General features: G+C 33.6%; 4 protein-coding genes and 1 long non-coding RNA gene across 5 annotated transcripts; 4 read left to right on the top strand and 1 right to left on the bottom strand.

The window, feature by feature from the left end:
- Positions 1 to 4,047: 4,047 nt before the first annotated feature.
- Positions 4,048 to 9,615, top strand: LOC133192566 (uncharacterized). The gene is made up of 6 exons (XM_061328557.1): positions 4,048 to 4,195; positions 6,459 to 6,570; positions 7,631 to 7,719; positions 7,993 to 8,109; positions 8,669 to 8,725; positions 8,840 to 9,615. Exons 1-6 carry the CDS (start codon positions 4,124 to 4,126, stop codon positions 8,939 to 8,941), a joined length of 549 nt encoding a protein of 182 aa, XP_061184541.1. The 5' UTR covers positions 4,048 to 4,123; the 3' UTR covers positions 8,942 to 9,615.
- A 2,599-nt stretch (positions 9,616 to 12,214) lies between these two features.
- Positions 12,215 to 14,701, top strand: LOC133192565 (MAM domain-containing glycosylphosphatidylinositol anchor protein 2-like). The gene is made up of 7 exons (XM_061328556.1): positions 12,215 to 12,422; positions 12,526 to 12,672; positions 12,982 to 13,133; positions 13,247 to 13,357; positions 13,462 to 13,543; positions 13,943 to 14,146; positions 14,324 to 14,701. The coding sequence occupies exons 1-7, from the start codon at positions 12,215 to 12,217 to the stop codon at positions 14,623 to 14,625; spliced, it is 1,206 nt and encodes a 401-aa protein (XP_061184540.1). The 3' UTR covers positions 14,626 to 14,701.
- Positions 14,702 to 15,461: 760 nt separating this feature from the next.
- On the top strand, positions 15,462 to 20,601 carry LOC133192563 (protein unc-93 homolog A-like). Its single transcript, XM_061328555.1, has 3 exons — positions 15,462 to 16,337; positions 17,679 to 17,946; positions 20,369 to 20,601. Exons 1-3 carry the CDS (start codon positions 15,468 to 15,470, stop codon positions 20,584 to 20,586), a joined length of 1,356 nt encoding a protein of 451 aa, XP_061184539.1. The 5' UTR covers positions 15,462 to 15,467; the 3' UTR covers positions 20,587 to 20,601.
- A 17,546-nt stretch (positions 20,602 to 38,147) lies between these two features.
- LOC133192335 (uncharacterized) lies at positions 38,148 to 70,913 on the top strand. Its single transcript, XM_061328355.1, has 22 exons — positions 38,148 to 38,269; positions 38,977 to 39,053; positions 39,131 to 39,246; positions 39,776 to 39,865; positions 40,044 to 40,300; positions 40,862 to 40,962; positions 41,065 to 41,159; positions 41,787 to 41,902; positions 44,088 to 44,209; positions 45,435 to 45,527; positions 45,622 to 45,794; positions 64,117 to 64,212; positions 64,374 to 64,502; positions 65,208 to 65,351; positions 65,443 to 65,527; positions 65,659 to 65,759; positions 66,260 to 66,416; positions 66,767 to 66,904; positions 67,747 to 67,932; positions 68,621 to 68,848; positions 70,333 to 70,446; positions 70,750 to 70,913. The coding sequence occupies exons 1-22, from the start codon at positions 38,148 to 38,150 to the stop codon at positions 70,875 to 70,877; spliced, it is 2,868 nt and encodes a 955-aa protein (XP_061184339.1). The 3' UTR covers positions 70,878 to 70,913.
- A 47,627-nt stretch (positions 70,914 to 118,540) lies between these two features.
- Positions 118,541 to 130,051, bottom strand: LOC133192562 (uncharacterized). Its single transcript, XR_009721830.1, has 3 exons — positions 129,949 to 130,051; positions 124,923 to 125,318; positions 118,541 to 119,143 (listed from the first exon to the last, which is right to left on the bottom strand). It is a non-coding gene; the product is annotated as an uncharacterized LOC133192562 (long non-coding RNA).
- Between the last annotated feature and the right edge of the window lie 1,199 nt (positions 130,052 to 131,250).

Genomic DNA, 131,250 nt, shown 5'->3' with positions numbered 1-131,250 from the left:
AAATATATTATTTTCAATTTAGCTTTTTTTGCTTAAATTCTTGTTTATTATTATATATTCATTAAGAAGTAACCTGATGAAGGTGAAAACTAGTTATGGATAAAAATCTGGTTTTTCAGTAAAATTTTGTTAAGGAATCTTTTATGTATACACTATTCTTATAAGTCCTGTTATATCCTTGTTGAAAATAGATTGATTTTACAAATATGTATTAAAAACATTTTTGATTTCAAAAGTATTATTTTCAGCATTTTAATTATATACATGTACTAGCATTTAGTCCAAGGAGGAATGCAACGTACACCAAAATTTTTTTAATGGATCTTTAAAATTCCTTTTTAAATATGGTTTCAGCATGGAAAGGTTGATAGTTAACTCTTAATTATTATATTTTGTATGGTTTTTTTTTTTTTAATTTTTTCCAAAGAAAATGTAAAAAAAAAAAATTATTAGCAAATATGATGCTTTAATTATCATTTAAAATTTGCTGTTAATAAATGCATAATATCTTACTAAAAACATTTCAAGAAAAGTCTGCAGATACACAATTGAATTTTTTTAATAATATATAATTATAAAAGAAATATATATAATTTGTTAAATTTTTTTATACCTGTATATGGATTAAATCTCCAAGAAAAAAGTCTTCTACAGAGAAGAAATATCAGGTAAATGTATTTTATAAAGGAAATGAAATGGTGAAATTTAAAGCTATATATACATATCTGAGCTTAAAAAAATAAAAATACGAGATTGAGTGTAGATAAACATGATACCGGTACGTATATGTTATTTACATTCAAATTAAAATTTTCACTGATTTGAACTTGAATAACTTCATGTTTTCATAGTTAAATTGATTTTAAACTGTGTCTGTTAATTAAATGCGGAGTCGGTATAAATAAATCAGTTATTAAATTGTTTTAAATTTCTAATATCTTTGAAACGAGATTGATTTAAATTGTGTAATTTACAGGAAAGTTCTAGCTTTATATAAAGTAATAAAACAAATAGAAGATCTTTTTAATTTTAGTTAGTCTGAACTTATGAAAAATATGCCATATATGACTTTAAAAAATATTGCTAATTTTCAAATTTGGATCAAAACCCATCAAAATTAAACTGATCCCAACCCAAATTATAGAAAATGGAAATCTAGAGTACTAGATTGCTTGGGTGTAATATGGTTTAAAGTATGATTGAACTTATCAATCATATGGATATTTTAGTATGTAGAAACTACATGAGAATGATTTTGTACTGATTTTGACTGGGATCTATTTATTTTCAATCAGGATTGTTCAGATTTAAAAATTAGCAATTTTTCAAAAGTGACAAAAATTCATTTCAATTAGTTTCTTATTAAAATATAAGTGTGTACTGTATCATATCTTTCCTACTAATGACTTTTTTCTTTAAAGGTGCTTAGACACAGATTTGAAGTTAATATTTTCTCAAATTTTCTGTATTATAATATCACGACTTATATATTGCAATAGCATTTCACACGAAAATATAATTAAAAACTTATTTTATCTAGAAATTATTGGAACTACGAATTCCTAGACGTGTTTGATTAGCACATCATTGCACTTTCACAAATTTTATCTTTATCCCTAATATTTAAGAAAAGAAGCGATTTTGTTGTGTATTAATGAAAAACATTACATCTATAATTCAGAAAATTCAGAGTAGAAATGTGCGAAAGCAAACCCTCTCACTAATATCGTCAGTCCGTGCTCAGTGTTGTTTACAGAGTTTAACAAATTGAATACAACCGTGAAACGTAAACTGTTTTTGTAAACAGGGCACGAGCTCTGTTATTGTTAATGTTTACCATTCACCAGGTGTGTTCAATTGTTAAAGTCTGCACACACCACTGAGCATGGACTAACAATACTGTGAGTGGGTTTTGCTTTCGAACATTTCTACTCTGAATTTTCTGGATTATAGTTCTAATATTTTTCATTAATACACAACAAAATTGCCACTTTTATTAAGTATTAAGAATAAAATTAAAATTTGTGAAAGTCCAAGGATGTGTCAATCAAACGCGTCCAGAAATTTGAAGTTTCAATAACTCCGAGATGAAATAAGATTTTTATTTTATTTTAGTATGAAATGCTATAGCAACATATAAGTCATGAAATTATACAGAAAATTTGAGAAAATATTAACTTCAAATCTGTGTCCAAGCACCTTTAAAGGTGCTTAGACACAGATTTGAAGTTAACATTTTCTCAAAATTTCTGTATAATATCACGACTTATATATTGCAATAGCATTTCACACGAAAATATAATTAAAAACTTATTTTATCTGGAAATTATTGGAACTATGAATTCCTGGACGCGTTTGATTAACACATCCTTGCACTTTCACAAATTTTATTTTTATCCTTAATATTTAAGAAAAGAAGCGATTTTGTTATGTATTAATGAAAAACATTACATCTATAATCCAGAAAATTCAGAGTAGAAATGTGCGAAAGCAAACCCCCTCACTAATATCGTCAGCCCGTGCTCAGTGTTGTGTACAGAGTTTAACAAATTGAATACACCCGTGAAACGTAAACTGTTTCTGTAAACAGGGCACGAGCTCTGTTATTGTTAATGTTTACGATTCACCGGGTGAGTTCAATTGTTAAAGTCTGCACACACCACTGAGCACGGACTGACAATACTGTGAGTGGGTTTTGCTTTCGAACATTTCTACTCTGAATTTTCTGGGTTATAGTTTTAATACTTTTCATTTATACACAACAAAACTGCCACTTCTCTTAAGTATTAAGAATAAAATTAAAAATTGTGAAAGTGCAAGGATGTGTCAATCAAACGCGTCCAGAAATTTGAAGTTTCAATAACTTCGAGATGAAATAAGATTTTTATTATATTTTAGTATGAAATGCTATAGCAACATATAAGTCATGAAATTATACAGAAAATCTGAGAAAATATTAACTTCAAATCTGTGTCCAAGCACCTTTAAGATTTTATCAGCAGGTTTAAGAAATATTAACAAATGATGTTAAATAATTGAACTCAAAATGGCCATACATGTATCTGACCTTTCTTGACATGTGTTTTAATTATTAGATATTTATATTATACATTTATTAATATGGAAAATTTTAAACCTAAAACTGTACATCTATTTTCAAATAAAACAAATTTTACATTAATTTTCTCTGAAAGATAAATCCCCAAAAATTCAAATAAATCTTTCCATGCTAAAACCAAAAAAATTAAATGAATCTTTCCATGCTAAAAAAAAGTAATAAAATTAAAAAAAAAAATAATAAATAAAATTTTGTGTTAAGCATTCTTCCTTAAATATTTTTAAGGGTAAACATATACACTTTCATTGGTACATGTATCTGTGATATGATTCGCTGCATTGTACATACATATTCCTTTTTGTGTTCACATCTGTGATACTTACATATACTCATTCTGTTATAAATAAAACTCATTCTTGCCTTTGATTTTAATCATTGTTGTCATGTAACAAATTACAATGCAATATAAGTATTGCATGCCATTGCATTATTGCTTTATGTCTGTTTCCTCTTAATGGCTCTTAATATGAAAAATTATTATAAATACTGTAAAATTTGTTCTTTTTTTAAAAAAAGAAACAAAGAAGTAAACAATGATATATATATATATATCATTAATATATAGGAATCCTTTGTTGAAAAAAATTTAATACATCAGCTCAATATTTACACCTTTACACACTAATTTTCTCAATGTCCAAAATATCTTAATATCTTTTCCTTTAGTATAAAGAGGGTTTTGAGAAAATCAGAGGACTGGTACAAAATGTATGAAAGTCTTGTTGAAAAAGCCTGGATCCGCCATCGGAAAGAAGGACCATTCATTATTTCAATAAATGTTGTAATTTTGCATGCGTAAATTAAACTTACTATACGAACGTCTACGCCCCTCAGATATTAGTAAAACGAACTAATATAGTATAAGATTTATTTTACACCTATAAACTTATCTATATTTTATTTTGTATACGTTTTTTAATGGTTTACCCATAATGAAAATAATGACAACTCCCTCATACCTGCCTCAGGTGTGACGATTTTAAAACGAGACGGAAGACAACAAACATGGCGTGCATACACAGATTCCTCTGTTGGAATCTCCGAACAGCATGTTTTGTTTTCTATATTTTAATTGTGGTAAGTTTATTTTGTTTTGATTATAATTATACAGTAATCTGGGAAATGAAATATTTCGAAAACTTTCAGATCTACTTGAAAAACGTTTAGATCTATGCTACTTTAAATTTCTCTTTCACTTCCGGTATTTTTCATTCAGAATCTAAGTTATTATAATTAAAATTATTTTATCGAGAAAACAAAGACTCAACAATTTTATTCAGGGGGCCTTTTTACATAAGAACTTACGACAAAGACCGAAAACTTTAGTTGATTGTAAATGTTTTCAAAATTAATTATTCTGTTTGAAATTGATAGCATAAAAATATCTTGATGAGTTCTTTTTAAAAATGGCAAAATCATTTTCAAATTAATGTAAAATAGAAAATTAAAAGCAGAATCAAATTTTGGTCTTAGTTCTAAGTTCTTTTGTAAAACGGACCCCTGATGAAGTGAGAATCATACATGTACTGTACTAGTCACAGGTACTTGGGTCTTGGTTTATAAATATGTATGTACCTTTTGTTACATATCAATAAGGTACATACATATTTATAAACCAAGACCCAAGTACCTGTGGTACTAGTTAGAATAATCTAACTGTGTCTCGGAACAAGCCCTCACCACAGTTAGAATACGTCCCATATACTTGCTATGTAGCAAATCGGAGTGGATCCACTCCGAAATGATTTTGAAGAATACAAAAGGAGTTGCACTGAAAATAACTACCAAATTAATCATAACAAACCTTTTTGAGATTGTATATGCCTTTTAACCTAAAAAATAATCCATATAAATACAAAAATTCAACGTTTTTTCCTCGCTTCAAATTTAATGCCATGTTGACATTTGGAACTCTCTGGATTGTTCATAGAAAATGCACAGAGTTCAAGTTATCGCCCGTGTTTATTTTGCAACATTGCCAATACACGGAACGAATTCTATCATTAAACCGTGTCCATAGGACATATCATTTTAACGATAGAACATTCTATATAGAACTGTACCAATGGTTACAATGTTAATCAAGAAAAAAACAATCTTGCAATGTAGACTTAATTAAATTACATCATTGAAGTTTAAGCTTAATACTTGTAGTTTGTGTAATTCTTAAGTATAAAGATATATATACTGCTGCTTAAACTAGTTCTGTTCATTGAAGGACACATATACACATCGTCGCAAACCACAGCCAAAATGTACGATCCTCTCCCATTCTGGCCGTGGTTGAATGAGAAAAGAATATTTCACAGCTCATTGAAATATTGACCAATGCGAGTAAAGCATAGTCGGATAATGAACTTTGACGCGACCTAGCTTTCAATACCCAATCGCAGTATACAAAACATTTCTTGTATACTGTGTTGATGTCAGTTGTTGATTTCAGTTGCGATGGAAACAAATATTGTCATTGGCTGAACATGACGTCACAATAAAGAGGCGTAAATATTCAAGATTACGACACTTTTTGTGATCAAGCAGCCAGGGGTATGAGAGAGAGCTATATGCGGACTCCGGACTGTGGCTTGAGACGATGACGTATACCATGCATAGTTTAATTGGCTTTTCTATAATTGCATAAAATTATGCTTAAATTTAATTGTGTGAATATCTACATCTGTAGATCTTAGGACAATATTAGGGCAAAGTTATTGACTTTTGATGATCAAGGTTTTACTTCAGTGACTATATGGACCTGGTTATAGGTATTGGTTGAACGAGGCCTCAAAGGCCGAGGTTAACCAAAAGCTGACCAGGTCTGTATAAATAATCATGAGTAGACCGAATTCGAAAGTCAATAACTGTTTTGTTAAATAATTAGGAATTTTACAGCATATTTAACACTTTACCCTGTAGTTCTAAATGTTAAATAACCTCTCATAATGTGTTCTGTAGTGTAACAACACATTTAACATAATTATTTTTCAACAGTTTAACATAACTGTTAAAAAGTGGAAAACGTACAATATATTATAAAACTAATAAAGGAGTTTAGTCTCTTTGGTACTGGCATATCTGCCATGTTTACATTCACAATGATACAATATGCTTTAAAACGTGCAATTTGATCATTCCAAAGCAATGTAAGCAAATCTACAGTTGGTCTCCAACTCCAATAACCCTCCAGGAACTTCAATCCTTTTGAGGTAAGCTCACACTGAGGTACACCCGAGGAAAGGGAGTCTAGACCTGCAATCAGCATCAAAATCCCTGATCATTAAATTTCATAAACATGTAATATTTGCATTTTGCAGGTAAAGCTGACTATTTCCATTTATTTTAGTTTACAGCCACATTTGCCCTAACGCTTCGCCTTGTGGACCTGATAGCCACGGGAACAGACTTTGAAATCAGCATGGGATTTAAAACACTGTGGCGAGCTCATTTTTGGCAAAGTAAGTGCAATGGAGATCTTGATCAGGCTCAGGGCATCAGGGTTCTGGAAAGGGAGGAGTATGGTACCTCCTTATAACCAAAGCAAGAATTAAAAAAAAAAAGTGATGGTTATAAAAAACATCAATTTGGTGGGTTTTGGTGCATAAGCTGAGAGTCATTTATATTCTTAAGTTACAAACTGTTAGCAGATCTACTGTCAGATTAATAATGGTTTAAATTTTATTTCAAAAATTATATTTTTTGATTTTTTTTTTTATAAGGGGTGAGTCACATGAGCTTTAATGTAAAAAAAAACCAACAATTTACTTATACTGACTTCAAAATGGGGATTGAAGACTCTAGAAAGTGTATAAACAGCACAATGTAAAGCAAATGCAAATATATTGTATACTGTATAAGCACAAATTTTCGTGGGGATAAAATTTCGTTGATTTGTCATCTAAAAAGGTTACGTGAGGATTTAATTTCGTTGTTTCGAAAGTAATCCTATTCAATATATAGTCTTATAAAATTTCGTGTGGGATTTAATTTTGTTGATAATTGTTAACAACGAAATTAACGAGATTTAATCCCCAAGGAATATATTTCTGCATTTACAGTATACGTCATACAGGAAGCATGTTGGAATAAAATTATCATGCCACCTAAAATGACAGCTTCTAGTATTTGTACAGTATATATACAGTCAAACCTTGTTATCCTGAACTCGATGGGACCGAGATAAAACTGAGAGATATCAAAGAATTTGAGATATTGAGGGTAAAATACTTAAAAGTTGTGAGGAATGTTTTGTTTAGAACTCCACAGTAGTAAAGAATATATTAGAAAAATAAATTAAGAATATTCTGAGATGGCACTTTAAAATATGGAGATTAACTTAAGAAAATAGTGTACTTTTTTGTCCACAATAAACACATTTATACACTTTTTATGAATGCATGGAACTGTAGCTCTCTGGTTGTCTGTCTGGTTATTTTTAGAACAGATGGTGAGCTACATATCTGCAGCTGTAAAATTAGGTGGCTCCATTTTTCATAACATATTTTCCCTCTTTTTCAGGTTTTTTGGCGAGCGACATAGTCCTCACTTTTGGCCATGTGGTAATCATTCTCTACAGTGGTTTCATGATTCTACAAGTGATGGAAAGGGTATGTTTTGTCATGAATACAGAAATACAGATGTCTTATACATTTTCTTTCTTGTCAGTCTATTTTACTTTTATTTTCCAAATAAATATATAAGTTAACTAAAAATGAAACCTGATATTACAAATTATAATAAGAAAACTGTGCACCATTCATTTTGAATGGTGGAATAAAAATATCAATTTCATATTAATTTAAATTTAATACATGACACAAATGTTTTATACTTTCCTCACAATATGATCATTTTTAAATTTTGATTTGACTTTTTTTCAGCATTTTGTGATGTACATGAGAGCCCACAAAATTTACATCATTTGTTTCATCATATACATCTTAGTGGAGTTTGCCTTCTCTGTTTTCGAGTACTCATTCTACGCCATGAACACATTTGTAAGTAAATCAAAGTGTTTTCTTTGAAATTAATCAGCATTATAATAATGTAAAAAAATAATGACATGCAGGAATATATCTTTGAATGTTTCCAAAAATTTGCTTAATAGATTCATTCATATTTGTTGTATTGAAGATTGGGACAATAGTTTGTTGATTTATGATCAAAACCATTATAATAGCTTTACGTGCATTTTTATTTCATGATCCCAGACATTATTGCATTGACCTACAGATATACTGCATGGGTATACCGTATAAACTTAATTTTGCCAATGTATGGCTGTGTTTATTATGTTGAAATGAGACTCAGAGACTTATTTACATGTATTTCACTGAAGCCCCTAACAAGGGGTATATCAATTCAGTAAAATTTTAACAATTGAACTGTCAACAAAGCAACATGTAAACACTGAACAATTAACAAAATGAAAAACTGAAAGATCTATGAAATTCAGTTTGACATTTTGCAACATTACTCTCAATGCCTGCTGGAAGAGTTATCTCCCTTGTCACAGTGTTCATCAGCAATCCTAATAAAATTATATTTTTATTTTAGAGGCTGTCTTTCGTGGTGTTTACATGGTTGTTCTGGGTGTTCAGGACACTTCTAAATGTAAGATTCTCATAGCAAAAATACAGCTACTTTTTCTTGTTTGTGGTTAGTTTGTTTGCAAGATAATCAGGGGGAAAAATGGATTCTTTAAATATCATTTTGATTTTTTGTCAGGTGACTTTCGTTGTGGTGTTGGTGGCCAGAAAACAGGAAATGAACGAGCAGATGGAGATGGAACTCCGATTTGCAGGGGAGTCCAAGCGAGGTTATTACTGAGGTCAAAAGATCAAACAGCTGTTACATAGCATCCATTTCCTCATTGTGCCATCTTTAGATAAGCACATTAGTGACATATCATCCAAAAAAGATGAATCTCCATAGAAAAAGAAATGAACATTGCATGGTTTAAATTGGAAGTACTTTGGTGGTACATGTTTTTATTTATTTAAAAAAAGAAATTTGCATTATTTCTTGAAATTCTGACTGTGACAAAGTGTTTTGCAAATTATGATGCATTGTAATTGACTAATTGTAAATGTGACACATGGAAAATATTTAAACAAAAAGCCTTTTGTCTTTTACCTTATGTTAACTGAATCAGCATTATGAAATACCAAACAAACATTTCCACCAACAAAGTTTATCTTTAATGAAAAGTGATGTTATTAATTATTTTAGGCTATGTTTTTGTCCATATTTATGACAAAGATGTGTGATATCATGGTTTCATGTATGTAGTACATTCATTTCAACTGTATGACATTAATTTCTAAGACACTTTTACTGTAGCCAGAAATACTGCAATCGAGATCTTTCACATAGACTAGAACATTTGATTGACATGTAAATATTACATCATTGTATTATTTCCATTATATGTACATATATACCTATTACATGTATTACATTCATATTTTTTAATCTTTGAATAAATAATCCCATAAAATCAATTTTGTTTTGTGTTAGTTTCATGTAATTGTATATGTAGCTTTATTTGAGGGAGTTGAGGCAGAATGGAGATTGTAGTTTAATTACAGAACAGAAATCACATGATAGGTTTAACTTCATATAATACACAACCCCTTTGATAGAAAGAATATACAATGTGTTTTTTTTTTTTGATAAATGAAAGTTCATTTGGAATAATCCTTCTCCAATGTTTGATTTACATTGTTATAGTTTATATCCCGCAAGGGGAATATAATTAACTGGGTTTTAGGTAGGAAAAACCCAGTAATGGTGGGCAGGTGGGTGGGTGGCTGCCGAAGAGTACATCATTTGGTCAGATAACTCCTCCTACAGTTTTCAAGATAACTTTTTTTTATTCTGCAGATCAATTGTACATATACCAGAGATGTGCATAGTATTTGGATTTTGATTTTTAATAATTTATGAAAAATATACAAGCTGTTGAACTTGGTCATTTTTTGGCAACATATTGCATATAGGGTACCCATTTGTCTGGATAACTCCTCCAGTTTTCAAGATGGGAAGATCCTCTTTTGCAGATCAATTGTATATATATATAGTTGAACTTTGTTATCTCAAACACTGACATCTTGAATACCATGGATATGTCGAAGTGTTTTGAAAGTCCCAGCCACTTATTCTTTAAGTATTTTCCCCCTGGATATCTCGAATCCTCAGTTATCTCGAAGTTTTTTCTTGGTTCCATCAAGTTTGAGATAATGAGGTTTGACTGTATATCTGAGATGTGCATAGTACTTGGATTTTGATTTTTGATAAACAAGTTCCTGAACATAGTCGTTTAAGACAAAATATGTTCATAGGGTACATTGATATTGATGGGATGTCCCCCCCCCCCAGTTTTCAGAATAGAAAATGTAATAATTTATGTGAGAAACACAAAAGAAAACCCAGTTTGCCATCACATTGACAGCTTTAATTCCTTTGTTTTTGATTTCGTTTGGTTTAAGGATATCGGATGCTCCAAAAAAGTTACATGTATAGAAATCTGTAAAACAGATTGTGTGGGTATAATTATTGGTGAAACACATATTTATAACATTTCCCTATCAAACTAGGCTTATTCTTCGAAAATCTATACTTTTATATCTAATATTCAAATTCAATTTAAAAACATACACAAAATATATGTAAAACACATTCACTCTAATTGTTAAAAGTTAAACAAAATGTGTTTGCGAAACACTGATGCCCCCGTATGGCAGCTTATGGCGAAGGTTAAAGTTTCTCAAATGCAAGTCAAACTCCAAGTCAAGAGATCAAAAATGTTGGTACCCAAAGAAAGGCCTTGTCTCGAGGAATATACCTGTGAAATTTAAAAGCCCTAGCACCAACTGTTCAAAAGTTATGGCCAAGGTTAAAGTTTTTCAAAAGTAGTCAAACTCCTAGGTCAAGGTCAAAGATGTTGGTGTCCAAAGGAAGTTATTGCTACAAGGATTACATATTATATGTATGAAAACCCTAACACCAATTGTTCAAAAACTTTTGAAAAACTTTTAACATTTCTATTCAATAGTTGCTGCAAGGCTTTCATATTTCAAAGGTATATTCCTCAAGACAAGACCTTACTATGGGTACCAACATATTTGATTTGCATTTGGGAAAGTTTTACTTTTGTTATAAGTTGCAATATGGGGGCATCAGAGTTTCACAAACACATATTGTTATTTTTAAGTTCTGAGGGCATATCACTGCCTAAATTTTACCACTGAATTAGAACTCTTTAGTATGCAGTATATAGAGCTTTCTTAACCTTTATAAATCACTTGAATTCACTATCGCCCTCCAAAAGCAGAATCTAATTGTTATGATTTAAGATCCATTTTTCACATATTATAGGCCGAGGCGTAGCTTAATGGATAGAATGCAGCCATGACATTGGCTCGTTGATAACCAAATCTGTCCATAGTCACAGAAGAATCTTAATTCAAACTTTTGCATTGTTGAAATAAGACAATTAGAGTGTACCCTTTACTGAGTTAGCAAGATAATCAGATCCATTTTCTTTGGTTTCGTCTCAGAAACAAGAATATTGCAAACTCCCTAATTTATACAATTTAACTACATGCGTAATAATGTCTGATGTTGACCACATATAAATCATGTTCATTTTGAATTAATGATATCCCAAAACGGGGACATTTTGTTCCTTTTGCAGAACATGCTTTTAGATTAATTAAATGCATCTTATCAGAGAAGAACAATTTATGAAGATTATGTAAACAAAAACTGTAGAATAAAATTCCACGGCCCTTTGAACAGAACATATTACGTTCTCCCCCACTTTCAGGAGAACACAGTATATCATAGTGATAGCGAAGGGGATTGTAATCCTCATCTGTCAAGGAAAAGATATGAATCACTCCAAAAGATAATTAAACTGTTTCAAATAACCAATATATGATCATTTCAAAGACTCTAAAAGGGGTACGAGCTGTCAGAATTTTGAAGTGTTTTAATATAACATTATTAAATTGGGTATTTGCATGCGTTTAATGCCAGTATTGTTGAAAAATCCTTCTACAAGGCAAACGACTTCCAAAAGATTGTGTGATACTTCCAATGCGTTATATTTTTGCGTTACTATTAGGCATTTGTTGCCTGAACGCATGTCTGGCTAACGAACAGCAATGTTTGGCAATGCACGGTTTCCAGAACACATACGAAGCCGTCCGCCAAAAGGCCGAGGAAATGGCTACACTGGTACAAACTTTGAAGGCACAACTGGACAACTCCATTGAGCTTAACTGTGGCGATATTGGTGCAAATGGTGAGATTGATAACGATAATGTACTAAGTGTATTTTTCATTGATTGATTATTTCTCATAATACATGTATAAATGTCTTTAAATATATGCTAACCAAATTAAAGTTGCACAAAACCTGTACACATTCAATTTGACCCACTGCGATTTTGAGGACGGAAGTCAGATGTGTAACTTTACCCAGAATAGAGATGATAACTACGACTGGGTACTGGACAATACCCACCCAGACCACACCCTGGGCTCCAAAATGGGTGAGACATTACTTTATTAACTGTTTGTGCGGGGTTTCATATTTTAACATGTAAATAATTGTTTTAGAGCATGAAAGTATATTATACATGTACGAATATATTCTTTTTTTGTTTGTTGAATGATAAAAAATAAACGTGATAAATATTTAAAAAAATGAAATAATGTGAATAAGTGAGAGAAACAATTTTATTTATTCAAACATTTTTAACCACAATTTTTGGATTGTATCTTCATCCTATTCAATAAAAATTGATTCAAAATATGCATGATTTATTTTGTTTTATAAATAAAAAACGTTTATGATGCAGGTCATGCCTTAAGCTCTTACAGATACGGAAGTCGTTATGTAACGCGTATTACGTCAAGACCCTTCAATCCTGCACATGCATATTGCATACGTTTTTACTACAAGGCAGAAACTCGCCCAAATACCGGCGGAAAACTGAATGTTTATCTACAAGTAAAACTTTGATTCCTTAATGCTACTTGTAATATTTCGTATACAGCATTATATATCTTCAACATACACAGAGCAAATGCCGTTCTTTTCAACTTAATTAAATTAATTTGTAGGAGGGAAACCAGAGAGGCAATCCCGTGTTCTCGGTGACCAACATTCCAGCACACAATTGGACCCTGGCAGAATTCAGCCCTGATCCAGAATACCTAAGGAGGCCATTTCAGGTGAGTCACAATTACACAATTATATAGAAGCAGTTTGTACATATATGGTAAACCTGAAGCTGTTTTAATTTTGTTTTAATTTGCTGATGCCGACGATTTTGCAGATTGTATTTGAAGCTGATCACGTCAGCCAGTATGTCTATATAGATGACTTGAGTGTTTATAATGCACCCTGCACAACTGAAGGTAAATAAAGAGTAGCCTGACCAAATTTTAATCCTGTTGAGGAACTTCTGCGGCCCATTAATAGCACTGCAGGGAAAGACGAAACGAAAGTTTCAATATATATTGGTGAAGCTGATAGTTTGAAAGTCTGCGGCACATCATTAAATAACTAATTTTTTAGCCCTTGCAACCGAATGTATACATGTGTACTATATTTATAGTAATTGATTCGTTATTTAAACATTGCACTTCGCGAGGCGAGGGGATGTTCCGCTTAGTGAGGCATTTGCTGTTAAAATTTGATATTAAAAAGCTTTTTGGTGTGTATCCGAGTCATTAGATCATATAATATTAGATTATTGCATTTAACCGAAATTTTGTCCAGTCAAAAATCACTTTGTATACATTTTTCATTAACAGGTGTCCGATTTCCCCGTTGTCCAACAGGGTCTGTAGTGAAAAATGTTGGTGATAAGATAACATGCTATGTTTTCCACATGGAGCCAAAGACCTACAAAGATGCCATGAAGACATGTAAAACAATATGGCCTCTGGCGAGCCTTGTAGCCATCGAGTCTGCTGCGGAACAGACGTTCATAACTAACATGATCAACCAATCTAATGGTAAATACAATGTTGTAAACAAGATGAGAAATAAATAGTCCGTCATTATATAGTTCCATTTTCTACGTATGCAAATTCGCTCTAACGAGAGGTGATCTGAAATTTTACAAAAAGATATCTCATTATCAATCTGTTTTTTACATGTACGTAAATGAACTCCAGTTTTCACTGTTTTAGCCATGTCGCTTGCCGCAGATTTTGGTTTGTGGACGAATGGGAACGATATCGATCAAGAAAATACATTCACGTGGAGTGGACAGTCCCACCCAATTACTTTCAACTACACCCACTGGCACCCAGGACAACCCAATAATGTGGCAGGGGATCAGGACTGTGTAGTTATAGAATATCCCAAGTCGGACTTTGAGTGGGGCGATGTATCGTGTTCAGAGCGCCATTCCTTCATCTGCGAAATGAATTTTGATAAATCTCAAGCGCATGTGCAGGGAAGTTTGAGCAATGGAGCCATAATTGGTTAGAAAAAAAATGCAAACATCTAAACTAGTTTCTTCTTGCATTGTAATCAATTCTGTTGTTTTGCTTTTAATATACAGTTTTTAGCGAGCTAAGATGTTGTACAATACTAGTGTCTTAGTTTTGGTTTTCCTTGTTTGAACACTAATTAACGATCTAAACAGTATTTGTATCTCTGTATGAATATCCTTTTAAAAATAATAGTAAAGAGATGCTATTGTTATATTTTGGTTAAAACAAAACAAAACAAACTGAGCCATATAATAAGTAACATTCTAGTTCTCTCTGACTCATATACATGTACTTCATAATTTTATCTCCGAGATAAATATCCAGGTACGTGTTATGTTATCAACCACACGATGTGTACAGGTAATTGTTTGGAAAGATGTTTATGTACACTAATAAATCTGCTCTGAATATTTATTTCTGTTAGATTTTGTTTACTAGTATATTTCAAGAATGTGTCTTGCATGTATCACTTTATTCTACTATCTTAATCCATTGTTAGGCTTTGATAGTTTTGCAATAATGTAATGCACGTGTACCATCACTTAATCCACCGTGAAAACTAGCACAATAATTGACACTATAATCATAGTATGTGGACAGTTTGGTGCAGCTTTGTCAGTCTAAAATTGTGTTCGTTTCACTCGTTGAACCCAAAAATCACGCTTTTTCAAATACCCAAGTGGCTTTCGTAAAAATTTTGATAACTTTGTAAACATCTTGTCAGACCTGAAGAACTGGACATTCAGGAATGCTGTTTTTTATCACTCGAGCGTTGGCCACCTTGAAAGAAAGTCTTCAGAATAGACGATATTGTTTATAGCAATAGCAAGCCATCATGAAAATATTTTTTGGATGCAGAAAAGTGGAGAAGGAAGTTGGGGTCAACGGACGGGAAACTCTGAATGTTGTGATCATCTCATTTAGTTTTTTCTTTGTGTTTACGGCATATCTAGCACTCCAGAATCTACAGAGCAGTCTAAACCAAGAGGAGGGACTGGGAATAACATCACTCTCCTTTCTCTATGGTTTCATAATCCTGTCGTCCATTCTGGCACCATGGGTCATAAAATCACTGGGAATCAAGATTTCTCTACTCATTTCATGGATCTCGCACATTCTCTACACTTGCGCCAATTTTTATCCAACGTTTGCCACGCTTCTTCCGGCATCTATTCTACTTGGACTGATTTCCGGACCTATGTGGACCTCCCAAAGTGTTTACATATCCACAAATGCGTACTCTTTCTCTGACCTGAATAAAGCCGACATTCACGCCACCCTCAGTCGTTTGAATGGGATTTTCTTTACCTATTACGAACTCACGCAGATCTCCGGAAACCTGGTGTCGTCTTTAGTGTTAAATAGAGACAAATACAACTCAACATCAGCATCAACACAGTTATGTGGTTGTAATGACTGTCCAGGTGTTGCCTTGGGAAATGGGACAAGTAAAATCGTAGAACCCTCTTCCTCCACGGTGTACCTTATGCTTTCAATTTTCTTAGCGTTTGATGTCGTTGGATTTTTGTGTACTGTGGTATTTTTACCTTCAATTCCAAAGAGTGAGTGGGCTGAGCAGTCCAATACAAAAGAATCAATTACAGCCTGTTTTTCAGCTTTGTGGGATCCCAAACTTGTCTTGCTCGTACCGTTTATTTCGATAATGGCAATGGAACAAGCCGTGCTGTGGACTGATTTTACCAAGGTTTGTATTTTATAATGAAAAATGTGAAGATAACAAACAGTGATCGATCCAGAAAAAACTACAAACAATACGAATCTGTGAACAGGACATAAAATACAGATCCCTGGATATTTCAGAGGTGGGATCAGGTGTCTAGGAGGAGTAAGCATATCCTCTCGACCGATCACATCCGCCGTGAGCACTGCATATTGACCAGGTAGACGGAATATTCCGTAGTCAAATTTATCATAAAACAAAGGTCTAACAATTGGTATGAAATATGTCAGCCAAAATACGTCCCTATGATAGGTTATATTTGCTAACAAGGTCATTATAACGACCATAGAATTTACAAAATATTGCTTTTAACGAGGTTGTTGAAACCCCTGTTAAATGAACGTATCTGACAGTAGTCTGCTTCGGTTTAAAAACTGATCGTTCTCCGAGCATGCTCTTGTATATTGAATAGATGAGAGTCATAAGCACCATGTGAAGGTGATAGCAGATGTTAATACTATATAAATAAGGAAACCTGACAATGGAAAAACTGAACTTGTTTCCTTTGTCTTTTATCTTAGTTTTTAGTTGGCCCTCAACGTCTACATGCAGTCATTAAAACATCCAAATTTGGAACAGATGTGGAAGACTCTGTGGTGACTTTTATTTGAGTTCTCCAAGGTATATCGAGTCGACATATGAATGGAAGTAACTATTGTTAATTGACCAAATGTTGTCAATATATATCTGAATGTGGAATGTTGTAGGCCACAGCAAGTGTTTTCTTCTCATGTAGAAGGTTTTGAATAATTTCTGCTGCATAGGAATAAAAAAAAACACAGGTTCGCTAATAAGGGGGCGCAATTAGTGCCCATCGAAATTCCAACAGTTTTTCGGAAGACCTGGTCTCCAAAGACTGCATAGATTTTGTCAATGAGGAACTCCAGCATCATTAAGTAGTACTTGTGCGTAGAAGCAGAGTAACCCATGTTTATTTTACTACATGTAGTTTTGTTAGCTCTAGAAATGGAGGCTAGTGTATCGAATTCATCAATCGTTGACCTTTACTTATGAAAATCTATAAGTTAGCATACTTTTTGTATTTAAGAGGGCTGGGTGGTTGTGGCCATTTTTAGACTATATTGATCTCCTTTAGAAGAAGAGCTCCATATAAAGATATACAAAAATGATCAAATTTAAAAACTAAAATGTATGAAATTTTTGTTTGCCAATTGATAGTTGACACCTTAAGATATCATATCTAAAAAATTAAGTTATATCTGATGGTTAATTTGTTGACCCCCAAGCCTCCTTAAGACAACACTGGATGCTTGTTTTTATTGCAAAAATGTCTTTGTTTTTCAGTCTTACATAAGTTGTCCTTATGGCATACAAATGGTAGGTTTTGTTATGGCGAGTTATGGCTGTGCTACCACCGTAAGTGCCTTTGTGACGTCAAGGATAGCTAAGTACACCGGGCGATATATTCTTTTTGGCCTAGCAGTTTGCATTGACATGACTATCTTTGTCCTATTGTTTGTCTGGGTACCCAAACCAGACCAGAAAGTGTACGTTTTTGCTATTGCTGTAGTCTGGGGCCTAGCAGAAGGTATATTTCAAACTCAATCAAACGGTACGTATAAAATAAGTGTTTTGTACATTTACAGCTTTATTATATTTTAAGGTATTCAATGTATAACGACCATAATTTGTACTTAATAAACGAATAGTTCAATATTTTTAATCATGATAGCATTTTGAAGGTGTTAAAAAATACTATCAAATACTACCAAATAATTTACGAAATTTTGATTATCGTCCAATAATTAGTTGCACCTTGAATTTTACATTAAAGTCTGTGGGCAGCGCAAATATTATTAAAATATTTTAACAAGTAAATTGAACACAAATGTTTTGGTGAAAATATGCATATGCTCTCTCCTTTATAAGATATGAAATAAAAGAAATCATTTACCACACGTAAAATTTTCTTCTTTTTATCAAGACATATAACTTCAAAAACGTCCACTTCTTATATGATATCAATCGTGTGAATTATGTTCATTTCACTTTCATCGTTATCTATCAATACATATTTAATAGCGATTCTCTGTAACCACTTAAACTTCTTTGCCACGCATGGTCACCGATTTTGAAGAAACTTTGCCCTTTATTACAACTTGACACCAGAAACATATATCAAATAAAATTTCGTTGCTATGTGTCTTGGTTGCCATGGTAACAGCCAGAAAAGTTGAAAAAATTGAGATTTTCAGCTACTTTAAATCTTCATTAAGCCTTAATAAAGACTAAGAAAACCAAACAAACCATTCTCCCAGAAACATGACACCTTGTTGCCACTTATGCTATAAAAAAACTATTTAGAATTTATCTCTAAGTAAGTGGTAACCATGGGTACATTTGGAATACATTTTAGATGCTGAAAAATGCTGAAAAACGCTCTATAGTCACAAATGATAGATGTTACATGATCAAACTCAATCAACAACGTAAGAAAAATAATGAAAAATATTTGACCTCATATAATTAGGTATTGGTAATATTATTCTAAAAATAACTTTCATGGTTGCCATGGTAACACAGTGTCACCATGCAAAATCTGTTGCTATGATTGGGTTAATGCTACTATCGTGAGGAAAAACAATAAAATTCATGACTGGCACATATGCATCCTTAGGACCTTGCAACACCGACAACATAAGAAAAATTGAGAATAATTGTTACTTTGCAGTGTAACCATGGAAACAACGTACTAGTTGTTTAAAGTGATATTTTTTTTGCTGCTTTAGGAATTTACTAACCTTTTAATCAAGAAAATATTATTTGAATCACCTTGAATAGTACTTATCTCGTAGAACTAAAGTTGAATATCATATATTGATAAAGGTTGTTGAAAAATACAACACTGTTGCTATGGTTACCAAGAAGTGAAAATGTTCGATTTTGTTAATTTTTTGTCAGTATTAGACCCTATGTGCCAGCTTTTTGCATGCAGTTAGAGATTGGGTGATAGTCAAAATTGAAAGTCAGGTTATTTGTTCACATATATCAATCATTAAAGTTTTGGGAATCTACATACAACGGTACGTATGCAAGGAAACAGAGTATTTTTCAGATTTTTATGCATGTTTTTTCGCCTTATTCCCATAGCAACGCACTATTTAAAGGATAGAAGTTGAATTTTTTGAAATGTGAAAATTAGGGTCACACCAAGGCCTTTAAAAATTGATCATCAGTTATATAGAAATATGCTTTTTAAAAAGATAGGATAAGATTAAAACAATAAGAGAGTAAATTTAAAATCCCTTCGTGGTATTAAAACCATGGCAACCATTGCCAACCTATAAGAAATATCATATTTTGTCCTTGGTATATGTTACAAGGATCTCTTCTCTATTATTTGCTTGCATTTCAACCTATAATTGATTTTATTCTCAAGTGTATGACTTTATAAAATTAAATGAACAAAATTATTACTTTTGAATACATTGTTTCCATAGTAACGTATGTTATAGATGATTTACCAAACATGTTTATCATGCATTTAAGACACCAGGCCTTCAACTTTCAGAAACAGTCATTGCCACTTGTTTGCTTTGCTGCAAACGTTAACTGTGGGACTCTGAAGATGTTGAAAAATGCCATTTTTCAAACTTTAGGACATGTTGCTATGGTAACCAAGACACATAGCAACCAATTTTTGCCTGATTTGAGTTTATGGTGTCAAAGACTTTTATCATATAGAGTTTGGAGAAATTCTGAGACTATGCGTGCCACAGCTCCTATATAAAAGTTCAAGTCATTACAGAGAATGGCTCTTAACTAGTTTAAAATGATTTAAAATTGTTTCATATCCCTTCATTATACATTGACTACCTTAATATTTTAAACGTTGACAAGGGTTGTCATTTTCATGGATTTAGGATCAAAGTGCCGCATATATATTTTCTCACTTGAATTTTTATTTAGAAACATATCCATTCACTTTAATTTTGGAAAATTATTAAAAAGATTCCCTTTTATTTCTTTTCTAGCATTAATAGCGCTACTTTTTCCGGAGAAGACAGAAGCGGCCTTTGCAAACTATCATTGCACAAAGGCTGCCAGCTTTACTGTGTACTTCGTCATCAGTTTATACGTGTGCGTCAAAACCAAACTGGTCATTGTCATTGCTCTGCTTGCTGTTGGATCTTTATTGTATGTCGGTGTTGAAGTTCATGTACGTAGAAGAAAGGAAACCGAAAAGAAGTGATTTAAAAAGTTTGTTCAGAATAAATTCAAATATACTTCCATGAACTTTACCTCACAGCTTGTAAATTCATACATTTTACCCTTCTATTTGAAAAAGTAACTGATTGAATCCGATCTGTGAAACTGAACACACACACGTACACCCTCACACACACACACACACCCTCACACACACACACACACACACAAAAGGCAACAAAAATTTATACTGTTAAGGTGTAAGAACATAGTTTGATCGGATGAAGAAGGTAAATGTAAACTGTACAGGTATGATGAATAGACTTTAATGCCTTCATGTTAATATTTTGTATAATATAATTGATAATAATGATCTGTATTACAACCAGACAACAATGGTCCTTATATTAAAAACATATATAATGTATTCTGCACTTTACTTTATTTCACATTTAAATTTCGATGTTGCCAGAGAACTGGTTCTAGTTTCAGTAGTAACTATTTGAATGGTGGAGAATATACATGCATGATTTCTTCATTATTTAATAACGCAAATTAAATATCAAATACTGTATAAGAAACGGTCGACCAAATTCAAACTTTGTCCAAAAATGTATTGACCTACGAAGGCCCATCTTCATTGACCCTTTCAAATAATCTTATGCAAAACTTTTCGGATCGAATTAATCCTATACTATACAAAGCATTAGTAAGCGGCTTAAAATAAGTTATCATTGCTGGAACTGTAGCGAAATCAACACATATGAATTAAAATAACCGGTTATAATAAGAGGTGATGCATTCCTTGTTCAAACTATTGTGAAGTACACTTGACTATGTTTTAAAATGATGTCAAGTAAGTTTTTTTTTTATATTCTTTAAGTATTTTTAGACAATATTAGTTCATCTTCTCAAATTAAAAGCTGCAAAAAATGATTAAGATAATCTTTTCCCACATTTCTATAAAAATTCATTCGAAGTTTTATCCATCCTTCCAACACATGTTTCACAGATTTATGCTAAGGCCTTAAAAACGAATCGAACATGTTGTTGTTGGATAAGCTTACATATAAAAACATGAAGATAAATGGATTGTTTATCAGTACATCATGTTTGGAAGAAGAATATTTGAATCTAATAAAAGTAAATTAAAGGTACAGTTTTTTTTGTACATTTTTATAATTTATACATGCGTAAAAATACTTTACTACTATCTAGTTTCAACGGTCACTTTCATTGTGTTACCGCTAGCCTTAACTTACTAATACTTGCGAAGGTAACAGTGCAAAAGTTACTTTCCTCAATCCTTTACAAGAACTTTATTCAAACAAATTATGACACGAATATTGGGAATATTACTCAAACAATTAAAGACGTTCGATCCTGGGCTTTTCAGCAGATTTTTGTCTGGATCTCTATTTCTGCAAAATATTTGAATTCTTACATTAAATTTGGATTCTACAATGCCAATTAAACTATATTCAATTAAAATTCCACGATTTAATTCCTTACAAAAAGCATTAAGTGAGGAACTTTATTTTGTGGTGGATTTTTTTTAATATAAGAAAATGATAATTTTTCTCTTTTGTAGTATTTACAGTTCAGTTAAACTTGGATTACTTTTTTCCTATAAATTATTTTGTACAGTAAAATGTTTTAGGCTAATCCCAAATTATTTATTTATCTAATTAATTGTCATTAATTCTGTCATCATATTGTGACAAATAGAACAAAGATGTCGTGAAAGTCTAGGGAAAATAGCCTCAATTTAAGCTTACAAAATACACTACTTTAATAATATAGGTATTTACATCATAGACTCCACTTTTAATTTTCTCTTCGGAATATATAAGATAATTTTAACCATTCTGCATAATTTCAGTGAAAGCTTAATACATTATGATGATTTTATTGCTTGTTAAATTTTTAATGAAAAGAAAAATGATATTTTCTTAGTGCAGAAAGTCAAACAATTGACTTTGCTTAGTAATTTGAAACGTTTTTTTATTTTCACAAATTTTACATTTCCAAAGAAATATTCTATAGTTAAAATTACAAATGAAGTAAAAACATGCTTCTTAATGAAGAATTAAAACATAGAAAGCACTATTAATTAGATGTTCAGTAATGAATGCATGTGTGCATGTTTCCTTTATGCTTAAAAGGGAGAAAAAGTCATATACATGTATTCTTAAAAATATATGCACATTTTCCCCAAATTTGTAAGGTTGTAACCCCCTCTTTAAATTTATTATTTCCCTATGGGAAAAATTCCCTTCTGGCCATGTACTTTTTTCCTGTAAACAAATTAAGCGTTCTTGCTGTTTGATACGATGTTTAAAAATATAAAAGGGTTTTTAGGAAACAAGTGAAAAGAAATCTTTTTTCCTTTCACCGAAAATCCTCTTATAAGGATTCTATTTACATAATGCCTAATTATATGCATTGTAATGTAGAATGTTTAAAATTCATTACGATTTATAAATTTTATCTTTATAATGTTACATGGCTTGAGGAGGGCGGTATGCGCGACAGAGGCAACTTCGTAACAATTTTTAAGCACACATTTAACATGGCTCTCTTTTTTATTGAATGGCTCTATTGCTTAATTGAATGATTGTAATTTTCTCAGAAGCATGGCTAAGGCCTGTTATAAGGTGAACATTTACTCAAATTACACTGATGGCCCAAGGGTAAATCATTTAACACTATCCATTCAAAAACATTAAGTGTAAATCTATGGTTAGTAGAGTAAAACCATGCAACAAGTAAAGATTACATGTAGGTCTTATTAATGGTACGCATTTGAATAACGCACCAAACGAACATTCACATGCAATGAGAAAATATGACATACCGGGTAATGCGTAGAACAACGAGGGAGTCTTCATGCAAATGTATTTTTTCTAACATTCAACGCAACGACACGATGTCAGTACAACATATAATATCCAACTGGGATATTTCAAAGCTGACATATCATCTTCCTTGCATGCTAGTAAACATATAAGTATTGTTCTTCAAACATATAAAATTTTTCTTCATTAAATACGCAAACAAACCACGCAATAATCTAATTGTGAACTGGGAAGCAGTATTTTCTTTTGTTTGAAGTTATCGGCCTTAAAAAATTTAAATACTTTCATTATTTGCATAAATAAATAATTCTGCTAAATCAATTTTAAAGTAAAGAGATCAAGAATAAACATTTTATAATTTCTTTTAAGATAACGATAAGAATTTTCTCTTTATTTTAGAATAAGTATTTTTCCCATTAATTTTTATTGTAAATAAACTAGGAAACATCTATGTATTATGCATATATTAAATTTATTTCAAATGACAAAAGTGTAACTTAGTCAGATGGACAAGAAGTTAAAAAAGAGAGAGGGAGAAAATGGGGAGTGAGGGGGGTGGCGGGAGAGGGGAGGAGTGAGAGGGGAGGAGTGAGATGGTGGGGGGGGGGGGGGAGTGGATTGGTGAGAGTGCGAGAGACAGTAGAGTGGAAGGAGTGAGGGTGGCGAATAGAGGAAGAGTGGTGAGAAGGAAAGAGCTTGATGTATTGCAAGTTACTAATCAGTTCTCTACATGTTTTCCAGTATCTATGTATACCGCCGTGCAGTTCACAAGTCTACAAAAGTAAAGTCTACAATTTCATTGAATGTAAATTTTGATAATGAGAAATTATGGAGAGATAACACTTTTTGTTTGTTTGTTTGTTTATTTGTTGTTTAACGTCCCTATTTTTTTTTTTTTTTACCAAAATCAATAACATAAAAACGTAAAACTTTTCAACTTTACCATTCCCTACGATGAATTAAAGTCCAGGCTTTTTGACATCATTTACAGCCGCTTTTTCAACTTTTGACTTAAACTATGTGGTTTTTGGAGACCAGGTCTTCCAACAATCTGTTGGAATTCCCATGGGTACCAATTGCGCCCCGTTATTAGCAGACTTATTTTTGTATTCATATAAAGCAGAATTTATCAAAATCTTATACATCAGAAGAAGAAAACACTTGCTGTGGCCTTCATCTCAACATTGAGATATATCGAGGCATTTTATCAATTAACGATAGTATTTCCATTCATATGCCGACTTGATATATCCCATTGAGCTTGTAATTAAAGATACCACAAAGTCTGACATATCTGTTTCTTACTTGGATATTTTACTAGAAAAAGACGTTAATGGTAACCTAACAACAAAGCTTCATGATAAACGTGATGACTTTAACGTTTCAATTGTCAACTTTCCATTACCTATACCCTTATCACCTGCATACGAAGTTTTTATCTTTCAGTTGATTCGTTACGTAAGAGCATGCTCTAAGTATGAACAATTTCTAAAACGAGGTAAGTTATTGACAAACAAGTTGATGAAACAAGAATATCAACAGTCTCGTTTAAAGTCATCATTCTATGGTCGATACAATGACCTTGTCAGCAAAAAAATCTATTATTAAGTCAAATGCTAACTGACATAATTCATACTAATTGTTAGGCCATTATCTACACACTGAATAAACACACTAAATATTCCATTTACATCATAGAAGAGTTGAACACACACCATTTTTGGTTTACTTTTAATAAAAAAAAATAATTTAAAATTCAATAAATAAAATTAAAAATCAATGTAAGTTGAATTCATATGCAGGTATGAAATTGAATGGATATATATGGACTACATACTGGCCACGTTGACATAAAATCCTTAGAAAATAAGTTTTACTAAACACAAAACATGCTAGTTGTTAATATTAAACTGCATACATAATTTAGCAAATTAGTACTTCAGGGATTCAATGGTCTACATAATTCTGCAATGTATGAGTGTAACCAATGTTTCATCAAGCTCGAATGCCTGCGTCGCAAAAAAGAAAATTAATGGGGAGGAGGTTTGCCTATAAATCTTCATTTTGATGCGCTTTAAATTTTTTAAAATATAAAATAATGTATATAATATTTTTAAAGCAAAAGATATTTTTCAATTTGGAATTTTTATGTGTATTTGTAGAGTCATAGCATTGTTTTCCTCCCAAGTCTGAAAGACGCCTGAGAATCGTTATTTAAGGTAAAATCGGATCCCTTGTTAGCTTTTAAGTTTATGCATATGAAGGAAATCGGCTAGTCCTTCAGAAATTTCATTACCCCCTACCCCCTAAATATACTTTATGTTTTTGTTTCTTCGTACAAAGGCAACAATAGGTTGTTGTACAGTTTTTTGTGCATTTCCTACCAAAAGACGTCCTATCGGTTCCCAGAGAAAGAGTGGAAGGGATTTCGACAAAGCATGACGGGAATGTCAGAGTAAAACGAGCCCTTGTCAAGATAGGGCTATCCATCCTACCACTGGCGTAATCGTGACGTCACTACCTCCAAAACCACTTTAATGCAGGCGGCAATCGCGATCTTCACTTCCACCCTAAAACTGATGGAAACCGCGAGTTTGTTCTGCAAGCTTGTTATCTCTGGGCCTTCGCCGATCCTCCCAAACCCTGGGATGAACGCGTATCTCATTTCTAAATGATTTATTTTATAATATTGTTAAAAAGTAGGGGTCAGATTTCTAATGGGGTCATTTTTCAACGTGTGTGTAGAAATACCGGCCTGGAAGGATTTTTTTACGGTCAAAAAATGACCCTACTTGCAGTAAAATAGAGACCGGGGGTCATTCGAAATTTTAATTTTAAGGTTTTTTCGAAGGGTTCTCATTTATAATTATATTAAAGAAAAATATTGGCGATACCATTTTTGGACCATCTTCTGAAGTAAATAACTTTAAAGAGTATAAAAAAAAGTCATGAAATGGAGTATGGATAAGAGAATTTTTTTCTCCATATAGAATGGGAATATTTTAATCAATGAAGAGAAAGGTTTAAAACGTGCCCGTACTACGCGGAGGGGGTGGGCGTAGGGGGTGGGTGGGCTCACCATTTCTGAGAATAATCTTTTCCCGATTGTACTTTTAATATGCAAGTTTTGATCTGGATGCTGCTCCCCCACCTCCACTTTTTGTTGGTCATAACGATCAATATATGCAAATTCCAGCATTTGAGACCAAAAAAAAAAAAAAAAAAAAAAAAAAAAATGGAGAGTTAGAGAAAGGTCCCTAGCTCTTCCTGCGACGAGATAGGATTTTATGGGTGCACAGTTGTTTTTTTGTTTGTTTGTTTTTTTTTTTTTTTTGCTTGTCTTTTCTACTCGTGGCCTTTTAAAGCCGTTGCTATGGGCTTGAAGTGCATGTGGTGTGGTTCTATGTATGAGTGTTAGGAGGGGGACCAACCTGGAAGCCCTTCTTTCAAAAATTGCTGGATCCGCCCCTGTTACTACATAAATAATGAAAAATAAAGATGGAAAACTGAAGTCATCCAGTTGATTGACGGCTTTTGTCTATAGTCCATAAAATACCAAAGTATGAAACAGGTATGGCAAGCTCTAGGCGTCTTTAATTTCAAGTGAACTGGATATATCGAGTTGATATTTAGATGGAATTTATTATTATTAATTGATAAAACGTCATCAAATACATTTCATCTAATACATTGAGTAAACAAAGATGAAGAAAAAAAGCACACAAGTATCTATAATCGATAAGCAATATTACTTTCTGAACTTAATCGCAAAATACATTGTATGACAAAATTCACTTAGAAGGTTTTTTTCTCTTAGTCAACTGTCAAATCTTTTTATTTTTGAATCATTTTGTATTTTTTATATGACTACATTACCATAAGTGGAAACAAGCTAATTCAGAGAATTTGTGTCTCCCGTTTAGGGGAAAAAAGAAGAGCATGCGCAGTTCGGGGGTGGGGGGTTAGGACCTCCCCCTGGATTTGCAGAATTATTAAATGTATACATGTATATTGAAGCAATTAAAAAATGCCAATATGGATATAAAGATTTGATTGCTTATTCTTTAATATGTGTATAGAAGATTCTTTTTATATAGAATATTTATATATCACACTATAATAATGATTTTATGAGAAGTTTGTACACGCCAGACGTCATAATTTTTCATTTCATATGTTGAATACTATCATTTAATAAATAATAATAAAAAAAATATTAAAAAAGGGATCTTCCGGGATTTGAACCCGGGTTCCTCATTTGCTAAACAATAATCATACCCCTAGACAAAAGAGGCACTTGATTATACATCAAATTAAATGTATACAACGCGAAATGTAATAACAACGCAAAATGTAATAAAGTGGGATTATTAAATTTTGGTTATTTCATTTTGCGTCGAGTTCAAAGCAGAATGTAATAGCGCAAAATGTATTAACACTATTTTTGGATTAGTACATTTTGCGTTGGGATTAACGTAAAATGTAAAAATGCACTTTTTTGTTGTTACATTTTGTGTTACTTAATTTTTGCGTTGAGGACAACGCAAAATGAAATAAAACAAAATGTAATAAAACAAAATATAATTATTTTTTTTTGTATTGTGTTCAATGCGAAACATCACAAAATTGATTAAAAAATAGAGCAATGGGGAAACTCGTCTACTAAATAGACAGACACATCTATGACTATTAGAAAAACATTACGGTTTTTACGGACATTACTTAATCTAATTGAATATTTTTTGAACTCTGTTTCTAACATTTTTATTAAATACTAATAAAACATTAACTTAACTTTGATTGATATGTCTATTTATAAATCAGTCTGTAATATATATCCATCACTGACATTCCTATTTACAAAAGATTGACCATGTTTCCATTAAAGGCTCTTGATACGCATGTACGACGTGCATGTGTAGATTGGTAAGCAAATTAGAAGTGCTTGTGTGTTGTGTGTCTAGCGAGGAGAAGCGGGGGTAGGGGTACTATGTATGTTGATCATTGTATTTTTATGCACATGTAGAAACTATCCATTTTATTATTGGAGAGAGAGGGAGAGAGAGAGAGAGAGAGAGAGAGATTTTATTTTTGCTGGTCTGCAATGCACATGATTTGTAAAACAGTATGAAATCTTAATTGTCAAGAAACCCCTCTCCCGCTATATTTACACCTGCCAGTAAAAAAAAATAGATTTCTTTTCTAAATTTCATGCATGTGCCTATCAAAAAGCAAAAGCAAACTGGTACACTAATCAACGAAATACCCCCCCCCCCCCAACCCAAACACACACACACATGCGCACGCATGTTTCTTATTTGCAACACCTATGATTTGGATATCAACTGTTTTTAAATGGCTAATGAAATCAATATATGATGAAATTAGATCTAATGTAAGAATCAGCATATGTTTTTTTCCTTTTGTTTTATTTTCTTTCCGTTTATTTTCTTCATCCACTTCTCATTTGAAAATTATTCTCAACCTGACTGACCAAAAAGTGTTTTATTACATTTTGCATTGTTGCATTTTGCTTAATCTCGACGCAAATTGTAACAACGCAAAATGTGATAATTCAAAAATTCGTGTTATTACATTTTGCGTTGATCTTGACGCAAAATGTAATAATGCAAAATTTAATAATCCTAAAAAGTCTGTTTTTACATTTTGCGTTATTACATTCTGCGTCGATATCGACGCAAAATGTAATAACGCAAAATACAATAATCCCGGTTTATTACATTTTGCGTTGTTATTACATTTCGCGTTGTAACAGTGCAAACATTAGGTTACAAATATGGTTTATATTCACGTTCGATATTGTCAAAATTCTACACAATACATGGTGTTTAATTCAGCCTTTACTAAACAGTTCTAACAGATGTAATTAAAATATAAAGTCCGCCGACAACCTTCATTATATGTAATAATTCTCCACATGCTCCTGTGCTAAAAATAGTGTCAAGCAACTTTTAATACAATAAAAATTGGGACAGGACACTTTGAAAGGGGCGAGAGAGGCCATAGGGAGTTATGGTATAAAATTTCATTGCAAAAGCTCAAAAGTTTCTTGAGATATCGCCCGGACACGAAAATTTTTCATACAGACAGAACGTATAAATTTACTACCTCGAACTTTGACCTTTTGATCTCAAAATCAATAGGGGTCCTCCTTATGCCAGAGGGAGTTGTTACGTAAAATTTCATTGCCAAAGCTCAAAGGCTTCTCGAGATATCGCGCGGAAACGAAAGTGTTAAGACAGACTTTATGACCTTGACCTTTGATCTTTTGACCTCAAAATCATTAGGGTTCTTCTTTAGGCCATAGGGAGTTGCTATGGAAATTTCATAACGAAAGCTTAAAGGGTTCTCGAGATTTCGCACGGAAACGAAAGTGTTAAAGAGAGACAGAAATACAGACGGACGGACGGACCGAAATTATTATTTTTTTTAAAAATTCTTTTATTCTTAATGTCAATGAAAAGGGTAATAAACTGCCCTGGCCTTGTTTCTAAAATAAAACGATCGTATTGAATCTAATTGATACCGTCACTAATTGTAAGTGATATTGTTTTCTTGAATCTGTGAAAATTTCATTTACTTTAAATACAATGAACATGAGAAGAATCCCTCCTGTAATATTAAAAGCAATTAATATATCTATGTATTAAATGTTTTCGCTCATTTTACAGATAAAAAAATATATAACCGACATGATGCAGATATGGTGTTAAAGATATAAATTTTATTAGTAATCCTTGTCACATTTAGAAGAGATAAAGTCTTCGAAACCTTATAAATAACCTCAGCATTGATAGATAACTGATCAGGTGTAGCTAAGATAAACAGTAGTTCCTTTTCTACAGTACGTACCGAAAGAAAAATGAGTAGAATGAACAAAACGTATCTGGAAAATATTTTAAACTTGAAATTCCAAACATTCTGGCAAGATATGCTGGAACATGAAAATAAGCTTCGGCATGTTCTTTCTTTCGAGGATTGGTATGGGAACAATAGATTTCTGGTCCGGCTTACTCCATATTTATGGCTGATTCCTTTTATTGTGACAGTAACTATTTTAACTGTTTTCAAACGCGCTAAGTTATTCGGTTACACTCAGAAGTACCTCCTCGCCATAATGATTCTGGATCTTCTCTATTGTCTTATGACCGGAATACGAGATATGATCCTTCATCTACTTCAGATGGATTATGGGTATATAGATTTCAAAATATGTCGGAGTTTACTATCATCCTTTTTTTTGCAAAGTATTCTTCATGGAACATCGCTTTGGGTCAAGTGTATGATGTCTTTAACACAACTTATTCTTATCGCGTTTCCACTGAAATGGAAGATTTGGAAGTTAAAGAGGTTCGTTATTACTTTTGTCACACTCCACTTGGCTTTATCATCATTCCTCTTTGTCGTTCCTATCATAATGCCTCTAAAAGGGGTATGGACTATTAAAACTTCCGATAAATTTCCCGTAAAAATTATTGAAGCATGTACATTGGACACAACTAAAGGATTTTATGGGAGTGTTTTCTTTTACATTTATCAAAAAATTACATCTTATTTCTTTTCGGGTCATTGTTTGGCCATTCCATTAGTTTTCGATGTGATTCTCATATTTGCCTTAATATTTGTAATGAAAAATCAAATAAAACTTCTCTCTCGTATGACACAAATAAGAAGAAACAGTAGTCATATCAAGTATCTCATTTTGATGAAAATAAATATAATTCTTGGAGTATCATTTTTAGTACAGGAAATTCCATTATTTACGTACATCATTGTCATTCTAACAACTTCCGATATATCAGAGATTCTCCAAGCTGCAGGAATTTACAATGCTCTGTTGACTGTCTCGTTTGTTGTCGGAAAACCTCTTGATCTTATCATTTACGCCAGTCTGAGTGAAGCTTTTCGATCTGAATTTTCCAAGTTTTTTCTAAAAGTAAAGAAAGGAAAGATATTTAGTATTTTTAGATCTAGCACTACTGCAGGTGCTAGTTAAACACACAAAGCAAACAACCAGCTAAATTAAAAATGATTAAGAAAACAATGGAGTGATACATCTTAAGCTTATTTTCAATGAGGTTCTTATAAACCGCCATACCCGGATTACTCCGTCTTGGTTTTTCTCGATCAACATGTATTAGCACTTTTAAAGTATTACAAATTCTGAATATATTAGTAATATTACAGGCATACCTTACATGTAAGTGCTTTGAATATATTCCTTAAATTTCTCTTTGAAAATATGTTGATACTGTTGCGTTACATTGAAGCCTAGAAAATATACATCTGTATTTTTAAAAAACATCAAGTTCTGAGTTGTAAACTTGACATTGTATAATGCTTTAATATACAGTCACCCCGATGGGACCGAAACACATAGGTATGGAGGTTAAAAAACATAAAGCTATTGTAGTTGGGACTTTTTTTTATCACTTCGACATATCCATAGTTTCCAAGTATTAAATACCTTCATATCTCAACAGGAGTGAAAACATTTTCAAATAGAACGTTATACAATACACAAACAAACATTCAATCTATCGGTGATGTAGTCAATCAATCAAAACATTGTTCTCTTCTTTAGTTATTTTGACCAATACATATTATAGATTTTATGCATACATGTACACATGTAATTATGAATTTTGTTAAAATTGATGGCAATTGAAAATGAACGTAGACAACACCTAGAGTGTGTATACATCGTGCTTTGAAAATCACAAAGACAGAAGGGATAATGATGTTTCTCCAAATTCACTGTTCAATTGTATATTTTTTTTCCAATAAATGTTTAGAAAGAAAACTTTGTCTTAGATGTTTTAACCAGTTTATTTGTCGTAGAAAAAAAGTTCTTAAAAAAATAATGTAATATTTATGTATTACTCTTTGTTGCTAAATAAAAAAATATAGAAAATTCTGATCTGTGTATTTGAGTTTTAATTCATACAAGAAACGGAAAGAAATATATATATATATATATATATATATATATATATATATATATATATATATATATATATATATATATATATATATATATATATATAATACGCGCAAGCACGTGTGCTGAAATCCGATTGGCTAAGATTGCAAGTACATGTATATATAACTTTCTTACATGTAGTTGTTAACGAAAAAAGACGAAACTTGGAATAAATGTAAACAATACAAGTTCCATCAGAAATGAAACGAGGACATGCAAGAACGTGTGCTTATTTCTGATTGGTTGATATATGGATTACTGTATATTTCTAGGTTTTTCTAGAAATTCTTTGAAATCTCAAATGTTTTGAGATGATGTATATATGCAAATTTTCGAAATCACGTGCATGCGTATATGTGCAGTCATTGTTATTTCCCCAAAATATGTTAGAAAATAAGTTGTAAAAGTCTATAAAACAAAGATTTTGTCTAATTTAATGAATCTTTTAAGAAAGGGAGCAAAAAAAGGGAGTAGGGGAGCGTTTAGGAAACATCCGTTACAATTAGAACTAGTTTAAACATAGAACGATATGGCTACTGACATGTCTGATTGAGGTACGTTCACTAGTTGTTTGATTTTATATATGTATTTTTAAATAAAGAAAATTTATATGAAAACTTCCCTCCATTTCTCACATGTTAAATTAAGGTTGTGTTTCCCTAAACATTGCATCTTCATTTTAAGTTCAGAGATCAAATCGACAGTAATTATCGCTTTCTCCTAACACAAAACTTATATTTGGATGTCAAATACGGTTTAAGTTTTTCCTAAAAATGATGTATCGATCTACAAAGGCAGATATTCTTTGACCTTTCGAGATAATCGTATGCAAAAGTTTTCTGATCGTTTTTCATCATCCTACATCACAAAAGCATACGCGGCTTAATATAAGCTGTCATTGCTAAATTGTAACTAAATCTACATACATATTGGTAATCGGCTTCATTGATATAACAGGTTCAAGATGACACATTTTTTTGTTCTAACTATCACAATATTTTTGTAAGAATTAAATTGTCAAGTCCACAGGACTATTTTTTACAACAATTTCTCTAAAGGTTTTCCTTTTTTCAATTGTTTCAGTATTTTTAGAATTAAGATAACGATGTTAGTTCATTTACTCCTTTTAAAGGATGTACATGTACAGTACTGTTCTGTATTTTCCCATATTTCTGTTAAAAATCGCCCGAAATATATTACCCTCCATCCATCACATGTTTAACAGATTTTTGCTTGAGCTTAAAAAAAAAAAAATAATCCAACGAGTTGTTGTTAGATTAGCTTACATAGAAAGTAGCGTCTCCATATGAGTGAAAAATTCTCGAGAGGACGTTAAACAATAAACAAACAAACAAACAAACATAGAAAGTACACATGAAAATCTGTTTTTTTTAAAGGAAGAATATTTTACAACAAATAAAATTAAAAAAGGAAATCAAAGTTAGTTTTTGTTACAGTTTTTTGTTTGTTTTATATATATATATATATATATATATATATATATATATATATATATATATATATATATATATATATATATATATATATATATATATATATATATATATATAGTTTACTAACGTCCAGTTCCATCAATCAGTTTGAACTTTTACTTAAATAAGGTTATCTCTCTTATCAGAGGGTCGGTCCCTCTTAAGATTTTGCATACGATTATAACTTAGGATACGTAAAATAGTTCGATGAAACGTGCATTTTAGTTTTATCGAACTATTTTACGTGATGACTATAACTTTTCCATCGGCTACTTTCCTTACTTATGCAGTAATATTTACATTTCCAAATATTTTTCCTTACTTCCTAAGATTCTTTGCAATTTAGAAGACTGTTTATTTTCTCATGAACTACCATTGATGAGCATGAATATCTCCATTGTTTCGTATAATACCACAATTGAGGTCAAAACTATAATGCAAACTGTTCTGCTTAAAAAATGACAGTTGAATGGCGTAATATGTTGCAACTGATCAGAAAAATAATGTAAATATAAGAAATGAATTAAATTTTTGTAAATTCATGAGGTACATGAACTACAACGCTTCACGCCGGTATATTTATCATGAAGCGCTAACGACTTCATGAAATATGCCAGCGTGAAGCGTCGTAGTTCATGTCCTCATGAATCTTCAAAAATTTAATTCATTTCTTAAATATACCCTTATCACCTGCAAATGGGGTTTATATCTCTCAGTTGATTCGATCGCAAGAGCATGATATACGTACAAACAATTTCTAAAACGAGGTAAGTTATTGACAAACAAGTTGATGAAACAAGAATATTAACAGTCTAGTTTCAAGTCATCATTTCGTAGGTTCTATGGTCAATACAATGACCTTGTCAGCAAATACAAGCTATAATTAAGTTATTTACTGAATGAAGTTTTTCATACTAATTGTTAGGCCATTATTTACACACTGATTTGTCGACGGATTTCCCCCCCGTTATTTACCGATCATGACAAGGAGCACACGGCGGGTGTGACCGGTTGGCAGGGGATGCTCACTCATCCATGGCACCTGATCCCACTTCTGTTTTTTTTTTTTAGGTCCGTGTTTGCTCTGCTCCCGATTTGAATTGTTTTAATGGACTTTGAGCTTGAATACTCTTCGTTATCTCCATATTTCATGTATATACATTGTATCCAATAAAGAGTGTACTGGTCAAAATAATTTTAGCCATAAAATTACTTAGAAGTGAAACGCTGCGTTGAAAGTAAAAAAGAGAAATAGAGAGGAAAGTGAAAAGACATCAAAGACGTAAAGATCGGAGGAATGAGAAGAGGGGGAAAAAATCTACAACAGCCATAGCAGGGACAGAGAGAACTTATGAGGTAAGAACTAACAATTAAGCCAAGTATTATACACGTGTATGGTTTTGGATATTTGCAGTGAAACTTATGAAAAAAAAGTGAAAAGTGAACTTTCTTAATACTAGAAATTTGCAGTGTGTATTTTTTTCAGTATATTTTGTCAATTGAAAATGGTATGATCAATAAATTGCAGTTAAATTTTTTTTTATCTAGTTGGAATTACGTTGGTCCAATGTATCTTTCAGGCATATGTATATAGTAGTACAGGTTAATCCATTTCTAATTCTATATTATCCATGTTATCATTAAACTTTGGACGAGTGAATTGATGAATCAATCTTTTAAAATTCAGCGGAAATGTAAAAATATTTCAAAACACAGCATGTGAATCAGATAGAAATACAAATGAATTCAGAGCAAAAATAACCATCAAACGGAATGGCTTGGGAGTAGTAAGATATATGACATAGTCATATTTGTGAAAGAAGAATATCAAAATGAAAGTATACATGTACTTTATATGTAAAAATATGACTGTAAATAGTACGATCAAAAGGGATTTCAGAATCTCTTTTTTATCTAGAGGTTGTTTAATTTGAAGAAGGTGTAAATATCTGAAATACAATAATTTTTTGAGAAACAAGGTTAGATTTCTGCAGGTATAACCTGCATACTGGAAATTTATTCCCTTGATAGTAGGATAGAAAAGAATTTAGTGTTTTAAGATTCACGCTATTTTGAGCTTGCACCAAATAAACTCATATAACCCGGTACATTAAATCAGGTTGTGTTTTGCACCAATTCTTTTATGAATGATGTCTTCGTACCAAAAAAAAAAAATTTTTTTTAATCTTTTATCACAAAATTTAAAACAATTCCCGTTTTACAATGGCCAGTTAACTTGGGTATTGTGGATAACCAGGGACATACAATCAATAAAAACAAAACATAAGTTTTTTTAATAACAAATTTGCAAGACATTTAACTGTTTCTTTGAACGCGTTTGTTTTCGAAAAGTTCAGTATGAAATCTAGATATCCTTGTATAATGAATCACTGATATTGACTTTTCTTGTAAAGTATTTTGAATATAAATTCCATTTTAAAATTAATATATTCCATACGCTAAATATGAAATAATGGTATTATTTTAGAATGTATTTTTGAATTTGTTTCAAAGTAGAATCCTTTAACATTATGTTTCATAACAATATTTAACTTGTGCCATACGCATTTTACATTATCCAATATAAAAATATGATGTCTTATATCTTCGTTTTGCATTAAGTCGTAATTTACATTTTTGCGAAAAAAAATTTACAACAAAAAATATAATTTTATTTTATTACCCTAGTATTTTTTGTTCACAAAAGTTTCGACTCAACATTGATTGATAACACGGATATTTAAACCTTTTGGACACATATTTTCCTTATAGAATTAACATGTTTTACTTGAAAGACAATTTACATTCCCTATTACAGTTAACAGACTTGGTAGAAATCACAACACTTCATATTAAATATAATATACTCTGTTTCGTTACTACTTTTTAATTTTTTTTAATGTAAATTTAAATTTAATGTAAAAAACAGAATTTACACCTGTACCTGTTATGTATTGAAACGTTTTTCCGTAAGACAATAAAAATTGTTCCAGCCTGAAGAGATTTGAACAGAGTTCCATTAGATTTATGAGCAATCCCCCAGTGGTCCACTTAAGAACGGGCCAAGTTACAATGTAGAAAACATTGTAATTATTATTTCGTCCACCAATTGCACTGAACAGTGCGACATTTAGCTCCGGACACGACATTGTCCAGACTTTTTACTATCATTTCTAATTGCAATGTCCCAAAATTAATTATAGCACTTGGTGGGATTTCTTAGCAGTTTCACATGTCTCGTGTTGAACTCACAAACATCTCTTCTTTCTAATAAAGATATGAAGTCCTTAAAGTCGGAATCCCATGGCAGAATGGTGGGATTTTTAATACTAACAACTCTTCCCACCTTTCTCCGATGGGAGAAAAAGTGTCAGATGGAATATTTTCTCCCATTGGGATTTTTTCTCCCACAAATTTGTTCAAATGGGATAAATCCCATGGATATTGACAATGAGTCATTTTCTCCCATACATTGTTAAACATGGGATATATCCCACAGATTATGAGAAGTGAGATATCATTATCACAATTTATGGGATATATCCAATGAATGTTTAACAATTTATGGGTGAAATAGTTTCATTGTCAATATTCGTGGGATTTATCCCATTTGAACAAATTTGTGCATTTCGATTACCTGGGATCTGATTTGACGATATGTTACATGTTTCAAGGTTCTTTTGAATCATGTTTTGAAAATTCTGAATAAGAACATACTAAAGACAAGGGCTGAAAAGTTAACCATATTTACGTCCAATCTCTTCCCGAGTGAATAACACCACAGTCCGAACCATTTTGACACGTGTGGTGGACGTGATTCTCCATCACGTGATCATTGCCTCACAGAATATGAATAAAAACAAAAGTAAATACCATGTTGATATAAAATCTACATCTATATGTATATGTACGAAAATATTTCATCAAGTTTGATTTTTGAATTCCTATTGATGTTCGATTTACGTAGCTCTATAGATATGTACATTTTCAATGAAAAGTTTTTCCTTAAAAGGTATTGAGAGCAGACGAATGGCATTTTTTATTCCATGTACTTGAAACCCACACTGAAATCTGTTTCCCTATGACCTTTCTCGGGTTACGTAATCGAGAACCCATTATCCAACTTTTCTTATCAATATATACAATTATTTATAGTACATTCCTGAATACTGCAAGTACACATGGAGTTTGTACTAGCATATTACTAATATTCATTCTGAACAAAATTTATCATTTATTTCTGAACACAATGGTGCTTGTGGCTACATTGCTATTTGTGTTGGTTGTCAACTCCAACTCTTTTATTCTAGATGGACTTCCAAAGGCTGTGAACATTTATGTGTCAACTCATGGAAATGACCATAACAATGGGTATTTATAAAGTGTTGACTAGTTCATGAATACACACTCCTTTTTGTGCATTTTGGACATTTTGAAACTCAGCTACGTTTTTAATGTAGGAAATTGTTTTCTGAAGATCCCAAAGACAGCGAAAGGTAGAAATGACGTAAATAATGTCCGTATCTATTATCTTCAACGATAGTTGTAATCTTTATCGTTTTTGCATTAATCGTAATTACATACTCGAAGCTTTTTACCTTGGTAATCATATGATTAATCATTTAGCTTTAACTACAAAAAATTTGGTGACAAGTGACAAGAAAAAAAAAAATTAGTTTTTATTAAGCATAATTATACCTCATATGTTAACTTAATATATTTTAACATATAGTTGTGCAGCTTTGTACATAATTAAAACTAACATGATGATAGTGCATTTAAAAGGAAACAATTCGTTTCGTCCAAAACGTTCCGAAATTTGAAAGAATCTTATCAAGAAGATCGTAAATCAGGTCTTTTATTTGTTTTCCGTTTATACCGTTTCGATCATGTATCCAATCGTATCGTGCGTGTGTCCTATCGTCCGTGTATCCTATTGTATCGTTCGTGTATCCTATCGTATTGCATATCCTATAAAGAATAAAAATGCTGGTACTGTACATAAATGTCAAAATTAAATAATAAAATCAGTTTGAAAGATTCTGAACAGTCTCATATACAGCTTGTTTTAAATTCAGACAAGATGTCCATCATCCAGTCAAAACCATAAGAAAAGCCGTGTCCCTTCTAAGTGTACCTAGTTTGAAAAATACAGGTAAAATATCACTTCAGCTAACAGTCGAGTTTTCACTTATGAATCCATTTATTCCTGCATTGATTTATAATTTTTAGACGTGACCATCAATCTAATGCACGGCTACCATGATCTGGATGCCCCGGTGTACATACATCATCAATCCTCCCACACACTCACCATTAAGGCTTATAACGACCAGGAAGTCCATGTGGTATTTTTTCTTTCTTCCATTCTATTCTTTCTCGGAAACTTTGCATTTTTAAATAAAAATATTTTCCTTGTAACCTGGGGCCCGTTTTACAAAAGAACTTAATTACGACTAAGATCAAAATTTAATTCTGCTCAAAACTTTCTACTTTACACTATATGAAAAATCTTTTTAAAAGGAATGTTGAGAGATATTTTCATGCTAGCAAATTTGAACAGAATCATTAATTTTGCAAAATTTTACAATGAACTTAAGTTTTTGGTCTTAGTCGTAAGTTCTTTTGTAAAACGGGACCCTAGAGGTTAATCTTATGTTTTATATCTATTAATCTACGGTATAATTAGATATGATTATCACTTTGCCTTGGTAAAACTGAATGATTCCTATATTTACACGTTACCCACCTGCGATGCTCGATCTTTATTTTCGGAGTTTTCATCGAAATGTAATCGCTTCCTTTTTAGTCTTCAGTCTCCAAGAGATGATGATAGAAAATTAACTGAGATACAAATTTAAAATCCTTCTATTTCAGACAGGGGGAAAAAGGATACCTAGTAACTCGTTTCATAGAGTGTCTGACCAAGCGATCCTTCACCGACTTCCACCAGAATCACGGAACAAGGTATTTGATTCATTTCGTGATTTTTCTCTACGTCAGTCTAAGTACACAAGATGGCAGAGAAAATATTTCCGGTATTCATGCTATTCAGTCGACGTGCAGGAATACGAGTTGGAAAGAGCTTAAAATGTGACATGTAGATGTAGCCAGCATTCGTAACATAAGACTATTAATCTTTCAGGTATATCAAGTGAAGCTGTCTGATGCTGGTATATCAGATCTTGGACAGTTAACTGCTTATGGGTTCTACAAAATCAGACAGGCACCACTTGAGATATTCTATAATGGAGAACCTCTTCGATTGGCGAGATGGCCAAATGAAGGTTTCATTAATATAAAAAATGTCCTGAGTGGAACTCATGGGCGTCGATTTTCTTACAACAGCGAAAGACCGAGGAGATGGTCATCTGAAGATGATCTGTGGGCTTACGGATATTGGTAACAAAGAACAAAAACATTTAGTATACATTTGTATTGATTGTTTGAGTGAAAATGTTCCGATTGTTTAAAAATTTCAAGGAATAAATTTTTTTTTATCTATTTTTTTGTTTAAGAGGTGATAACCAACCAGTGGCAGCACGTGATTAATTTCCATAAGCCACCTATGCAAGAATTTTCACGTGCTACAAGTTCGTTATCATCCTTATGGAAACCATATAAAATATTTTTTTATTTTAAATGCCAAAACACTTTCTGAAATCACATTTACTAATCAAGTATAGACTTTATGTGATTTCATTTAAAATCAGTTTGTAACTTACATGTATATACACATGATACAATAAAATAGTATGGTTTGGAGAGGTTTGAAGAGGAGGATCTTAGTATATAGTATATATTAAGATTGTTGCTATCCAAACGTAAATAAACAAGTGCACTTGCCACAACGGTTGTGTTGTCAAACATATTAAATACTGGCAAGTGTAAATTAAAAACAAATTGCAAAATTTCCTTCTCAAGAAGACTTTGTACAATATTTTAAAGTCTATTTTCCTTTAGGTATTGGAGTTGGGCCGATTTGGCTGCTAAGATACATTCTATAGACGCCGTACATCACGTGGTAGAACTACAACATGCAACTCACTACGGTCTACGAATTGGTAATATAGCAGTTAAAGTAGCTGTGAAAACCAAGCAACAAATGTTGCGGCAATTTTCTTTTGCAAACTTGCAAGTTTATTTATCTCTATTTACAACCATAGGACATTTCAACAACCAGTCCAACGAAAATATCAAATACTCCAGTCAGGGAGGATACTTCAGATTCCTCAACGTTTTGGGCGAAATTGATGAACCGGTAGGAGTTATTTTAATTCTCATATTTAAAAATGAAAAAAAACTCTCTAAATTGACATCAAATAGATTGATGTTCAAATCATATAAAATCACCAAATTTTCATGTAAAATCACCAAATTTTATGGTCGCCCGCGTGGCGCAGTGGTTAGAGCGTCTGCTCTAGAGTCGCGGAGTAAAGAGTTGATCCTTACGTCGCGGGTTCGAATCCCACTGTGGGACGTGGAGACCGGTCCTTCGGATGAGACCGTATAAACCGAGGTCCCTTGTCGCAGAAAAGATCCCTCACTGCTTAATGGCCATAAATGCCAAGTATAGGACAAAATTTGCAGCTCTCCACCGGCAAGTGGTGGCGTCTCCATATGAGTGAAAAATTCTTGAGAGGGACGTTAAACAACATACAAACAAAACAAAACCAAATTTTATGAGGGTTTATTTTTGTATTATCATTTTGTGGTATAAAGAGACCCACGAATTTATGACCTCCAATAAATATAAGTGGAAGTAGAAAAAATCTAGATGGAATGGCCAGTACATAAAAAAATAACATGTGAACAGTTTTCTCAAATAGAATGATCGACATAAAATACTATTGATTTCCTAAAATTAATATTTAATGTTTGATTTCAGGGAGAATACTACATTGACAGATCCTCGGGAATTTTGTACCTTTGGCCACCGACGTCCAATGGGCTAATTAGCAACCATGACATTATTTATTCATCTTTAATAGAGGACTGTTTAACGTAATTTAATATTTTTACGTTGATGCTTCCTAGCACTTCATATTAATTATTTAAAAAAAATTTGTGATGAAAAAAGTCACAGTTTTTCAAATTCATCATTGAAATAGTTAAAGGGGCATTAGCTATCTTTTTGTCAACAAATATTGAATTCAATAAAAATTGCTCCATCCTATATTTTTCAGTAATAACAAAAGTATTAAATGATTTCAACACTCTTTGACCTCAAAGCAGGTACATAAATATGTAGTTTTGTTGTTTAAATACAAGTTAATATTGGCCCAAAAGTCAAGAATTGTCCCTTATACTTTTGTTTACTCTAAAAGTGGTTATTTGATGTAGTTCTATTTGGTTTTTCTTGCTTTGCATGAAATGAATGTTTTGATGGTCATTCATATACATGGATATTCCTATGCTTTTGGGAAATTTTGAGGAAAACTAATGTGCAATCACTTTCACAGCTAAAGGCCCAAGTGAGCTTTTCTGATCAAAGAGTGTCCGGCGTCCGTCTGTCGTCTGTTGTCCGTTAACTTTTAGCATTTTCGACTTTTTCTCGAGAACCACAGGACCAATTTCAACCAAACTTGCCACAAAGCATCCTTGGGTGAAGGAAATTTAATTTTGTTTACAGGAAGTGCCGCGCCCCCTTTCAAGGGGAGATAATTAAGAATTCGTAAAAATTTGGAGGCATCATTTAAAAATCTTCTTCTCAAGAACCACTGCGCAAGAAAAAATGAAACTTATATAAAAAATTTCATTACATACTCTAGATTCAAGTTTGTTCATATCATGACCCCAGGGGGTAGGACAGGCTACAAGAGGGGGTCGAAGTTTTACATTGGAATATATATGAAATGTCTTTAAAAGAATATATAGGAAATGTCTTTAAAAATCTTCTTCTCAAGAACAGCTTAACCATTTTTAGTTATACTAATACAGAAGTATCCTCAGGTAGTGTAGATTCAAGTTTGTTCAAATCATGACCCCCAGGGGCAGGGCAGGGCCACAACACTGGGTCAAGTTTTACATAGGAATAAAATAAATCAATGAATCAAAAAAAATCAATTTTACAAAACTTATCTGGTAAAAATAAATCTTTTTCAATTGTCATTCTATTTCTAATGTTTTGGTGCATCTTTCCACCACAATATTTATTGATATTCTTATTATTTGAATTTTTTTCTAAAAATTTGCTAGTCCCTGTAGACTTCAATGCACTCTTTGTTAATTAATTCCTGCTTAGTTAATTACATTTTTGAAACTTTCTTTTGGTAAATCCTTTACTACTGTAAAATGCTTTTACATAGGACATATCTTTAAACTCTTCTTCTCAAGAACCACTAAGCCATTATTAGTCATATTTATATAGAAGCAACCTTAGGTATTGTCGAATCAAGTTTGTTGGCATCATCTTGAAAAAATCTTCTGCTCAAGAACAGCAAAGCCATGATTAATCAGAATCCTCAGGTATTGTAGATTCAAATTTGTTCAAATTTAGAGTGGGTAGGGTGGGGCCACAATGAGAGATCAGAGTTTTATATGTTGTTTTACGTAGGGTTCGAGAATTTTTCCCTAATATAGAGTCTTCACCATATACCGGTGGAGGGCTTCAAATTTAGACCTTTACTCAGCATTCAGGGTGATTGAACATCGTGCCTACGCCTGCTGTGACACGGGGCCTCGGTTTTTAAGGTTTCATCCGAAGGACCCGCAACTTTCACTTCAAAGTGTCGAGCGCTTGGCGAAGGAACAGTTGCTATCAATTTTTTTTTATCAACTTAGGTCAGTCGCGGTCGGGGCTCGAACCCACGGCCTTCCGATCACGGAGCGAGCGCTCTACAGAATGAGCTACCATAACGGTGGAAAACATAGGGGAAAATATTTTAAATTCTTCTGTTTAAGTACAGTAAAGCCATAATTATAAATATTGATATGGAACTATCCTGAGGTAGTGTAAATTAAAGTCTGCCCCCCTTTGAATACTGAACTGATTTCTGCTTCTTCATAGCCAATGAGCTCAAGTGAGCGATGTGGCCCATGGGCCTCTTGTTGAAGAATGATACGTAAATATGTGTACTTGAACACTAAATTTTCAATTTTAATGTCAATTTCTTATTCATAATATTATTATTTAGAAGATTTCTTCTATGATAATCATATTTCAGTTAGCTTTTACGTTTTTTTTCAGCTTTGATGGAGCCAGTAATTTAGTGTTCAAGGGTTTTACTTTGGAGGCCTGCAGGAGGTTTGGACTAAAGGGCCATAACGTCAGAAATGTTAATTTTGAACAAATGGAGATAAAGAACTCAGGTTATACAGTTCTTATTTAAAACATCAATTTGCAAGTGCGTGTTATGTGCGCATGTATACTGGATGAAACAACTAGTTGAATTTTAAAATGAAATATACATTGCTGAATTTTTTAAGCGTAAGCTTTCTCAAAGTGTAACAAAGGAATTAAAAAATAAAACCAGCTTCATAAAGTAAAGAAAGACTTAGAGTAGTGTCGTGTTAGAGGGGAAAAGTAATTTTTTTGTGTGTTCTGAGAAAAAAAAAATATATACATGTGCTAGATTTAATGAAATGCAATGCGACCTCATACATGTATAAACAAGAATCATACAAAATTCCTATTGCAAAGTCTGTAAACGCTGATACTGCATCTCAAGAAAATTTCCAGCCTAACTTACTTTTGTGAACCAATTAAAGTCGCTTCGGCCGATTAGACGAAAGTTTTTCTTACAAAATAAATCTACGTGTATGCATAAAAAAAAAATATGTATAAAAATAAATCATGTTGCTGGTTTTTTTTCGGTTGACAGCAATATTTTTAACAGAAATTTCGGTAAAAAAAACTATATTGACAAAACAAACATGCTATGGATGTTTAAATGGGTGATATCACGTGACTTACAAATGCTATGCACAATGCCTTAGGAGAAACACGTGAAAATACCGTTTGACAGAATTTGTATCACGTTCTGAAAAGCAGTTCAGCCCTGGCAACTCCCTTTGTGGTTTCCTAAATATTTGCGCTGCTTTCGGTCTTTTTTTCTAGTTTGGGCTTCTTTTAATACCCAGGATTAGTAATAATGGCCTAACAATTTATATTAAAGACGTCTGTCAATATTCGACCTATCAACAAATTGCATTTGCAAACAATGTCGTTGTTTCCACCATAGACTTTGCGAAATATTGCCTTTAAACGAGGTTGTCGATATCCTTGTATCATCAACTTATTTGTCAATAGGCTATCTTGTTTGGGAAATTGTTCATCAATACTGGTAGAACTTGCTTTTGTGTATTAAATCAACTTGGAGGCGTATAGTCCGTGGATATATACAGGGATATTGCTACATGAATAAGGGAAGTTGACAATAGAAAAGTTGTTCAAAGTCATCATGTTTATCACAGAGTTTAGTTGTTAGTTTGCCATCAATTCCTTTCATATAAATTTATTCAATTAAGTTTTTATTTAAAATTAGCTGACAGAAGTACAGAAAGTGCTCAAAATAGGTTTGTTTTTATTTGACAGGTTCTTACAACATTTTTTGCCCCGGGGACTCACGTAACGTCACCATAACTCGCTGCAATCTTCACGATGGCGATGGGGGGATTTATTTACAAGGCAAGAGTTTACAATATCAGTTTATTTCAAGTCTACATCATAAACAGTTTATTTAAAGTTTTTTGAAAAAAATTCTTCTGATGACATTGTTTAGGAGGCGATCGTACCACACTAACCCCCTCGGGAAATTTAGTGACAGATAATCTCATTTGGAGGTTTAGCCGGGAGACGGGGGTGGGGGCCAACGCCCTCGACCTGAGTGGTGTTGGGGCACGGGTCAGATATAACAATATGCATACTGGACAGTACACGGCGATAAGATGGCACGTGAGTACTTTAACTTCTAACATTGAACAAACGATATCAATTGTTCTTGCTGAGAGATAAATCTTTGATGACACCCGTTATTGTACGCTGCTCTTTTAACTTTATCTTAATGATTAAAAAAATAAATAAATGGATGCTTCCCGATTAAAAGTTTGTGTGTTTTCTTTTCTTTTTTCTTTTATAAATAATAAATCGTTAAAAGGTTTTTCCTTTAAGCTTGCATCCCTTCGTAATAAAAAGTGAATGGCCTCAATCTGGAGTTAGAGGCTAACCTTGTGACGGTACATATTGTCGTTGGCGAAAATATATACCTACCCTCAATGTACATATTGTCATCCTTCGGTACATATTGTCGCCGACGATATGTGCAGGTGTAAAGACGAATAATGACCCCCATAGAATAATGACCGGGGGTCATTTTTCGACGTCGAATATTGACCCCCGGTCATTATTCAACGGCGAAAAATGACCCCCGGTCATTATTCGACGTCGAAAAATGACCCTTTTGCCCGTAGAAAAAGTCTCATAACCCTAAAAACCTGCAAACCCTACGTGAAGAAAAATGACCCCCGTAGAATAATGACCCCTTGTGAATTAGAACGGATTAAAGTTGAAACTTATAGGGGGCAAAATAAAAATAATAAATCAAGGGCCAAAATGCTCACTTGAGCTTCATTGGGAATAAATCGATGATACATGTATATTGATCTCATTACATTATACAATCATTGCTGTTTTAAGGTCAATTTAATGATTCAGAATCAAGTGGAGTTAAAGATTTATTGAGCACAAAAGGCGAGGAGAGCATTTGTGACGGTACATATTGTCGTTTTGTACATATTGTCGTCGGCGACAATATGTACCTACCCTCACTGCACATATTGTCGTCCATCGGTAAATATTGTCGCCGGCTGAAAAGTAACACATGTACATAATGTCGCTGGCGACATTATGTGCCTCACCCTCACTGTACATATTGTCGCCCCACAGATATTGTTGCTTAAAGACTTCTTTTGTTGTTTTTTGGTAGTTTTGTGAATGTAATTGGGGTGTATATCACACTGACGTGTCTCGTATCCTATTTCATGCAGCGTGATTTTGACGGTACATTTTGTCGTCTTGTTCATATTGTCGCCGGCGACAATGTGTACCTACCCTCACTCTGCATATTGTCACCCATCAGAACATGTCGCATGACAATGCACGGCAATGATCCATATAAATATGGCCAGAGAAACTATAAACTTCAAAAATGGCCATATACACTAAATGTTCTCGTCAAAATATGGCTGAAATATTGCCAGCTCGGTGTTAAACAACAATATACAGTTAAGGTATATCATTGAGGGAGTTAGCAAGATTTCAGTTCCCCAAGGCCAGGACTATTTCCCGAGGCGAAGCCTCAATGATTTACTTTTAACTGTTTTATTAAACCGATACAAACGTAAAATTTAGAGGATTCAGATAGCGCGATTTCAAAGCAGGGATTAGGTCAATGAACTAACACACGGGGATTAGTCCATTCACATATAATACCAATTTTAATGTAAAACCTAGAGGATTACGGATAACCGGGAATTAGCTTTCGAAGCGGGGATTAGCTCACTTGACTAACATACGGGGATTAGTCCATTCTTTTAAAATGATTTCTAGGGAAATAGTCACATCTAGCGATCTAATGTTATACATGTATAGGGAAAAATTCAGTAGAGGTATAATAATAATAATCAATCAATCAACAATCCATATAAATATGACTAATCATTGCTTTGTTTTGCTCTGTTGCATTGCCTTAATCTCTTTTTGAGAAGATAATCATTAAAGAATTATATTCCTATGTAAAAAATTGATCGTTTATTGTGGCCCAAACCTAGGCCCGGTTTGATATGAAGATGCTTGAATCTGCGCTACCTGAGGAAACTTCCATATACGTATCACTATTCACGGGCTTACTGCTGTTCTCAGTGGTGGATCCAGACAAAAGAGAGGGTGGTTCTTTTTTTTGACAAGCTAAAATATTTTTAAAAAGTCATTTGCATGTAAAAGTGTGTTACTGTATATGTTAAGTAAATTACTGAAATATGAAATCTACCTGTGGACTAAATTGAGAGTATTTGAGAGTATATACAAGTTAAACAAACAGAATTTACCAAATCAGACAAAAAATTAAACCGGGGGGGGGGGGGATGCGCCGGTCCTATAGTCTGGTTTATGAGATTTTTAAATATTTTCTGTATATATTCCTATGTAAGACTTTAATCACCCATTGTGATCCCAACCTATTCCATGGGGTCATAATTTGAACAAAATGATTTTGTCTTTGTTTTTATAATGACCATCTAGAGATTTTTTTTTATTCGTAGACGTCACCACTTGCCGATAGAGGGCTGCAAAGAACTGCAAACTATAGTATTGTTCTCCCTCCTACCTCCAAGTCATTTTTCAAAAGTTAACATATTTGAATGATTTTTCATATCTATATAGATATTCATATGAATTTTCATAAGACATTACTTCTTTGGGAAAACAATGAGAGATAACTCAATAATTTTGGTAAAACTTATGATTTTTCACTATAGAAAACAACAGAACCCCCCCCCCCCCCATGGTGTAACAAAATTCCTTTTTACAGGTAATATGGACTGTCCTTTCACAAATTCATACCAAAGCTTTTGTTGTTTCACGGGGGGAACATATGTTAACAGACAAAAAACTACCAAAATGGTTATTTTTTTTTTACCAATATCATTTGGGTTTACAACTAAAACATTGTATTTTATAAATAATATATGTTTAATTTTATATGAGTAATAGAAAAGATCTGAGAAAAATTTATTCATATCCAAGAATATTTTAAAACGTGGTGATGCTTTAAAGCCCGATTTCAGTGAAAAATATCGTCTACCCCCCTTATTCAAAGAGCTGGAATTAGGGGTAAATAACTATTTAACACTGGAATTAAAATTACTATTGAACTGTTCTTTGCATTCAACAAAGATTTTACGGCCAAATTGTCATTAGTATTGAATTAAATGGGTGTAAAATGTAGGCGGGAATCGAGAGCTAGCGTGTGTAGTTCTTTAGATCTATGCTTGGCACTCATGGTCATTGAGCAGTTAGGGATTTTTTTTCGTGTCAGCTACGCAAAATTGATCGTACGCTATAAAACGAAGCTTTCACATAAGTATCATCTCTTCTGACCCAGCACAAAAAATGAAGGATTTTTTTTTTCTAAATATTCTTTGAAAAAAATTTGATCACCTATTGTAGCCTCGAGAGACATGATCTGAATACATGTAAAACTGAATCTACAAGTCATAATGAAGCTTTCACATACGTTTCATCATTTCTGACACAGTGGTGTTTGAGATTTTATAAAAGATGTCACTAAATTTTTACTAATCCTTAACTTCTTCCCTTGAAAGAGGGCCTGGCCCTTCATTTGAACAAACTTGAATCCCTTTTACCCGCTGATGCTTTGTGGCAAGTTTGGTTGAAATTAACCCAGTAGTTCTTGAGAAGAAGCTGAAATTGTGAAAAGTTTACAGACAGAGGCACGGTCAGACAAAATGCGATCAGAAAAGCTCACTTGAACTCCAGCTCAGGTGATCTAAAAATGTGAACCTCAACACCAATTAATCTACATATGATTGTATATAAGAAAAACGCAAAATTAATTTCCAAAAAAAAATCATTACTACTGAACAAAAAAACTAATACGTGTATTCAATCTCCCAAGTATATTTTACAAGAAAAAAGATTAGGCTGATTTATCAGATGTCTCAAAGAATTACGGTATTTTGACATATCATAGTGATGTACATCAATCCTGGACACAATTTTCTGCCCAGAAAGTTTTCTCCCTACAGTATTGTTAGAAATGGTGTTTGTCTCCCTCCGTGCGCGCGCGTGTGTGTGTTTGTAAATCTCTCTTTCCTTTCTCAAGGAAATACTAGTATTCGTCAAAACAATATATCGACGACAATATATGCCGACCTTGACTGTACATATTGTCGCCGACGACAATATGTGCTGGTGCTTGACTGTACATTTTGTCGTCCATTATGCAGGAAGAAAATAAGGCTCGTCTCGGTACATATTGTCGCCGGCGACAATATATACCGATGGACGACAATATGTGCAGTGAGGGTAGGTACATATTGTCGCCGACGACAATATGTACAAAACGACAATATGTACCGTCACAGCATTGTTTTTCGATGGTGGAAAATCACTGATCGTCCTGACAGAAAAATAGCAATATGATTCAACGATTAAATTGATACAAACTGATTACGCAGACATGTCAAGTTTCTTTACATTTGCTCAAGTCTAACCAAACACAGTTAAAGAATAGGAGTTAACATAAGCATAACCATGCAGTAGTATTTTTGCATTTGAAATGTAGTTTTGGTGCAATGTAGAAAAAATAAATGTCGGGCTTAGCATCGAAAGGGGAAATGGCGCATTATAAGAGTCAAAAAATACTTTTAGTTAAAAATATCTTTGATGAACCCCTCAAAAAGTTTATTGATGTAAGTGGAATTTTCTTTTACTCTATTGTATCAAAAAGTTGGGGGTAGGACAACCAGACTTGCAATGACCATTTTCAAGCGAAAAAATAAAAAAGAATACCTTCATGGAAGTGGAAGGGGGTGGACACCCCATCCCTGATTCTATATCCCTGAATGTAATGTTCATCTTGTTCACTCAAGTAGGAGAGATTTTTTAACTATACTGTATAAGAAAGAGGGGGTGGTTACAAGACTTTCAATGAACATTTTCAAATTAGAAATGGCTAAAACAATCCCTCCCTCTTCTCCGATTCTTTGTGCCTGAATATTATGTTCACTTGAGTAGAATTCAAATGCAGGTGAAATAACTTTTCAGAATTGTTTTCAATCTATTTTTATTTTAATGTAGGAAAAATAAATCCTTATACATGTATTCCCCTTGAAGGTCAATAATATAGTCTTGTCTTTAATTATAAATTGAAAACATTAATCTACTTCAATATATACTGTATTGAAAATGTTTCCATATTGATTTGACAAATGTATCACTGTTTTAAATTTGATTCAAAAATATTCCTCTTACATGTATGTATCATATTCTCAGACGACCATGTTAACAGACTTGAATGTACATTATACTGGGATTCTCCTGTATTACTTCTATATACTTGAAAAGAAATTCCCATAGAGTAGACCACTGTTTATAAATAAAATTGAATGCACATTTTAAGATTGTATATAATTCAGACATGCAGAAATTTTATGTCCTTCTTATGATTGTCACGTCTGCTTCATATTTGGACGTTCTACTGGCTATAGACCATAAAGATTAACTAACAACTAAATTGTCTGACAAACGGGATGACTTCAGCCTTTTCTACTGTCAATTTTCCTTATTTATGAAGTATTATTCTGCAATCATTTGCATATAATGTTTACGTCTACCAACTTATTCGATATCCAAGAGCACGATTAATTTTTAAATCGAGACAGGCTACTGACAGATACATGTAAATTGATGTTACAGGGGTTTCAACAACCTCGTTTAAAGTCAGCATTTCGTAGATTTAATGATCGTATCAATGACCCTGTCAACAAATAAAACCTATAATTAGGTCAATTGTTTGGCCCTTGTTTTTATACTAAATTCGACAACGGAATGTCCCGTTTACCTGATTTATTCAGAGCTCTCACGGCGGGTGTGACGGGACAACAGGAAATGCTTACTCTTTCTAGGCACCTGATCCCACCTCTGCAATTTTCGGGGGTCCTTTTTTATGCCCTGTTAACAAATTTGTACTCATTGTGGATATTTTAAAATCATCACTGTTCGTTATCTTCACCATTTCTTATTAAGAAATATATATATCCACCGTATGGGCAATCAGATTTTGGAACGCAGTTCGCAATTCAAAAGTAAACTGCATTCCAGAACGCACTTCGCAATTCAAAATTTAAACATAAGTCATGGGGTCTGAGATTTTGAGGGTAGGGTACTAGTGGTCAGTTACCACTTCTATGAAAAAATGGTGATGGTACCATCTCTAGTTTCCGAGATATAGCCCTCCAGTTTTTAGGCCTACTATATAATACTATATGAATAAACATCGGGCTCGGGCACATCGAAGTCCCCTGTCCCCGGGTCTGAGATTTTGAGGGTAGGGTACTAGTGGTCAGTTACCACTTCTATGAAAAAATGGTGATGGTACCATCTCTAGTTTCCGAGATATAGCCCTCCAGTTTTTAGGCCTACTATATAATACTATATGAATAAACATCGGGCTCGGGCACATCGAAGTCCCCTATCCCCGGGTCTGAGATTTTGAGGGTAGGGTACTAGTGGTCAGTTACCACTTCTATGAAAAAATGGTGATGGTACCATCTGTAGTTTCCGAGATATAGCCCTGCAGTTTTTAGGCCTACTATATAATACTATATGAATAAACATAGGGCTCGGGGACATAGAAGTCCCCTGTCCCGGGTCTGAGATTTTGAGGGTAGGGTACTAGTGGTCAGTTACCACTTTTATGAAAAAATGGTGATGGTACCTTCTCCAGTTTCCGAGATATAGCCCTGCAGTTTTTAGGCCTACTATATAATACTATATGAATAAACATCGGGCTCGGGGACATCGAAGTCCCCTGTCCCGGGATCTGAAATTTTGAGGGTAGGGTACTAGTGGTCAGTTACCACTTCTGTGAAAAAATGGTGATGGTACCATCTGTAGTTTCCGAGATATAGCCCTGCAGTTTTTAGGCCTACTATATAATACTATATGAATAAACATCGGGCTCGGGGACATCGAAGTCCCCTGTCCCGGGATCTGAAATTTTGAGGGTAGGGTACTAGTGGTCAGTTACCACTTCTGTGAAAAAATGGTGATGGTACCATCTGTAGTTTCCGAGATATAGCCCTCCAGTTTTTAGGCCTACTATATAATACTATATGAATAAACATCGGGCTCGGGCACATCGAAGTCCCCTGTCCCCGGGTCTGAGATTTTGAGGGTAGGGTACTAGTGGTCAGTTACCACTTCTATGAAAAAATGGTGATGGTACCATCTCTAGTTTCCGAGATATAGCCCTGCAGTTTTTAGGCCTACTATATAATACTATATGAATAAACATCGGGCTCGGGGACATAGAAGTCCCCTGTCCCCGGGTCTGAGATTTTGAGGGTAGGGTACTAGTGGTCAGTTACCACTTTTATGAAAAAATGGTGATGGTACCTTCTCTAGTTTCCGAGATATAGCCCTGCAGTTTTTAGGCCTAATATATAATACTATATGAATAAACATCGGGCTCGGGCACATCGAAGTCCCCTGTCCCGGGATCTGAAATTTTGAGGGTAGGGTACTAGTGGTCAGTTACCACTTCTGTGAAAAAATGGTGATGGTACCATCTGTAGTTTCCGAGATATAGCCCTGCAGTTTTTAGGCCTACTATATAATACTATATGAATAAACATCGGGCTCGGGGACATCGAAGTCCCCTGTCCCGGGATCTGAAATTTTGAGGGTAGGGTACTAGTGGTCAGTTACCACTTCTGTGAAAAAATGGTGATGGTACCATCTGTAGTTTCCGAGATATAGCCCTGCAGTTTTTAGGCCTAGTATATAATACTATATGAATAAACATCGGGCTCGGGGACATCGAAGTCCCCTGTCCCGGGATCTGAAATTTTGAGGGTAGGGTACTAGTGGTCAGTTACCACTTCTGTGAAAGAATGGTGATGGTACCATCTGTAGTTTCCGAGATATAGCCCTCCAGTTTTTAGGCCTACTATATAATACTATATGAATAAACATCGGGCTCGGGGACATCGAAGTCCCCTGTCCCCGGGTCTGAAATTTTGAGGGTAGGCTACTAGTGGTCAGTTACCACTTCTGTGAAAAAATGGTGATGGTACCATCTGTAGTTTCCGAGATATAGCCCTGCAGTTTTTAGGCCTACTATATAATACTATATGAATAAACATCGGGCTCGGGGACATCGAAGTCCCCTGTCCCCGGGTCTGAGATTTTGAGGGTAGGGTACTAGGGATCAGTTACCACTTCTGTGAAAAAATGGTGATGGTACCATCTGTAGTTTCCGAGATCCACCCCTCCACTCTTTATGGCTACTATATAATACTAAGAGAATAAACATCGGGCTAGGGGACATCGAAGTCCCCTGTCCTGGGGTCTGAAATCTTGGGTGGGGTACTAGATTAGGTTACCACTTCTGTGAAAATATGGTGATGGTACCATCTCTAGTTTCCGAGATTCACCCCTCCACTTTTTATGGCTACTATATAATACTAAGTGAATAAACATCGGCTCGGGGAAATCGAAGTCCCCTGTCCTGGGGTCTGAAATTTTGGGAGTGGGGTACTTGGGGTCAATTACCACTTCTGTGAAAATATGGTGATGGTACCATCTCTAGTTTTCGAGGTACACTCCTCCACTTTTTATGGCAACTTTATAAAAATAAGTGAATAAACATCGCGCTCGGGGACATCGAAGTCCCCTGCCCCGGGGTCTGAAATTTTAAGTACTCGTTTTAAACTGAAAGATATATTGGATTTATCAAATCTTTTCAAGAATTATTGGTCCACTGCAGGTTGAGCACAATATTTAACCCTTAATCTTGAGACATATCCAAGTTGTGTTGATTCCCTTTTTTAATCTTGTAATGGAGATGGCTAAAATTGAGATCAAATCTTATTACAAGTAAAAGAGGAAAAAAAACCTCTTTTCCAGAACTTCAGTTCCAATATAGTCACGTTGATATCAAAGCATGCGCGCGTATGCTGTGTTGATTCAGATACCACTTCGAGTAAGGTCTATAATAATAACTGAATCACAGTTTTTCTTAAAAAAAAGGAAAAGAGAAATTTCTTTTAAATAAAAGCGGGGCTAAAGTTTCTCAGGTTTGCATTTTGGCCCAGGTCCACCTGTGTTATTCATTAGAAATTTTATGAAGCCAATTGACTTCCGACTTAGAACTTGTACAATAGGGATAAATTTAAGTGCTGGATACTATGAAACATATTCGAGACGCATTGGGTATTATTGTCAAAAAACCTTTATGAAAAACATGGTGATGCCGTCGTGTTTTACGATTTAAGATCCGCCCTCTCATTGTCTCTTGTCTCATTTTTATTTATCTATTATTTACAAGTCTACCTGATCATTAAAACTATGAAAGTACTTTTTGTATTATACAATAAAAATTCTTGCATAATTCTCCTATTCTATTAACCTTTCAAGTACATTATATACAGTGATTAATTATCACAAGTAAATGGCAAAGAGGAATAACTCCTCTCAGTAGAATACAAATTAATAGAGCCCTGGCCTGGACCAGAACACTTGACCAAATGCTCCTGATGTTTAAAAATCTGGTAAAAATACCCTTCCTTATTAAAACTTTTACTCTTTTTGCCTCTGATATGCCCAGGTGCAGAGAAGATTTTTAAAGCATTAATGCATTTCCACTCTATAATTAATAGAGCACCGCCCTAACATCAGAATCTCTGATCCAGGGATCATGAAATTCATAATTTTGGAAGAGGCATCCTTGCTTATCATAACTATGCATTTGTTTAAATAATACCCAGGAGCAGAGAAGACGATTTTCAAAGAAATAATATACTTTCACTGTATTATCTATATAGCCCCGCCCTAGCACCAGAACCCCTGACCCTGGGGCTATGAATTTCACAATTTTGGTAGAGTCACTCTTGCTTATCATAACTATGTATTCAATTTGTTTCAATAATACCCAGGAGCAGAGAAGATTTTCAAAGAAATAATGCACTTTCACTATATGATCTATATTGCCCCGCCCTAGCACCAGAACCCCTAACCCTGGGGCCATGAATTTCACAATTTTGGTGGAGGGCTCAGTGCTTATTATAATCATGCCAACAGTTTGACTGCTTGATGTCCAGGAGTAAAGAAGAAGATTTTTAAAGATTGCATTAATTTTGATGGTTTTGGCCCCACCCCGCAGGCCCCAGGGGGGCAGGGGCCACGAATTTCAAAATTTTTGTTCCCCTTCACCCATAGATGCTATATGCCAAAATTGGTTGAAATTGGTTTGCTGGTTCCAGAGAAGAAGCTGAAAATGTTCAAAAGTTTACGACCGAAGAGCGACGGACGACGCACGATAACGGATGAAAAGAGATAGCAATAGGTCACCTGAGTGACTCAGGTGCCCTAAAAAAAAAAAACAAACAAAAATACGCCTAAGTTCAAAGGTTTAAGTTGATTGTAAAATTTTACAGAATTGATAATTCTGTTTGAAATTCCTAGCTTAAAATTATCTTGTTAAATTCGTTTTAAAACGATTAAAACCATTTTTTAACATTTGTAATATAGAGAGTAATAAGCATAGTTAAAATTTGGTCTTTTGTAAAACGGGCCCCAGAACCCCTGAACAAGGGGCCATGACATTCACAATTTTGGAAAAGGCTTCCATGCTCATCATAACTATATACTTGGTTTGTTTGCTTAATACACTGGAACAAAGAAGATTTTCACAGAAATAATGCATTTTCACTATAAAATCACTATTAAATCAATAGAACCCCCTCCCGCAGTACCCCTAGCCCGGGGGGGGGGGGGAGGGGGTCTCAAACTTCACAATTTTGAAAGAGGCACCCTTGAATTGAAGTGATATCACTTATTCGAATAGGTGATATCACCTTTTCGAGATGAATAGGTGATATCACCTATTCGAATAATTGATATAACCTATTCGAATAGGTGATATCACCTTTTCAATTGGAATGAGTGATATCACAAATTGGAATAGGTGATATCACCTAATTGCAATTCTTACATTATAAAATAATGAATGCTCCCTTCCTCAAGACTATCTAGTTTTCCATTGGCCCCAAGAAAATTTGGGCTGCCCAGTAAATCCAAAACATTTTAAAGACTTTATGTTATCTATCCCTGTAAAGATATATAAATTGCACTCGCAGATTAGTTTTGCAAAATTTATTGATAGTTTCTGAGTTCTCTCAGCTATGATTATTCGTGTTCATAAAGAATGAATTGTATAAATCTTGTCACCTGACTCACGAGATTTTTCGATAACATTAACAAATTTTAAACTCAAGTGAAAGTAAACGAGGCTTTCAGAGTCTCTAGTCTTGAGAGGAGTTTTATTTCAAAAATAATTTGAATAGATGATATCACCTTTTCGATTAGGTGATATCACCATTTCAATATGATAAGGTGATATGACCTATTCGAATAGGTGATATCACCAATTCAGAAGCTGAGTAGGTGATATCACTTATTCGAATAGGTGATACTGGTATCACCAATTGAATAGGTGATATCACTTATTCGATTAGGTCATATCACCTATTTGAATAGGTGATATCACTTTATGGCAGTAAATACCGAAACGGCGCCTCAGAGAGGAAACTGAAAATAATGGAATGTTTGCGACGGACAAAACAAATAGCAATAAATTAAATGAACTTAATACAACATTGAGTACTTCGAGACCGGTCCTTTGGCTGAGACCGTATTTTAAACCGAGGTCCCGTGTCGTAGAAGATGCTGGCACGAAAAAGATCCCTCACTGTTCAATGGCCCTGAGTGCCGAGTATATGTCAAAATTTGTAGCTCTCCACCGCCAATTGGTGGCGTCTCCATATGAGTGAAAAATTCTGGAAAGGGACGTTAATCAAAGAACAAACAAACAAACACATTAAGTAAATTCGTTATAAATGACCCCCCCCCCCCCCGAACCGAACAAGCATCCACATAGGAACACTAACTTAATCGGATCTTTTTTTTTCTTTTTTTTTTTTTTTTTTTAGATTTTGGAATCTCGGAATCTCTCTCTCTCTCTCTGTATTACAAACTCAACGCACGATTAGAAAGGATATACACTTCTTTCATGAGTCTATTATTATTATTTATATTTAAGGTATCTTCAACCCCATGTGACGTCATAGGTTTTGAGCCTCGTGGATAATAAGAATGATTCTCATTAAAAAAAAATGCTTTCATTTGGTGTAATAGAAATATTGTAAAAATATCCTTCAATAGTTTATTTCTTTTATAGTTTGTCAATAGTAAAGAAAAAAGTTTGGCAAGGGCAATTACTTCTACTTATGTTTTTTTTCATACATGTTCATAGTTATACTTCTAATTGAAAATTACCCTGATACTAGTATTAAGAATTTAAATATATTTATAAAATAATAGTTAAAAGTTAATATAATGATTATTTCGTAAATTCAAGCCGTTTTTAAGCATCTTTATTAAGGTTGTTCACCGAAATGTTCCATATTTACATTTTGATATATATGCTTATATTTTAATTTATGTCTGACATCTTTAAAAAAATGTTGCCTATGTATTTTATAATATCAAACAAAAGTTTAATAAAAATTATTTCTACTTTGAAAAAAGGTTTTGGATTTTCCTTTATTAAATATAGATATTATTTCTACATATTTATGGAGGATGAATTCTAAAATTAGAAGAACATTTCGTTTTAAATTATATATATTGATATCTTCTACATATTGGATATCATCTTCCACTTTTTTAAAATCCCCCGCCCCCTCCCCCTTTTTTGAAATTGCCGGATTCGTCTAAAAAATGGTGAACAACCTATCAACCCGAATTACTTATCACGCACATGTACACGTATTCAGTTTATTTCTAGTTGACAGATTATTTAATTTTTATGAAATAATATTATTCTGAAATGACCATAAATGAACATGAAATTTCAAAAATGGATAACATTACAATTATTGAAATATGTATCAAAATATTAAACAAAGTGACAATCACTTTTCTCAATGATAACTAAAACATGTACGTCATATTGCAATGCTGTGAGGAATTTTAATTTCAATAGAGATTGGTTCATAGTAGTTCATTCATTGATGGAATCATAGGTTTACAGAACTGAAAAAATATATTATGTAACATATCCATCGCAATAAAAATTTTAAAAGTTGTAATATCAAGGAAGCAATGAGACTAGTGTTTTAAAATGTTCTTGTGTATATTAATTAAAATATCTCCAAGCCCGATGTTAATTCACTTAGTATTACATGTGGTAGCTAAACACAGTTTCCTATAAAATCCAGGGGGTTTTCCCAGAGAGAAGAATAATGGGAAGGGATTTGCCTGCTATTTATAGGAGGTCTATATATAAAAGGTCTAAAAACTGCAGGGCTATATCTCGGAAACTAGAGATGGTACCATCACCATTTTTTCACAGAAGTGGTAACTGACCACTAGTACCCTACCCTCAAAATTTCAGATCCCGGGACAGGGGACTTCGATGTCCCCGAGCCCGATGTTTATTCATATAGTATTATATAATAGGTCTAAAAACTGGAGTTCTATATCTCGGAAACTAGAGATGATACCATCACCATTCTTTCACAGAAGTGGTAACTGACCACTAGTACCCTACCCTCAAAATTTCAGATCCCGGGACAGGGGACTTCGATGTCCCCGAGCCCGATGTTTATTCATATAGTATTATATAATAGGTCTAAAAACTGGAGTTCTATATCTCGGAAACTAGAGATGGTACCATCACCATTCTTTCACAGAAGTGGTAACTGACCACTAGTACCCTACCCTCAAAATTTCAGATCCCGGGACAGGGGACTTCGATGTCCCCGAGCCCGATGTTTATTCATATAGTATTATATAATAGGTCTAAAAACTGGAGTTCTATATCTCGGAAACTAGAGATGGTACCATCACCATTCTTTCACAGAAGTGGTAACTGACCACTAGTACCCTACCCTCAAAATTTCAGATCCCGGGACAGGGGACTTCGATGTCCCCGGGCCCGATGTTTATTCATATAGTATTATATAATAGGTCTAAAAACTGGAGTTCTATATCTCGGAAACTAGAGATGGTACCATCACCATTCTTTCACAGAAGTGGTAACTGACCACTAGTACCCTACCCTCAAAATTTCAGATCCCGGGACAGGGGACTTCGATGTCCCCGAGCCCGATGTTTATTCATATAGTATTATATAATAGGTCTAAAAACTGGAGTTCTATATCTCGGAAACTAGAGATGGTACCATCACCATTCTTTCACAGAAGTGGTAACTGACCACTAGTACCCTACCCTCAAAATTTCAGACCCCGGGACAGGGGACTTCGATGTCCCCGAGCCCGATGTTTATTCATATAGTATTATATAGTAGGCCTAAAAACTGGAGGGCTATATCTCGGAAACTACAGATGGTACCATCACCATTTTTTCATAGAAGTGGTAACTGACCACTAGTACCCTACCCTCAAAGTCTCAGACCCGGGGACAGGGGACTTCGATGTGCCCGAGCCCGATGTTTATTCATATAGTATTATATAGTAGGCCTAAAAACTGCAGGGCTATATCTCGGAAACTAGAGATGGTACCATCACCATTTTTTAACAGAAGTGGTAACTGACCACTAGTACCCTACCCTCAAAATCTCAGACCCGGGGACAGGGGACTTCGATGTGCCCGAGCCCGATATTTATTCATATAGTATTATATAGTAGGCCTAAAAACTGGAGGGCTATATCTCGGAAACTAGAGATGGTACCATCACCATTTTTTCATAGAAGTGGTAACTGACCACTAGTACCCTACCCTCAAAATTTCAGACCCGGGGACAGGGGACTTCGATGTCCCCGAGCCCGATGTTTATTCATATAGTATTATATAGTAGGCCTAAAAACTGGAGTTCTATATCTCGGAAACTAGAGATGGTACCATCACCATTTTTTTCACAGAAGTGGTAACTGGCCACTAGTAGGCTACCCTGAAAATTTCAGACCCCATGACTTATGTTTAAATTTTGAATTGCGAACTGCGTTCTGGAATGCAGTTCACTTTTGAATTGCGAATTGCGAACTGCAAACTGCGTTCCAAAATCTGATTGCCCACAGGATGTCGTTCGCACGAGTTATTACGTCATTTTCGATACATTCTACCTCATTTGCACGACTTTTTATGTCATTCAAAATTTACATATATAATACATTGCATAACTTTCAGTATTTATTTCTGAAAACTTATCTCATTCTTTTTTTCCTTTCATTTTTTTAAAAAAAAGATTGATCCTACTCAAAGCATGCTGATTACTTTGGGAGACATGCATGTTTACCAATGAAAAGCCAGAACATCCCGCTTGTCTGTTATTTAGCTATGAATGCCTATAATCAGTCAAATATCCAAATATGAAACAAATGGAAGACAGTCATAAAGGGAAATTACGTTATCAGTTAAAACCAATAGTAGCCATTTTGCGATTTTCAATATGTGCTGAGAACATAGTAGGCTTAAAAGATAGAAATTTGCAGGTAAATGTAATGCGGTTTTATTGTATTTTAATTGCGCGTTCATCCAGTGTTGGTCAAAAAAGGCATAAAGAAGAATATCAAACATTGAGGTTCAAACCTTGGCATCAGTCACCCGTTATAAATTTTGTACATGCACTCTGTTGGAAAGGGGGTCATTTTTCAACAGGGGTCAATTTTTTATAGGACGCACACATAAAAAATTGACCCCTAGGTCTCTTTTTCTACAAAAAAAAATTTTTTCTACGGGTGGGGGGTCATTTTTTGTCGTTGAAATATGACCCCCCGGTCATTATTCTATGGGGGTCATTATTCGTCTTTACACCGGGACAAGCCTTATTTTGCTTTCGCATAACGGACGACAATATGTACAGTTAAGCATCGGCACATATTGACATCGATATATTGCTTTAAGGAATATTTACTAGGGTCGTGAAGAGAGAGATAAAAAAACACAAACACACTCCCTCCCTCACACACATACACAAACACACCCTCACACCCATCCCCACACACACAAACAATCACGGAGGGATTCAGACAGACATAGTTTCTCGCAATACTGAAGGGAGAAAACTTTTTGGCTAGAAAATTGTATGACAATGATACATAAAAAAGCGGAATATTTATTTAACTAAATCATACTTTTTTCTTATTACAGTAAAACATGTTTATATTGAACATCTTATAGTGAATTGACATTTACAGCGAAGTGATTTTATTCCCCGTGCCTTTTAAATATATTGTGATCTTAACAGATACATGTATACCGAATTAAGTTTATAACGAAGCATAATCGGTCGTCCCTGGCACTTCCTAATAAGCGTTGTCCGGTGTTCGTCTGTCTGTCCTTCCGTCTGTAAACTTTTCACACTTTCAACTTCTTCTAAGAACCACTGGGCAAATTTTCACTGAAGTTTGTACATAGCATCCCTGGGTAAAGGGGATTCTAAGCTGTTGAAATAAAGGACCAAATTCCTTTCCAAGGGGAGATAATCAAGAAGAAGCCAAAATGAGGTAGGATCATTTAAAAATATTCTTCTGCAGAACCACTGAGCAAAAAAAGCTGAGACTTATGTGAAAGGTAGAGTAGATTTTAAATTGTTCAAATCATGACCCCCGGGGTAGGGTTGGGCTACGGTTGGGAATCAAAGTTTACCATTGAAATATATGGGAAAACTCTTTAAAAATCTTATTCTCCAGAACCACTGGAGCAGATAAGATGAAACTTTGTTGAAAGCTTCCTGAAATAGTGTTGATTCTAATGTTGGTTCTAAATTGGTCAGACCATAATCCCCGGGGGTAGGTTGGGACCATCATTGGGAATCAAAGTTTCATGTTAAGATATATAGAAAAATTATTTCAAAATCTTCTTATGAAGAACAAATTCGAATATATGTAAATTGGGAAGAAAATCTTAAGCAAAACAGAAGGATCAACGTGTGCCAGGTGAGCATTGTAGCCAATTAGCCTCTTGTTTAAAAGTTTTCTCTTTAAAACTTTTTATATGAAGTTATATGGACTTGGTTAAAATCTTTATTGCGCTGGATATCGTTTTTTTTGTAAGAGTGAAATTAATATAAGGATGAATATTTCAAATTAAAGATATCTATATATGTATGTAAAATTTGTGAAACTTAGCCTCCTTAACTATTTCATCATTATCACCGTCATCTTCATCACATTACCATCATCGTTATCTCAATATGTGTAGTAAGGGTACGCAAATCTTGTCGCCAGCGACAATATGTACAGTCTAAGACAATATATCACGTATACCGACGGATGACAATATGTGCAGTTATGGGAGTACATAATGTACATAATAGCATCGACGACAATGTGTACAGACGAAAATATGTATCGTCAAATTAGCGCTGGATGAAATAATCTGAGGGACATGCCCACATGTGATTTACACACCAATATTCACAAAACAACTTAAATAAATCATTAAGCAACTGTAACTGTGAGGCGACAATATGTGCAGTACTAGTGATACCTAGGTCACATTTAAGCCGATGGTCGGGCGACCAATTTTTTCTCGTATCGTCGGCTGAAAAACATGCATGATCGGCCGACACTGGTATCGAGCGACGCAGAGCAGTCACATTAATTCCTAGGTACACCTTTAATTTTCAAAAATTATATTATTATAAGTCGGCCAATTGTTGCCTGATCATCGTTTCCTAAACCGCAGTTTAATTTTCATCGTCATCCGACATTAAAGAAAACCCAATTTCTCAATGTCAACCGATCGACTTAACGAACTGTCTGCCGATGGTCGGACGATGATCGAAGGTTTGTCAACGGACTATACAACGACAGCTTCAGTTGAAGGAATCGGCCACAGACGCAATTATAACATGGCCCGACAGACACTAAATCGCTCGGCCGATGAAAAAAGAGGTCAAAATCGGGCAAACAATGGCCGATGAATAGCTGACCATCGCCCGAAGAATCCTATTTTTGTCTCAAAACCGTCAGCAGTTGGTCGTTCTTTGAAATGTGACTGGGGTTTGAGGGTAGACACATAACGTCGCTGGCTACAATATGTACATGTGTAACTTTTCAGCTTGCGACATATGTACCGATGGATGACAATATGTGCAGTGAATATAGGTGCATATTGTCGCTGACGACAATATATACAGAACGACAATTTGTACCGTCACAAGCCTTGATAAAAAGCTTTAATCAAAATAGTTCAGCAGGCCTGTCGCAAATGAGAAGGCTTACTAAAAATTGGCATACATAATTAGACTACAATTTTATTTTTAAAAAATAGTTACAACACTTCGAAAAAAAAAAACACGAAAGTAAAATTTACTTAATTTAGGGAAAAAAGTTTGCTTGGAAAAATATTTTAATTTTAAAATTTAAACTTTTAGGAAGATGTCTAATATCTGAATCAATATTTTCTTTTGTTTATGTTTATTTTGGTGTTTATTTATATTTCGTAGGGCAACGATCACGTGATGGAGTACAACCACGTTCATCACACGTGTCAAAATAGTTCGGATTGTGGGGGTATTCACGCGGGAAGAGACTGGACGTCGGTATGGTTAATTTCTCAGCCCTTGTCTTTATTATGTTCTTTTTAAGAATTAGAAAATAAAACCTTTGATATGAAAAATATCACCGAATCACAGCTTGATCAAAGTTACTGAAATCTATACGCAATGTTGATATTTTATTTCATAATACTTGATATTTACAGAGAGGGAATATTATTCGCAAAAACCACATTCATCATACACTTCGTTTCTTCCCCGGCGCAGATGTCAGAGGTATAATGCTTGATGACGAATACTCCTCAGTCACGATAGAGGACAATGTCTTCTACGACGTGAGTATGACGTCATTTTGTTTAAAAAAGTCAAATAGTAAAGTGCAAATATCTGTAATACTTAACTTGATTATTACTGTTTATTAACTAGAAGCTGATATTCAACAGATGCAATTATATGTACATGTAACAGTGCTCTGATGAAATACTTTATACAGAAAAAAATTCTCTCCCGTTTATTTTCGCCACTTAATTTTGCAATCATTGCGAGTGGGCGAAAAGGGGCGAATTTAGACAGCGTAACTATGTCTTAATCACAACTTTGTCTGGGCGAACTTTAAAACGGGACAACATTGGTTACAAATGTGAAAGGCGACAATAACAGAGGGCGAAAATAAACCTGCAGTAATCTAACAAGGAATTTTTATTTTGAACTGAATGATTTCTGTACTATTTCAGCGCAATTTGTAGATTTTGACCTAAGTCTAATATGTTTTATTGCCAGAACGGTAGTTCTTTAACTAAAACTTGTCATTGTATTAATACCATATAACGGGTAATTTTTCCCATCAACCAGTTTTGCTTTCTTCCCCACCATTTTTAGTTTGCAAAAAAATTTCCCTAAGTTATAAAGCACTAAAAGTCGAAAAAATAGGAAAACACAAATTAAGAATAATTATAAAAGTTTTTACATATTTTCTAAAAAATTGTGATAGAAGAACCATTTTAAGGTATGTTACAGAGGTTTTCTTATTTCTTTTTTAGAATGAAGTTCACGCCAATATTGGAGGTGGACGAGATAATATCATTCGAAAAAATGTTTTCTACAATGCAACTCTGTCGGCCCTGCAAGTGGATCATAGAGGAACTGATCATCGATTTGATGGAACTCTTTACAAATCTCTTCAGGTTTGTGTGGGGAAAGGCTGAAACAATTTTGTATTGTCTGACTGAAAGAAGTTCAAATAAAAATAATTGCATGCAATATTCTGTTTTATAGGAAGTACCTTTTAAGTCTGGGCTTTGGGCTTCGAGATATCCAAAATTGGCAGTTATTGAAGCAAACAGCCCAAACGAACCTAGAGGTAGGGTAAATATCTAAATTCCGAAAATATGGTGGAAATTTCATATTCACGTGTCTTTAAGCAATGAAAGGAAAAAAAACCACATTCAGAAAAGAACTTATTACATTTTGCACAAAATAATTTTCCAACAGGAAACCAGATTTACAACAATATATTTTTTGGTGCGAAGACATCATTCATAAATGGATTGGTGCAAAACCCAAGCTGGTTTAATGTAACAGACAACGGTTATGTGAGTTTATTCTGATGCAACTCAAAATAGGTGACCCTTAAGATAACAATGAAATCTTTTCTATTCTACGATCAAGGGAAACGTAAACTTCAAAAACACTGATTATCCCCCTTTACTTTCAATGCTCTATCCTTGCTCCTCAAGGAATTATTGTATCTAAAATATTTAGACCTTCTCCAGATCAACAAACCTCAAGATTTAGAAGAAATTCTGAAATCCCTTCTTATCTTTTATTCTGTAGCTTTACATATAAAGAATGCTGCTATTTTTTATATTCTTCTTTCAAAAATGAATATGTCATTAATCTTATGTTTGTACTATTCCCGAGCCATTCCGTTTTATACATAATTTTGCTTTGAATTTGCTTGTATTTCAATCTGATTCACATGTAATATTTTTATATTTCTGCTGAATTAAAAAAATGATTCATTGAATTCACCTTTCGAAAGTTTAATGATAATAAAGAATTAAAAATAAATATTCCAGTACTAATATTTCAGACAGATCTTTCCTCTGATTTCTTCAACGTGAATGTGAAGGATTTCAGACCAAGATGCCTATTATCAGAATTTACGAACAGAGTTCACTTTCCAACACCAGTGCAATTGAATGAAATTGGTCCGCGGTACCCTGTGGGGCCCTCCTATAACACCAAAAGTAGGTATCTAATGGGAAGGAACACTTCTTATGATTTTGAATTAAGTGAAGTCGGATTTTTGGTAAACAAACATAATATATTATTCCGTAATCGTAAATATCATAGCTTAATTTGTAGCCAAAGTACTGCAACAAAATGTTTTTTTAATTACCTTGCTATGAGAAAATGTTTTATGTGAATAAATTATGTGTCAGAATTCATTATAGAAAGAATCCGATTTTTGAAAAGGGATAGCCTCTTTGATAGTTGGATTACTATATTTTTGAGAAAGCTAATTTTGTGTAAGTGATGTGTATGTAAACAATTGTGTACAGAGTGGAACACTGCCTTTCAAAGATAACTCTTTCAGAATACGCTGAACATTCTGTGTCCACTTTAAAATCCCCTTCACCGTGTACCACCTATGCACCTGTAACGAACACACCAAAGGGTTCTTTTTTACCTGATGGATCCGCTCCTAACACCATTCATTCAACTCCAAAGCATGGTAAAGTAGCTAACATGTATGACTTTTAGCTGTATTGTAACCTGATAATCTTTGTTTGTTCTTGTGGAAAAATACTTATGACCTGCTCTGAATTTCACATTTTTCAAAAAAAAGAAGCAAAAAACAAAAACTTCCCAACATTGATTTTCATCAAGAGCTATAGCATTAGATTCAAATGAAAAATAGTAAAATTTATGAAGCGCTGCTTATTTTTTTTTTTCAGAAATGATTCATATGTCAGATCATGATATAAAGTCAGGATATCACAATGTTATCTGTGCTTGTAAGAAAAGAATAAATACATTAGAAAGAGTTTTCTTCCTTCAAAAATATTTTTTCAATGAAAAAAAAGTTATACATGGAGTTATAAAAATTCTGTATATGGTACATGATACATCAAAGCATTTTAAAAATGGTTTATACAAAGATAGAACTTATCCACTTTGGAAAGGTTTTAAAACTGGGTGTAAATGTTTTATGTCAAATATAATAAAACTATTTGAAAAAAATTAGACAAAAGGAAATAGAGGTTGTTTCCTTCATATATTGGGCTTGAATGAATTTGCTCAAAGGTTTCAATTATTAAATTCTGATAAGATAAACTGCAAGTAAATTCTGATAAGATAAACTGTAAGTAATATTAGGATTTTTCACTTGACAAGTTATCATTCTTATCAGAGTGTCGGCCCCTCCCCTTCAAACAGCACTAAAGTGTAGTTCCACTTAAATTACTTCAAATAACCATCTTAAAAAGGAAGATAAAAATAGATAGAAGATGATTGAAAAGAAATATGAAATTCTGCCCATTTTCTACATGAACACTTATTAGTTATTTCAAACAGGTTGCTGGCTGTATGTGGAGAAGTGCACAGCTCATCCAGAATTGATATCCAAAAGTAGTACACAGTTTCATCAAGACTCTGATCCCATGGCCAGTGTCACCCAGTCTATTTGTCTCCATAGAGTTTCACACTACGTCCAATACTGTGGAACAGAATCCTATTTCCATATCATATTCGGACCAACTGGTAATAATGTAGATCTGATTTTGATAAATATCTGGAAAAGTTTTCATTGCCCTTGATATAATATGGTAATAAGAATGTTTATTGTTCTGGCCCTGAATATAGAACTATGTAAACATATTGTGCCATGTAAATGTACGGAATCTAAAGATTAAAGATCTAAAGATTAAAGGCTTTTTGTAACAGCAATATTTGATTCACATTTTTAAGCTTTAAGACTGATATTTGAAAAGGTAAAGACCTCTTAGAACAACCATCTAGGTATAATTTTTGAAAGCTGTAATTCCGTGTATAGATCTAAGTAAACATAATGTGTAACAATGTTATGTAAATCTAAAGATTTAAGATCTCTTGGAACAGTAGTATTGGATTCAACTTTCATAAACTTTAGGTCTCCTATATGGAAGGTTTAAGACTTCGTAGAACAGATATCTAGATTCATTTTTTTAAATTTAAAAGAGTCATATTCTCTCTAATGACACGTCTCACGTGAATGAAATAATCCTGCTAGTGACTTAAAACTACAATATATTAATCAGTCCACCTAATGAAAAATATTTCATCGATACAAAACACATATTGACCGCTTTTATTGTAAAGATATAAAATGCATTTTTTAATTGAATTTATGCATTGAGTGGTATTTTCATAGCACAAATTCATAATTATAACTACTTTCTTCCTATTTTAGGGGCAATGACTTTGGGAGGAAATCAAGGCTGCTTCTTTGCAGAATATGGATGCCCTGATCATAATTATCATGTTCCAAAGACAGGAATTATCCACCACGATGCGTATGCCGAGCGTGAACGAAACGGCTCTAACGTTCAGCAAAACTGTTTGTCACGTGCTCTCGCACAGTACCGTTATTGTGGTAGCCATGCCGATTACCCGTACACGAGCATATTTCTACCAACAGGTATTCTATTTTATGATGTCTTTATACGTGAATTGCTAAGACCGATCTTCCAAACAAATATTTGAAAGACCACCATCGCTGCATTTTATCGTCTGAGAAAGTTTGTAATCAACAAGTTGTCAAAATAGTATAGGGGAATCGTTGATGCTCGTGTTAACACGGCTGAAATCTTTATATTCGGTTTAATTCCTATGAAGGCTTATTAAGGGGTCCGTTCCCGGTTCATTCCAGGATCTGTGGTTTGGATTAATTTAATATGCCAAAACATATTTTTGCTATGTTAAACAAATTAAAATGACATAATTATCCTCTCCAAAACGATTTGGCTTTATATGTACTATTGGTCTGCAAATATATGCAAAGAAGGTCCTTCCCTTGCTTAGGGGAAAATCACACTTGGTCGACCTCAATTACTAATGCAACTCTAGATAGAAGCATGCCTTATTCAGAAGTATTATCTACCACAGGGACAAGCCCTAGTCTAATAAACTCCAGAAGCTGTACTTACTGTTTAAATGCGTTGTTCAGGACGGACAGTGAACTACTTACCTCTGAAGTCCTACACCTTCCCTAATCGCAGAGGAACGACAAAGATAGGCGAACGTCGAGGAAGTCAATCTCTAGACTAAAATGCTAGACATCATAATTGTAGTCAGTCTCAATAAGAATGGTCTAAATAATTCAAATGTGGCATGCCTCCGCCATTAGGCAATCCACCTGTACGTGGTAAGCCTTCAATATAAGACAATCAACCTGACCAGACAACCTGTCGACTTCCATCTTCCATGACTCGAGCACAACATTGGATACTCTCTATGGGTCAAATGATTTACAACAGTTCCTAGATCATGAATTGCAGCTGTGTTACACCTTCATAACAGTTTCTGGAGCACCGGTGCAATAGGCCTCTTGAATAATTTGAAAACGAAAAAATCATCACACCTGCAACCAATCAGGAATTTGCAGTATAATACACCACAATTAATTGCACTATAATACATCCGACTGGATGTAGCATAGCTAGTACTGATTTTTTTTTTCAAACATTAATTCTCCAAACTTCTTTGATCTAATCCCAGTGTCTGTCTTGTGACGTTTTCTATACATTAAGTTTGAATGAGGGTATATTTAGCAATATATATACATTAAACTGTAAAATCATTCCGCTGTTATTTTGTCTGATTTTACATATCATGATTAAAAACAAATGCTTAATTAATCGATGGAATATCTGAAAAATAAAATATGTCTGGAATGCATCAAAATTGGTACCGTATGTGATTTACATTAAAAGGTTAACAAAATACTCTACCTGGAACTAATTCGGTTAAATACCTTAAGTTAAATGTAATACTAGTAATTAAAGAATTTCTCTTTTTCCAGCTACTGAGTAGACCTGAATTAAGTTGATAATTGCAAAATATTCGTTGTTCATGCTTACTTTTTGTAGAACTACTTTATATCTTTTAATTTAATTTCTATAGGTAAAACTGTGACAGCAGGCGCCGGATGTTGGATTCAAATGGACGCATGTGCAGCAGATTCTTCAATACACACTTCCTTCTACGATGCTTTAGGGGCATCCAACGCTGGTTCAGGTGAAAATTAAATAAAAAGTCTTATTTCTTTAGCTGATAAGCATATTCCAAAGCTTTCAAAATCCTTATATAAATCACATTTATTATGATAAAAGCATTTCTATTTATTTGATGAATGCATAACTATATATGCATGATACGAGTAATATAAAAAAATATTAATTGCTCTTATTAGAGGATAAAGAAGAATAGACATGAAACATGCTAGTGAGCATGATCGATCAAATTTTGAGTTACTAATGCTATAAATCTAAAACAAACTTATAGTAACTTCATTTATTAATTTATCGTTTATTTTTATAGACATCAGTACAGAAACATGTTTTGCCCGCGCAAAGTATTACTGGTATCGTTGTGGTTCACGTCATGAAAATCCTGTCACTGCCTTCTATCGCCCAGTAGCACGCTCATACACGTATCCGCCATCTTAACCTTACCTGTATCTTGTGTTGATATTAGAATTAAAATTATACCTTGTTCAATTTTTTAAATAGATTAATTAAGGAATGAATTTAATAGATACCCAAGTTATACTGGTATAACCTGGGTTGGGGCAGTTTACGCTTTATAAACAGCTAAACCGTCTTTGCCCTTCATATACGAATGCATGGCTCATTTTTAATATGTTTTTCCAGCACTTTTAGAGTTTGTTTCCCGAGTGCAATGCGAAATTGTATTACTATCCGCTGCTCCGTAATTATTTTCAATGAAGGTTGTTTTCTGAAATTAATTTACACGTATTTTTTTCAACACGTTTTTTTTTCAACGAAGCAATTTTTCACATTTAGAATTAGGCATCTGAAATTATGTACAATGGTAACAATGCTTAATTTGAACGTTCTAATTTCATTTCGTTTTAAGTGCCATTTATTTGAGATATGACTTTAAACAATTGGCTAATGAAAATTTAAAAAAAAATGAAACATATCGTGATATATTTGATTTTTTTAAATATTCAAATTGGTTGAATTTATTGTTATAGTAAGTCTACCAATTTTTTTTTTTATTGTATAACGTTATATTAAAAAGTTATGACAAAAGGTATTTTTGAATAAGAATCGTTTATGGTCTCAATTAATTATTTATGTACAAAAAATAAATCATCATCTTAGAACACTACCAAAGCATTCTATGGTAGTGTTCTAAGATGATGATTAAGATTTTGCGCAATAAGAATGATATTATCTGAACATTGCTGTAGGGAGTTATCATCAGCATATAATATACAATCAGATGTCATGTTTTGAGCAACAGCATTTACATAAAACAAAAAAAATAGTGATTCAAGTATTGAATCCTGAGGGACTCCAGTTATTACATGACCTACACAGGAAAGCAAATTTCTATACATGACTTGTGTTCTGTTGCTTAAATAACTTTCAAACTATTTTAGCTTATCACCTTAATTCCATACATTTTAAGTTTATAAAAGCATTTATGCCCGACTCTATCAAATGCCGTGGATAAATCACAAAAACCATACAACAGAATTTACCTTTACAATCCTTTTCACGACATCATCGTATATTTCTAAAAGCTGATACACTGTAGAGTGGACAGGTAAAAAATCTGATTGACTTAAAAAAAAAGATTATGAGAATGTCAGTAATTGCACACATATTTGAAAATAATTCATTCAAATAGTTTGCTTATACAACTCAGCAAAAAGACTGGTCTATAATTTGAAATTAGAGTGGGGTAATCTTTGTTAAATAATAAAAGAACATTTGCTAATTTCCAAATGAAATATATGGAGATAACGAACAATATTCAAGCTCAAAAGTCCATTAAACATTACAAAATAGGAGCAGAGCAAACACGGACCTCCAAAACATCAGAGGTGGGATCAGGTGCCATGGAAGAGGGAGCATCCCCTGCCTACCGGTCACACCCGCCGTGTGCTCCTTGTCATGATCGGGAAATAACGGAAAAATCCGTCGACAATTCAGTGTGTAAATAATGGCCTATCAATTAGTATGAAAAACGTCAGTCAGAATTTGACTCAATGATAAATTGTATTTGCTGACAAGGTCATTGTATCGACCATAGAACTTACGAAATGATGACTATAAACGAGACTGCTGATATTCTTGTTTCATCAACTTGTTTGTCAATAATTTACCTCGTTTTAGAAATTGTACATACGTAGAGCATGCTCTTGCGTATCGAATGAATTGAGAGATATAAACCCCGTATGCAGGTGATGAAGGTATATTACTGCATAAGTAAGGGAAGTTGACGATTGAAAAGTTAAAGTCATCACGTTTATCATATAGCTTGGTTGTTATATTACCATTAACGTCTTTTTCAAGTAAAATATCCAAATATGAAACAGATGTGTCAGACTCTGTGGTATCTTTTATCTCAAGCTCGCCGGGATATATCGAATCGACATAAGAATGGAAATAACCATTGTTAATTGACAATACGTCATTGATATATCTAAATGTCGAGTTGAAGGCCACAGCAAGTGTTTTCTACTTTTCACGTATAAAATTTTGGACAAATTCTGCTTCATGTGAATACAATAAAAGGTCTGCTAATAACGGGGCGCAATTGGTATCCATGGGAATTCCAATAGATTGTTGGAGGACCTGGTCTCCAAAAACCACATAGATATTGTCAATCGGAAACTCAAGCATCTTTTTAATGCCAACTTCAGAGTACTTGTGTATACAATCAGAATGTTTTTTAACAAAATTAATTTTGCAAATGACCAATGGCAAGGTAAGTAAATTTACGAGTTCCATTTTTATTGAAAAAGCAGCTGTCAATGATATCAAAAAGTCTGGACTTTAATTTATCATGGGGAATGGTTGTGTATAAAGTTGAAAAGTCGTAATTTTTTTTTTTAGCTGTTGATTCTGGTTAATTCTTGCGATTTCAAATTTTCCAAAAGTTCCTTGGAATTTTTAAGTATCCACATTTGATTTACACCACTTCTCGAATATATTGTTGCACAGTACTCTGGAAGTTTCTCCTTCACTACTGTTAATATCTTAGTGAGGAGTAAAGAAAGAGGCTTGGATGAACATTTACTGGAACCTGCTATGTATCTTTGTTTGTAAGATATGGTAATTCAAATTCATTTTGGTTGTTTGGAATATTAAAAATATTCAAAACTGACATATGATTTTGAAGAATTTCTTCCTTAGAAAGGGAACTATGAGTATAAGTTGGATTACCACTTGTAGAATTAAATTCAAGTTCCTCTAAAATACATTTAATATAATGAGCCTTACAAACAAAGACAATGTTGTTACCTGCTTTGTCAGCAGGGACCAGTACGTACTGATCATGTAATCTATCTAATTCTTTTTTCACTTCTGGATTATTGAATACAGTAGGATAGAAGGTTCTCATATTGCCCCTCAATCTTTTAATGCGCGATTTTAACATAAATCTGATACATTTAATCCATTCTGACAAAGTGTCAAGTCTTCTTTTTCATGTCTGGCCCATCGCCTGGCGTAATCATCTACAGAATCCATAATATTTATGAAATTCCGATGCCAGTTGAAGGATCGGGGTTCCCTATATTTAGGACCTTTTAAAATTATTGATCTAAGGTCCTCATTATCAACTATATTTACGTCACCAGTAATAACGTGTCCAGTAGGACCATAGTTATAGGGTGAAGAAGAACATGAACACGATGGAGGATTATGTTTCAGATATTCGATTTCCAGGCCCTGTAAAGTTTTCTTGTAATTAAAAAGTTTGGAAGCAATAGTAGATGTATATTTGTAGGAAATACAAGGTGTAGTCTTTAACTTGAAATATGGTGGAATACAAGACTGGACCCTTTTGTGATTAAGGATATTACTTATATTAATCGCGTCAGTTCCTTTGTTGGCATATTGAAGTTAAAGGAAAAAAACGGATTGTTTTAGCTGCATTTTCTTCAGTAAAACGCGGGGCTTTAAAAAGCCTATGATTTGCAATATCCATAATAACAGATTTGAACCTATATTCTGGTGTCGAGGAATCAAAAAATGGACTTTCCTTGACCTTTTCAAGAAGACTATTTAAAAGTTTCAAACAATCAGGAAATGTTGTTAATGATAATGATTTGTTAAATAATATGCACAGTGGATTTGATATAGTACTAGTGTCTTTACAAGACGAATATTTTGTGACTGATGCAATCTGGACCAACTGCTTGATTGTCAAGAATTAAAGATTATAAAGATCTGCAATCTCATGTTTTTGTATTTTTATATCTGGAAAATTATTTATTTATTAGAATAAAGCAACAATGATTTGGAAGTTTCTGTCATGGTTTTACTTTGAGATAAATTGAGAGATGAATAATCATACAATGCATACAAATATTATACACCTATTTACTGGCTATGAGGACAATAGCAAGTTTATCGTTCCCCAAGACAGCAACTATTTCCCGAGGCGCAGCCGAGGGAAATAGTTGCTGTCGAGGGGAACGATAAACTTGCTATTGTCCGAATAGTCAGTAAATAAGTGTTTTATTATACCGAAGCAGTCTTTACTTGTGTTACGTCACAATCTGTATAAAACCAGAAGAGTTCCGAGATGAAAAGCGAGGGAAACAGAATGCTGCCGGTGAATAGTTTAATGACTATTTCACCATGGGCAAATAGCACAAAAACTATTCCACGGTAGGGGCTGTTTGGAAAAAATAGCAGGTTTATTCGTAATATTTTTATATAGAAAAAATTGACAGAGGTATAATAACAATGACTGTTCAATGGTACAATACAATGAATATATACAATGATCAATATTTGTTCAATAGTTCCAAACAGTATGGGAATAAAATTGTCAACAAGCAGTTGAGACGCAAAGATCAATGATCAGCAATGAGTTCACACAAAATGGTCTATATCGACTTTATCAATAGAATATGATGTAGAAGATTCAATGACAAAATGACGGAAGCACAATTATTGGCCACAGGACCTGGAAGATAACAGAACCTGCAGCGGTGCTTCAAGCAAAATTTGGCAGACAGAGTCGAACCGCACGATGAGCAAAGCCATGATGTGGAACTTCCATATTGCCAACATGGTACAGGAGTTCAACATCATCCTGAAAAAGATACAAGGAAAGAAACAGCAACAAAAAACCAAACGAAATAATTCAGAAACTGCGATTATAGTAAATAATGGGAGGGAGGGAGGGATTGCTGGGTTTTCGTTTGTTCTAGAAATTTCCAAAAGGAAGAAGGTTTGGCGCATGTTTCATGGCAACTGGGGTTGCGGAAACTGACGACATTTGCCGAAGCCGAAACTAGTAGATCATTCGAGTTATCTTTCTTGGACTGGCTTTATTCATCACAGTAACATGACTTAACTCATAACAAATTAAGTCGGTTTACATTTAAATTCTGTATTTGGGAGTTCATTGTCACTATTAACCAAAAATATGATAGATGTGAAGTATTTGTTTCAGAGTTCAATCTAGTCAGTGTCTAGTATTGCAAAATTATTTTTGTAGTTGTCATTGGTATACTAAATGGGTGGTATTTCTCTCGTCGGTTTAGTGTGAAGAAGTCTTTCAATAATTTCCAATATAGTTTTTGATTAATCCTGCTAGCATCCTTTAGATAAAATTAATATTATCATAGGTATTAGTGATGACATTTTTTTTCACGATATTTACTTTGTTTCTTATTTTTATATAATCAATCAGATTCTCTTTTAGTTTTTTGTGCCTTTGCGAATACGCATAGTTTTCTTGAAAAGAGAATCCATCCATAGTTTATCATTTGGCCCTCTAGTTACAGTTCTGGTATGCATTGGTGAATGATAGATTGAAACTTTTCTTTGAAGTTTTTTTTGTAGCAGTTTGACCCTTTTGTCTGTAGAAAAAGTGACATTACCTTTAAAATCTTCATACTCTACGTGAAGAAAAATGACCCCTTGTAGATTTTAATAGAGATATACTTTCTTTTTGGTTTAAAAGATTTAGAATTATAAATCGAAAGGCCCGTGGATCAAAATGCTCACCTAAGATATATTGAGGATACAGCGCCGATCTGTTGTTCTCATTAAATCTTCAAATGTCTTTTATAATATATTGACAACATTAATCGACTTCAATCAACTATGTGGGAATTCTTCCATATTGATTTGACTAAGGTATCGTTGTTTTAAAGAAGATTTCATTTTTATTTTTCGCTTATATTCGAGAGAGAGAGAGATTTGTTTGTCTGTTTGTTGTTTAACGTCCCTTTCGAGAATTTTTCACTCATATTCACTCATATTGAGACGACACTACTTGCCTGTGGAGGGCTGCAAATAAAGACCTGTACTGTGCACTTACGGCCTTTGAGCAATGAGGGATTTTTTTTGTGCCAGCACATACTGCGAAATGGGACCTCGATTCACACGGTCTCATCCGAAGGACCGGTCTCCACGTCGTACAGTGGATTTGAAGCCAAGACATAAGGATCAACTCCTTACGTCGCGACTCTAGAGCAAATGCTCTAATCACTGCACCTTGAGGGCGACTAGAGAGAAAACAAAATTGTTTAAAATGTCTATCTACCGGTTAATAAATTGCGTCCAAGTGCCTGTTTGATTTAGAGAGTGTACAAGTTAAAGTTTCAAGTTCGTTTATTTCACTCACACCAGCATCATTGGTACATGAGATACAGTATACAAGTCGTCATAGTTGTGAAAAAATAATAAATAAATATATGATACAGTAGCATGAATGAGAGGCATATACATATGTACAAAGTATAGCAACAAACATACAATGAAAAAAGAAAAGAATGGGATGATGACATATAAATTATGGAAGACAGAGGTGTCGTTTATTTTGGATATGAATATACAAAGGTTTTTAAAAAGATTTTAAATATGTGGTTGACATAATTTCAGAAAACTTAAGTGTGTTTGGCGTTTTACAAAATCTGGGATGTCAAAGATTTTCTCGAAAGCTGTTCAAAGTTTTACATTCTAAAATGAAATGAAATTCATCTGCTATTCGCCCTGTATTACATAATGTACATACATAAACTTTTGGGTCATTTAGCAAAAGTGTCTTACAATTATAATGAGAAGAATTACGTAATGTTTTAGAGACTTTCGTACATTTTCATGAAAACCGAAAGAATAAGCATTAATAAACTGTCCAGTGTATATGACAAACAAAAAAGTTGAGATGCAAGCAATGTTAACCTAAACAACAAAGGATTGGAGTCAATAAAAAATATCAATATCGCGAAACCAAAGTTCACTTGATATTTTTTTATATATGGTGTTATCTTTGATTTTCTGGATGCTCTCCTTTATTATATATGGTATTATCTTTGATTTTCTGGATGCTCTCCTTTATTATATACGGTATTATCTGTGATTTTCTGGATGCTCTCCTTTATTATATATGGTATTATCTGTGATTTTCTGGATGCTCTCCTTTATTATATATGGTATTATCTTTGATTTTCTGGATGCTCTCCTTTATTATATATGGTGTTATCTTTGATTTTCTGGATGCTCTCCTTTATTATATATGGTATTATCTGTGATTTTCTGGATGCTCTCCTTTATTATATATGGTATTATCTGTGATTTTCTGGATGCTCTCCTTTATTATATATGGTGTTATCTTTGATTTTCTGGATGCTCTCCTTTATTATATATGGTGTTATCTTTGATTTTCTGGATGCTCTCCTTTATTATATATGGTATTATCTGTGATTTTCTGGATGCTCTCCTTTATCAGAAAAAAGTCTTGTCCAAAGAAGAAACATCAAATCTGTTCGAACAAATCTGTATGTATGTATATGCCACATGTTTTGAGGGGAAAAATCTAAATTAATCACATTGTTACGATAACTTTTAATTAGATATGAACTACATGTATTAGATAAAGAATATTGCTTCCTATGTCTGAATTATACATGTGCATAGTGAAAAACGAGACATCAAATTTTCCGTTTTCCGTTCCGTTCCGCGTTTTTAGCAACACCCGGTAATTCTATCCATATGGTTTCGGTATCAATGGGTTCTAAATATGTTGTACGACTAGTCTTGATAAATCTTACTCATCCAACAAAGGAATTGCAATTTTTTCTGAAAATACTCCTAAAACCTTGTATGAATAAACTTTCATTTGTGTACGATCTAATGAACCATATCTGATTTAATGAGCCATTCGTGGTTTCAAAGTCCAAAGTCCATCAGTCATACAAGGATCAATTTAAAGGATATCAAAATCTTGAACTGAATTCACGGGAATCAATCTTATGTCTAATACTTCTGACATTAAGATATAAAATATTAATATATAATAATATCAAGAGAATTTTTAACATTTAAACATTTGTCTCAATGTCACCTGAGTAAAATGTCTCAATGAGTAAAATGATGAAAAACATGAATACTTGTGCAAAAAATAAATAAATAAAAATAAATAAATAAATAAATAAAATAATAATAACAAAAAAAAAAACCCAATAATTTTGAGAGATCGAGATGCTAGACTCTTATATTTTTGATTAAAATCCCAGAATACAGCCAGTAAAATTTTTAAGAATTTTTTGTTTTTAAGACTGTGAAAGCATATTTAGACCTTATCAGTATGCTATGACACTGGGTGTAAAAAAAACCCAAAGCAGCACGATACTGCTCAATAGAGTTACCCATTATCTATAAACATTTGTAAACACGCTTCAATGTTGGATTTTGTCAGCAGCCTTGAAATGGGATTCAAACACATTATAGTTGTTAGGCTATATATATAACATGTATCAATTTTCACAAAGTATTTACATATATACTGAAAAAAACTGAAAATATCGTTTTGGGTTCCCGTAGAAATCTAGCAGACAAACTGCCTGCATGATTACCGGTACAAGGCCCGAGGGATCAAAGTATCATATATTGAAATTACTCATACACTATTGTACCTTAATTATTTCATTCCTGAATTCATAAGGGGCAAGCTGCATATTTATGATCATAACGATTAATGTAAGCTAGTTCTCTTCAAACTGTACGTGATTAAGTACAGGCCATTTTTAGGTGGGCCCAAAGTGATCATATGGACAGAAAAAACTCATGATACTCTGGTAACCCTTAAGACCTCTTAAGGGCCTGTTTTTTATATGATCTTTTATCATGTTATAATGGAAAAAGACGTACGAGGAGTGATCAAAAAGTTCGCGAACTATCTCTATATTTACAAAACCACAATTCAGTTTAGAATGAAATTTGGCACACAAATAGTCATAAACATGTTCTATAAATAGCAGATGTTATATAATGTTTTGATCCATGTTATGACGTCACAATGTGAAAATGACGTCAATATGTAGGTGACTTGTGACAAAAAATGGGTGACTCGGTCTTACTCGAGCAAGGAACGGCTGTAAAGTTTAACGTATATCTTTGAAATTCCTTTGCAAAGGCATATAATAATTCATACATGGTTTATGAAGACAAAGGACATGCAAGAAGTTCAATCATCATTTGGATTGATTGTTTTTGTGAAGGAAGGGAGATGGTTAAAAATGATGTTTGTTCTGGTGCCCATTGAAAGTGTGCTTAGAGAGAGATGTGTCTTTACTTGAGCAATTTGTTATAAAAGACCGTCAAGTTACAGGTAGAAAAATATTTGAATATCTTATCAATAAAATAATTATTAAATCTCGAAAATATCTTTAACTTTCGACTTTAAACATATTAGTTATGATAAAGAGAACGCGCCCTTACTTGATTCACATTTAAAAAAAAAAACGACGCATCCGAGACAGAAGAGACGGGTTGCGATGGTTACATTGTACCATAATCTTTCTGGTATAAGATATCCTTATCCACCCATCCTATTGCTGAGATTTGGCCATTTTTGACAAACGGACTATTCTTGTTCTAAAATATAACCTGCATGGTAATAAATATAAGACTCGTGTTTCGCGCATGGGCAAAACGATGGCAGATGTGCATTAAAACCGGAGGGGAATACTTAAAAAAAATAATACACACTGAAGCATAATTTTATATCTTTTATGGAAGTTATTCAATTAGTTCGCGGACTTTTTGGACACCCCTCGTACGTGTGATTTGTTCTCCACCGATTCTCAGTCGAGCTTATGAATATATTAGCTGTGGACCGATTTATTTCGATCTTTTAAATATTTTAGAATAACTGCAAAGTCCAACCTTTCAGAGTCAATGGGTGAAATAGACCCACAACATTTAAAATGGATAAATAAATATTAATATTTTTTTACTTTCATGATATATTTAATTGAATCAATGATTGAATTCAAATATTATACTTTATGGTGTAGATTCAAACATAGAATTGGCGGATGTTATAGGAATTGGGATAAATATTTTAAAAATATTCTTTTATTAACTTTATTTATTTCACTGTACTTTATAATTAAATCAACATGAAAATTATCATATTACTTATTGGGATCCAAAATATTTGGATGTGGATCAAAAGATACTCTTCTTATTTAATGACAAGAAAACATTGATGTAACCATCAATTGTCGCCCGGGAAATAAATAAAGTAAACAATGGAAATGAGTCTTGATCATCAAACCGCTTCGATATGTGTGAAAAAGGCATGCGTCTAAATGATGGAGACAATAGTCGAGAATATTTTGAAAACTTATAGTCGGATGAAAATCGAACAAAAACGATATCCTTTTAAACTTTATCAATTTCTCAAGTAAATGTTGGCTGCATAAAATATAATTTGAAACCAGACACATGCATCACCTATTTTCAAAAATGTCTTTCACTTTAAGAATATAAAACACGAACTGTGTAAAGTACATTTTTACGTTTTTATGCGATAAGTAAAATTCGATGTTCTAAAAAAAGGGACCTGTCGTTTTTTCGATAGTAAATGATAAGCAACTTTATATATTAAATATGAAAAACAAATATATTTTTACAGATTCACTTTATGGAAGTAAATATATTGTGTATCTCGTTATTTATAAAGGGAAAGAACATTCTGATTAACAATCTTATTAATGTTTAGAAAACCATTAATTCTAAATAACTTCTCCCATCTCAATCACCATATACCGACACTTAAACTTATATGTATAGAGCAGCCCGGTCCTCCGGGCTGCAATAAAATCTCACTAGTTGAATTCAACTTGTAACATTAAGCCTTGTTGACCTGTGTGGCCTTATGACTAGTGGATCCTAGGGGAGTGGACATTAAAATGAAATAGATTAATTAAAGAAATACTAGATAATTAACACACACCCTCACACACTTATATACAACTAGTAACAATTTTTCAACATTTCTTATTACATGAGATTGGATGAAAATTAATACCCATATAAACATGTAATTAAGTGAAGTCATCGGAAAGCTCTTGTCACCGGTGAGAATAGTCGTTTCCTATTGTATGAGAAATACAGAGGGGCGCGGTTCGAGCTAGCACTCTCGCATTAGGCCCGCCCAGTATATCCCATACCATAGGAAACTCCTACTTTAAATAGTACTTAAATGACAAACACAACCATACTTGTAAACGTAATTATTTATTCACGGATTGGAAATTCCTTATAACATTAATAAAACAGCCATTAGGAAGGTATATTAGTTGCTCCAGGCAAAGTAAATCAAGACATCTAAATAGAAAAATGGATGTAGTAAACAAAACTTATTTAGAATTGGCAAAAAAGATACTTCAAGATGTTTCTCTGAATCTGTTATACCGTGAACATCAGCTCCGATACGTTATTCTTTATGAAGATTGGTATGGAAACAATAGATTTTTGACTCAGATATCTCCGTATTTATGGTTGATTCCCTTGATGGTGACAGTAATTATTTTGACTGTCTTCAAACGCGCCAAACTATTCGGTTACACCCAGAAGTACCTCCTCGTCATCATGATTCTGGATCTTCTCTATTGTCTTATGACCGGAATTCGAGATATAATCCTTCTTCTTTTTGAAATGGAGTATGGGTATATAGAATATAAAGTATGCCGCGTTTTGCTTTTGTCTTTTTATCTGCAACATAGTCTTCATGGAATATCTCTTTGGATCAAATGCATGATGTCTTTTACACAATGCATCCTCATTGCTTTTCCAATGAAATGCAAAAGTTGGAAGCTAAAGAAGTTTGTCATTACTTTTGCGATGTTGAACTTGATGTTTCTAACATTCTTTTTTGTGTTGCCTGTTTTGATGCCTTTAAAAGGAATATGGACTTTGAAACTTTCTAAAAAAGACTACAAGTTAAAAGTAATGCAAGCATGTGCAAATGACTTTGATACAGGATTCTATGACAGTTATTTCTTTTTTATAATGCAAAAGTTTGGAAGGGTTTTAACTTTGGGTTATTTCTTGGCTATTCCAACAGTTTTTGATATTATTCTAGTATCTATCCTTATATATTTGATGTTAAAACACTTGAAACTTTACACAGGCATGGCACTATCAAGTGGACAAAGAGGCCGTATCAAATATCTCATTTTGATGAAGATGAATATAATTCTCGGAGTGTCATTTATACTACAGGAAATTCCATTATGTGCGTGCTTTATAACCGCGTTAACATCTTCGTATGACTCAGAACTCCTTCAGGTTATAGGAACTTACAATGATTTTTTGACAATATCGTTCGTTGTTGGAAAGCCTCTTGATCTTATTATTTATGCCAGCTTAAGTGACATTTTTCGCTCTGAATTTTGCAAATTTTTTCTAAGGGGAAAGAAATGGAAGATATTTAGCATTCTGGGATACAACACCAATACAGGTGGAACACAAAAAACAGCCAGTTAAGGTATAAATGAAACAGGAAATATTGGAGTTACACAGTGTTGTACATTTGATCGCAAAACAAAACCCAAGCTTTGTAACTATTTCTCAAGCAACATAGAGTAAAAAATTTGATTGTTTCACTGAATACTTGAACTATCATTAAGAGTACAAGTTAGTTTATTATACATGTATATTTTTTTAAAAATATTTTTATCAAAGAATTGTGTTATAATAATCATTGTGTGGACATTTCGAAATAGAGGCTTAAATAGAAATATCTAGCTGCTCACTTGACAGTAAAATATGGAGATAACGAACAGTAATCAAGCTTAAAGGTACATTTAAAGAATTCGGGAGCAGAGCATCAACAGACCATGTAGAGCTGACCATCAGAGGTGGGATCAGGTGCCATGTCAGTGTATCTTTGGTAGATACATTTTATGCCTTGTTCTCTCTTTTATATTTTGATATCTTTTTTATTTATTTAATAGAAGTTATACAATCACAATATATGAATTAAATAAATGCCATTTTGTCACATTATGTCTCGTACCAAGCTGATTATAAATTGATATTCACATGAGGCTTATTCCGTTTACCTAGTAATATGTACATCTCTTGCGTATTTACTATAATTGTTTTTAGGTAAAATGTTAGTCAGCCTAACACATAAGGTATGTCATTTACTTTTGTATATTCATATATTTCTTTTATTGAGATGAACAATTTGGAAGGCGTTTCGACGTTTGTTTCTTTCAAATTCTAATTTCTCGATTTGAGCAGCTGCTTAAATCGGTCATCAACAAATGAAAGTGCTACGTTTTTATATAATATGTGTTTTTGTGTGAGACGCTGTAACTATCTGCGATAATGTGGCTTTAGCTGTTAAGCCGTTTTGTAGAAAAGAAAAAAAAGTGTTATTTTATGAATAAATGAAGTGCATCATCCACACAGTATCATTCAATACCGGTAATTACATCTTGAAATCAGAAGCATGTATTATCCACAATATGTACATTGTACTGATGTGTGTGTGGGTATGTTTGTGTGTTTGTATTTTTGTACTGTTGTGTGTGTGTTACATATAAATGTAGATTTAGCTTAAAAAAAATACTACATTTCGGTTTTTGTGATTATACATGTATTTTGTTTGGAATGGAATTACATTACATTATATTATTGTATCAGTATTGTTTCAGTATTATTTGTAGATGAATATGTTATACTTCTCGAAATAATTCTCTTTGTTATCTTCAAAGAGTCATTGTTTAATAGAATTGTGATCACTAACTGTTCTCAATAAAGAATCAATTCGTACATCGTGGGTTCGAATCCACTACGGAAAGAGGAGACCGGTGCTTCGAATGACAGTGCTTATAAATTTTGCTAAAAACGTGTACATAATTAATGCTAAATATTTTTTTTAAAAATTCAAGTCAAAACTTAACAAAAATTTACTACACTTTAATAAAGTTAACTATAGTAAAACTTTGATAAACTATGAAACGTTACGAAGGAAGTTTTTGTGAGAGTTAGAGCCCTAATATCTCTTAAATTACATACCAGTGATGTAAATTTTGGAATAATATGAGAATAAACAAGTTATATTTCCTTTAAATATAAAACAACAATGCATGTAAGAATTGGAGAAATTAAGATACACGTATTTGAAATCAATATTAAAAAAAATTAATTTACTTAAGTAAAAACTTTGATTTACGTTAGTTTGTTTGTTGTTTGTATGTTGTTTAACGTCCCTCTCGAGAATTTTTCACTCATATGGAGACGCCACCACTTGCCGGTGGAGAGCTGCAAATTTTGTCCTATACTCGGCACTAACGGCCATTGAGCAGTGAGGAATCTTTTTCGTGCCAGCACCTACTGCGACACGGGACCTCGGTTTATACGGTCTCATCCGAAGGACCGGTCTCCACGTCCCACAGTGGGATTCGAACCCGCGACATAAGGATCAACTCCTTACTCCGCGACTCTAGAGCAGACGCTCTAACCACTGCGCCACGCGAGCGACGATTTACGTTAGTAAAAACTTTGATACTATGATAAACTATAGTTAACTATAGAATTTTTTCTTAGAAAAGTGTCATTCGTCATTTAAAGTCATTCTGAGTTCATCTTTAATGAGAATATCTTGGTACCTCATTGACAAAATATATGTTGTCTACTTGATCAATTATAGACGCACTGGACTATGGCGTTCTTAGGGATTTAATATTTTATATGCAAATAACCAGGAAATTGAAATAATCTGTTATTGGAAACAGGGGAAAACTTGGTTATATTAATTCAAAATCATTCCAAAGATTCAAGTTTTAAAAAGAATTATAGACCCTAGATTAGGGCTATAAATCTACAAATTTCAGATAGATAGGCCATTTGAGTTTAAAATGAAACATTAATTCAGTTAAGACATCACCTCTTACGCTAGGGATGAGTCAAAATATGGTTGACAAGATTCTCTTTAAGCCTTTTTATTGTCTACATGCTCCACAGTAAATTTTTATCGAACCACAATTACATATTCGCGCCACGGTAAAATGTCCCCGCACCATAGTAAGATCCGCGCCAATCAAGAACATATAATTCTTTTCATTGAAAAAAGATGTACTTTCAAAAAACAAATTCTAATGCTGGACACTCACTTTACTTGGGCCCTATTGTTTGATTTGCTTTATCAATGCAATTATCTGCAATTGTTTCTTCAATCTTTTTTGATATTCTTTAATCATTTTTTTTTATATTTAAGGGAACTTATTGTATTTGTCTGCATCAAATAAATGATTTGTCTGTGTTTGTGTTTTCAAAATTTATATATTTCATTCATACAGTGTAGTGGTTCCGTTGCGAATTTAGTTGCTAAAATTCGCTCTTCGCTAACTCTTGTGAACATTTTCAGAAAAAAGAAAGAATAAATAATCTTTTAGAAGAAAGAAGAACAAAGGTGATTTAGCTGAGATTTCTGACCCTTGAACCTGATGCATGATTAAATTAAATTTTGCCAAAGAAAATTATATTGTGCTTAAGATTTATAATCTAGATATTAGATTTATTTGAAAATAGTAAATGCCACGAAGGATATCAAAATTATGGGCCAAGGAAAAGGAAATCATTAATGCACCCATTAGTTCTGCTCTTACAATATCACCTAGTTCTTGGAAAAGTGTTCAAAGTCGAAAATTCTAGGTAATACAAATGTTTCCACAATCAAAATATCTAATAATTTTATAATTGACCATCATTTTGGCTGGATCAATCAACAATACTTGAATTTTAAAATTAACAATTTAACAAGTTAACCGTACGGATATAAAGCAAAGAATTCGATGCATAATTGACAGAAATAAGGACGAATCAGGAAGTGTGAAATGTTACATTCTGTTTATTCAATACATATTCTACTTTGTTGCAATTAAAAAATTGCACACAAGGGTTACAAAATGATTGATACATTTTAAATTTTCTAATCCCAAGGTCAGAACATGGAAAATGTAAGTTAATGATAAAAAGTTTAAAGCTTATAGAAAAATTTCTATTTGATATTTAGGAAAAAATACCCACAATTCAAGGAATATTCTAAAAAAAAAAAAATTGACAGTTTTTCTCCATATGAACTGTGCTCAGATGTAAGTAACATTTTTATTGAATTCGTCTAAGTCCTAACAAGTGTATATTTTTCTTGTATTTCCTAAAAATTCAGGAAGTTATGGTTAAATTAAGGCTGTTTTTTCTTCGTCTAAGGTAGACTTACATAAATGAAGCAAACAATTATGATTCAATACATACATGTAATCAACAAAGAAATGGATAATCAAAATGTTCCGACATTTCGAAATCTTTTAATTCATTCTTGTTTAGTCACATGATTTTTCAATCAACAGAAAATTGTGAAAAAATTAGAAACAAGTTATAATTTGTCAGTTCTGCACATACATGTATTCTGCTTTCTTGCAATTAAAATAGGTCATATGTTTCACAAAATGGTCAAGTTACATTTGACACCTTCTTACACCAGAGTTATTAATATTTCCCTTTTTGACTGACTATTGCTCATAAATCAATTTATATTTGATATTGCAGAAGAAAATTCATTAAACAGGAATTATCTGAATTTAAAACAAATATTTGACAGTTTCTCTCCAAATGACCTCTGCTCAAATGTAAGTAGCACTTCAAGTGAAATTTTCTGTCATACAAATATACATTTTTGCTATATTCCTGGAAAATACAGACATATCAACTAAATTTTAGCTTGATTTACCATGTCTAGATAAAAAGTAAAAATAGAAGCAAAAAATTTAAATTCTATAGGGTGAATTCACCATGCATCGGACACCCTCTCACTTCAACAAGTTCTAGCAATATCGCTACCTACTGAATATTAACAAAATGGAATTTAACATGTAGTATGTGGTTAGAATATAAATTTTTGACACAATCGTGCCTTATTTATTAGGAAAATATCATTTTTTTCGAAATAAGTCAGAATTCACCATGGTTCGGACAATATTCACCACGCATCGGACATACGATATTTAAACCAGAAAAATATTATACTTTGATCACGGTGCTTTAAAATTAGTGAAATTGAATCATTTTTATCTTTTATTTAAAAATTAACCTTCTAATTAAATTCGAATGACTATTTCGATTCACAAATGTGAAGAGATTTTAGTTGCATCACATTGCCGCAGAAAGGTTTTACAATGCTAGTAATATGGCAGCTCGCGCCTTTGTCTCGTGGGTTATCATCATCTAGTTTAAAGAAATAAATTGAGTCCACTTCTAATCGTCATATATCGATAATTTGTATTTTCACTGAAAATTTAGAGTTTCTAATTTCTATTTCCGTAAAATACAGCTGTCACTTGGGTTTTACATGAAAATGGAAGTGATTACCCATGCATCGGAAAGTGTCCGATGCATGGTTAATTTGTGTCCGATGTACGGTGAAATAAAACAAACTAGTTAAAAACGACTCTAAAAAATATTATACAAACATTGAGGTAAAATTTTTGAAAAAATTCTGTAAAATAATCAATCATTGACAAATTTTACACAGGTCTGAACCGTTCCGTTGACATCTATTTAAAAGAACGACAACTCTAAAAATTGCAAAATAATAAAATTCTGGTTACTCCCCTTTGATGATGCAAAATATGACGTAATTTCAAGGCCATTCTTGTGGTATTTTTATCACAACATGAAAATAAAAATCAGCATCATTAAAAAGTTTAATTCTTCCCCTTTAAGACAGAAACAAGTAAAAACACGGGGAGACTCAGGTTCAATGAAAGTTTATAGCTTAAAGTTGTCCGAAGCAAGGTATGTGTCCGATGCATGGTTAACTCACCCTACGTAATCGATAAAAAAAGAGGACAATTGAGAAGTTGCAACATGTCAAAAATCACTTCATTTATTCTTGTTTTGTTGCGACAGGATTTTTGGACTGACTTAGTACATATAAAAAGAACAAACAGAAACAAGTTATAAAATAAAATATTAAAGAAAATTTAACTTCAATGAACATGAATTTCCTTAAAGAGGGATTCTTGTCTGGTTTTTGACTAAATGAAATATTCAAAGTATAATTGCTTATAGTTCTTATATAGTTAATTGTAAGGGGATTAAAAAGATCATATTTTTCTTTCCTCCTCAAAATTATACAATTTTAATTAGAAACAGTAAACTGAGCTTGAAATCTAGCAGGGACTATATTTTTAGCAGAACGATGGTGTATGAAAATATCTCCTTTTCTGCTTCTCACATTACTATAGAACAATGAATTTAGTTAAAATTTTTAAACATTCAAAGGCTTAAAAAAATTCTACTGTAACAGAAATTAATAATAATAGTCTAAACTTTTAAAATATATCACATAGATATGATTTTTCAAACAAACTACAATCTTGTTACCTTTTAAAAACTTCCAACCTAAATACAGATTTGAGCAAATAAACGGTCAAAACTTTTTGTTTTTGTATCATTTTTGTATCATTTTGTATCTTTATAGTACTACTTTACCATATGTGGAAGTAAGAATAATGACTAATATTCCCTAAAAATTTAAGAAAACTAGAGGAAATTCGGATTAGAAAATATCTTTTTCCCTTAAATTATTTATGTCAATTTGGTAGTATCTTTTGGAAGACCCTATATAGTAGCATCTTTTAATGCTGATTGGCAATAGTAATATTTTATTCCTAATGTCAACGAAAATGATAATGAACTTGACCTGACCTTGCTTCTAAAATAACATGTTCAAATTTAATCTAACAGATACCATCACTTAGTGATATTGTCTTCTTGAATCTATGAAAATTTCATTAATATTTAAATATGAGATATATATATGAGAAGAATCCCTACTTAAGGTTAAACAAATATTTGACAGTATTTCTCCATATGACTTATGCTCATATGTAAGTAACATTTTAGTATATTTTTCTTAGTCCTAACAAGTGTATATTTTCGTTGTATTCCCTTAAAATAAAGAAAGGTTGATTGATTGATTGTGTGTTGTTTTACGTCCTGTTCGAAATTTTTCACTCATATAGAGACGTCACCATATACCGGTAAAGGGTTTCAAATTTAGACCTTTACTCGGCATTCAGAGCCATTGAGCAGTGAGGGTTCTTTATCGTGCCAACGCCTACCGTGAACCCTACGTGGCCTCGGTTATTAAGGTCTCATCCGAAAGACCCACAACTTTCATTCCAATATGCCGAGAGCTAGGCGAAGGAACAGTTGCTACCTATTTTTATCGACTTCAGGTCGCGGCTGTGATTCGAACACACGACCTTCCGATCACGGAGCGAGCGCTCTACCGACTGAATTACCGTGACGGTCAAAATACAGGAAGGTAAGGTAAAATTAAGCCTGTTAGCCGTACATCTATGTTTTTCTTTGTTTTTTTGTTTGTTTATTGTTTAACGTCCCTCTCGGAAATTTTTCACTCATATGGAGACGCCACCAATTGCCGGTGGAGAGCTACAAATTTTGACCTATACTCGGCACTCAGGGCCATTGAGCAGTGAGGGATCTTTTTTGTGCCAGCACCTACTGCGACACGGGACCTCGGTTTATACTGTCTCATCCGAAGGACCGGTCTCCATGTTCCACAATGGGATTCGAACTCCTTACTCCGCGACTCTAGAGCGAACGCTCCAACCACTGCGTACATCTATGAAACAAAAAAGAATAATTCTTACATAATCAGCAAAGAAAAGGACAATCAAGACGTTTCGAGATGTCGAAATCACTTAATTCATTCTTGTTTAGCCGTGACATGATTTTCTCAACTTACCGAAGATTTTGAACAATTAGAAACATGCTATATTTTGTCAATTCCAAACGTAGAGTGTACTTATTTTTGCAATCAAAATAGCAAATTTGGTTCACAAAATGATTAAGTTACATTTGCCACTTTCTAACACCAGGGTTATTAATATTTCCCTTTTTGCCTAATCCTTGCTGATAAGTCATTTTATATTTGATATTACAGAAAAAAATTCATTAAACAGGAATTATCTGAAACCAAAACAAATATTTGACAGTTACTCTCCAAATGACCTCTGCTGAGATGTAACTAGCACTTTGAAGGGGTTGGGACACACATTTGAATCTCATATTTTCTAACACTAATAATATCAGGATTTATATGTTGCCAGAGCATTTCACACCGAAATATATTAAAAAGTATTGATAAATCTTCGATTTATTAGGACGCGGTTGATTGGCATATATCCTAATACACTTTCACAAAGTAATTTTTCTCCATAATACTTAAGAAAAGTAAATATTTTATTATCTATTAACGAAAAATATGAAAACTATAATCCAGAAAGTTCAGAGTAGAAATGCGAGAAAGCAAAAAAAAAAAAAAAAAAAAAAAAAAAAACCAACTCACCAGTATTGTCAGTCCATGCTCAGTGATGCGTGCAGACTTAAAAAATTGAACACACACGGGAAAACGTAAACACTTACAAGAACATTCATGTAAGTTTGATTCATTAAACTGAAGTTATTTTTTGAATAAAATTAGACATTTAAACTGTAAACAATGTATTTGTATCCAGGCCCCTTGGAGTGATTATTTTCTCTCCTAACAAATGTACATTTTTGCTATATTCCTGAAAAATACAGATCAAGCAAAATTTAGCTTGATTTAGCTTTAGCTTGATTTTCCTTTGTCTAGGTAAACAGTAAGCTCTATGCTTAATCGACAACTGAGATGTCACAACATGTAAAAAAAAAATCAATTAATTAATTTATTTATTTTGCGACATAATTTTCTTTTTTACTAAGCAAGTATTGCAAACAAACAGAAAAAAGTTATGTAGCAACATACCCTTATCACCTGCATATGGGGTCTCTCAGTTGATTTGATATGCAAGAGCATGCTCTACGTAAGAACAATTTCTAAAACGAGGCAAACTATCGACAAACAGGTTGACGAAACAAGGATATCAACAGTCTCGTTTGAAGTCATCTTTTCGCAAGTTTTTCGGTCGATACAATGACTTTGTCAGCACATACAACCTATCATTGAGTCAAATGCTGACTGACGTTTTTCATACTAATTGTTAGGCCATTTTTTATACACCGAAGTGTCTATGGATTTTTTTTCCAGTTTTTGTTTCCCGATCATGGCAAGGAGCACACGGCGGATGTGACCGGTCAGCAGCGGATGCTCACTCCACCGTGGCACCTGACCCCATCTCTATTTTTTGAGGTTCGTGAGATCTTTTTTATATTAAAGAAAAAATAACTTCAATGTACAGGAATATTCTAAAACTAAAACAAATATTTGACAGTTTTATTTTCGTATGACCTGTGCTCAGATGTAAGTAACATTTTAATTGAACTTTACTGTCCTAATGGAGTTTTACGGAGAGACTCACTTTCTATACCCACTCAATCGAAGGCGGACTTCTACAGTTTAAAGGGACTAACTCCAAACATAAAGAAAAATGTAATAGATGTCTATTCAATAACATACTTCATAACATGAAATATGGAGATAACGAACAGTATTCAAGCTCAAAGTCCATTAAAACAATAAAAATCGGCAGCAGAGCAAACACTGATCTCCAAAAAATTCAGAGGTGGGATCAGGTGCCATATGATTCTCGTTTATTTTCGATAATTTTCGAGAGGGACGATAAAAAACATACAAACAAACAAAATTTTCGTTTAAATGGAACTTTCTTATCGAACGTCAGTTGTTACATACACTATTTCATTAGAATTGAGAAAGCAATATCTGTCGCATTGTTTTAAGACTTCCCACTCTCTGTGACTAACAACAGAAGTTATGCTGAAATGGAGATGTTATGAAATTGAGAGAAAGAGTGAGAGACTTCCCGGTTATGTAAAATTCACATACTAAAGGGAATATGTATTATATGTAATTTGTCATGTATACTGAAGTTATCACAACTCGTGTATCAATCGAACACGTGGTCACCCGGCCTTTTCTTTCCTTTCTGTTCACCGTTCACTGTAGCTCAGTCGGTAGAGCGCTCGCTCCGTGATCGAGAGGTCGTGAGTTCGAATCTCGGCCGCGACTGACCTAAGTCGATAAAAAATGGATAGCAACTGTTCCTTCGCCATGCACTTGGCACTTTGAAGTGAAAGTTGCGGGTCCTTCGGATGAGACCTTAAAATCCGAGGCCCCCAGTCACGGCAGGCGTTGGCACGATAAAGATCCCCCACTGCTCAATGGCCCTGAGTGCCGAGTAAAGGTCAAAATTTGAAGCCCTTCACCGGTATATGGTGACGTCTCTATATGAGTGAAAAATTCTCGAATGGGACGTAAAACAACAATCAATCAATCAATCAATCCCTTTCTGTTATCCCTTATATCATAATCATGTTTTGTTAAGCTTTTGGGTGAACTCAATAAAAGCGCAATTAACACTAATCACTTATCTTTATAAAGAGCGCATCCTTACAACTTCAGGGGTCCTGACTTTATTCGTGGTCATAAGACCTAACAAACTTCATCGATATTCAGAGCGATGCGAGACAATGAATGGCAGCAGCTTTGAAGGATAAAATCTGAAGTTGTTCGGCTTTTTTTCGCTAAAGCCTTAACTTCTATACGAAAGTTAGAGAAATCCAAAAAGATTTGAGCATGTGCAACATTACCGTGACCTTTGATCTTTTTCGGCTTTTATTTCATTAAGAACTCTCAAGACCTCTGTGATCTTTTTCTAATGATATCTTTTATGTAAGCTTTATTAGTTTCAGCCTATCCCTCCTCCCCTCCTGCCCTCTCAGCTCAATAGCCACCTAAAAATGCCTCAAAACTAATAATCAGACCTCGAATCGACCCAAAAGTTTAGGATACTGTTCTCAAGATCCAATGGAAACTTTCAGAACTGCGTGAATGCAATTACTTCAATAATCATTACCTTTAACGACATGCATGAAGAGAAAATGAGGTAGTTGTTAACAAACATTTCTGAACAGATGAACAGATAATAAAAAATAAACCTTTTACAGACAAATTCTTCAGATGTCATTAATGACTTTCAATTTCCTTGATATATATTACCATTTTGTTACCAGACATTTCTATTTTGCATGTGGAATTTAGTTTATTATGAATTATTGTATCTTGTAAAATATCGATCTCGGTGTTTAATAGCAGTTCAAGTTTCATTGTCTTGTTTCTTTCTTGCACTTTATACTAGTATGAATTTATGATATCACAAATCAATTTAACGCGAACCGATGCTTCTTCAATTTTAACTGTTCTTTGATTTGGGATATGCTAGAGTCCAGCCGGCCATTCTTGTCTCTGTATTTCTTGTATATTTCATTCGTACTCAACTCATTATCTTTACTTATTCAGAACTTTCAAAAAGTCAAATTAGGGGTATACATTGTATCCAAAAATCAACATTTTTATTGTGCATCCATACTGTCTCTCCAAACTTTTTTCTCTCCACGCAACTTTAATTTGTACAGCAAGCTAAGACATCTGCCTCTACTTCTGCAGTCAACATCACAAAAATATCTAAGGTTGCTGTATCGGACATTTGTTTTATTTCTTTCATTTATGACATTGCCGTTTATTCTTTTATTTTTTTATCTTCTTAATTTATGTTATTTTATTATCATTTGTGAGCACATACATGCATATATGATATGGAAAACACGCACCCGCACCCCATCCTCCACACACAAATCGAAATATATTGAAAAATCTATAATTGTTTTCTGAGCAATTAGTTTCCTAGTTTCAATTTAAAACGTATCAAAAGTTTCCCCTAACTTCTGAGAACGAATGTTAAACTTGTATCTCTCATAAGTTTCATGAGTAGTACCAATGAAGTGAGTTTCAAGCACTTTAAATACGATCAGCATTCTTGCGGGAGCTGGGTCTTCAAATGGAAGCTTTTACCGTAGTTCTAGGAATTCTGCAGTGAAATATAACTGGAGAATGGAGAATGGAGGCTCGGATTGTCTATTTTTTGAGACGAGCCCTCCAAACCGCGCTCAAAACGGCAGAAATTTAGAGCTGCATCTCCTTCTTTTGAAAGTTTTCCAGGTCCAGGAATACTTTGATAAATAGTTGGCGGATTACCCATATTGAATAGATATTTGAGGAAAGGTAATACTTCAGAGTTCTCAAATGTCATTCAAAAATGAACTGACTCACTCAGTGATCTCATGTGTCGGTCGAGTTGACAATATTCATGGTTCCCGAAATAAAGAGAAAAATACACAAAACAATCATAACTTACGGTTGAAGCACCGTTTAGTCTGTTATTCACAAGTTTACCGCTGTAACCATGTCAAATTTAGGAGTCTTTAATGGGAGACTTACCCAGAGACACACAGACACGTGTCTCATCAAACTGTAAAATGTACGTAATGTAAGTCTAGGCCATTTTTATGTGTTCTCCGCTGATTCTCAGTCGAGCTTGTGAATATATATGTTAGCTGTGAACTGATTTAATTCGATCTTTTAAATATTTCAGAATAACAGCAAACACCCAACCTTTAAGAGTCAATGGGTGAAATAGATCCAAAACATTTAATAATTGAATAATTGATATCTTTTCTTACTTTCATGACATATTTAATTGAATCAATGATTGCATTCAAACAAAATGCTTTTTTGTGTAGATTCAAACATATAATTGCGGGATTCTATGGGAATGGAGATCAATATTTTAAAGATATTCTTTTTTTTATTTTATTTATTTCACTGTACTTAATTAAATCAACATGAAAATGATATCATAATAACTATTGGGATCCAAAATATTTGGTTGTGGATCAAAAGATACTTTTTTTTATTTCATGATAAAATCACACTAGTTGAATTCAAAGTGTAATATAAAGCCTTGCTGACCTGTGTGGCCTTATGACCAGTGGATGTGGATCCAAGGAGAGTGACATTAAAATGAAAAAGAGTAAATTAAAGAAATACATGTATTAGATAATTTACACACACACACACACACATATACGTGTATGACGTGCCGACTGAACACCTTAACTTCCCACATGCAAATGGACACTTCTTGTAAAAGGGAGTTAGAGGGAAGAAATGTTATCTGTTTGACTAAAAATAACAACTAAACATAGAATCAGACTTAATATGTATCGAAAAAGGTTTATTTCATTCCTTGATTTTCACATACCAAATGAACACTTAACTGATACACAACCAATTGAACACTTTCATTTACACACTATCAACTGAACACTTCTAAAGCACACAGTCAACTGAGCACGTCTGACACACACTGTCATCTAAACACGTTTAATACACACAGCCAACTAAGCACATTTAGCACACACACAGTCAACTTAACACCACTGATACACACGATCAACTGAGCACGTCTGACACACACTGTCATCTAAACACATATAATGCACACAGTCAACTAAGCACGTTCAACACACACAGCCAACTATAATCACTTCTTAAAGACATGCATGGTTACCTGTGCACCTCCAACACACAGTCAACTAACCACATGTGACACACACAATCAAATAACCATATCTGATACACGCAGTCAACTAATTAAAAACATCTTAAGTATACGATTAACAATACCATCTCCAGAGTCACCCGTGTGGCGCAGTGCAGGTTAGAGCGTCTTCTCTAGAGTCGCGAAGTAAGGAGTTGATCCTTACGTCGCGGGTTAGAATCCCACTGTGGGACCTAGAGACCGGTCCTTCGGATGAGACCGTATAAACCGAGGTCCCGTGTCGCAGTAGGTGCTGGCACGAAAAGATTCCTCACTGCTAAATTACCGTAAGTGTCGAGTACAGGACAAAATTTGCAGCTCGGGAGAGACGTTAAACAACACACAAACAAACAAACAAACCATCTCCAGATAAAAAAAAAAATTTAACAAGATAGAAATATTACGTCGATCTGCCCCGTAAACATAGTCAGGTATACATATTCTTTATAGACAAAATTTAGCACATCCCGGAATTCATGATCACCGATCAACCGAATCGTACAAAAAGTACCCACTCATGTGTTTTGTTTTTTCATGGTGAGAACACTTTCACTGGAAAACGTTTAATTTTGTCAGTTGAAGCACAATGATATCAATAGAAATGAATCTTTTTTTTAAATTTACTTTGAAAAAGTCCATTAATTTATTTTATTCTGAATTTTAGCACAGCCAAGAAATGTAAATAAACATATTTTGAAATATTTTAAGTAACTATATAGATATATAAGAAGACGTTCTACTTTCCAATTTTTCCGTTTGCACAACTTTCATTCATCGTGCGTTCAACGTCTGTTCACCATGAGCTCATAATGCGCTCATTTCACAGTTTTGCGTTCAGCGTTCACCAACCGCTTGCGTTAACTGTTCACAAAGCATTGTTTTAAATATATTTTATTGAGTACACAAAAGGATAGGGAACAAGTTCTTAAAACTAATTAGTTATTTTCTTTATATATTACAATATTTCATGCAAATTAAAGAAAAATAATACAATTGATACAAGTGAAAATGCTATTAAATAACATATCAACTAGAGAATCTACATGTTTCGTCAATAAATATATGAACGTTAACAGCAGCAAATATACTGCTATTTATCTGTAAAGGCAAATTAACATCATTAATAGTAGATTTATATCAATAGTGACCAGTTCAAGCATGAACAAGCGATTGAAAAGATTACTTTTTGCATTAGAATAATTTTTGCATGCTAAAAAGAAATGTTACACATCTTTATGTTTTTGAACATAAAGGACTATTAATAATTTCCTTTATATAGATCATAGTTTAGTATACAGTAATGTCGTAGCTTAGTATGAATGATATTGATATCTCGCTTTACCGAAAGAAAAGTAGGATGGTGGATTTTTAATTTTTTGTTATCATTTTTTTTTTCGAAATGTATGTTGAGATGGCTTTTCTGACCTCTGTTTTTAATAGTCAGGTACGACGGAATTTCTAAATAATTCTAATGTACATCTTGGAATTAAATAATCTTGTTTGTCACGGGTATTGCATATGGATACATTATCACGCTTTTTGGGAACACTATTATGCAAATATTCAGGTACTCTTCCCCTAAGAATTTTGAATATAGTAGTCATTTTTAAAGTTTCCCAACCATTTTCAGAATGAAGTGCTTCTCTAAACAAAAAATAGGTAGTCCTGTTACAATTCTAGCGGTGGAAAGTTGTATTTATTCAAGGTTTAGAGCAGCCATCCAAAACAACTGAAGCATATTCAGGATAGGTCTGATAAAGAGCTAGGTTCACTTTGTGCATAAAATGGCCCTGTCCTTATATCAATTAATTGACTATCACCCTCTGTCCCATATCATATATCAAAATAAAGTAGAGACTTGGTGCTTTCATTTCCTATAACAAAATTTCTTTTTGAGAATCCAGGTATTGGAAAACAGGCTTTGGAAAATGCAATGTTCTTGAATTTTGCAGAAAACATGCGTATTTGACTACCTTCAGCAAAGATTTAAAATATGAGCACAGCCCACGATCCAAAAATTAAAACATGTTTTGTGATCTTCAGATCTTTCATTATGTAATTGCATATTTTGGATCAAAGGTTGTGCTTTATATGAAATATTGAAAAAATACCTCAACTTTTGGCCATTTTTAAGGGAATTTACAGGATATGGGAAAAATGAGGCATTTTATGACGTCATAATGCATTGACTAGAGAGAGAATAACGTCATGTTCAATAGATACACTGTCACCAAGGGTCCACGTTATAAATGTTGCATTTTCAACTAAAACTGAGCAGTTTCGATTTTTCAGAAATTCTCAGGGCCAAAAAAAGGCCCTAAGTGGCTCTTGCTCTTTAAAATTTTTGATGTTTTTCCTACCCATTTTGAACATCATATTTTTAGAGGCCATTTTTTTTAATTAGCACTGCATGCCGTTACAACACCAATAAACATAATATCAGACCTAATATGTCTTTAAAAGGTTATGTCATTCCTTGATTTTTCACATACCAAGTGTACAGTTTACTAATACACAACCAATTGAACACTTTCACCTGAGCACTTCTAACGTACACCGTCAACTGAGCACGTCTGACACACACTGTTATCTAAACACGTACAATACACACAGTCAACTGAGCACATTTAGCACACACACAGTCAACTGAACACTACTGATACACACGATCAGCTGAGCACGTCTGACACACACTGTCTTTTAAACACGTATAATACACACAGTCAACTAAGCACATTTAGCACACACACAGTCAACTTATCACTGCTGATACACACGATCAACTGAGCACGTCTGACACACACCGTCACATATAATAGATGTATTAGAAAACGTTCTATTTTCCCATTTTTCCGTTAGCTTAATATTCTTTCACCGTGTGTTCAACGTCCGCTCACCATGAGATCCTCATGCGCTCAATATTCACAGTTTTGTGTTAAGCGTTCACTATCCGCTCGCGTTAACTGTTCACAAAGCACTGTTTTGAACATATTTTATTGAATACATCAAAAGGATAGGAAACAAGTTCTTATAACTTACTAGTTCCTCTCCTTATATATTACAACACAGTATGTCATGCAAAGAACAAGTCTCAATAAGTCTTATCTGTGGTCCCCGGTTACTCATCAAATTTTGAACTTTTATTAAAAACCTTAAGAACTAAATTATATTATTAAGTGATGTTTTTATTATTTGAGTCAACATTTGAAAATGTCAAACAATAGGTATAGACAACATAAGAAGCTGCGTTTTGAAGGTTGGGTCCCTTGATTTTCATGAATAACAAAAGAAATCAGTTACAGGTGCACACTTCAAAGCTTTCGTGAACACCGAGCACAGGTTTGTTCAGAGTAGAGTTCGAAATATAATGTGTATATTATACATGTATGTATAAAGGTCCAGTGAAAATATCTTTGTTGAACAACCTTGTGCTCTATGTTTTCTAATTAAAAGTATTGTGATTTTGAATATCTTCATTTACTTGCGATTAGCCTCATTGTGACCTGCTGAGAATCATAACAAGCCACGTGGATTTGTATCGTCACGGGTAAATGCCTCCAGTAAATGTGCTCATTCGCAGTTGAAACGTGCTCAGTTTTATATCGGTCAGCTTTGAGTTGTTTCGTTCATCTTATTGTATAGCGTTTATTGCAAACAATTGGTAAATAGAAAAAAAATATTTGTAGTTGATTGTAAAGCTTGAACATTTGATTTTTTGCAAGAAAAATTTCAACAATGTTTCTTTCTGTCTCCTCTTTGAACCATATTTTTTTTTTCACTCGAAAGGTCCGTTGTTTGTTTTTATCATGTAATTCATTGAACCTTGCATTTTTCGTTCTCGTGAATATTGTTTATTTCCTAACTCTTAATGCACCTTGCCAAAACACAATAAAACTTATAATTTGTACGAAAATACCTATAAATAACAGCGCAACACCCCCATCCTAATAAAGAACGTAAATAAATCATATATGATGTAAAAGAAAAAATAAAGATATGAAAGATGTGAAAACCTTTGTTATAAACCAAAGTTATAAACAATGTTCTATTATTTGTTTGTAATTTTTTTTGCAATTATTTACAATTATTTGTAAAATTACTTAATTTTTGTCTGCAATGTGTACTTTCACAGTTTCAATTATCTTCTTTCTATAGTATCTAATTTAAATGTCTCCGCCCATTTTCATGTACCGTAATTGAGAAACCGTAGTCTGTTCGGGGGAAAATGTTTCGGAATTTTTAAGTGTGATAGGTGTTAAAAAAATTGGCTTATTTTTGGGATATGTTAAATTATTCATCATATATACACGATATTTTAATTAGAAACACTCAGTTATACACAATGAAAACTTATAAAATACCATGTGCTATATTTAACCGGTAAACTAAGGGTGAAAAAAAGGGACCACGCTACTATACTTAAGTGGACAACTCCTTAAGAAAATAAAACAATTGATATAAGTGAAACTTCCAATATAACTTATTGTTATATTACTTGAATCTTCCAAGTAGGTTTCTATTTTGTCGTAACAATTTGATATCGTATTCTTTTTCATATTGTTGACTAAATTTCGGACCTTTCTATATGCGAACCAATAGGAATCTTTTTTTTTTTTTTAGTTTATAGTGCTTTGTTACGAAGACGGTTTCCAATTCTTATTCGTTATTGTTTCACGTAGCACTGAATTTAACCATGGTTTTTCACGAGGACGAATGGTTACAGTTTGTTCATGTATACATTCATGAACACAGGAAAGGTATTCCGATGTAAAATGTTCAGCTGCAAGGTTTATTGTTTCATTTTCGTTGCTACTTTTTGTCCAATCACAATTTCCGATTAATAAGAGAATTTACTTTTTGAAATCTGAATTGTTATAATCCCACACTCTATGCTTGTACGAACGATTATAATTTATACTGAAAGAAAGCGAAATATAAGTTGCTCTATAGTCACTGATAGAAGCGCCTATTGTTGGAGTGTCCGATTCGCATACTTGAATGTCAACAGATGTAAGAATTGGGTCAAGAAGCGTGCTCGACGTGTGTGAAGTTCTTGTCGGTTGTTTTAAACATATTTTATTGAATTAATCAAAAGGATTGGAAACAGGTTCTTGCAACTTACTGGTTCCTCTCCTTAAATATAACAATATGTCATGCAAATAATACATTAAAATATAATATTTTCAAGTGATATAAGTGAATAAGACGTCAATTTAAAATCTACATGTTTCATCAATAGATTTATGGACAGCAGCAAAAATATTGTTAGTGTATTTGTAAGCACAGGCAAATCTTTATCACCCCATAATAACAGGGTTTTTTTTCAATTGTAACCAATTCATCAAGCAAAAACAGGTGGTTGAAAAGATTGTTCCTAGTATTTGCATAATTTCTACAAGCAAAAAAATAATAAGCATCTCCATACTTTCCGCATGAACAAAGGGGATTGTTGATGATATTGCGTTTATATAGATCATAATTAAGTAAACAGTTGTGTCTTAGTTTAGTATGAATTATGTTTGTGTAGCGTTTGCCAAAAGAAAAATACGTTGGCGGATTGCTGATTTTTGTACAAGCTCTCAAGTTTTTACGGAATCAATTAATTGGAATGGCTTCTCTTGATTCTCATTTTAATAAGTTCAATTGTTTCACAGCTTCTGGTACAAATGGCCTTTTGAATAGTTCTAATCTACATCTTGGAATAATAAACTGCTCTTTATTGCGGGTATTGTATTTTGATACATTTTCATGCTTGTTTGGTATAATATTACTTAAAATATTCAGGAACAGTCCCTTTGTGAATTTTGAACATAGTAGTCATTTTTGCAGTATAGCGCCTAAATTTTAAAGTTTCCCAACCAGTTTCTAAATAAACTGTTCCTGTAGACGCAAAAATAGGAAGTCCTGTGAAAATTCTAGCCGCAGCTAGTTGGACTTTTTCAAGCTTTTTCAGAATCATGTTTAGAGCAACCATCCCAAACAACAGAAGCGTATTCAAGCATTGGTCTAACAAATGTAGTGTACAATTTTAAAAAGTTATTTCTACTCAATTTAAACTTTTGTTTTTTCAAAAGCCCAAGTTTTTTATAAGCATTGTTTACAATACCGTCAATATATGCAGACTAGCTAAGATTCTGTGACAATATTAAGCCCAAGTGTCTATGGACTGTAACGCACTCCAACCTACCTCCTTTAAAGAATAATTTAGGCAGGACAGAAATAGATTTCGTGTTAAAGAAAACAACCTTTGTTTTAGATGTTCTAGTCGGTTCGAATTCAATGATATTGTTAACAACTTTGTGTGTTGAAACAATTTCATGAATTATGTTTGTTTGTGGAGCATTAAGAAGATCTACCTGTACATTCAAGTCACCTACTAATAATATTTGAAGTTCGCCTATTTTGTCAATGGACCATGTGAGTTATGTCCAAAATCTTCTATCCCAGTTTGGAGGACGAGATATGCACTAGAGGTATTGTGGGCACTGAGCTCACAAAATTATAACCCCCCCCCCTCGCGACCAAGCCTCACACATATAATAGTAAAGTCCTTTTTTAGCTGAGGGAAACTCCAGATATCTGTCAATCAGAATAGAAAATAGGAGGTGCACAATGGTACAGTGTAATAAAAAAGATTCTGTGAAAGTCTCATAAATTTTATTCAGTGGTATATGAGGAGTTGCAGAAAAGAGATGGGAGTCTTCAAGTGATGCTGACATAAAATAATACACCCCAATCATTATAAACTCTGCCTTTCAAGCGGAGATGTAAAACTACCTGTTTAATAGTTTTATCAAAGTTGCAAACTTTGAAATGCGCCTGATACAATTAATGCCTAAATGCGTATTTATCTCTCTTATGAAAGGATGTGATGGAATTACTAATCAACCATTAATTGTAAGTTTTAAAGAAGATGGGCTAATAGGGCGAGCGATATTCCTTTAGTGCAACAAATATGAAGGTGAAAAATGAAACCTCAATTATAACAAAATTTTCTTTGATATTTCATCTGACATAAAAGTATACTTGATATAAAATCTCAACAATTTGCAAAAATCTAACAAAGAGTGAAATCATTTGCCCATGCATAGAATAGCATACACACAATGAAGAGGGCAAAAGGGATCATTTTCTCATAATAATTATAATTACCTATAAAACAGTCATAACCCCTCCAATTTAATTTAAAATTTCGCCAAATGACGTTTCATGTATCGACAGGTGAAATATAAATCTTTATGCGCTACAAATGTACAACAGTGCAATTTTTAATTTAAAAAAATGACTATGTACTGTAAACGTGTGAAAAACCATCTTCGCTAGTCAAGGGTTTACGATTCGCTCCACCCGAGTAGATTTTGGATCGGAAACCCTTGGCTAGCGAAGATGGCGAAAAAGTGACATTCTCCAAGAAGTATGTTTTATCTAAATATTATAGCTGTATATTTTTAAGGATCATCCGAAAACATATAATTTTTGCATATTTATTGGAATATACGAAATAGTTTTTATCTGCAGAGTTTTACTGGTTTCATGCAAATAGCGAGCTCACAATAGAACCTGTCTGCAAACTTTTCTAATAACCCTAATATATTTCTAATCAAATGAGGAATAACGTCTAATGAAAACACTAAATGTGAGTGTCCAAAAAAGGTAGGTATACATGTTCTGATAGAGCTCTTTATGGATATAAGGCCTCGACGGAGATTACGCAAGTTAGTTACTGGTTTGAGTTTGGAATGGGTTTTTTCTGGGGCAGAATTGTCTGAATTAAAAATAATATTAATTACAAATTCTGATTTTATTTCTGTGATTTTTTTTTTTTTTTTTTTTTTTGAACAATAATTCCAACATGTACATTGTTGAGATCAACCATTGAACTGTTCAACTGTTGTGCGCATCAAATAAGTTAATGAGAGCAAAAGTTAATTAAATTTGATTTTCGATTGTAAAAATGAAATTATTTTCGCAATAATTAAATTGATATCTTGAAATAATTCTTATGTATCATATTTTCATGTAAGTTAGGTTAATTAGTTGAATTTGATTTGTCGGGTTACATTTGTTGAAAAACTTTATTACCATCTGAATCATGAAACCACGCCCCCAGCATGGTGTAGAACAGCAATAGTCACCATTAGTTATGCACGTAGCATCGTCTCTGAAACTGGGGGACAGGCGGAGAAAAAGTGACAACTTACCTGAAAATCTTTGACCAAAAAAAGGAAACTTGTCCAAACTCGATATCATCTTTCATGCTGATGGTGGTGTGGTGGTGGTGGTGGTGGTGGGGGAGGGGGGGTTAGGGGGAAGTTTCCAAGAATTTTCTTTTAAATAATATTCGCATCGGAGGATTTGCAACAAAATGTGGGGAGTGGGCCGCTAAGTCGATGAACTTTTACTATATACTATATTAGCAGTTAAAAATAGGGCACCCCCCCCGATACATGCTACGTGCCTGTTGCCCTCAACTACATGTAATATTTATGCAATATTGCGACAGAGACGGTTATAAGGGTTTGTACGGTTAACGCATTGGCTCGATTAGTAGAGGCCTGGACAGACAAGACATCCCAGGTTCAATCCCAAGCACAAACGGATTTCTGTTACATTTGATGTCCAATGTTGTGATTGGGTATTCTTTATCGGGTAAATGTGATTACCCCCCCCACCCCACCCCACCCAACCCCCGGCTCCGGAACTACCCTACATGTTTTAGCACTCCTTAAGAAATGAGGTCACATCTATCTCTGGAGGGGTACAGTTTTATATTGTGTGATACACTGATTCCTTGGGTTAGTGGCTTAATTCCTTGGCTCGATTGATAGAGTATTGGACTGGCATGTTAGAGATTAATTCTGGGTCCAATCCCAAGTGGAGGCACAAATCGTTTTGTTACAACATGTACAATATCTTCAATGAGCTCCATATTTCATCCCTGCAAACGTGCTTGGAATCTTCTATATTTCGGTGTTCAGTAAATTATAATACACGAGGAATCATCAGTACATGTCACTCTGGCAAGACTACAACAAGACTACCAATTAGATAGATTAAATAAGTCGATTAGATAAATTATTCACGGAAGTAAACATAGCTAGAGAGTAATGTTTATTGACTAGCATGTTATGACTTGTAAACAGGAGATTATTTCGTTTCAGTTTTCACCATTTTGCAAAACTACCTGAACATCTTTCTGGAGTACTCATTCAAACTTCTTCAATCAGTTATTTATGTCCCCGGGGCCCGTTTCATCAAGGTCGACGCCAAGTCGTAGCGCCACGCCGGCGTAAAGTCGGGACTAGCACAAAGATTTGCATTTCATTAAACAGCGTATCCTAACACCTTAGGCCAAATTTTTACGTCTACTCATGGGTAGGTGGAAGTTCGGGCGTGTACATAAAATAAAGCGACTTTACTGATCTGAAAACAATTTAGCCATTCCTTAAGAAGAATTACAGTAAATTCTAAGAATTTAAGTCTTTTTAATACAAACGATGCATTATTTAACTTCACAAACTATGAATATTTGGGGGAGCGGAAATGGGGGGGGGGGGTTACACCCATTTAGGGAAGTAGTTGACATGCAGTATTTACATAACTTTAAAAAATTTCTTCATAAAAGATTGTCTTATTAGGGATTCATTTTTACACCATGTCTTAAGTTTTGATAATCCTGCATTTATACACATTTGATTGTTGTATTTTGAGTACGAGGTATTGTTTATACATTTTGTGTCATTCACTGAAAAGAAACCTATTAAAATGTTTATTTTGAAAAAAAAAAACTATTTTCCCTAACATTTTTTTTAAAAAGGAAGCACAGTTATCTTCTTTAGGTTTGGTTAATATCTATATTCAAAAAAATATTTTTTTTTAACTCATCGTAAAACCAAGTAGGCTTTTTAAAAACTTTATCGTGCTCGAAAACTCCATTTCTTATTTACTCCACGTCCACATGCGTGGATCTCGGGGGGGGGGGGGGGGAATGGAGAGTGTCCAGTCCTCTTCGCCGCAATTTGCGGAGTTATATATTCAGGTATACAAATCAAGAGTAAAGAAAGTAAAAAAATGCAAATGACCTTGGACCCCTGTTAAAAAGTTAAGTTAGTAGGAAGAACCATATATTTATCAAGTTTAAGAATTGAAGGGAAGGACGAAGGGAACACCCCCTCCCCCCCCCCCCCCCCCGAGATTTTCAGTTTTGGGAAAGAAAATTACGATGTTTAGCTTGTCAACAAGTTTCTCAGATGGAATTTTTGTTTACTGATGACCTACCCTCCCCACTCCCTTGAAAAAAAAAAATCGCGGAACCGCCTGCGCCCAGTAAAAAGTTGTTAACGTTCAAAAGACGAAAAAGATTCCGGTTGATTTCGTAAATATACTTGACTTTTGATGAAACGGGCCCCTAATCAGTAATGGTGTTTCCACTTTCAATTAAATATCATAATGATTGTTTTTTTTTAAATAAAAAACTTTTTAGAAATACTTACATACGTAGTTTCAAGAGAAGTGAGCATTATAAATTACAAGGAAAAGACCATACAGCAGTATTCTGTTTTCTGTAGAATGTTTTTGAAACTGGTTATAACCTAGAAGATTTAAAATGGGCCAAGAGAGACCTGTAGCGGCACATATTTTTGCCTTTGAATATATTGTCGCTGGCGACATTATATAAAGAATTGAGCTTTGGCACATATTGTCGCCCACCGGTACAAATTGTCGCCCAGGGATAAAATATACCTGCACACACTGTCGCCGGCGACAAAGTGTGCAGACCCTTGTGACACATATTGCCGTCCTGAACATCAGAGTTTGCATGATGATAATCGCTGATTGCAATTAAAATTATTTTTACTACTTATCAATTAATTGAAAATTCATTGCACACAACGTAGCCTGCTGCGTCATTGTGCAAAATTGTAACTGCTCACGATGTCACTCGTTCAGCAGAAGAAAAATAAGGCATAACTATTATATCAGCACATTATGTCAACGACAATATGTGCCAATGAACGACACTATATGTCACTTTAAAGGATGAACCTTCATAACATTGCGATTTCGCCCGCTTACATTAGTTAATAGCTCTAAGCATGGGCTTCTCCATTACGGCTTTGTAGGTCATTGTTTTATTTGAATAAGACGGGGCTTAAATTAGTGTGTGTTAGAGATGATCTTAGTTTTATTAACGAAATTCAGGTCATAACCTTAAATTCATTTGCAACTTATTGTGTCAAAACCCTGTATTGCAAATGTTTTTTTTTCACATGCAACAGTATCTTGTTCGGTCCTAGTGAATCAGCAAAACATATGGTGGAACTCTTTATCAGACTCATTCAATGTTCACCTAGAAGCTGAACTACATGTATTCGGTCAACCAGAAGATGAACATACTTCTTGGACGACCAACACTTATCCTGTCTGAAGGGAAGGAGATTGAGTTTGAAAAATTCAGTGCTCAAATGTTGTCACATCCAGTGCACTCTACAACAAGCTGCAAGCAAGAATTTGTCAACGAAGAGTCCAACCCCCTTGTCTGGCTAACCTTTACTATAAAATCGTGTTCTATAATAAGTGTTATTTTCTGCTTGTTGCATTTTTTGGTATTTTTTCTTTCGTATTTTAATTATTTAAGGGAGCCGACTGGGGTTTATTGTGTGAAAACTACTATAGAGAAACTCTTTAATTTTATTCCATATGTACCTTACATTGACTTAAGTATATATGCCAAGTTTAGTGAAAATCTACTGTCTGGTAATTTTGTAGGGACCATCTCAAAATACAGGTACATTTACTATAGGATTATACATGTATAGGGAAATACCATTTTTTCGCACTTCGGAGCAAATTATACAAATGCTACTATAGACTTTTTGCCAAATTATATTATTTGATGGATAATACTATATTGTACATTTTATGCAAGAAACACAAAATTCTACCTTCTGGTTTTCAGAGGGAACATCTCAAAATGCATGATATATTCCTGTTTTTCTGGAGTACAACAAAACATGACCTGTAGATACCACAGATTTACATAAAAAATGATAAAAATGATTGTGAAATTCTCAATTTACTATGCTTAAAATTTCAAGAGCATCTATTTTATAAGTAAATATGCCTTATTTTACCATGCTGCGCGAAGTATTGCGCAATGAAAACCCCAGTCGGCCCCCTTAAAACGCAGAGGGAGGGGGGTGTGTCTCTCTCTTTATAGCGTGATTAATTTATAATTTATTATGGTGCAATTGCCTTGCTAAAAAATCTCTGTTACAGAGAGAATCAAAGATGAATGAAACGAGTTATATTTGAAATGATAAATTTACTGGAAATTTTAAATTAAAATGTACACATTATGAATATAGAATGGAATCTGTAAAAAAAAATGTTCTTGGGGAACTGAAATCTTGCTGACTTCGCCTCGGGAAATAGGCTTGCTCTTAGGAGTACATGTATATCTTAATACTATTGTCGTCTTAAATGATTGATTAAAGGGAACATTAAGTATATTCGAATATGATAATGAAAATATCCGCAAATGCTTTTGTTCAACCTCCTCTTTTTCAAGAAGTGTGATTGCACTGGTCTGTAAAATTATTTCAAAGTCCTTGCAAGTAATCTATACTTCTATTTTAATGATGTGCACTGTTTACGCCTCAAAAACACGTGGAATTTATGGAAATGCTGTTTATAATCTTGTAAGTCGTGCCTCAGCGTGTGGACGCTACGTCCGTCCTGCAAAATGTAGGTTTTAGACTTGTAAGACAAACCTTACCGTGTGTACCGGCCCTAACATCGACTGCTACCGACACACGTTCCTGGGATAATTTTTTTTTAAAGAAGACAAATTTGGAGTAATATTAAATTCAAATCCGTAAATAATAACTCCAATCTTTAATTAAAAAAGTTTTAAAACTAAAGTTGTTACAAATAAAAACATATCAAAGGGAGGTTGTATTGAAATAGGTCGGCCAAATGGCTGAGGGTGGAGTGGGGGGATGTATATCGAGTCATATGTTTTGGAGGGTGCGTATCATTACCGCTACATTTTCAAAATTTTCATCACTGCTGCATACTCATTACCACTACAAAAAAGATAACATTACCGCTACATTACCTCTACATTGCCTCGTTCATTAGCCAGCGGTTTTTTTATGTACATATTGATTAAAAGTACAACAAACACGTGTATAATACCTTTTTTTCTGCTCACCACGAGGGAAGTGAATATTAGACTTTGAGCAGATTTTTTTTCACTTTTTTATATAAAATCTATTTTATGTAATAAAACATTTTAGAAAGTATTAAAACAGAGAAATTGTTCACGGATAAAACACGCGGTCTTCACAGAATTGATAGATCTTTGAAGGCCATTTGCTTGACGTAGGCCTACTGCTGTCTGGAAATCTCGTCATTTTCTTTGAATTTCGTTGATGAAAGGTAATAAATATACATGTATCGAAAATTATTAAAATCAAACAGCAATTCACATAACTTGTCGTGTTGACGTGCTACACGCACTTTTGAAGAACTTCTTGAGACTATTGTTAACAGATACAGTACACTCCGGATACAAAGTAAAACAGGTGCCAGGGACGAACAATTTTGATCCGTCATTATACCGCATAAACGAAAAAAGTGACATCTTTGATTTTAGTATCCATGGACATCATATTATATAAATACTGCATGTATATAGTTATATAAATGTTACCCTCTACTACATGAAGTATTTATTATATCATTCTATATTATATTATTCTGAATGTTTTATACAAATACAAATAAAGATGAAGCGCTCGCGCATAGATTGTGTGTGTGTGTGTGGGGGGGGGGGGGGGAGGGGGTGATATCATCCGTCCTCAAGCAATGTTGATTGTTGTTAAATTCTATCTGGAAGGCGCAGTTTCATCATTCAGAGGATAACGGTGTTTTTTAACAAATGTTTCTCGACGAATCAAATTCCAGTAATTTACATGAAAGTATAATACACCAAAGTAACGATGTTGTATTTCAGGGCCCTCAGATACTCACTCTTGCTAAAATCTATAGTAATTATATAGGACAACGCTACTAGCTGGACTAACAAGCTCACTTCATAAGGCCACAGTAAATTAATGCTTTGTTTTACGTCTCCGGGCGAGCAGTTTTTTCCTGAATATTAAAATCCAGTAAAACTGAAAACAGAACTTCCCAGAAATACAAATAAATTGAGAAGTAATACTTCCTTTAAAGAGAAGTGACTGATGCTATCAAAACAAAGGATGCATTAATTAGTTTTAAGCTCTACTTTTCGATTTTATGTGATAGAAAGATCTTATGCAATGGTAGTGTCCGTCATTTGTAAGTCTGGACTTTCCACTGTCTGATCTACTTGTATTTTTTCAAATTGCTTCTCCTCTTACAGTTTTGCCCGATTTAAATAAAACTTGGAATACAAGTAGAGTACGCTAAGATACACTCAGTTCTTTGTTTCACTTTTTTATTTCAGTTAATGGTGTTGCCATGGTCACAAAAAAAAAAGAATTCCTCTGAAGTTCAAAAATGCAATACGATTGTGATACATATATTATAGGTATAACACCATGATTGCCTGACGTCACGTGCATCAGGCAGTATAAGGATTAATATTTCAGGGATCCGAAACTAAGCGATCATTCTTAATGAACTAGATTTTGTGCAAGCTGATTTACATTGGAATTTGTTACCTGCATTTAAACAAATACAGTTTGCAGGAGAAAGAATCATATACCTGATGCAAAATAATGATGTGTTTAAACCCTTCAGTTTTTTGCATGCACATGTTTATTCTTTGCGTTTCTTTGTACGGACATGTCCGTATAACATTTTTTCTGCGTTTCTAAACTACTGGATCAGTCCGTTTGCCTTCTTCGAAAGGGGTGACACAATCATTTCGCGCCAAAAGTCACGTAAATTATCTTCGCACCTTTTTCTTGGGTTGTTCTATTGAATGGGTGTGATAACTTCTATGGAAATAAGTAAATTATAAATGTTCATTCTTTTAACACGATTCTTAAGCTCCAGATTTTTTATTAACAGTAAATTTTATCTCATTTGTTAAGAGAACACATTGTATATGGACAGGCAACACTAAAGCAAAGGATTTGCTGATTATTCTTACTATTTATCCTATAAGTGGACTAGTCTAATCATAAACAAACTCCCTCCACCTAGTAATGGGACATCCCTTCTTGATTCAGTCTGTTTTCCACCTAGCCTTTCTTTTCAGTATATCATTTATTTATAATGTACGTTACAAGGTTAGGTTTTTAAGAAAGCTTAGAAAGTCAGCGAGTAGCATATTATTTCATGCTTTGTGATGAACAAGGATTTCCTTTTAATACAGTGACAAGAGTGTAGGTCAGTGCCCTTAGAGGAATAGGCTTCACTCCACGACATCATGATCTGCACTGGTTTTCATTTCATAAAAAACAGGTTATTATAATTATGAGAAAGCCAAGGTCCTGAAATCGGTTGAAAAGAAAAACTTAACAATTTCAAAACTGTATATAAAGATGTATTTTAAACTCAATTATAATACATGTACACGTATATGGTAAGACCATCACCGCCTGAGTTTTGTCCGGGGGGGGGGGGGGGGTTGTTGTTAGTATCTTGTTTTGTGCTAGCTATAAAGTGTACAGGTCATTTAGTTTGATTTCTAGAGCAGCATTGAAGCATTTTTGTCTCAAGCACTTCAAGACAACTTTCCCAGTTAAAACTGTTCATAATTTACTTCATCGTCGAGTGTACATGAGGCGCGCTCTCTAGTAAGAGAGTACATGTAATATGAATTTCTTAAGAATCATCTATTTTTCTCAGAATTATCAGTGGCGGATCCAGGAATTTCATAACGAGAGGGCGCAGTAGAAGGCAGGGGGTCTGGGGGCTGTATTGAAACCCCAGTGAGTCCAGGGCAAAGCCCTGATGGGGGTTCGGGGGCGAAGCTCCCGGAAGCTGACGAATTCTTACAAATAAGAGGTGTTTTTTCCTTGATTTTAGCATAATGAACACATAAGTTCTACATACAAAAAATTCAAACGGGGGTGGGGGGCGCACGCCAGGCGCGCCGGTGCTGGATCCGCCTTTGATTATAATCTACGCTAATAAATGACCAAATAGTGGCATGTCTTAGATATTCGTTAATCTGTTGTATTTGGTTATGACATTTGAGAAAGTCAATTGTACATCTTGTGTAATGAAGTATCGCAACTATGTCACTCCTTGATGACGGAAAAATCTTGCATATACGTTCCATAGATATTGATTGATTAGTCAGGCAAGCTTTTTGAAAAGCTATTACTTGTACACATTAAAATTGCACTACTCAACGTTGTAGTGGTTATCTACATCGATAAAATTTCTTAGATACCACTGGGTTATGATCTTGATGAATGCATTCTATAGAACACATTGTCAAAGAGGAAGGACAACAATTTAATACCCAGTCTTCAGATAATGCGTTCATTCGTTGAACTTTATGCTTTTTTTTTTTTGAGGGGGGGGGGGGGTTGGCACTGAAACTCGTGCTTAATTATCATTTTTTTTTTTTCAATTTTCATTTTGAATAAATAATTAATGAATTATTAATAGGGAATAAAATCAAGACACTTCAACTCCTGTAGCATGAAAATTGAATTTAGTGAAAAGAGGTTTTGTGGATTTATGAACTCCGCAATGTGCTCTCCACAGAAGAAAGAAATAATCAAGATAAATTGGTTTCTTAAGTATTTCCAAAATTTCTTTAATGGGGTGTGCTCCAAAGCCCTGATTCAATCACACCTGTATCCAACCTTATTAATAATATATTATTTTTCTTAACCCCTTCCATCAATATCATGCAAAGCGGGAATTATGAGAAAAGGGGAGGATTCTCATATAAGTACCCAAAACGTGGAGCGGGGGAGGGGGTGCATCACATTTTCACCGATTCTTTTGTTGAACGTAGGACGGTAGCAGGGACCCAGATAGCAAGACTACATCGGGCCAACGTTGGTTGATTGTTGGTAGGTTGGTATAGTGTTGGCGTTGGGCGGTAAATGTTGGCCCAACATTGGCCCAACCAATGATATGTTGGCGTGAAAGCTGGTCCATCGGTGTTGGGTATGCGATGTTGGGCCAATGTTGGTCCATTGTAGTAAATGTTGGCATGAAACATGACCATTATATGTTGGGCATTTGATGTTGGCCCAACGTAGGTCCAACCAAGTAGATGTTGGCTTAAAACAAAGCCACTGTGTGTCGGGATGTGATGTTGGCCCAACATAGGGCCAACCAAGTAATGTTGACATGAAACACATGAAATGTGTGTTGGGCATGTAATGTTGGTCCAATGTTGGCCCAACGTAGTAAATTTTGATTACAATGAGGTATTGATATGGCTTTCAACGTTGGCCCAGCGTTGGTTCAACGGAGTGAATATTGGGATAAAAACAGCTTTCATTAACATACATGTTGGTGATCTGTTAATTACACATATTAAATTTGTATCTTTTAGAACCACTTACATGTAAGCTTCTTTCAATAGAGATAGCTCATCTTTCGTTAAAATATTGTGAACGAGGGATTATCTTAATAGCCCATTTATTAATAATTTTCAGTGTATGTGTTAATAAAAACGAGAACCTTATTTATGAAAATAAAGATTTTTAATACTGATTTATGTTTGTAATTTGTGTCCGAGACCTTTGCAAATACATGTAGAAGTTTTAATTATTCTGCACAGTATATAATTTTGTAGATTCTATATTTAGCATCATGGAACTTAAAGTGCTGAATTTTAGAGCTCCAAATAATTAGGTCAGTGGTGAAATCCACTGGCTCGGCAGGTGACTGGCCGGTTTCCTAGGTAACTGGCATCCTAATCAGCTCTGTTTCCTAAACTCGGAGTGGTCACATCTTATCACTTGCAACACTTGAACAAAGCATATACATGTGCTTGTCCGTTTTGAATCGCAAGAAAGAGAAAATGGATTGTTTTAGCCCTTGAAATGTAAGTATAGTCGTTTTAATTGTGATTGATTGAATTTTATCTCTGTGAAAGTTTAACTTGAGAAAAGTTTGTAAAATTGAACAAGTTATTCAAGAATTGCAATTTTCAAAATATGCATGTATATTTACTAGTAATCTGGTTAAGTTATAACTTATAAGTATATAGTAAGTGTCATCATTTTTGAACGGATTAAACTGATATATTTTTTTATATCGTTTATAGTATCTAGTGGGGAGAAAACCCTTTGTGTTACAAGACCATTGATGTTTGGAATTAATGGACAGTGAGTGATTTATCTCAATTATCAGTGTGAGATACATGGATTTTACAGACAAAGAAACAATAACATGAACAGGAAAAAAGGAGTGAATGGTTCAGAAGTAATATGGGCAGGAGAACATTCCAAAGTTTCACAAATTTGAACACGGGGACTTTTATTCTAGAGGAATATTATATAGTGACTGAAGCGATATGGGATAGACGTAAAAACATTTATTTAAGGAACAAGCTAATTTACAATGCTGGATTTATTCAATCAATTGTGTTTTACTCATAATTATGGAAATAAAAAGGTTACAGGAATTCATATTGTTGAACTAAAATAATTCAATCGCCGATCATTTGCCAACATGTTTATAGAACGTAGGGCCAACGTTTGTCCAACATTCATTTTTAGCTTTAAAACAACACTGAACCAACATTGGACCAACAGGAAGTTAAACGTTGGGCCATTGTTGGGCCAATGCCAGATAACCAACCATCAAATGTTGGCCCAACGTCGAGCCAACTTGTTGGTTGAACGTAGGGCCGATGAGCAAGATGATGTTGGGCCAACGCATAAAACTGACAGAGGGCCAACGTAATTTTCACCGTTGGGCTTGCGTTGGCCCAACGTAAGTTTGCTATCTGGGGAGAGTGTGGCTAATTTTGGTCAAAATTTGAGGCATGTTACCGGATATTGTTACCGGATATTGCATATGCAAACAATGAATTTTTAGCTCACCTGAGCCGAAGGCTCAAGTGAGCTTTTCTGATCACATTTTGTCTGTAGTCCGTCTGTCCGTCTGTCCGTCTGTCTGTCCGTCTGTAAACTTTTCACATTTTCGACTTCTTCTCAAGAACCACTGGGCCAATTTCAACCAAACTTGCCACAAAGTATCCTTGGGTAAAGGGGATTCAAGTTTGTTCAAATGAAGGGCCACGCCCTCTTCCAAGGGGAGATAATTAAGAATTCGTGAAAAATTAATGGCATCATTAAAAAATCTTCTTCTCAAGAACCACTGTGCTTGAAAACATGAAACTTATGTGGAAGCATTCTCAGGTAGTGTAGATTCAAATTTGTTCAAATCATGACCCCCGGGGGTAGGGTGGGGCCGCAATGGGCGATCAAAGTTTTACATAGGAAATATACAGGAAAAATCCTTAAAAATCTTCTTCTCAAGAACAGCAAAGCCATACTTGGTCATATTTATATGGTAGCATCCTCAGATAGTGTACATTCAAGTTTGTTCAAATCATGACCCCCGGGGGTCGGGTGGGGCCACAATGGGCCATCAAAGTTTTACATAGGAATATATAGGAAAATCTTCAAAAATCTTCTTCTCAAGAACAGCCAAGCCATGATTGGTCATATTTACTTGGAAGCATCCTCAGGTAGTGTAGATTCAAGTTTGTTCAAATCATGACCCCCGGGGGTAGGGTGGGGCCACAATGGGCGATCAAAGTTTTACATAGGAACACATAGGAAAAATCTTTAAAAATCTTCTTCTCAAGAACAGCCAAGCCATGATTGGTCATATTTACATGGAAGCATCCTCAGGTAGTGTAGATTCAAATTTGTTCAAATCATGACCCCCGGGGGTCGGGTGGGGCCACAATGGGCGATCAAAGTTTTACATAGGAACACATAGGAAAAATCTTTAAAAATCTTCTTCTCAAGAACAGCAAAGCCATGATTGGTCATATTTACATGGAAGCATCCTCTGATAGTGTAGATTCAAATTTATTCAACTCATGACCCCCGGGGGTCGGGTGGGGCCACAATGGGCGATCAAAGTTTTACATAGGAACACATAGTAAAAATTCTAAAAAAATAACAATTTGTTAAGAATAGCAAAGCCATGATTGGTCATATTTATATGGTAGCATCCTCAGATAGTGTACATACAAATTTGTTCGAATCATGACCCCCGGGGGTCGGGTGGGGCCACAATGGGCGATCAAAGTTTTACATTGGAACACATAGTAAAAATCTTTAAAAAAACTATTTGTTAAGAATAGCAAAGCCATGATTGGTCATATTCATATGGAAGCATTCTTAGATAGTGTACATTCAAGTTTGTTCAAACATGACCCCTGGGGGTCGGGTGGGGCCACAATGGGTGATCAAAGTTTTACATAGGAATACATAGGTTAAATCTTTAAAAATCTTCTACTCAAGAACAGCAAAGCCATGATTGGTCATATTTAAATGGAAGCATCCTCAGATAATGTAGATTCAAATTTGTTCAATTCCTGACACCCCCCCCCCCCCAATCACTTTTATATTTAAACTTTTCAACCTTTCAAGATTGAAGTGATTTCTGCTTTTTCCTAGCCATAGTGCTCAGGTGAGCGATGTGGCCCCTGGGCCTCTTGTTTAAGCTTGGTTACAAGTTCTAAAAAACTTTTGACCGACACAATCAAACATACATATATATTTGATAAAATGAATACGAATTTACTTAATTAATTCATTTATGTAATGAGAATATTTTAGCACATTAATGAATACGGGCTAGGCTAGTGGACCAAATAATAAAATAATAAAATAGACTGAGATTTGAAATATAAATAGTGAATACAGCCTATCTCTTTACATATTTTCAAATTTGATTTAAAAAAAAAAGATGAAAAAGTGATTGCAAAATAAAAAACCACCTGACCAGAAGGCCCACTTTAATCTTAACAAATAATTTCATTAATAAGTCGACTAATTCTGAACAATATTTGCATATATAATATACTGTTACATAGACAGAGATGTGTGTCATGTACAACCAAGTACAAATTCAAATTACTTATTAAATAGGTAAAACCCCTTATAAAAACTTCAAAGGGAAAACTGGACCTTTATGACTATAGGCTTAATTCATCTTTTTCCATTAAAATCATTTATTATTTTAAAAAAATCAAACTCGCTGTGTTTCTTCAGAATAGGGTGTACTTTTATGTTCCTAAAATTATAAGAATGAAATCTAATACACTGAAGATGCCAAAGCCAAAATGCTTGCCCGAGTCATTTTGTGTCTATTGCTCTTAAAGAGATTATTTTTAAAGATTTTTCCCCTCCATATTCCCATGAAAAATGTTGACACCTATATACATGTAAAATTTAACCCCTAATTTTAGTCCTTTTCTAATCCAAATGTCCATAATTTAAACAAAATTAAATACTGACACATAGATACATGCAAAATGAAAACCCTACTTTTAGCCCTTTCCTAACCCCAATGTTTATAATTTGAAAAAACTAAATCTATATGATGTTGTAATGTTGGCATATGAATTTGCTTTATAAATGTCACCCTGCTAATTATCACTCATACATATTCTCAGGCAAAACTTTTAACCCCTCTGCAGCTCTATCCTCGCCTTATGGCCAATGAAAAAAACTTGAATCTATGCTCATTAAGAAAACTCTTGGATAACATTTGTCTTATATGATCAAGTTGTTCTTAATTGTTCTTAAGGTATTCAATGTATAATGACCATATTCTGTACCTAATAAATGAATGGTCCAGTGTTTTTAATCAAATTAGCATTTTGAAGATGTTATCAAATAAAAGTACACCACCAAAGGAATTAACAAAATTTTGATTATTGTCCAATTAATTGCACCTTGAATATTATATTGAAGTCTATGGGCAGCGCATGTTTTGTTTAGATATTCAAAAAGGTAATTTGAACCTCATACAAATCTCTTGTGAAAATATGCATAAACTCTCTCTTTATTGAAATATGAAATAAAATAAGTCATCTACCACAGATATATTGTCAAAATTTAAATTTTCTTCTTTGCATCAAGGGCAGATAACTCTTGAAAATGTTTACGGTGCAAAATGGTCATGCAGTTTCTAATATGTTATCAGTCATGTGAATTTGGTTCATTTTACTTTCATCATTAATATCTAGCAATACATATTTAACTAGTTTAAAATAATTCAAAATTGCTCAATATTCCTTCATTATACATTGAATACCTTAAAATAACAGATTTTTAATGACATTATCCCATTTTTCATATTTCTTCATTATCTCCCCTTGAAAAAAGATGCAGCACCTTTATTTGAATAAGCTTTATTCCTTTTAAGCAGAGATACATTGTACCAAATGTGGTTTACATTGACCAAATGTTAGAAAAAAAAGAAAATGTTAAAAGTTAATGGAGGACAAACAGTCAAAACATAAATGTTGCATTGTTGGATACCAGAAACTTCTTTTTATCAGAATTGTGCAATTGAGCCTTTGGATCAGGTGAGCTAAATTCCATATCCATGTTTAGCTATGGACCTCACTGTTTAAACAGGTGTGCTATATCTTCTTGAAGTAATGTACACCATATACAAATGTTATTTTTAAGGCAACTCACTTCAATTTATTAATACTGGTACAATTTAGAAGATCTGAATTCCACTGGCAACTGTCAAAGGCAATCTAGTCTCACTTATAGATGAATCAGAATGTTTTTAAATGTACTTTTAAAGCTTTAATTCAATTGTCACAGCAGAATTTGTTTAACTTCCAAGAAATATTTTTCGAACTGGCTGGCTCTCTCAGTTGGACATTCAAGCACTCAAAATGGCTGCATGATTATTTTTTCTGATGAACACTAGGAATTTTCTTTTGTCCTGGTTTTCTTCTTTAGCCCACCATCTTGCATGCATCTATATTGAAATTAAATTTAAATGATCATTTAATCATGCATGTTTAAAAAAAAACACTTCAAATTATCAAATCCTTCCTGCATATATATATATATATATATATATATATATATATATATATATATATATATATATATATATATATATATATATATATATAACAGTGTATTATTTGAATTTGGAATTATTCGCAAATGTACATGTAATCTGGTTCTCCTTAAAAATTAGAAAGGCTATAATTCTGTCAAAAATCAATAAAGTGGAATGAAATGCAAACTTGATCTGTAACTTAATTATCAAGGTACACACACATGTACTAAAAATCAGCTAAATACACATGTACACTGTATCTGCGGGTGTTTAGTATGCTGGCATATTTCTGCCCTCTACATGCAAGTTAAATTATGTTAACATGAAACATAATTATGTAGACATGCAATTTATCTATGTCAACATGCAAAATAATTATTTTAACATGCGAGATAAATATGTAGACATGCGACTTATTTATGTCAACATTCAAGATAATTATGTAGATATGCAACTTATTTATCTCAACATGCAAGATAATAATGTTAACATGCAGCTTATATTTTTCAACATGCGACTTATTTATGTCAACATGCGAGTTATATTTTACATGCAAGATGATTATGTTAACATGCAACTTATTTATGTCAACATGTGACTTATTCATGTCAACATGCAACTTATTTATGTCAACATGCGAGTTATATTTAAACAAGCAAAATAATTATGTCAACATATGCATGCAAGATAATAAGTTGCATGTCAACAAACATATCTCACATATTGACATAATAAATTAACCCGCATGTCAACATAATTATCTTGCATGTTGACATAAATAAGTTGCATGTTAACATTAATTATCTTGCATGTTGACATAAATAAGTCGCATGTCTACATAATTATCTTGCATGTTAACATAAATTAGTCGCATGTCAACATAATTCTGTTACATCTTGCTTGTATGATGTCATATAATGGCGTGCATAAGTAAAGTTTAAAATTAGATTCTCTTGAGAAGTTGGAAACTTGCAGGTAACATAATTATTTTGCATGTTGGCATAAATAAGTTGCATATCTACATAATTATGTTGCATGTAAACATAATTTATCTTGCATGTAGGGGGCAGAAATATGCCACCAATGCCCATAGTTTAGAAAAAAAATCCAGAAAACCAAGTGATAAAGACTGACAGACAGACTGAAAGACAGATAAAGGGGAAACCTGTAGTCCCCTTCGGTTTCACTGGTCAAGGGGACTAAAATAATTACATATGGTGTACAAATATTTTGGAGACTCTCTGGAACAGTAGTATATTCATTAATTTTAAAATGAACATCATGAAAATATTGATCTTAGTACATGTACATGATGTGTCATAATAGAACATGCTAACTAAATAAATTAAAAGGAAAATCCCACTTTTCAGAGCACGGTTTTAATAAAACAAAAAGTGTGGAAAACCAAATGGGACAGACTGACAGACAGTCAAGGAGAAAATCTATAGTTCTCTCCAGTTTAAACGACATGGGACTATTAAAATAAGAAGTTTACACCCCCTCAAATGTTAAACATATAAAAAGACCCTTCTTTTTTGGATTGAGATTTTTTTTTTTTTTTTTTTAAAGTGATATTCTTACATTTGGTGATCCAAACAGAATTATAAAATTTAAAACTAGATTTACATAAAATTTTAATGAATAATGAGTAGAGAAAACATTTTTTAAACATTAGAAATTTTAATCTATCCATTTTAGCAAATATTTTTCATCACTCGAATCATTCTTGCTATGGCAGATTAAATTTGAAAAAAATAATTATTAGATGCGTAGGTTGCAGGGGCTTTTGAATTAAAAAAATATTGTGTAAAGGAAGTCTTAACATACAAATATTAGCTGTACATATATACATTAAATATTATACAATTATTGCTGGTTTTTGAGATCAATACAATGATTTAGACACCTGAAGAGTACAGTATTCACCGAGCCCGAAGGGCGAGGTGAATATTGTACTTCGAAGGTGGCTAAATCATCGTATTGACCGAAAAAACAGCAATAATTGTTTTATTATATGATTAAATGACACACACTCATTAAGCAATCCATGCCATCTTACTTGTTCACCTCTATTGAAGTACTACCTGAACATCATGAGAGAAACAGGGTTAAAAAACAACCAGTTTTATCACATGTATTTTGGAATTTTTAATTCTAGTTTAGGGTCAATGTAGAGGAAATAAATGTCAGGCACATATATAGGATTGATTTTGAAAATGGGGGCATTAGAAGGGGAAAAAAATGACAACTTACCTGAAAACAAACTTTTGACTAGCCCCCCCCCCCCCCCCCCCCCCAAAAAGGAAAAGAATTCTCCCAACTCAAAATTTTATTTAGTGGGATATAAAGATCCATAAACGAGGGGAGTGGGGCTTTCATTGAAATTTTTTATACTTAAAATTTAAAATAAAACTTTACATTCTCAAAAGGTGGGGAGAGAGCGGCAGTCCTCCTGCAACCCACCACTCCCACCCCTCACCAAAGAATCAATGTGCCTTTAATGTTATGTTCATATGAATGGAAGTCAGGTGCAAGTGAAATAACTTTCCAAAACTATTTGCATCAATTTGGAATTTCCCTATCTATTTTTGGTCAAATGTAGAATAAATAATTCCTTATATCGACCTGAAAGGTCACGTGCAGGTCAATATAACGTAGTATTTTTCTAACATTGTTGGATCTCAGCCAATCAGAGAGATGGGAATTATTCAATCATATAATAAATAAATATATATATATTACCGTATATACTCGCCTATAAGTTGGTTCGCATATAAGTCGGTTGTATTTTTTAAGCTTTTATTAGAGGGATTGACCATGTTGACCGTCTAAAATATCAGTCTTTTTATAACTCACCTATAAGTCGGACAAAGAGTTTTGGTCCAAATTACAACTCCCAAAAAACCGACTTATAGGCGAGTATATACGGTATATATACACTGTACTGTAGAAAGCCTGTCCACTGCTAGAATTCATTCACCATTTTTTAATAAATATGTTGTCAACTTACATGACTTAGTGTCTTCAACTTATCCCTCTTATCAGTTAAACTTACATAATTAACATGATTAACCATGTTATCTGACACATTTGCTTTCAACAGATTTTATCATAATCTAAAAATATCTCATGATTTTATTGCAATTATAAATTCATAAAATTTATATGTCCTTATTTGTCGCACATAGTCTCTTAATTAGGGGTGTTTGTTATACATGGACCAGTATATGGAGATAACTTTCAACTGAAGTTGGTTACCAGTTAAAGGCAATCTTAATTATCTTTACTTTTTTGGTTGTCAAAAGAATTCAAGTCATCTTAATTTAAGTACGACTTCACTGTACTTTACAAAATGTAAACTTTTTTTTTTTTGAGATATAGAATTTTGGATTACCATGATTACTGATTCTATAAACATGATAAATTATATTTATAAACAAACCTTATCATAATGATTGAAGAACACATTTATTCTTATTAATAACAATTTTACAGTGGAAACTTCAAGGAATTTTTTTTTAATATTCTATAGAACACGTAGAACAAAAGTAAAAAAAATTAAGTGATATGCATCAATATATATCATAAAACACAAGTCAAAATATTGTGACAGTCATGATTAAATTTTTTTGCATTTTGATACTCATCCCTACTTTTAATTAAATGAATATTTACTCTACACTTTGTGTAAGTTTTGAATGAAAAAGCATTTATGAGATTAGACTCAAAGCAAAGCTAGGGGGCTTATGAACAACAAAACAAGAGGCCCATGGGCAACAACACTCACCTATCAGTCACTTTGGCCCTGCTGTTCTGCCACAGATTTTTCCCCCAATATACATGTGTTCCTAATGGCTATGTAAAATTTTGATCGTCTTTTGTGGCCCAACCCTATATATAGGGGCCATCATTTAATAAAAAATGAATCTACGCTACCAGAGGATGCTTCTTACATTATTATGTTTCATCGTGGCTTTAATGTTCTTGAGAAGAATTAAGCATTTTAAAGATTTATCCAATGTAATCCCTATTGTGGCCCCACCCTACCCCCAGGGGCCATGATCTGAACAATTTAAAACCTACACTACCTAAGAAAGCTTTCACCTATTTTCATCTTTTCTAGTCCAGTATTTCTTGAGAAGAAGATATTTAAAATTTTTCCTATATATTTCAATGTAAAGTTTTGATTCCCTATTGTGGCCCTATCCTACCCCCAGGGGACATGTTTTGAACAATTTACAATCTACACTACCTCGATCAGGAAGCTTTCAACTAAATTTCATCTTTACTAGTCCAGTAGTCTTGAGAAGAAGAATTTTAAAGATGTTTTTCCTACAATATTTTCAATGTAAAACATCCATTCCCTATTGTGGCCCCACCCTACTCCCGGGGACCATGATCTGAACAATTTATAATCTAATCTTCCTTAAGAAGCATTTATATGAGTTTCTGCCACAGTGGTTCTTGAGAAGAAGATATCTGAAGATTTTCCCTATATATTTCATTGTAAAATTTTCATCCCCTAATTTGTGGCCCCATCATGCCCTGTGGGGGCAAGATTTGAATAATTTACAATCTACACTACCTCAGGAAGCTTACATATAAGTTTCAGCTTTTCTGGCTCATTGCTTCTTGAAAGAATATGTTTCAATGGCCCCACCCTATTTTTGCATTTCTTGATTATCTCCCCTTGGAAGGAAACTTGGCCCTTCATTTTAAAATTTAGAATCCCCTTTACCCAGGAATGCTTTGTACCAACTTTGCTTAATATTGGCCCAGTGCTTCTTGAGAAGAAGTTGAAAACATGTGAAAAGTTTACAGATGGACGGACAGACACTGGACAATATGTGATCTAACTTGAACTTTCAGCTCAGGTGAGCTAAAACTGGAAAAAGGGTGGGAAGGGGGGTGTTAAGTCATACATGCACCTTGTCCATTAGCTTTCATGAAAATTAAAAATATATGTACATGTATTTTTAAAAAAATCAATGTGAGAAGCTACATCAGGGTTTGAAATTAACAGTCGCCCACTCGCAATTTGCGACTAATGTTCCATATGGGCGACTTAAAATTACGTTCAAGTTGCCCACATGGCGATTAGAAAATTTACGATAATAAATATTTGTTTTTCAATTTTGTCCTAATGTTTTGTTTTTTTCTCTTGAAAAATTTCATAATCAGTAAAGTGCTTTATGATTACCCGTAAGAAGTACTTATACATAAAGCGTCTAAGTGATTGTGTCAGGCACAATGTGACATCGACGGGTCAATAAGCCCAAGAAACCAAAAAGTTCTGTTGTTATTTGTGAATGAAAACGTGCCATGTGCTCTATATATGATATTGAATGATCATATCAATCTTCATAAACAGAAGAGTTCCACTTCAAATTTAGATAAGTCGTGCATAATGTTACAACGGATAGAAAAGAAACACAAAACACATGATAAAAAAGAAAAGAAAAATGGGGTTATTGTTTTTATATTCAATAGAAGGTGTGATAATCTGTGGGTGAATAAATTTTGATGTGGGCCCCAGAATTGAGGTTCAGTAGCCCACATTGCTATCAAAGATTACAAGTTAGTTTAAAACCCTGTACATGTAAAAATTAGTTAAAATTAAATGGTAGTAATTAAAATTGCTAGGTCATTAACAATCAAGATAATTGATATAAATGTTTAATTCACTTACCAACAATGAGATCCAAGTTCAAAGAGCCATATTTCCAATGGTTGATTCTTTGTCATCAAAACTCCTAAAATCCGTCTTAGTCTTAACTCGCACATCTTCCTTAAATTTTTGAGAATCATGATTTTTGTTAATTTTGTCAGTTCAACAGTATTTCCTGACTTAATGGAAGTCTGAAAAAAGTCCTGAGGATAACACTCTACTATTCTTTTTTTTCACACTCCCATGGAATTTATTCTGATTTGTCATATTTGGTTTCTCACAATCCTTAAATCTTTCTATTGTGGCTATACATGCTTCCTTTAAACTTGGTTGATATCATGTGTTCTATGATCCACCACAAGCTGTAGAACAGACGTCCTTCTTCTTACAGGGTTTGTTGATAAGAAATGTTCATAACTAAAAAGATAAAGTGATTCCCATCTATTAGAATGTTGCAGACCTTTAATGAAATATCAAGATTACAAACAGTATTTAAGCTCAAAGGTGCATTGAAACATTACTAATTGTGAGCATTGCAAACATAGATCTCTAAAACATCAGAGGTGGGATGAGTTGTCATGGAGGAATAAGCATCCCCTGTCAACTAGTTACACCTGCTGTGAGCTCCTTGTCATAATAGGGTGAAATGGATAAATCTGTAGACAATTCAGTATGAAAATAATGGCATAACAATTTCTGTATGAAAAACATCGATCAGTAAACATTTGACTTATCTGTACAGTAGACTGTATTTGTTAACAAGGTCATTGTATCAAACACAGAATTTGCAAAATGTTCAACCTGTATCATCAACTTATTTGCCAATAGCTTGCCTCATTTTAGTAATTGTTTGTACTAGGTACACATGCTCTTGTCCTTTGAATCAAATGGGAGTCATAAACTCCATATGAAGGTGATAATGCTACATAAGTAAGGGAAGTTAATAATAGAAAAATTAAAGTTATGTGTTTATCATAAAATTTAGTTGTTACTTTGCCATTAATGTCTTTGTCTAGTAAAATATTCAAATATGAAACAGATGTATATGCCTCTGTGGTGTCTTTAATTTTGAGTTCAAAGAGATAATTACATGTGAATGAAAAAAAAATTAAATATAATGAATAGTGATCAATCTCAAAAAATGTATAAACATTACAAATCTGTGAAGTGCCTTGCAAAAACAAGGACCCCCTGGAAATCCCAGAGGTGGGATCAGGTGTCTAGGAGGAGTAAGAATCCTCTGTTGACCGGTCACACCTGAATAAGTTAATGTAGGAATAAAAATGAATAATTACTGTCCATTGATAAAGCATCATCAATATGTCATTATACATGATATATCTAATCATGTACCATTAGTATATATAGGACAGGAAATACAAAATATAGTTATTTATAAAACAGTGTACAGTGCTACCTCGGTATATTGCCAGCTTTTGTCCAAGGCAGATTTTGGCATTATAGCGAGGGTGGCAATATAACGAATTCTGCCATAAATTACAATTCAGTGGGTAATCAAAGCAAAATAAATAGTTTATGTAATTCATTTCAGTTACAGTCTGTTAATGTCATGCTTGTGCACATACGTATAAGGGAAGCTCTCGTTTCTTTTTGAAAAAGAAGTCATTATTTTTTTAGTTTACAATATTTTTACTGAAAAGAAACAAAATGTCAGAATATTGAACACCTGTCAATTCCCTGCTCTTTCGCCATGCTCTAAGAATTTAATAACCTGATAACAAAGATGTCAGTAGCCGTTACAGCCTCTCGGTATTAAAAAAGTTTTGAGAATTATTATTAATCTCATCTGAATCGAAAGTAGATTTTTTTCACCGTCTCAAGAATTTCTGAATCAGTTAAAAAGTTTGGTTGGTAAAGTGTCATGACGAATGGCAAGTCACGTGTCAGAATACGTCAACCTGTTGTAATAAACATGCATTCTTATGTTTGCTGGTACCTGTGTACTTCTCTTCCGATTCTGTTTTGATATTTATCAATCAACCCAATCTGTGCCCAACAATTTATGAAAAATTCAGGGGTAACAGAATCCTTAATATTTTCACGTGCGGAATTATAGTAGTCTAAAAATAGAGGTGGGATTTCCTTTTGATCGATAGAATGGCTTCTTAATCTAAGAGGACACAAATGAATATTTGCATTTATTATGGTTGGGGGCATTATCCATGATAAGCAATAATCGGCGATTTACAATCAAATAGATCGAATATTGATCAATCAATTTTTTTTTCTTGTAATCCAAATTTGTACGCTTTCTCTTGCCTGACGTTTCCATAACTGTGATGAAATAATTCTTCTTTCTTATAAAAACACGCCAAAGACATTGCTAATTTTGAGTTTTATTCACCAATTATTTTTAATTTAGCTGAATTCCTTGTCCAGCCCGTTACGCTTCACCGCAACCACTGTCAAAGCACGGGTGTGTTGTCCAAATTACCGACCCGCTCTAGGTAATTGGCATTGTTCTCGAGGGTTTTCCTTATATAATTTGACCTTTTGTTTCCTAAAACCAGTGGCGGATGGCAATAAGCAGGGGTGGCAATATAACGGGTGTATTAACAAAAGGGGGAAATCCGTTCTTCGAGAATTCTTGGCAATAAGCGAGGGTGGCAATATAACGGAGGGCAATATACCAAGGTAGCACTGTATTTTCAACTTCAGCTAGGTCATCATATTAAAAAACAAGAGGCCCAAGGGCCTTAACGGTCACCTGAGTACAATACAACAATTTAGAGGATCCATAGAGTATTAAAATGAAATGAAAGGTGAAGCTTTGTTGCCCAAAAGCAAGAAAAATAGGGTGACCAGGATCAACAAAATAATTAGTCTACTATTCATTAACAGTCCATAAATTAGGTTCTAATCTGTTCCCCATTTATCACTATCACCATACAGTATATTACCAAACTATCAGTGCTTTTGTACTATTTTAATTCCTTGTTGTAATCTCTTACATTGGCCTCTCTTGGTCTTTGATGAACATTTAGTAAGACAAGTTATTTTTGTCTCATTTTTATTTATCTATTACTTACAACTCCACATGATCATTAAAACTATGAAAATACTTTTTGTATTATACAATAAAAATTCTTGCATAATTCTCTTATTCTATTAATTTTTCATGAACATTATTTACAATGATTAATTATCAAAAGTAAACGGCAAAGGGGAATAACTCCTCTCAGTAGAATGCAAATTAATTGAGCCCTGGCTAGGACCAGAACACTTGACCAAATGGTCCAGATGTTCAAAAATCTGGTAAAAATACCCTTCCTTATTACAACTTTTACACTTTTTGCCTCTGATATGCCCAAGTGCAGAGAAGATTTTTAAAGAAATAATGCATTTTCACTACAGATTCACTATATTATCAATAGAGCCCCTCCCCCCCCCTCCCCTTCACCACCGAGAAACACCAGAGCCTCTCACCCTGGGACCAGAAGTTTCAAGTTTGCTCATCATAAGTAATCACTTTGTTTAACTGCTTAACATTAAGGAGCAGACAGGATCATTTAATAGAATTAATGCATTTTCACTACATTATCAACAGCCCCACCCTTATACCAGCACATCTGACCCAGGGGTCATGCAATTCACTACTCTGGAAGAAGCACTCTTGCTCATCATAACTATATACTTAGCTTCTTTGCTTTTTAACCAGAAGCAGAAAAGAATATTTTCAAAGAAATTTTGATTTTTCACTATATAATCAATAGAGCCCCCCCCCCCCTTTTGACCAGGACCCTTGACCCTGGGGCCATGAAATTCACAATTTTAGAAGAGGCATTCTTGCATATCATAACAATGTACTTAGTTTGTTTAAATAGTACCCAGGGGCAGAGAAGAAGATTTTCAAAGAAATAATTCACCTTAACTGTAGGAGCTATATAGCCCCACCCTAGCACAAGAACCCCTGTCCCTGGGGCCATGAATTTCACAATTTTGGAAGAGGTGTCCTTGCTTATCATAATAATGTACTTAGTTTGTTTAAATAATACCCAGAAGCAGAGAAGAAGATTTTTAAAGCATTAATGCATTTTCACTATATAATAAATAGAGCCCCGCCCTAACATCAGAACCCCTGACCCAGGGGCCATGAAATTCACAATTTTAGTAGAGTTACTCTTGCTTATCATAACTATGTATTTAATTTGTTTAAATAATACCCAGGAGTAGAGAAGAAGATTTTCAAAGAAATAATGCACTTTCACTATACGATCTATATAGCCCCACCCTAGCACCAGAACCCCTGACCCTGGGGCCATGAATTTCACAATTTTGGTAGAGTCACCCTTGCTTATCATAACTATGTATTCAATTTGTTTTAATAATCCCCAGGAGTAGAGAAGAAGATTTTCAAAGAAATAATGCACTTTCACTATATGATCTATATAGCCCCGCCCTAGCACCAGAACCCCTGACCCTGGGGCCATGAATTTCACAATTTTGGTAGAGGGCTCAATGCTTATTACAATCATGTCAACAGTTTGACTGCTTGATGTCCAGGAGTAAAGAAGAAGATTTTTAAAGATTGCATTAATTTTGATGGTTTTAGCCCCACCCCTCAGGCCCCAGGGGGGCAGGGACCATGAAATTCACAAATTTTGTTCCCCTTCACACATAGATGCCATATGCAAAAATTGGCTGAAATTGGTTCAGCGGTTTCAGAGAAGAAGCTGAAAATGTTCAAATGTTAACACACGACGCACGACGGACGACGACGGACGAAAACAGATAGCAATAGGTCACCTGAGTGACTCAGGTGACCTAAAAATCATATATTTCCAAACATTGAGGAGTTTCATTGTATTTAATCTTGTAAATAATGTATCTGACCAGCAACATATGGCATGTGGCTTAATTGTGCTATTACGCATGCATCAAAATTTATTTCTAATTATAGCTTTCCTTAGTGTGCACACGGCCTTAATGCAAAGAAATTTGATGCGCAGTAAATTAATTTGAATTAACTTATTTGCATTAAATTGTCCATGTGAATGTGGTTCAAATTTAATCTGTATTAACTTACGTTTAATTCGAATTAAACCCTCCTTGTGAAGACGACATTAAATGTACATATCTCATACTGTACACCCTCATCAAAACTTCACAACCAGATAATACATATTCTTGTCAGCTGTCAAAATCACATTCGCATGATTAAAATGAAAGTGAACGTGAAGTTGAATACCGATCCCGATTAGAATGAAGACAATTAAAGGACTGTTAAGGACCCTCTATACACTAAATCAAAAATGTTTTTAGTCCAAGATAAATAAATTGAACACTTTATTTGCATGTGTTATCTCACTCAAGTAAACAATGTGTAGAGATTTCTGTTCATCAATACTTTAATGTCTTTGAATATTTTTCTTAGGGTGTAAACATGCCATGTACCCTGTGTTGAACATGTTGAAATTCAAGAAAATGAAGTAGATCTGATAAGCTCATTATTTATACCTTTATACAATATGATTTTTTTATTCAATTGTTAAGAATGCTTGTATTAACTAAAATTCAGTAACAGACTGCTAGGATTTCAATTTATCAAATTTGATTTAGACCCCAGGGCGAATTAGTCTCTATCTCAATAAAAATACCATAAAATCAGAGCTCTTTGGTGTGCAGTATATACTAGAGTGTAATTGATTTGTATGAGAAAACTGAAATTAAAATAATCATGGAGGGTAAAAAATTGGGGGGGGGGGGTTTACAATCTTTCAGATTTCTTCTAATTCCATCAAAAAATATATACAGAGAGATTAATTTATGCAATCTAAGTAATTATAATACACAGATGATAACATTTCTTGCTCATTTGAAATTACATATACATTTGTAATATTCTTGGCACACCGACTTGTTCACTATCAACAAAATGTTTTCCTTTTAAATTAAATTTTAATAATCTGGTTAAGTGGTACATTCTAACAGATACTCTTTATCAACAAACTTCTCTTAATATAATTGATCACTCAGGTTTACAGCGCCTGCCAGTCAATCGATATCAAACATTAATTAATAGAGTCCGGCCTCTAAAAGATTATGAGGCCCCTTATATTTTTTGTTGTATTGTCAAAATGTCTTTTATTGTCTTTTTTACTATTTTTAATACACTTACAAACAACTTGTTCCTTAGACACTAAATAATGATTAAATAACTTGAGTTTGGTCTGAATTTACTGTGCTTTTCCAGTCACTGCACTTAAAAATACTATTTTTGCATCTACTGTAAGTTTTACTCGCATTAAGGTGTTGATTATATACATGTACTGTAGAAGGACAAATTTTCGTGGGCATAAAATTTTGTTATTTCTTATGTTATCTGAGA

This window comes from Saccostrea echinata, unplaced genomic scaffold, assembly GCF_033153115.1.
Source record: "Saccostrea echinata isolate AGI-Se365-2 ecotype Australia unplaced genomic scaffold, CSIRO_AGI_Sech_v1 ptg000025l, whole genome shotgun sequence".
Taxonomy (NCBI): Eukaryota; Metazoa; Mollusca; class Bivalvia; order Ostreida; family Ostreidae; genus Saccostrea; species Saccostrea echinata.
The sequence above is the reverse complement of the archived record's forward strand: the minus strand, read 5'-3'. Positions and strand labels throughout refer to the sequence as shown.

Excerpts from the sequence above, each read along its gene's own strand:
- LOC133192566 (XM_061328557.1), top strand. The coding sequence starts at position 4,124 with ATGGCGTGCATACACAGATTCCTCTGTTGGAATCTCCGAACAGCATGT. Across the intron at positions 8,110-8,668 it reads TCTACGCCATGAACACATTT|AGGCTGTCTTTCGTGGTGTT; the intron begins GTAAGTAAATCA and ends TTTTTATTTTAG. Across the intron at positions 8,726-8,839 it reads TGTTCAGGACACTTCTAAAT|GTGACTTTCGTTGTGGTGTT; the intron begins GTAAGATTCTCA and ends ATTTTTTGTCAG.
- LOC133192563 (XM_061328555.1), top strand. The coding sequence starts at position 15,468 with ATGAAAATATTTTTTGGATGCAGAAAAGTGGAGAAGGAAGTTGGGGTC. Across the intron at positions 16,338-17,678 it reads TGTGGACTGATTTTACCAAG|TCTTACATAAGTTGTCCTTA; the intron begins GTTTGTATTTTA and ends TTTGTTTTTCAG. Across the intron at positions 17,947-20,368 it reads ATTTCAAACTCAATCAAACG|CATTAATAGCGCTACTTTTT; the intron begins GTACGTATAAAA and ends TTTCTTTTCTAG.
- LOC133192335 (XM_061328355.1), top strand. The coding sequence starts at position 38,148 with ATGGTGCTTGTGGCTACATTGCTATTTGTGTTGGTTGTCAACTCCAAC. Across the intron at positions 45,795-64,116 it reads ACACGGCGATAAGATGGCAC|GGCAACGATCACGTGATGGA; the intron begins GTGAGTACTTTA and ends TATATTTCGTAG. Across the intron at positions 65,528-65,658 it reads CAGCCCAAACGAACCTAGAG|GAAACCAGATTTACAACAAT; the intron begins GTAGGGTAAATA and ends ATTTTCCAACAG.
- LOC133192565 (XM_061328556.1), top strand. The coding sequence starts at position 12,215 with ATGCGTTATATTTTTGCGTTACTATTAGGCATTTGTTGCCTGAACGCA. Across the intron at positions 13,358-13,461 it reads ACCTAAGGAGGCCATTTCAG|ATTGTATTTGAAGCTGATCA; the intron begins GTGAGTCACAAT and ends ACGATTTTGCAG. Across the intron at positions 13,544-13,942 it reads TGCACCCTGCACAACTGAAG|GTGTCCGATTTCCCCGTTGT; the intron begins GTAAATAAAGAG and ends TTTCATTAACAG.